This window comes from Hylobates moloch, unplaced genomic scaffold, assembly GCF_009828535.3.
Source record: "Hylobates moloch isolate HMO894 unplaced genomic scaffold, HMol_V3 SCAFFOLD_8, whole genome shotgun sequence".
In the NCBI taxonomy this organism is placed as follows: domain Eukaryota; kingdom Metazoa; phylum Chordata; class Mammalia; order Primates; family Hylobatidae; genus Hylobates; species Hylobates moloch.
The window spans coordinates 3791707-3912413 of NW_026652283.1; the positions used below are offsets into that span (position 1 = coordinate 3791707).

Sequence of the window (120707 nt, forward strand, 5' to 3'; positions counted from 1 at the left end):
GGCTCTTTTTTGGTTCCAAATGAAATTTAAAGTAGTTTTTTCCAATTCTGTGAAGAAAGTCAGTGGTAGCTTGATCAGGATAGCATTGAATCTATAAATCACTTTGGGCAGTATGGTCATTTTGACGATATTGATTCTTCCTATCCATGAGCATGGAATGTTTTTCCATCTGTTTGTGTCCTCTCTTATTTCCTTGAGAAGTGGTTTGTAGGTCTCCTTGAAGAGGCCCTTCACATCCCTTGTAAGTTGTATTCCTAGAAATTTTATTCTCTTAGTAGCAATTGTGAATGGGAGTTCACTCATGATTTGGCTCTCTGTTTGTCTGTTATTGGTGTATAGGAATGCTTGTGATATTTGCACATTGATTTTGTATCCTGAGACTTTGCTGAAGTTGCTAATCAGCTTAAGGAGATTTTGGGCCGAGACCATGGGGTTTTCTAAAATACAATCATGTCATCTGCAAACAGAGACAATTTGACTTCCTCTTTTCCTAACTGAATACGCTTTATTTTTTTCTCTTGCCTGATTACCCTGGCCAGAACTTCCAGCACTATGTTGAATAGGAGTAGTGAGAGAGGGCATCCTTGCCTTGTGCTGGTTTTCAAAGGAAGTGCTTCCAGTTTTTGCCCATTCAGTATGATATTGGCTGTGGGTTTGTCATAAATAGTTCTTATTATTTTGAGATATGTTCCATCAGTGCCTCCAGAATCCAAAAAGAACTTTACAAGAAAACAAATCTTTAAACAAATTTACAAGAAAAAAACAAACAACCCCATCAAAAAGTGGGCAAAGGATATGAACAGACACTTCTCAAAAAAAGACATTTATGCAGCCAGCAAACATATGAAAAAAAAGCTCGTCATCAGTGGCCATTAGAGAAATGTAAATCAAAACCACAATGAGATACCATCTCACTCTAGTTAGAATGGTGATCATTAAAAAGTCAGGAAACAACAGGTGCTGGAGAAATAGGAATGCTTTTACACTGTTGGTGGGAGTGTAAATTAGTTCAACCATTGTGGAAGACAGTGTGGTGATTCCTCAAGGATCTAGAACTAGAAATACCATTTGACCTAGCAATCCCATTACTGGGTATATACCCAAAGGATTATACATCATTCTACTATAAAGACACATGCACATGTATGTTTATTGTGGCACTGTTCACAATAGCAAAGACTTGGAACCAGCTGAAATGCCCATCAATGATAGACTGGATAAAGAAAATGTGGCACGTATACATCATGGAATACTATGCAGCCATAAAAAAGGATGAGTTTATGTCCTTTTGCAGGGACATGGATGACACTGGAAACCATCATTCTTAGCAAACTAACACAAGAACATAAAACCAAACACCACATGTTCTCACTTACAGGTAGGAGTTGAACAATGATAACACATGGACACAGGGAGGGGAACATCACACACCAGGGCTTGTCAGGGGGGTGGGGGTCTAGGGGAGGGATAGCATTAGGAGAAATACCTAATGTAGATGACGGCTGATGGGTGCATAAAACCACCATGGCATGTGTATGCCTATGTAACAAACCTGGACATTCTGCACATGTACCCCAGAACTTAAAGTATATATATATATATATATATAAAAGAAAGAAATCATTGCCAAGATCAATGTCATAAAGCTCTCACCCTATGTTTTCTTCTATAAAGTTTCAGATCTTAGGTTTAAGTCTTTAATCCCTTTTTGAGTTGATTTTTTTGTATGGTGTAAGGTAGCAGCCCAATTTATTTTCTTGCATGTGGATATCCAGTTTTCCCAACACCATTTGTTGAAGTGACTATCCTTTCCCTGTTGTATATTCTTGGCACCCTTGTCAAAGATTAGTTGACTGTATATACTTGGGTTTATGCTGGCCTCTCTATTCTGTTCCATTAGTCTACATGTCTGTCTTTATGCCAATAACATACTGTTCTAATTAATGTAGCTTTGTGATATATTTTGAAACCAGAAGTATGATGCCCCCCAACTTTCTTTCTCAAGATTGTTTTGGCTATTCAGGATACTTTGAAACTCCAAGTGAATTTGGGGGTTATTATATTTTTGTAAAAAAAATGCCACTGGTATTTTGATAAGCATTGCATTTAATCTGTACATTGCTTTGGGTAGTGTGGACATTTTAACAATATTAAATCCTCTGATCCATGAACACATGATGACTTTCTATTTATTTGTATCTCCTTTAATTCCTTTCATCTGTGTTTTAGTTTTCAGTGTATAATGATTTCACTTCCTTAGTTTTTCCTAAGTATTTTATTCTTTTTGATGTTTTTATAAATGTGTTATTTTCTTAGCTTCTTTTTAGGAAAGCTCACTTTTCTAAGATGCAACTGATTTTTGTTTGCTGATTTTGTATCCTGCAACTTTATTAAATTTATTAGTTGTAACAGTGTTTGTGTGTGTGTGCACACGTGTGTGCACATGTGTGTAGAATTCTGGCACAAAGCTTATTGTCAGATTTCAGGCTAGATATATGTTGGTTTTGATGGGTCTCTAAATGACCCACTGGTGTGAGAGAATTCCATTCCTAGCTCCTTCTAAATGCATCTGCAAACTTCTCTTTGTGTTAACATCTTCCTTTCTCTGAAATAAAACCATCCATTATCAAGAGTCCTAGCAAAAATTTTGCTGTCAGCTTTCAGGACTGGATACTTGTAGGTTTTGCTGGGTCCCTAAAAGGGCCACTGTTGAGAGATAATTCCCTCCTCGTTCTTTCTAAATCCCAGCCTGCAAATGTCTCTTGGTTCCCTTTGGATTTCCTTGCCCTGCACTGCAGTCTATAAACTGCCTCCAGTCAGTAAGCTGAGAAAATCATAGGGCTCACCTAATTTGTTTCTCATCTTTCAAGGGATCAAGGTCCTATACTGCCTGTTGTCCGATGTCTTCTAATTCTGTGATACAGGAGGGCAACTGCCAAAGTAGTTGATCCTATTCTAGGTCTCTTATGTGCACACTAATTCTCATTGTAGCCCATCGAAATGGAAGCTTATGGTCATGGCAGAAGGCAAAGGGGAGCCAGTGTGTCATACAGCGAGAGAGGAAGCAAGAGAGATGCCAGGCTCTTTTAAACAACTAGCTCTCACATGAACTGACAGAGTGAAAATTCACTCATTACCATGGGGTGGGCACCAAGCCATTCTTGAGGAATCCATTCCCCTGACCCAAACACCTCCCACCAGGCCCCACCTCCAACACTAGGGATCACATTTCAACATGAGATTTGGAGGGGACAAATATCCAAACCATATCACCTGGGGATTTGAATGCAGGAAGTCTGGCCCATGGTTTTAATCACTCTACTGTATGGACTCTCAAAGAAGTATTAGAAATATAAAAATATCTAAAGCATACTAAGATATTTAAAAATCTCTAAAGATACTAAGATATTTAAGATATTTAGGAGTAAGATGTAGCCCTGATCTCAAATTTAAGTAAGAGGATGAATGCAAAGCTCTGGGCTGTAGATAGGAGTTATTTTCATGCCTACAGAATGGTCTGGGCTTTTACTCAATCAGTGCAGAATAGGTGCAGGGTGGGGGGTAGGTATTCCATAATAACTAAGAGACATCATTGATAGGGGAGGCAAGAGGGTGAAACATGCTTCCAATAAAAAGAAGAGTTGCCCCTTGAACTAACCTTGACAACGTCAATATTCCAAAGAGTGATGTGTTCAATTTGCCCAGCAAGGCTGAGAGTCAGCAGTTTGCAGGACAGACCTGATTGTCTAGAGAGCAAATCAGAGAGGATACTTTGCAATTAGAGAAGCTGCCATGAAGGCAGGAAAGTCAGGGTTCTATAGAAAAATAAGTAACTGCTGACTGTATAGAATGGCTGCTGTCTCACAACAAAAAGTAACAGACCTGATGTCTGACTTACTCTCCACATTGAAAAAAACTGTCTCTATTAATCGTCCTCTTAGAATTATTCCCTCTGGCAGTGAATGGGGTCTTCACAGTTCATTGAATCTAGGCACTTGCCTGAAAAACATCAGTCTTAGATGCTTCAGAAATGTCAAGAGTTCAGGGGGTAAATGCTATTTTACATTGTAAATGTTTATCACTATCCTTTTGAAAGTAATAACTAAGGAGGCTCCCTAAAGGGTGACTTATCCTTTCGTGGCTGGTTATTGTCTTTTTTTTTTTTTTTTTGACTCAACTTCTTACAGGATGAATTTCTCGGCTATATTAACACTGTACCAGCAATTTATTTATTCGGTTGAAAACCTCTCAGTCTTCTGTATATATTTACGCAATAGGCTTTATAACACCTTGTCTTGCTTATCCAATACCTTGGAGGCAGGCTGCCCTACTCCAAGAGATGTGTCCCTGTAAAACTTCAGTATTTTATTTTATTTTTTAATGTAAATGCCTCTCTCAGTCAATCTATCTTCCTTGTGTGATGATGTTAGGGGCTTCTATCCTTGGGTTGAAAAATGTACTTTCCATCTGTAGCAGTTATTAATTTATTGTCTTTCAGCTCCAAGCCCAATTTCTTCATCCTGCTTTGTAAGACTGGGGCTGAACTCTCCAGGCCATATTTTTCCTTTGCCAGCTGGCTCCATGTTAGGCTTTGACAATAGGAGTGTGGAAGGAACAATGCACTGCTGGAAGACAGAGGCCTTTTTCTTCTTCATCTAGTTTTCTGTTTTCCCATGCAGTGGCAGGCAGATCGCCATGCGGTTATCCTGGTCAGGGTTTACAGCAGTGGCAGGCTGCCCTATGCAGTTTAACAGCGGGTGCCCTTCAGCAAGTTTCCTTGGCACCAGGACTACAGGCAGCATGTTCCTGTAACTACCAGGAACTCTCCTCAGAGGTCTGAATCCAGCCTTGCAGGGACCTTTTCTACTAGTTTGTAAGTTCCTTCCTTGTTCATTTTTCCCTTAGTCTTAGGTGTAGTAGCCACTTTCTGCAGTTAACTGCCTTGCTGCTCCTTAGAGTTCTTTTCCCCTTTTAGTAGTTAACAGAACTTTAGTCAACAATTCTTTATATTAAATTTTCCCTGTCCAAATTTCTGCTGTGATTTCTGTCCGTTGCTTGAACTCTGATACAACATCTAAGGATACTTTGGTCTTTGATTCTTATTTTTGAAAGATGGTGACAAGAATAAAGGAGTTCTGTGTGTGTGCGCATGCGCACACACACTTGCCATTAATAGATTTAAAAGCAGCAGAATAGCACAGTGGATAGTACAGGGTACTAAAGCCAAATTGGCTTTGCCACTTCCTAGCTATGTGCCCTGGGGTGAGGTGAGTTGCCTCAGTGTCCTCATCTGTAAAATGGAGATAGAGTGGCTAGAATATACCCAGTTAAATTTGAATTTCAGATAAATCACAAATAATTTCTTAATATAAGTATATCCCAAATATTGTACGGGTATCCTTCCTGTATTCTTATTTGCTAAATCTGACAAGACTAGTATTACATCATAAAAGGTTAAATTAAGGCCGGGTGCAGTGGCTCACCCCTGTCATCCCAACACTTTGGGAGGCCAAGGTGGATGGATCACCTGAGGTAAAGAGTTCGAGACCAGCCTGGCCAGCATGGTGAAACCCTGTCTCTACTAAAAACACAAAAAATTAGCAGGGCATGATGGCAGATGCCTGTAATCCCAGCTACTCGGGAGGCTGAGACAGGAGAATTGCGTGAACCCAGGAGGCAGAGGTTGCAGTGAGCCAAGATCGCGCCATTGCACTCCAGCCTGGGCAACAGAGCAAGACTCCACGCACCTCCTCCCCACCACCAAAAAGAAAAAAAAGGTTAAATTAGTTAATATATATGAAGGGCTTGGTAACAATCACCCACCCAGTAGTTAGTAGCCCTTTTGTTTCTTTGCTACAGTGTACTCGCACCGTTTTTTTCAGGGACACTCTGCCATGAATTATAATGCTCCTGCATCATCTATTGATCCCTCTAACTGCATTTCCCACAGCTCCCCGCCAACCCCCATCCTTCAAAGCAGCAAGGCCAGGCAGTCTTTTTGGGCAGGAGTGGTTACTGATTAGACTGGAATATGCATCTGACCCAAAGTAGCTCAATCATAGACTGGGATTCAACCCATGAGGCAGCCCAACAAGAAGGATGTTGTCCAATAAATGTAGTAGGATTCTACGTTAAGCAGTCAGAATTTAGGTTGGGGAATACAGAGGGAATGGATCAGTGAGTACCAAAGGAAAGAAGGGCAGATATGCAGAGATGAGAAAATTTGTCATGTGAGATGGTTCCAAAGGGAGAGAAAGAGGGCAGGTATCTTAAAAACTGCTGAAATCCTGATATTTTTTTCCAGCTCCAGTTCTTATGTAGTCCTACAATAAACTCCTTTTTCTGCTCTTTGCAAACAAAACACACACACACACGCAAACACACAATCGAGTAAATAAGCATTCCAACTTCATCTAACAAATTGTGTGCTACGCACTATTAGAGAAGGTGGGGATAGACTTGAGAAGCAGCACCTCTCTCCGAAGATCTTGGAGTGTAGACAGTGGGGAATGCAAGGAAGACTTGTGTATAGTAAGGGACAATATAAATGTTCTCATGCTAGGAAACTATGAAATGGGAGCAAATCTCTCCTTTTCTTGCTCTTACTTCTAGGCATTGAACTACACCAACATTTGGTGTCATGTCAATGTTCTGAGATTACAATTATGGAAAAGTAGAAGGAACACAGGAAGCAGAAAGCCTTCAGTACTAGAAAAAGCAAGGTATTTTATAGCTTAGGGCCATGTGAGTACAAACACCCTATTTTTTTAATGTATAGATGTGTAATTTGATGTGTGTATGTGCACATGTATACACGCACACAAACATAGATTATAGACATAGTAAAGCAAAATGGATCTGCCACATCTGTAATGTTTACGAGACAACCAGACAACGCCCCTCTGCTGGATCACACTCATGTTTCTTACGATTTCTAAGTATTGTGAATGGCTGAATTATTCTTAACCAAAGGCTTGGGGGGTCACATAAAAGAGGACAAAGAAGGATGGGGAGAGGTGGCACTGATGGTGTAAGAAGCAGGCACCAGGAGGTAAAAATGCAATAGAAGCCAAGAATCATACTTGGGAAACACAGCTAGAAGATTGCCTAGAAGTGGGTGAAGCTAGCAAACCTACTGGAAAGGTTTTGCATATTCATTAGCTCAGGATATGTCCATCTCAGTGCTAACAAATAAGCAGAAACTTAGCTGTGCCCCTAGTGGAACTCAGTGGCATATTTACAAAATAGATTAGCACACTGCAAATCTATGTGCTGTGATGTATATCTATGTGAGCAGAGGACAACTGTTTTCTCTTGTTTGAAGAATTTGCAGGGCTGCTTTCTCTCTCGAGGCCTCCAACTCCTTGTTAATACGCAGGACTACACACAGGAATCCTGACTGAGGAGAGTCAACATGGTCATAAGAACCTCCCCCAAAATATTTTACTCCCCCCTTGGTCAATCATTCCAACTACCTACAATGTTTTTTCCTCCAGAAATTTATCCCTACCTTTTTGATCTAGTAGCGATGACACCACGAAGAGATTATTACAGGTGAATGATGGAATGCTGCTATTCATTCACAGACATTTATTAAGCCTACTCAGTGCCAGACTATACCGTTAGATACACAGTACTTATTATAGCCCAGGCTGCATCCTGTGCCCTCTACATAGGTTAACTCACTTCACCATCACAACAGCTCTGAGAGATAGGTACTTTTACTGATGAGGAAACTGAAGTACAGAGAGGTCACACAGCCAGCTAGTGCTCGAGGCAGGATTGAAACCCAGGCTGTCTGGCTTCAGAGTCTATATTGCTAATGATTATGCCATGCTACCTTGAATACAAATGTCTAGCATAGGTCTCATCCTCTAAGAATTTAAAAGTCTAGTGGGTGTAGGCTGGGCATGGTGGCTCACGCCTGTAATCCCAGCACTTTGGGAGGCTGAGGTGGACGGATCACGAGGTCAGGAGATCGAGACCATCCTGGCTAACATGGTGAAACCTCGTCTCTACTAAAAATACAAAAAATTAGCCAGGCGTGGTGGCGGGTACCTGTAGTCCCAGCTACTCAGGAGGCTGAGGCAGGAGAATGGTGTGAACCCAGGAGGCAGAGCTTGCAGTGAGCCGAGATCGCGCCAATGCACTCCAGCCTGGGCAACAGAGTGAGACTCTGTTTCAAAAAAAAACACAAAACAAAACAAAACAAATAAAAAAGGTCTAGTGGATGTATCCCTAGTCTGTCATCCTTTCAAAATGAGAGTTCCAAGTTCCAGCTCCTCCTGCCCTCTTTAAGCATGGAGGATGTAGTGGTTGGACACCAAGATAAGGGCCACTGAACATAAACCTGCATTTCCTTTTCAGCTTCCCACTGTAGAACAGGCTGATAACCACTCTAAATGATAATTGGAAGATCTTCTCGGGCTTTGTAATAACAAAACTTCAACTGAAGATTGCTTTAGGGTGATTTATTTGATCCAAGAAAATGATGCACAAATTAAACCACACTTTCCCAGTGAATTACACTATAATTGCAGGGAGGGAATTTATTACTTTCTTTAAAAGGAGTCTGGGCAGATGAACACATTTGGTAGAAAAACAACTCAATGCAGACAGCCCATGGGCAGTGTGCATTACAGGTTTAAGTATTTGCTATTACTGAAACAGCAGCTAAATACACCTCAGCGTTGGTCCTCTAGGATCCAAGTCTGATCAAAATTTCCACACAGTGGGTTAATGATCCAAGCTGAGAACAAAATGCAACTGGAGAAGTGGAAAATAAACAGTCAAAGGCACTGTTGACAGCGAGATCCTATTTCCAGTGGTTCAGAGGCCAGAAAGGGAGGGATGAAAGTTAACTCTGCAGATGGATGAAATGCTAGAGTCCCCAGGTTGCAGGGCAGTAACATAAGCTCAGATATCCGGGCCCTAAGTGCCTCTATAGATCCTGGCACCTGACAACCTCCTCACCCTAACAGACAACCTGGGGAACTGACTGTTTTCTGCAGGCACTAAGCAGTAGTTGGGATCGAGGCAGGTAGGACTAAGCAGCTGGGATGCCAGGGCCGATCTTCCATGTAGCTGAGGTTTTCAGTTCCTCATACAGTCCAATTTATGTCTCACTCATTCCAGTAACAGGGCTTGCTATTCTCTTTTTGGATACTAATGTCTTTGGGCTCTCCTCCTTAGAATCTTTTTTTAAGTTTTGTATTTTCGTGAGTGAGAAAACCCACTGTGTCTCGGTGCTGGGCTTTGGGGTCAGACAGATGTGAGTTTACATCCTTCTTTGCTGTCTAAGCTCGGACAGGTCACAATCTTAGCTTTAGACTGCTTGTTTGCAAACTTCGGATGATAATGCCCAGTCCACTGAATTGTGTTAATTGAAATAATGTATATAATGAGAAATCATTATTGTTATTAAGGAACAGTCATGTGTGACTCGTAAGACCTATGTTTCTAAAGAAAGGTAAAAATGGTATACTAACAACATAAGTAAACCCAGACTACTAAAATTTCTGAGTTGGAAGAGACTTTGGAGATCACCTGGGATAGAAAGGGTGCTGAATAAAAAAGTGGGTGGAAAAGAGGAAGGTGAGGAATTGAGGTATTTCAAAGACAAATATCATCTTAATTCATTCTCACACACGCAAAAAATCTTTCTTGAACGTCAACTGCGTGCAAGGCACCATGCTAGACATTGTCATTGCCTAAAGATTGCTAGAATCTAGTAGGGCAGATAAGGTATGAACCCATCTTGTGCTAAGACTTACGAGAGAGTGGTTCTAAGGACAAGCACATGTACTCCTGGAGGGAGATCAGAAAGGTAGTTTCTGTGTCACACCTACCCTGGCAGGTTGCCTCGTCCATCTGCCAGTCTTTCCTTCATTAAAGGTCCCCAAGAAAAGCAGTTTCATAGCTGTCCCTGGTCACCAATTCCATGCCTCAAACTGTGACAGGCAATTCTTTCTAAAGTCTAACTGACACATCTTGTGCCATGGTTTAAATCCAATTCCTCTTGTCTGTTCTCAAAGAAGATGGAGAGCAACTGGCCCCCACCTTCTGCATAATAACCCTCTCAGGGGTTGGATACTGTCATTAAGTTGCCCTTGAGGTCTGGATTCATTATCCATTGTGGGCTGACTGGAAAAACAGAAGATGAAGACATTGTATTTCATTTTCCCGGCAAATGGGTTCCTGTGGGAATGTGGTGACACAGAGGACAGTGCAAGTTGCCTTTGGCCATGGACAAGATGTTGGGGTAGGCAGCTGCAAGGTGGTCAGTGATTTTCTCCCAAGGACAGTAGATAGACTAAGATGCATCCTGGGAACACTTCATCACTACTGTCACCCACAGAAGTTCAACCCAAAACTTCAGTTGTAGAGGACAAGGGAAATGTCTGCCCTATCTAGACAACCATCTTCTTAGGGAGAATCAGGCAGCAAAATGAGGAGTAAAGAGAGAAATAAAGACTGTATTTTAGTTCAATCCTAACTAATTTTATCTCATTTTGTCAGTTATTTAAAAAGATACACTTATTTATGTATTAATCATACTTTTTATTTTCTAAATTTTATAGTGCCCTGTTGGCCAGGGACAGACTGGCCCTCCCAGGGCTGGCTAATTCCTAGATAGCAAAGGACTCTGCTGAGGGTGTCTTTCATATGCACACCAAACAATCCAAAGGCCATATCTCCAACCACAACTGTAACTCTCATACAGCAAGCCAGTATTTCCCCTGACCTAAACCACCCCAGGACCAGGTGTCAAACAACCAGAGACCACCTTTATAATCCAGGGCCTGCTGACATTACCAAAACTACTATCCAACCCCCAAACTTGCTCATATTTGCCTTCCTTGTCTCATCCATTACTTCCCTGGAAAGCCAAAATAAATGCTCTGGGCCATGTTTTCCCCTCTCACCTCCTTCTACCTCCTGACGGACCCGGATACTTCCCCTACGTGGCCCTGCATGGCATGGCATGGACCCTTCTCTTAAGTATAAGAAAGAAAACTTCATTCAAACTCTGTGTCTGTCACCTTATCGTACCTGATTAAAACAAATCCTGAGTATCTTAGCCTGTTTTGTGCTGCTATTAAAAACAAAACAAAACAAAACAAACAACAACAACAAACCTGACAGTTCTCTCACAGTTCTGGAAGCTGGAAATTCCAAGATCAAGGTGCCAGCATCTGGAAAGGGCCTTCTTGCTGTGTCCTCACATAGCAGAAGGTAGAAGAACAGGAGAGAGCAAACCCACTACCTAGAGTGCTTTTTATAGCAGTATTAATCCTAAACACCTTCCAAAAGGTCCTACCTCCCAACTGTTGTATTGATGGTGAAGTTTCCAACATGTGAATTTTGGAGGGCACAGAAACATTCAAACCACAGTGCTGGGTAAAAATCTGGAAACAATTAATCACATCTTAAATCATTTAGATAATATGCCTCAAATTGTAGTAATATTAAACCACAAAGTACTTAATATTGTTGGGGTAATATTGCCCATTGCTGAGGTACTAACTTCCAATCTAAGGAGTACTTTGTTATTTGCAAATATTGACCATTAAGCTTCCTTGTATTTTGTTATACTTCTCTCCCAGAAGTTCAACATTTGACAGACATCAGCTTTCAGGAGGTATTCAGAGGTAACTCATTCATCATTTACCTGTCTAATGGTGTTCAGACAGATATATATTTTCTGTCCTTTAAGAACTCTATGAAAGGAAACTAGATTTTTGTTAAGTACAAACAATATTTATATAGTATGCAAATATATCATTCTTTCGCTATCATCAAAACAAAAAACATCCATGGACATGCATCTTAATTTCCTTGTCAGAATTTCCATCTTCCTTTTTTTCTTTTCTCTCTTATTTTCCACATCGTGCTGTCAGTACTCCTTGATTTCCATCAGAGGCTCTTTCCATGCACTTAACCTTTAAGATAAAAAGGCCTTTGTTCTAATCTACCTTCACATACAGCAAATCCCATTTTTGTTTGTATTGTAGATTGTCTCCTCAGACCAGATTGACATGGGGACCTTCATGTACAGCAAATCTCATTTTGCTGACAGCAAATCTCATTTTGAAAGCAAGAGTCTTGGCTAAGTGTCTTGGTCAAAATCATACACCAAGGTACACAATGAATTCAGGACTTTTGACTTTTGGCAACCGATGGGAATCTTGGGCAATAACATTTGTTACAGGCTAAATGCCCCCAAATTCCTATGTTGAAATCTTATCCCCCATGTGACAGTATTTGGAAGTGAAACTTTTGGGAAGTAATCACATCTGCAGGCACCTTGATTTTGGACTTCCCAGCCTCCAGGTCTGTGAGAAATAAGTTTCCACTTAAGCTGCCCAGTCTGTGGTATTCTGTTAATAGTAGTCCAAACTAGGACAATGTTCTTCCTAAAAAAATATAATACCAAATCTGAATAGAGGTGTAGAGATGGGATGAAATGATCTTTTAAGAAGCCTTTCAGTCTGAATGTATTTTCTAATAATATCCTGCTAAAGAGTAATCTAGTGATTAAATAATATATCCAGGTATGGTTACTGTAACCCAAAACTCAAGTGCATCCCTGGATATTTACTGCAGACCTCTATACTTGCCCAATAGTATAAATACTTTTATGTCCTATGTGGTAGACCAATTTTTGGATAGCACAAACGAGAGAGGGATGACTAATAGTTAGGTAATAGAATTAAGACAAAACAATTTTTTTGAAGCTGGAATAACAGGTTAATACCAGTAAGATAAAATTTAATAGGGACATTGCTTCTGTTATGTCTGAGTCACAGTCCCTTTCCCGGTGAAAAGACTTTTGCAATTTATTACATATGGTTTAAACCCTGCATCTTCCTTAACATTATTACCCTAAGCACTTTCTCATGTCACTAAATATTCTTCAGAAAGATCATTTTCACAGACTCATGTTAATCCATCTTGTGTTTATATTTAATATTACCCTATTTTTGGCCATGTATGTTGCTTCTAATTATTTATTAGAATTACATATTAGGCTACAGTATTTTGTATAAAAAATAATTTAACAGGGACAAATGTAAAGGTCTTTGTTTAGGCTCAAAACCTCAATCATATAATTATAGATTCTATTTTTCTGGGCTTCTAGAAATTTTTAGAAAAAAAATCTGTGATTTTTTTGTTAGTGACAAGTGCAATATTCCTCAATAGTGCAACCAGTATGAGGTTAATGTCAGGAAGACACATTAGTTCCACTGTACTCTGTGATAGTCACATTACAGCTCAAATACAGTATCTGTTTCAGATGTCACCCTTCATAAGCAACATGGAGAGATATTTAAAAGACATCAATACAGTTTGAGAATTTATCAGATGAGGGATAGCTGAAAGAAGGGAGGGATTTAATACTGAAGAAGAGAAGACATTAGGTCATAAGATCTTAGATTTCAAATACAGGAAGGAATATGCTGGGGAAGCTTATATTTACTCCAGTGACTGAGAGCTATATATAAGGCACATTTCAGATGTGGCCTAGAGCAGTTAAAAAAAAAAAAAGAAAGAAAAACCCTCCAAAAGCTAGGGACACCATAATGAATTTTAATAGACTACCTTCTTCCCACTGAGGACTGTAAGATTGGAAGGGCTGGCTAAAATCAGAAATGGTATGAGTTAGAAACAGCTGGTTGCTCCTCTTCTGCGTATTCTTGGATGTTAGCATTCTTCAAGGTTCCATCCTTGACCTCTCAACACTTTCCACACTTATCTTGGGTGAACTCAGCCACTTCTATAGCTTTAACAACCACTTATCTAAAGGTGGCTTTTACATCTATATTTCTAGCCCTGATTTTTCTCTTTGAGTTCCTCACCATCTAGAGAAGTCTTTACCAAACCATGGCAGGAATTAAGCCAGCTTCAGGACGCTTGCAATCAGAAACCGAAAGGCCACCAGAACTCTCCTATCTCTCATATTTGCTTCTCTCTGTGTTAGTTTCAGTTTTCCCTACTGAATACCAGCTTCTTACACATATAAAAGACAAAACCACTAGCATCTCTAGAGTTGCAACTTCCCAGATCCATCATCAGATTTCCCTTAGTGACAATTCAAAATTCAAAAATACCAGGGAAGAGGTCAGATTGGGTCATGCACCCATACTTAGGCCAAACCCTGTGGACCAGCGTAGAGTACGAGACACTATAACTGAACCAGCTTGCATCTGGTAGCCACCCCTAGAACAATCACTACAGATAAGGAGATAGCGTCCTGTATTCTAAAAGGTGGGAACAGAGGCAGGGGTAGAAAGCAGCTCTTCTTAGGTTCACATATACAAGTTGAAGCAGGGGAGAACAGGTTACCACTGCTGTTCCAGGAAAAAAGAGCAGTGCCCACCGCACTCTCCAACCATGCTCTGTCTTCCACATTGTTAACCTCCACTAATGACGTCTCTACACACCCAGTCTTACAAACTGCGCCCCAACTTCTTAAAAACTCTCGTCAGTTCCTCAAACAAAACCCAAACTCCTTAACTTAAAATACGAATCCCTTTCCAACCATGCTTAACATTTTTTTTTTTTCTCTCCCCAAATTATTCTGTTCCATTCCCACTCCCTGCTTTCCCCACACGACCATGTGTTGCTGCTGCACACGCTTCAGACACACAAGGCCCTCTCCTAGCTCTACACACTGGTCCGTGATTTGTAGGGATTGGATTGTCCTTTTTCACTTCTGTCACATGCTATTTTCCTACAAGATTCAGGTAAAATGTTGCCTTATTACCCCGAGGTTACACCTACCCTACTCTCCAGGAATAGCTGATCCCTTGGCTTTTTGCATTTCCCGTGATAGGGAATTCATGTGTCTGACGAGCACTTAGCACATGGAATTACTTGTTTGATTACACAACTGTCTCCTCAGTGGGCCAAGAGCTTCCGGAAGGTAAGGACCACACCTTGTTCATCTTTGATGTTAATCCAGCACAGGGCCTGGCATATAACTGCTGGCACAGAGTGGATAGTAAATAAATATTTAATAACTAAAGCAATAATTTAAAACTTCTAATTTTAAGATTCATTTGGTGGTTTTAATACCTGCAACCACATAATAACAAAACTAAGACTTCCTTCCTCTCTCTTTCTTCCTTCCTTCCAGAAATGAGAGTGAATTAATGGATAATGAATGTTTCCTTTGTTTTCATTATTTCTATCCAAAATATTTCAAATTTATCCAATTCTATTGCAGCACCCACCACCAGTATTGTCATCAACTTCTGAACCATTTTCCCTGTCATTAGTCCAAAATGGAGATATATTTTATTTTCCTTGGGTTTGAAAATATACACTAAATCTATGACAATCTAGATATTATAAAAGTATCAGGTGACTACTGCTGCTTCTGTTGAAGTTGGCAATGAAAAGTATAAGAGATATACAAAATCATACTATCCTTATCCATAACCCTGTCCGGCCCCCCGGTCCACTAACGGTTTTCTGGAATGGATGAGAAACAGATATGCCTGGAAGCCAAGGGAAATGGACGTTAATAACTCAAAATCACAGACTTGTTCTCATTTATGTTGCCTGGCCTTTCTGTGGCTTGTTTTTTCTCCCCTGCATGCCAAGTTCCTTACTTATGTTTCTTGAGAAGCGAAGGATACCATGCCACTGCAGTATGACTTCTCCCAGCCTAGCAGGGGTTTACTCATGGCCGCACAGAGGCCCTTCTCCCGGAAGAGGACAGCCAGCAGTGATTATTGTATCTAAGTATTGAGCAACTAGCATATGTCAGACATTGTGCTAAGTGCTCCATATACTCACACAGCCTCAGGTAATTCTCACAACAGCATTCAAATGTGAGGAAACAGCAGTTCTGAGAAGCTGGTCAACTTCTCCAAGGCTACATGGCTAGAAAGTAGCAAATCCGGGGCCGGGCGCGGTGGCTCACGCCTGTAATCCCAGCACTTTGGGAGGCGGAGGCGGGCGGATCACGAGGTCAGGAGACCATCCTGGCTAACATGGTGAAACCCCGTCTCTATTTAAAAAATACAAAAAATTAGCCAGGCGAGGTGGCTGGGCGCCTGTAGGCCCAACTACGCGGGAGGCTGAGGCAGGAGAATGGCGTGAACCCCGGGGGGCGGAGCCTGCAGTGAGCCGAGATCGCGCCACTGCACTCCAGCCTGAGTGAAAGAGCGCGAGACTCCTTCTCAAAAAAAAAAAAAAAAAAAAAAAAGAAAGTAGCAAATCTGGGTCTGTTGCTAGCATCACCTGACTCTAAAACCTGTTTTTTATGAGAACACATTGCTTTTCAAACACAAAATCCTGACACATACCTTTCATGATGCTACTCTCTTGCTACAAAAATTCTTTAAATGAACAATATCAGTGCTAAGATCTTGCATATATGGTGGTAGCACAACACGATTACATTGGAAGACAGATCACTAGACTGGGAATCACACTGCCTGGGGTCTCTGCCTGGTTCTGACATGGAAACATGATCGCAGGCATTCAGTTCTTCTTGTCTTCCACAGTCACAAATTATTTGGCCTCACCTCAATTTTGTAGGAAGAGTATAAAAATTATACCTATAAAATATTTGTGGTATACCAGTTCAAGTCCTAAGACTTTAAGAAAAGGATTTCAGAAACATCTGGAGCTGATACGTCCTGTGTTTCAATTTGAAGCTAAGTTTATGCCCCATCTTTTCTGACACACATTTTTTTAAAAAGAGCATAGAATATCATATCTCAGAGGGCATATTGTGTTCTGAGGTGTTAACTTTAGAACGTTGAGAACCCGAGTTTTTATTTGTGCCAAGAAGGCAGGCAAAACTTGGGGGCTCCACAATTTAAGCATGATGGAGAACACAGCCAGGAGGCAGTGCCAGAGGTGAGTAAGAAGCTGGGGAGTACAGCCAGAAAAACGTTAGGGGATTAAGAATCTTTCTGGCAAGGTGAGGGATGGGTGGGCTGAAGAAGTAAGGTTGACAGGGAACTCACTGGTAACAGTCTTTTTGTGTACGGCCTCAGAAAATGGCCAACGATCTTTTTCTAAATTAAATTAATGCAACTTCATCTGAGGAAAGAAGGAAAACAGATTAGATGACAGTATGTGGTCTGGTTATTTAAGAAGAATTTTCACCAGGCAAAATTCTAAAATATTAGACTAGGTTCCTATTGGGAAGATGTGCCCTTTTCCTGGCAGTTATTATAAACGGGATAAATACCTATGTCGGTGGATTTGACCAGGGGTTGTCCCACCTGGTGGCAGGGACTAGATAACTTCTGGAAGGTCCTTTGACCGTGCTCTCTAAAATGTAGCTATGAACTCAGCGACCAGTTTGTTGTGCCAGTTCCGAAGCATGATGCTGCCACCTAGCGTCTGCTGTTGTCACATGCAGTAGCACCTAACTGCCTACATACACTTTCATTAGAAAAGCCCTGATAATGTAGTCTGTCCTTCAGTCGGACAAAATAGGCCTAAACACTAAAGCCATGTGGAAAATGGAATCAACATTGAATTATTTGTTAAACTAGAATATTCTTTTGAGAAGAATGTAAGAGCAGTCAGCATAGCACTGAATCATGAAAATCCAGGGTTCACCTACGTTGCCTGTGGGGCAACTATGTAAACAGCTACAGAACATGCAGAGAACTCGTTCTGAGTGTCTTTAATGTATAGATATAGACCCAAGCAGTGGAATATACGAGGAAAGAAATTACAGATCAAGGCCAGGCGCGGTGGCTCAAGCCTGTAATCCCAGCACTTTGGGAGGCCAAGGTGGGCGGATCATGAGGTCAGGAGATAGAGATCATCCTGGCTAACACGGTGAATCCCCGTCTCTACTAAAATTACAAAACAATTAGCCGGGCGTGGTGGCGGGCGCCTGTAGTCCCAGCTACTCGGGAGGCTGAGGCAGGAGAATGGCGTGAACCCAGGAGGTGAAGGTTGTAGTGAGCTGAGATCGCACCACTGCACTGCAGCCTGGGTGAGAGCGAGACTCCATTTCACAAAAAAAAAGAAAAGAAAAAGAAATTATAGATCAAGGTAAGAACCAGTCTTCTAGCATTCAGAATTGTCTACAGTATGTAGCATTTCCTAATCACTGGAAGTATCCAGTACAAGCTGGAATACTTGTGGGAAGGCTGAAGAAGGCATTTAAACTAGCAAAATGGTTAACTGAAACACAATTTTATCCAAGACTTCTTATCCAAGACTTGGAGAACCTTGAAGGCAGAGATTTCACTATTGTGTCCTGTGTTTAGGATCGTGCCTGGTATGGAGTACAGGTACTCACTTGGTGGTTTGAATGAGTAAATACATTCTCTTACAATTTCCCAGGAGGAAGAAAAGTAGCCCAAATAAAAGCTAGACAAGTTGAGAACAAAAAGAACAGCCTCTGACGTTTAGAAACTGGCCTGGTATTCACAGCTAAGGCATGTTATTCTGATGAACCTAAACTATCTCACCAAAAACCAACCACTGACAAGGTTATTCTCAGACTACAATAAAATGAGACAAAACAGGGTCATTTCATAATTGTGTCTAAGAACAGACAAAAATAAGGTCACTGTGCCACCCACAGAATACCAACCACTTCTCTCAGCCAGATGAGCAACTGCTTCTGCTTTGCTAATTACAGATTATCCTCAGCTAGACTTCCCTCTCTATAGATAAGATTTACGAACACGCCAAATCATAGACTTGTCCCTGCTTTCTGATAGCATCCAATTAGAGTGAAATCCTAACTCCTCAGACCCTCCCCCGAATCCCCAAAGCCCAAATCCTACAAAAACTTCTTTCTTGCACCCTCCTACCGGGACACCCCATAGTTTCTCAGGGTGTGTGTGCTCTCTGGCTGCCGTAAGTAATAAACCTAATTTGTTTAACTTACAGGGTTGCTCCTGGTGGTCTTTGGCCAAAGGGCACTGACCAAGTAAATACTAAGAAAAAAAAGTTATGTCCCTACCTCCAAGTACACTATAAATGCCGTATGAATCCTAGCTTGTGAGCGTTGTATTAGGTACAGAAGACTTCTCGAAAGAGGAGGGGCCTTACATATTAATACCCACCAGCATTTACTGAGGCTTCGTGCTGGGCATCATCCCAAACACTTCACAAGTATTACTTCATCCAGTTCTCATAACAACCCTCTAGGGTAGACACTATTATTATCGCAATTTTACAGATGAGGAAACAGCAGCACAGACAGCTGAAGCAACCTGCTCAAGTGAAACAGGTGGTAAATGGCGGTGCCAGGAATCAACCTGGACGTCTGACTCCAGAGCCCATGCTTCAAACAGAGTTTTCAAGAGGGAGAAATACGAGTGTGTGTTCTAGGGAGACGCAGAAAGGCATAAGCAAAGGCATGGGGGCCAAGAAGGAACTCCTTTACCCAAAAAGCTTCTTGATTCCCTTAAACTGTAGAAAAATCTTCACAATCCCTTCTCCACATACCCCATACTGCTGGGTCTTGGTTCCCTTAAGGCTGACCCCAGGACCAGGTGCAGGGGTTTGGGGCAACACAATTTGAATGGCTTTGATTCTTCATCTTTGTTTTAATGATAAAAACAATGTTCCAACTTTGCTTCTACCCATACCTTGTTTTTCTCATCTCTCCAAAGCCTGATATGGCACAGATGGGTGTGGCTGGGGGACATAAAATCCTCCTTCCCTTAATTAACATCTCCTTATCTTTCTATCTTCACATTCAAATGTCACTCCCCAGGAAAGCCTTCCCTAATTCCCGAGGACAGGCGGAATCCCTCTGTCTCAGAGCCTCACAGTGGCCTGAACTTCCCCTTCAGGAAAGTTCATCACTCTTGTCATTACAGTTCATTATGTCTTCCCTGCTAGACTTTAAGTTCCATGAGAGCAGAGGCCATGTCTGACTTGTTCAGTCCCTCGCACGCCACAAGAATTCAGAGCTGTGAACTGGAAGGGGAGTGGGGAAACTAATTAGTGGCAGAGTTTCAGGGACAACCAGGTCCATTCTTTTTCCTTCCTACTGCAACCCTTGCTTCTTCTCAATGCATCGCGATCCCTGCTATTGTGTTTTCCTGACCCAAACTCAAAAATCATCTTCAGTCAGGTCAGATGTTGCCTAGAAAAACCTAGCTGTGCTCCATCACGTCTTCTTTCAACGAGAGTCTGACTGGTCTTTCATAAACTTCACCTTCTGAAAAGTGAATCTCCCCTCGCTGGTGAGTTATCCAAGGTCACACTGAATCAAACAGCAAAGCCAGGAATAAAATTCAGATCAACTGGCTACCAAGTTGAGGCTTGATCTTCTTCTTAAGGGAATAAAGTGGAGGAAATGAGCTTGCACGCTGATTCTCTGAGACTGTTCATCAAACGTGGGCTTATAATGCCTACAGCTTCCACATGTTCTCTAGGAGACATTAAAGCGTAATGAGCCCTTCAGGAAAAGGTATTTTTAAAAAGGAACAGGAAAACACAAGTGCAGTCTGGATGTATCATCAATATTGCAAAGATGATTTAATTAAATTCTGGATGCTGACTCTCCTTAAGCTGCTTTACAATCATGAAGTCAGCATAAGCCACAGAATCAGAATCAGCTTACCGTATAACCTCTTGGTAGAGGGTCCAGCAATGCTAAGAAGCTGCAAAAAACACAAATGTCTTTGGCATAAAACCTATGCTCCAATCTTACGAAAAGCCACTTAAAAATAAGTAAGACAGCGCTAAATTCTTAGATACACAGCCACACAGTGAGAGAATTCAAATAGCCAGGTTCTTGGCCTGTAGTGCTGAAAAATGGAAGCCAAGCAATTAAAGCAAGAAAATGGATTACAAAATCTTACAGCAGGAGACTCAGATCAGTTACGAGGAATTTACTGTTTGGGTTTAGAAATAACTGAGACATCCTTTTACCTGAGATGGATCACGTAGAGCTCAATATAGGAAGGAGACAGGAGGAAAGAGAGACACATGAGTTCCCAAACCACCTTCCATCCTAGAGTTTCTGAAAACATGAGAAGTAAACTACCACTGCTAAAAAGTGAAGGTTAAAAGATCAACTTTCAACTTCTCTCCTGGATATTTAGGGCTCACCTCTCCCAGCATATATTACTCACACTAAGCAGGCAGCCCACAAATAATTATGTAGTTCATAGTTCTTTGAAATGTTCATTTCTTCCATCTGTGTTGCCCCAAGTAACATCATGAAATGATTCATAAGAAAGTGTGGCAGACTATCTCGTATCACGAAAACTCTTCCTGCATAGAGTGCAAAGGGATAACAATAACTAAAATCACTTCGTTAAAGTTTCTAATCAACACTAATTTTTGACAAGGGTTTTGTTTTTCCTTTCCTTGCTATTTTTCATTACCTTTTATCTCTTTTACAAGTACAGAGTGTATAATTTCATCTAGAAATTGACTGTCTCTTTGTTTTAAGCAAAAGAAAACATTTTAAAATAATCCTTAAGGAGAGTGGAAAATCTGGAGGCGACACAACTAGGATCACCATCAGATTGTTTCTCGTGTTATTCCTAGCAATTTGGGAGGTAATCACAAACACTTGAATGGCTAGGGAACAGAATTTGGAAGGATGTGGCACTTCTAGATCAACAATCAAAGCTCAACTGAATTTTTATCACAATGAGTCAATCATTCTGACCTTCATTTCTCTCAGTTCTAACATGAGGATAGCCTTTGATACCATCCTTTCTTGCCAAAGGTTGAACGGAATGTTTAACTCAGTTCAACAGGAATGATGGTAGACACAGTGCGAGTGGCTGGAGGTTAGATGGGCTGTAGGAAGGATACTCCTTGGGTGAAGGCAGACACACCCTACAGAGCTGCTCCTCTGAGCCAGGGGAGCACACCAAGAATAAAAAATGCCGCAGATGCCAACTCTTGGCCTGTTTGGGGATTTTTTTTTTTATAATAGCACACGGTAAATGATTTTCCCCATAGGTTATTTGACTAGCTATTGCTCATGATGATTCAAACTAAGAAGAAGAGACTTCCCCAACTGCAAGTGGGGTGCATATGAGTTACAGGTAACAAACTCCTTGGGTCCACTAAGATTGAGCTGAAAACTTAGGTTTAAATAATACAAGGTGGAGATAGGATACATAAATCACAGAAACAAATATATGATATACACAGACAACCAAGAACTGCTAATGGAGAGCTTTAATCATCACATGTAAAAGCAATACATTCATATATCAAAATTGGCTCCAAATTCTTTATCATCATCACCATCGACAGTCTAGAAATGAAATGACACACTAATATAAAACTTTCCTGTTTATAACTAAAAGATTTATGAAACTGTTTTGTATAAACACATTTTTTTTTACCCTGAGGCTGATATCACCAAAGTGAAAAAGAAAAGTCATTATCAGCTGGAATGTATTCAATATAGAGTTTTAAAAACCATTTATCATTATTCTAGATTTATTTCTATTCATTCTCCCCACCCACTCTATGGAATGATAACAGGAAAAGATGGCAAATGGTTGTGTCCAGTATTATTATATACTGGTTATATAATTCTCAAATGTACTGATCATATGATTCTCGATTTAATCTACTTACCAAAACAAAGAAATAAAATTTGAACATCCATTAACTCTATACTATCATATTTTAAAATATGTATCAAAATCAGTTCTCTCTTATAAAAGAGGGGTTGGCAGTACATTCTCAGACCAAACAACAACAACAGCAACAACAACAAGCCCCAAAAAACCGGTACAGTACCTTCTTACAATGGCTACTGCAGTGCATTCTACATATTTCATATAAACCAACTAGGTAAGTTCAGCGTTCGCAGAGATTGCCTCACAAATACTTAGCTCTGGGCTCCTAGTCACCTTGAGATAAGACCTGCAAATGTCTAAAAGAAAAATAACTCCCAAATGCTGTAACAGTTTTTCCATTCAAGTGCTGAGAGAGGTATGCATATAAAACTTGAAAAAAGATAGTCATGTTGAAGGGAGGACTATTTTAATGTGGTTTTTTGGTATGTAAATAACAAATAAATAGAAAAAAAGATTTTCAAAACCTGAATTCCTAATGTCTCTAACACTGTTTTTTGTGAACAGGTTTAGAGCCACGGTCTGCTGCCTCTCACAAGGCAGCCTAGTGACTTTGTCTCCAATTATTTTCATGATAATCTCTAGATGCTTTTTAAAGTGCTTTTTCTAAATATTCTCAGCACTTCATCTAAACCAGCAGTTGGGTTGCATACCTGAGTCAGGAAATCTTTGTTGCTACTTTGTTTCAAAGTATTATACATGCAATGTCCTGGGTACTACTTACCTCCTACTGCACAATTACACATATGCTGGTCTACAATGGAAATCTGGGATAGATGGCACTTGAAGTATTACTATCCCTAACCTGTCTACACTCTTTGCTTTTATTATTTGTAGATGCCTTTCTAATTCAAATAATTTAAGTGAGCAATATATGCATAGACACTGGAATTTTTTTAAGAAGTTAAATTGTGTACATTCTCAGCCAAAATTGGGTGAGGATAATAAAGAGAAAATTCAGCATTAGAAAGAGTTAAGAGAAAAGCTTTCTGAAAAAGGCTTGGTACATGTGCTGTCTTTTAAAGGCAGAATCACAGAAAATCAGGCCAGGCACAGTGGCTCACACCTGTAATCCCAACACTTTGGGAGGCTGAGGCAGGCGGATCACCTGAGGTCAGGAGTTTGAGATCAGCCTGGCCAACATGACAAAACCCCATCTCTACTAAAAATAGAAAAATTAGCCAGGCATGGTGGTATGCACCTGTAGTCCCAGTAACTGGAGAAGCTGAGGCAAGAGAATTGCTTGAACCCGGGAGGCGGAGGTTGCAGTGAGCCGAGATCATGCCACTGCACTGCAGCCTGGGCAACAGAGCAAGACTCTGCCAAACAAAAAAAAAAAGAAAGAGAAAGAAAAAGGGAGGGAGGGAGGGAAGGAAGGAAGGGAGGGAGGGAGGAAGAGAGGGAGGGAGGAAGGAAGGAAAGAAGGAAGGAAGGAAGGAGAGAAAAGAGAAGAGATGAGAAGAGAAAGATAAAGAGAAAGAGAAAGAGAGACAGAGAAAGAGGAAGAGGAAGAGAAGAGGAAGAGGAAGACAGAAGAGAGAGAAGAGAGAAGAGAGGAGAAGAGAAAGAGGAGAGAAAGAGGAGAGAAAGAGGAGAGAAAGAGGAGAGAAGAGGAGAGAAGAGGAGAAAAGAAAGAAAACCAATGTGAGAGACTCTTAAGCATCACATGGGCAATTCCCCATCTGGTACTTAACTCCTATACAACATGCCTGCCCAAGTTGCTGTCTCGCCTCTGCTAGAATACCTTTAGGGGAAGGAAGCTGTTCCAACCCTTCTCATCTTCCTTACAATGGAACAGCAAAACAGATGGAACAGGTAAACAAATTTCCACTAAACATGATTAAGAATTATATCTAACTTTTCAAGAGAGTAGGCTGTCAATAGCTACTTCAAAGGAGAGAACAGATTTGTCTCAAGCATCCCATGCTTTCTATAATGTTTCAAAATGGAGAGATACAAATGTGAAATATGAATTTTAGAAATCATTGTTGAATAGCTGTGTGTGCTGCAGAGTGGAAGGTAAAAAAATATCTTAGAAGTGATCATTGTGGGGACGCTTTTTAAAACAAAAGGAAAATAAATGTTTGAATAATAATTTAAAGTTTCACTTTGAAGATGCAATAAACACCTTGCACAGCAAGTCGTGGTGTAAGAATCCAAGAGCCCTGATGGATGAAGTGTAGGCTGATGATATTTTGCAGCAATTATCAATTCAGATGTAGGAGACAGAAGAGAATGACAGGAGCAAGTCTGAGGCTGCAGCCTGCTATCCTAAAGCAACTGGGAAGCAGGACACTCTACCTTGATTTTCTCCTTCTGGCTTGTTTGACAGCACTGCAAACAATTGTCTTGTTTCTGATTTCTCTCAAGGTGCTCAACTGTTTCAGAATTTTAAATCCCCCCTTCAGAAGACCAACAAAGCAACAAATGGATTGGTGGATGATACTACTACCTGAATTCAATTTACAAAGGATCAATTCCTCTAAAGGGATACATTTATGTCTGTATTTTTTTCAACATTTATACGAGTAAGTCTATTTAAACTAAAATCATTTATCCTGATAACACACGTGTAAACTTTAAAGATCTCAATGACCACATTAGTTGAGACTGAGCTGATTCCATTTTGAATGGTATCTTTCACCCCTATGTGTTAAAACGTCAATGATACCAACTTTGAACAAACAAGACTACAAGAAACAGGCAAAAACAAAACAACAAAAACCAACCTTTAAGTCAGTATGTCTTTTTATATGGAGGCCACTTTTTTTCATATCTGTTTCAAAAGTATCAGATAATTAACATTTAGTGGCTAGATCACTGAAGAGCAAATCTGCCTGCAAAAAAGAATAAAGCTTCCTTGGCCACTGCGATTTGGAAGTGAAATCAATAAAAGTCTATCAAGTACTCAGGATAGATTTGGTTGGCATCAAAAACCACAAAGATCTTTGGGTTCCAGGTATCATCCACACAGCTGTCATATAAGTTCACATAGCTCCCGTCTTTGGAAGGAGGTCGCATGTATTTGGAGTCTCCGTTTATGTAATCTCCAATTAGCACTCGAGCGAGAAACATAGATTTATATGTTCTAAACAGATATCGCTGTTGCAAGCTGACACCGTGGATTTGGAACGTGTTCCCATGCTTTATGTCATCTTTGCAGAAACGACTGGAATAAGCAGCATCTCTAGCAAAATAGGTTCCTTAAACAAAGAGGACCAAGAAAAGCCAAGATTACTCTGAAGAATATATTAAAAACAAGCAAAAACATTTTATCAGGAGAATAGAGGCATAGAATTGTATAATAAAAATAGATGTGGAATTTCCTCATCTGCAGATCTTTAAAAGAAGAATAGAAATCCATCTGTTATGGACAGCTGTGGTAGAGACTGCCATAGGAATAGATCTGTTGGTACAGACCAGTCCTCACCACCACCACCATCCCCTGCCCCCACCAAAATACAGCTACCAGACTTCTGCTTTTAAAATAAATCTTACAAAGAAACCAATTAATAAAACAGATAAAACTGGTTCAATGATTAAAAGTGTGGCTGGACCTGAGTTTTGTTTTGTTCTGTTTTTTTGAGATGGAGTCTTGCTCTGTCTCCCAAGCTGGAGTGCAGTGGCACGATCTCAGCTCACTGCAACCTCCTCCTCCCAGGTTCAAGCGATTCTCCTCCCTCAGCCTCCTGAGTAGCTGGGATTACATGCGCGTGCCACCACGCCCAACTAATTTTTATATTTTTTTAGTACCCACAGGGTTTCACCATGTTGGCCAGGCTGATATTGAACTCTTGACCTGAGGTGATCTGCCTGCCTTGGCCTCCCAAAGTGCTGGGATTACAGGCACGAGCCACCATGCCCAGCCCTGAGTTTTACTGCTTGGCCCTCCCTCCTGTTTCTATTTCCTTCCACCACTTCCTCACCCTGCTCCCTTGTCTACAGCCAGCAAAGCTCTAGAGAGCACAGTGGAAACTGATGGCCCACAGGGATTCTTTTAAACCCCAAGAAACCATATTTCTATGATATGGGATAACAATTCAGTAATATTTCTGGAAACAATAGAATCCCATATCCATGAAAAGATTTCTGAGAGAGTATAATGCTATTCATATCTGAGCATTCCAAAACAAAAATGATTTTACTGGCTCACTGCCTACACATGAAAACTCGATAACGCAGCCAACTCTTCTGAAATGGTAGACACAAGAGATAGACATCATTAAGGGCATTCTTACTCTGAAAAAATGTGGAAATGAATTGCAAAGTCTCATATTTACCTAACACTGATGGGATTTATGTAACACCTTCTGACCTCCTTACAGTTAAATAAGTGGAATGGCCTTTTTAGTAGTTATTTTTAAAATTAATTTACATTTTCAAAATGCAGCATATCCTGATCCTAAATAGTAGTCAGTTCTCTTGCTGGAGGTAAGGTACAAAGTAAGGACCAGAAAATTAAATGTACATCCCATACCTTTTCCCCTCACCTCTCTCCTTAATTTGCCTGAGTACCAGACATAAACTGAAAAATCTGGATTTTCACAACATTATAAATAACATGAAGTTTTCTCCCACTATTCCTTATCGTTCACTAATATTCTTACCTATCATATAAAACAAAAACACTAGTACCTATTCTGGTACACAATGCAATTATAATCCATTTGTTTTATCATTCTCTATATATTTGCCATAAAGCAGTTCACATTTATATTTATATTTATATTTATATTTATATTCCTCTAAAAAGAGGAAACTCTCTCCTAGGACTCAAATTGGACCTGGAATTCTGATAATTACCTTTTCCAAAGACAGCACCATGTATACCATTTATTCTCCAATCAAAGTTATGAATGCAGATTGCTTCCACAAATTCACTGCTGGTACCATGAAATAGCATTTGTTCATTAATCTGAGGCACACCTCTTTTTTTCTTGAGCTGAGCCTTTTTCCTAAAAACACAATGTACACGACACAAAAGCACACAGAAATATACCATAAGTAGCATGTATTAATCTTAATGAGCAAGGTTCAATAGAAAGCGTAAAACAGAAAATACTTTAATATAAATAATAAGTGGACAAAGCAAGTCTAGAAAAGAAATAATTTCAAACGTTCTTGGACATATAAATCATCTCATCAAAAATTATTAGTTAACACTGAAACTTAAGGTTGAAAATTATGCCAAAAACTATAGTTATTCCATGCTATGCCCAAAAATCATAAAGGTAATTGATTGTCTAAACCAGCTAAGCTTTATAGATGCCTAAAAATGAGACAACAAACAAGTAATACAAAGTTCGCAGAGACTTTAGACAGTAAATTCCTTGAGCGGGGATCATGTCATATGCTTTTTATCCTCAGAAACTAGAAAATGTTGGTTCAATTGACTAAATTTTGCACCACAGGGTTGGGAGGGACATTAAGCCATCCAGTTTAATCCTCTTCCCAAGGATAAATCTATCCTAACACATAAAAGCATATTTAATGTAGGACTGATTGTAACAGAAAACAAAAACTGAAAACAGCCTAAAATTATTTCACAGAGAAATGAATATATAGTCATGTATTTACATATAAAAGTTAAAAGTAATGAAGTAGATCTATGTGCATTAACATAGTAAATCTCGAAAAATAATATTGAATGTAAAAAGAATTTTGCAAAAAGAGATAGAGAACTCAAAATAATACTGTGTATTATGTAGGTATACATACACAGGTAGTAAAAAATACAAAATACAAACAATAAGGCACCATACCAATCTCAGGAGGAAAGAAGGAGAGGAGGACAGGGATGGAGTAAACACTTCACCTGTATCTGTGTGAAGAGGAAGGAAATGTGACAAGTATCAAAATGTTAAATCTGATTGGTAGATACACGGGAGTCTGTAAACTATTTGCTGCATTTTCATTCTTGAAACATTTCATAAAAATCGTATTTTAAAAATTAAAAAGACTCTCCTCCCCCAACTTCTGATAGCTATTTAATGCCTGCTTCAATTCATCCAGTGTCAAGTACTCACAGCATCACGTGCTCACTTTGCAAATCTATTTGTGATCAGCTGTAATAGTTGGAAAGTACATCCATCCCAATGCCAAACCCAATCTGCCTTCCATTACTTCTACTGATTGGTCTTAGTTATTCTCTTATGAACACTAACAATTCAAATCACTCTTACACAAAACAACATTGCAAATATCCAAAAATAACTATGAACACCTACCTAGGCTTTCTTTTCTTGGTTAAATATACGCCATTCCTTCAACCACTCCTGACACAGCATAGCTTCTAGGTCTTTATCCCAACAGTCTTTAGTTAACAAGAATCTGCTGGATACTTTCTAGTTTATAAATGTTGGCATGAAATAGAAACAGTCCAGATATCATCAGACAGCACTGACTCCACCGACACCACTGAATGCATTTTGGTAGCAGGGCAGCAAACTGCATCCATAATCAAGTGTGTAGTCAGTTGAAACTCCCAGGACTTTTTCAAACCAGACCTCTCTTAGCTTGCTAAATTTGTACAACTGCTTTATAAACTGAATGCAATAGATTTATTTCAGTTAAGCTTTACTTAATATAGTAATTTAAAAAGTAAAAATTAAATAACAGTAAAATATCCGTATCTCAGACTGAGTTCTATAAATGATATGCAGCTTGATGAATATGTTCGGGAATAGATACTTGCATTTAAATGGCGACAGAAATGAAAATGCATATGGTCTTTCTCAAGAGTGACTTGGCAGTATGTATCAAAATTTAAATGTATATGCTTTGATCTATTTGTGATAGTCTTTTCAGACCATTAAGCATGACATTAGAAGGTTGTGCATTTAGCAAATGTTTACTTTACAAAAAGTCAGCATGGTTTCACTAAGAACTTCCTTTTTTAGAACTTTATGTTCTCACTTTTTTTGAACAACGCGCATTTGTTCCCTTTATAAAAACAAAGGAAAAAAGTTTTTTAAATTAAAAAAAGAAGATAATACTTGTTTTGACCCACTGTTTCAATCTTCCAAGGTCTTTCTGACTGCTGATTCACTCGCTCAACAAATAAGCTACCCCTTCTAGTTTTGAATCTCTCACAAGTGTGATAAGCAAGCCCTCTACATTTTCATCCAAGTTTCTGATAAAAATTTTGAAGGACCCAAGAAGAAAGCATGCATGCCTTTCGAGTTACTCTTTGCATAAGACTTTTTGTCTACTAGTTTTTCTCTTTGAAATACCAACCAGCACATATTTCTCCATCTTGTCTTCATGAAAAGAAACTTTCTCAACAACTATAAAGTGAGAAACCAAGCTAGACTGTCTAAGGGGCCTATCCATCTACCACTATGGTAATCCTATTAGTTAGTTTGGCTTTAGTGAATCCATACTGGTTTTCTCAAAGAAACATTAGCATCATACACAATGCCAGGCTTCATGGTCTGTAATGTCAAACTTGTCAATGTTGTGCTTCATGATCTGTAACGACTAGAATCCACTCTAAGGAAATTCTGTCTCTACTAAAAAATACAAAAATTAGCTGGGTATGGTGGCACACACCTGTAATCCCAGCTACAAGGGAGGCTGAGGCAGGAGAATTACTTGAATCCGGGAGGCAGAGGTTGTAATGAGCCGAGATTGTGCCACTGCACTGCAGCCTGGGCAACAGAGCAAGACTCCATCTCAAAAAGAAGGCCGGGCGCGGAAGCTCACACCTGTAGTCCCAACACTTTGGGAGGACGAGGCAGGTGGATCACGAGGTCAGGATATCCCGACCATCCTAGCTAACACGGTGAAACCCCGTCTCTACTAAAAATACAAAAAAGTTAGCCGGGTGTGGTGGCGGGCACCTGCAGTCTCAGCTACTCGGGAAGCTGAGGCAGGAGAATGGCGTGAACCCAGGAGGTGGAGCTTGCAGGGAGCCGAGATCGCGCCACTGCACTCCAGCTTGGGTGTCAGAAAGAGATTGTCTCAAAAAAAAAAAAAAAAATTTCACTTATCACCACTTTTTGGGCACAAATTCGATTGAATTTCGGTTTGAAAATTCAGTGGAGTTTCTCTTAGATATTATAAATAAACTGTGGGCTAAAGGGCATGGAGTATGGGCATAGGCAGGCATGGAAAACCATGCTTACTTGGTGCATATATACCAGTTGAAGGCAGAGAGCAGGGGCATGGTGGTTAAAGCTTTGTATCCCCACAGCACAGTTTGTTCTAGCGCCCACTACCTTCTACTACTAAGGCAGCCATGAAATGTGGACATTCACAGACTATGACCTTGGTGCTCCAGAAAGGCTAAAGTTGATTTCCAGGGCCTCATGAACTTTAGTAACATCTGCAAGGAAAGTCACAGAACTACACTAAGTTCTTCACAACCCTGCCCACCTTTGCCCAGATCCACAATCATTCCTGAACTTACTGAAAGTACTGTCGCACCCACTTCTCAAAGATGTCTCAAAATTATCCATCTCTTAGGGACTAGAGTGCCAAACTGGCTAAAGTGTGTATGCCACAAGCTCTGCACTGGAGCAAGAATACTTCCATGCTCTGGATTAAAATAAATTTGCCTAGATTTAGAACACATGTCACCCTGCTGAACATCAGAACCACTTACGGAATTTCTTAAGGTAAAAATGTCAGAACCCAGAGGTTCTGATTCAGTAGATCTGTAGCGGGTGACAGGTATCTCTATTTGCTAGTAAATTCCACCGGCGATTCTGACCTGCAACTGGGTTTGAGAATCTCTGATCTAAATTCACATTATTAACAAGATGCTCTTATTTCCTTGCTGCCTTATACTTCCCAGCTGTGGATCAATCCAACTATCTCCACTATCTGCCCTTACTTTTGTACTGCTGAAGTACATTACATAACATGGTTTGCCCTATAAATTCACATACTTTAGCTAAGCCCTCAACGCTGACAGAAATCCTATGGTTCCCAAGACAGCTCGTTCTACCCCATTTTCCACAGTGGCCATTTCAAATCTCCTCTTTCCCCTTTTCTTTCCCTCTTATCAACACCTCCTTACACTTCATTCTCTGTAGGTGACCTCCCTTCTTCCTTCACAAAAGAAATGGAAGGTATCAGGAAGGAACTCCTTAACCTAACTCCTCTTTTCTTCCTCTACCGCTACTTACCTGTAAACATAACTGGACCACCCTTCTCTATCTCCTTTCTGACATATGTTCTCAGAATTTCATCTCACCACACTTCTTCAGGAGCTGGAATCCATCAACTGCCCTTCCATCCTTTCTCTAAGAGTCTTTTAAATTCTCCTTCTCCATAGGTCCTTTCCAATTACAATGTTCAGTTCTCTCCCATGATTAAATTTTAAAAACGTAACATAACAATAATCCCACATTAGCTGTCTTCTCACATCTCTCATCCTCCTCACTGCCAAGCTTCTTGAAAAAGTTGTCAACATTTGCTGTATACACAATATGATGTCTACCAACATTGCTTTCATCTAAGTTACCAATGGCCTTCTTATTGAAAAATGCAAAGGAACTTTTCAAATTTATCCTACTTGACATCTTTTCAGTATGTAATTGTACAGATGGCACCTACTTGTGTAAACCACATTCTCCCTCCAGCTTCTGTGACTACATCTTCTATTGGTTTTCTCCCACTTTCTGTGGTTGTCAGTTTCCTCCTTGGGTTTTCTCTTCCTCTGTTCATCCCTTCCAGAATTTGACCCTTGGCCTTCTTCTTTTCTTAATGTACATACACTCTCTGGTCACCTTCTTCATTCCTATAGTTTCTATTACCCCACATTTTCTAACAACTCCAAAATCTTTGTCTCTAGTCCACACCACTCTTCTAAACTCCTGACCCATATGTCAACTGCTGTATATCAACTAATACTCCCTTTCCATCATCCCTAAAGATGTTCCTACTGATACTCCCTTAATTAAGTAAAACAAGCCAAAAACTTGGGAGTTATCTTTCTCATCTCCCTTATCCACTTCATCGCATACAGTAAGTGAGGCACCAAGCCCTACCATTCTATAACCCTAATAATACCTCAAAACTGTCTTCTTTGCTCCAACACAGCAGATACCACTTTGGATCAGGCAACCCAATGTGTCTCAGTTTAATTACTGAAACAATTTCCCAAGTTGGTCTCTCTGCCATGAACTGTGATTTCAATTACTGAGATTTTGTGTTGGACACTTCTTTGTTGTGAAGGCTTCTTCTCTGTTGTGTCATGCACTGTAGGATGTTTAGCATCCTGGCGTCTATCCAGTAGATGCCAGTAGCACCCCCCACCCTGCCACATTAACAATCAAAAATGACTCCAGTCATTACCAAATGTCCCCCAGCAGGTAAAATCACTCCCAGTTGAGAACCACTGCTCTAAATCCCTTCTCCACCGCACAGCCTAATTATTTTTCTAAAATGCTAATCAGATCCATCACTCTCTTGCTTAAAGTTCTACAATGGCATTCTACTGTCCTAGAAAAAAATCCAAACCTCTTAGTTTAGCTTATAAGGCCCCATGTGGTCTAGCCCCCAATAACTCTCTGACTTCCACTCTGGTTCAATCCAACTCAAGGCTACTAAAGACGATCACACAACCACCCCAGTGGTGCTACTACAAACTCCTGCATGCTCTGCCTCTTGATACCATTCTAGCCTCCTCTCTCACCATTCTACCTAATTTCTGTTCAATCTGAAGCTGTTTCAATTTTCTGTGCTCCCTCTTATATCCAGATTTTGGCTCTTACTGTCCCTGATGCCTGAGATGCCCTTCTCCTATCCAACTGGTGTCTGGGGCTCCCTAATTCTACCCACTCCACTCCATATCCCCTACTTTTGTTGGCAAAGGTGGATGGATCCCCTCACTTTGTGCTCCCATGACGCCCTGTGCTGACCCCTACATTTCTGTGTTACAATGGTCTGGCTCTCCAAGCTATGGTTCTCTGTACCATTATATCCCAAGTGCCCAGAACAGTGCTTGTCATAAAGTAGGTACTGAGACATTTTTGTTAGAAGAAGTGGGGGAAGTAAGAGAGGCCTAGGCAATGTGAAAACTATTGCTGGATGGACTCATGTAGGCCTGACTACCTATATGGTGAGTCATAGGTTATGTGACAGTGAGACAGACCAAGTTATTTTAGTTATTCAGGATGATGTCAAAATGACACGCTGCCCTTATAATGAGACTCAGTATTTTGTACTGTCATTTCAGGTGGCAGGTTCACTTACCATCACAGATTTCTATAGGCTGACATTACATAAAACCATGAAGGGCATCACCAAAGTCAAACTGTTTCCAGTGAAATTCTTAGTATAAAATGTTCTAGGGAATCACTGGTACGTTTTCACCACTATGATTTAATTGGGGACTCAAGTTATGAGGGAGACCAATTTGATCTCCACTTCAGAGGGCTGATGAAGAATAATGAATTAAATTTTCATCAGACTATTTTAGAAAAACTTACTTTATTCACTGAGAGAATAAAGTCAAAGGAGGCAGAGGCTTCTGTCTTCCTCTATAAAAGAATCATCTAAACAAGAACTAAATTAAACTGTCTAAACTCAGTTAAACTCAGTTATTATCAGAAATAAAAGTTGGTTTGGCCAGTAGACCCAAGACTATAAAGAACGCAAGCTGAAAGCCCCTTATTACCGTAAACTATTATGAGAATAAAACCTGAAGTGTACGCAGGCCATATTAACTAGTCAGAACCATAAAAGAATTCCATGTATCATTACCAAACAAAAGTCAGCCTAATTCTCAGGTATATAGAAATGAAATGAGTTATGGTCTGGGATTTGCTTAAAAATACTTCAGCAACAACAATAATAACAAAAAAGGAGATAGTTTATTAAAGTGTGGTAAATCTTGATAGATGTTGAATCAGGATGACGGATACATGAGGTTCATTATATTAGACTCTACTTTTGTGTTTATTTGCAATTTCTCTGAATAAAAAGTTAAAAGTCAGCTTATGTATTTAAAAATATCAGACACCAAATCTCATCTACAAATGTTAATTGAAAATATTTCAGAGAACCGCTTATTTTAATTTTTTTACATGTCATAAAAAATACGGCAGAACAGGCTAATTTGGATAATACCTTTAATAGCTTTAAGTTTTCTGTAATGGACTTTATTTTGGTTAAGTGAACACTGAGTCACCCAACTTAATGGGTCATTTCCCACTTAAATCTAGTAAGGAATTGAGATTTTAAATCTACAAAATAAACTTTAGGCTAAGCAGGAAATTTGAAGGTATGTTTTAAAGTGTTCTTTAAAATAAAACAGACAAAAGACTATTGGCAAGATAGTATGATTTAAAAACAAAACAGTGTTTGCAGAGACTTCTAATAAAAGGCTTAGCCAAGGAAGTCATATCAACAAAGCTAAACAGCTCCGACACTCCTCTGTAATGCTGATTTCAGCCAAGATGCGTAGCTCTAAACCTTGAAAGGAAGGAGCTTCTCGCGTTGCAATGCTACAAGCAAAGTTTACAGAGCAAGTCTTTCACTCCCTGAGAATGCCGGAAGAAGAATCCTGAGACCAGGTCAAAATATGGCACGAGAAAAACAGCATGTCTACGCCACTGAAAATTAATACAATTCAATATTTATGTTTTAACCATAAAAGACATAGTGGTAAGGAGAAGTTTCAGATTAGAAATCATCTCACCTGCAAAAGAACTCCCACAAATCTAGGTTTTGAATTCTCTGAATTCTTTTAATTCGGCTGCGATCCATCGTTTTCCCAAAGAGATTAGCAACTTCATTATATTCATGTGTTTGATTGTGCAGAGGAATAAGCTGGAAAAATAAATCTGCATAGATTTACTGCAGTCCTTTCCGGTTTCTTTCATTGGTATATTCAGTCAATTCTACTCTTACCTGATATGGTACTTGAGTATTCACATTTTCCCAGTGTGGTGGCATAGGGATGGCCTCATTTTCACAGATGTAACTTGAAACAGCAAAAGACAAAACAAAATATCAGAAGCCGATTATAATTACTGTCAAGAATTTAGCCTTTCTTCAAAGCTTAATTTTCATTTTCAGGGTATTGTGACAAGTGCAATTAAATATAGCCTTTGGTTTCTTTATTTAAAAATTATTGAATGTCTATGTGTGCTACTTTTTAGGTGATGAACAGTGAACTTTTGATGGAAAATATCCAACCCTACATATCATAAAAATTTCAAAAACAGTTGCTTAGTTCTGTCTTGTTTTTTTGAAATTTCCAAAATTTCTTTAAAATGTAAAGAAGATTTTAGGCAAAGAAATTAAAAATAAAATCAAGCTCCTGATGAAAACAAAATGCCAAAACTCGTATTTATATTGTCTGTTGAATAAAATCAAAACTCCTCAACCATTCATTCAATGTTCTCCAAGATCTAACTCAAACCTAAACTTTTCTTTGTTAATTGCCCACTATTCTCTCCAACAGTCCACTAACTTTAAGGGTTATTAGCACAGTCAGTCAGTAAATCTTAAAAACTATCAAACATGTTCAAGCCACCGGATGTGAATACAGAAAAACACAGTGATGTTGAGGGATTTAATAGCAAAAGGCTGAACATGACACACCAATCGCCTCCAGTGATTGGAGGTTACTAAATAAATTAATAAATTTCAAACCGATCTTTAGTTTACTTTTTTCAAACTTATTTTAAAGAAAAAAATCAAATACGTGATTTAAAAATTAATATGTATAAAAAAATATACAGTGAGACGTTTTCCTCCCACTCCAGTCCCTGGTATGTCCAAGTCTCACTTTTTGCCCCATCTCCTGGTAATTATTATTTTAGTCTCTTGGGTATTCTTCCAGAGCTTCTTTAGGTTAATACAAGCCAAGCTTTTTGGTCACACAGATGATAGCATAAAGCATACATTTATTGCACCTGTTTTTTTGTTTTTTACTTCATAGATTCTTAGAGATCTTTCTGTAACAGTACATAGACAGTATCATTATTCCTAGTGCTTACAACAGAGCCTGGTACATAGTACACACTCAATAAGTACTGGATGAATGAATGAATGCATTCTATTTTACAGATGCACAGAATTCCACTGTATGGATATACCATAATAATATTTAGCTTGTCTCCAACTAAGAATGCTGGCCAGGCGCGGTGGCTCATGCCTGTAATCCCAGCACTTTGGGAGGCCGAGGCAGATGGATTGCCTGAGCTTAGGAGTTTGAGACCAGCCTGGGCAACACAGTGAAACCCCGTCTCTACTAAAATACAAAAAAGTAGCCAGGCATGGCGGCGTGTGGCTGTAATCTCAGCTACTCGGGAGGCTGAGACAGGAGAATCACTTGAACCCGGGAGGCGGAGTCTGCAGTGAGCCGAGACGGCACCACTGCACTCAAGCCTGGGCAATAGAGTGGGACTCCGTCTCAAAAAAAAAAAAAAAAAAAATGCTGCAGGAACACATTTGTTTATCTGTCCAATGTTACATGTCCACTTGTCTATCTGTAAAATAAGATATTTGAAATAGAATTTCTGAGTCAAAGAATATATTTTTTCATGATTTTAACAGACACCAACCAAATGCTGTCTGTGAACGTACCTACTGACATTCTTACCAGAAATACAGAAATTGCCTATTTTCCCACAAGCACTCCAAAAAGGTGTGTGATCAAACTTTTGAATTTTAGTCAATCTGATAGTAAAACTTAGTCTGGTATTAATTTGTTTTTATCTTATTATGAGAGAGGTTGTATGAACTGTTCAAATTGTCTGCCCATGTTGATCTTCTGTTTAGAGAGTCCTAAAAGTACTTCATATAATATGGAGAATATCCCTTCAACTACAACAATGAATAAAAATATTTTCCCAATTTTCTGTGAGAAAAAAAAATGCCTAAAACATACTTGGCCTAAATTATCTTTTTGCTATGACCAAAAAATTTTTTTAGGTTTTATGTAGTCAACAGCCTTAAACAACTCCCTGCCAATAGGAAGCATGTATTACTTAACTTGCATGTGATAAATGCTCAATGTATTCCCACAGTAAATAAATATTTCTATGTCAGCACCTACTGACCTTCAACACCCTATTGTATCTTACCTAAACAATCCTCTCCTTTTATTATTGTCTTGCTTATTGTCCTCCATTCTGCTTAATTCTCTCCTTGTCCTGTCTTTGTTCTATGGATTGTACAGTCTGTGACAGAATAAAGTGTTTGATCCCATCACAGTGCTTCTTGTCTCCACCAAAGCATAGCAGATACAATGTACAATTACAACAACATCTTCCATTATTATGTCTCATTTTTCATTTTTCTCCCAGATTAAATACTTTCTGAAGATAAGTGATTCTTTTATTATATTATTTGTACTGAAGAATGTGGATATGATGTAGCTACTGAGGAAATACTATTCTCTATATTCCACAGAAGTACTAGAGCATTCATTTTATAAGTACTTGGAATAACTTTTAAATTGTGATGCTAAAATAAAACCAAAATAAATGCTAAAATAAAACCAAAAGTCTTGAAAAACAAACTGACAGAAACTTCAAATATTTCTTTCTTTAACCCCTTCCAAAATCTCCTTGGAAGGAGCAAATAGGCATTTCCTGCAATTAACATGCTTCCTTTTTTTTTTCCAGTCTCATTTTAAATTATTTGAACAAAAAGAATTTCAATACTTGCTTGAAGAGTCATTTTAGAAAATAGGAGATATGCTTTAAGATTTTTTCCTTCAAGTCCATTCACATGAATAATAAATATTTATTGTCTTCTGACATTTATACCTCCTTTTTCAGACTTCTTATGGCCAGAGCAAGCAAAAAAGAAAATTTGCAACCAAGTTCCAGGGAACAGAAAGCAATACTGTTGTCCACTGTTCTACCATCTTCCTTAGGACTCCCTTAGTCTCTGCAAATTTGAAATTACTCCCAGAAGTTGACCAATGGAGATCAATGTAGGTGGAAACAAAGTGAACAACTACCTAGTTCTTACGGCCCCAATAATTGTATGGCTCTGAGAGAGTATTTCCAAGTTAACAATTTAAACTTACCTCAGTGAGTTATTTTGTGAGTTTAGAGCACAGACCATAAGGCATTTTGTAACTAACATGCAAACTGTTCTAAAGAATTATAAAATGTAAATATACAAGAAGGAAACGGATAACATGAAAGGAAGCACTTAAATAATAATGTTGCTATTTTGTCAACAAATGAGAGATTTGATATTTATTTATTTATTTTAAATTTATTATTATTTTTTTTTTGTGATGGAGTCTCGCTCTGTCGCCCAGGCTGGAGTGCAGTGGCGCCAGCTCGGCTCACTTCAAGCTCTGCCTCACGGGTTCACGCCATTCTCCTGACTCAGCCTCCCAAGTAGCTGGGACCACAGGCGCCCGCCACCACATCTGGCTAATTTTTTTGTATTTTTAGTAGAGATGCGGTTTCACTGTGTGTTAGCCAAGATGGCTCAATCTCCTGACTCGTGATCTGCCCGCCTCGGCCTCCCAAAGTGCTGGGATTACAGGCGTGAGCCACCGTGCCTGGCCCAAGATTTGATATTTAAAAGATCAATATTATTAAATGACCTACCAAAATATTTCCAGTCTATTTGTTTTTCTGTCCAATAGTAAGGAAAAAAAAACCCTACTCTTTCCACCCCTATTCTCTTTACCATACCTGAAAGCACTGATAGAAAAGGGGGCTCTTTTTATTAAGCGCTGCTTTCCAGTGGTGAGATTCATTTGCTTCATTTCTGTATACAAAGACAAGATATTAGGTAAGTCATAAAAACACACTGTACTATAAATGTCATGAAGATTAATAGCCACGCTATGCGATGATCAGGAATCACGGAGCTTTCGGAGTAGCTGGCAAGCATAGTATATTATGGGCACTTTACCATACAGCTATGTATCATGTTGTGAAGGTGCTATTCAAGGAAGCACAGCTTCATTGCTTGATGTAAGCTCACACATAAAGATGCTAATTTCATCCACTGCTCAGTATGCACGGTCTATTCCCCTTCTGTATCACACTTAGGTTAAACAGACACTAAACTAGGAGAGTTCTAAACTTAGGAAAGCTAAGAGTACTAGAAAGAGAGAAATTACAGTATTAAATGTGGTTGGTTTATTAAGAAGAAAAATGCACTTTCATCTCTCCAAAAATTTTGGAAATGATTATAAAACTTGTACAACTCACAGAATTTCAAAAATTTCTACATTTCCTGATTTCTCTTTAATTATATAACTAAACCTAAAAAATAGGAAACCTGGCTAGACCCAGTACAAACTTACATAAAAAGATTCTAGCGATAAGAGACTAAGTACTTAAAGGTATCATTTTCTGCTTTCATCCATGCCTCAGTCATACCAATATTTACCAGGTCCATTTCTTCATTCCTCAAAGTTTAGTAGTGATTCTTAATGTAAGATTCTAGCCTGTTTATCTCATCTAATTGACATCATTCCATTTCAAAATGATTAGGTTTACCCACCCAGGCCAAGGCTAGTATAAAGTGTGTTCTGTCCTTTCTGTGTTCTCCTAGACTCTACACATACTGGATTTACCACTGTTCAGGGAGAAAGCAAGATCATCTCAGCATGTGGAGCAAGACCTGTGATGCCATCTTCTTGGACTGTCTCATTTTGAGTTTACTTTTCACCATTTTTATAAAGAAAACCTGAGGTGGCTAGTGGCAGAATGGCTGGAGCTGAAAACTGCAAAGAGTACATGTGAAATGCTAATATCCACGCCTCTGAAACAGGATCATTACATAGACGGCTGGGGAACTTGAGTTATTACTATATGTAACTCCTATTCCTTAATAATGATATTTTTAATTAACTTTTTGCTGAGAGCAAGTTTCCAAAAAGTATAATCTACTAAAAAAAATTCCTTCCGAAACATGTGGCTTGCTGAATTATCTACCAAATGCTTTGATACAGTTCATCCTCTACATGAGGTCTGCTGTCTGTGCATATCCTTCGGTTTCGGTTCTTCCTCAGAAATACTTGGACACGTGACCAAAAATGCCTACCAGACACCTTCTGCCTAGACTGCAACAGAGGGACAAATGTCAGGGCCTCTTAAATCCTGCTTATTTGCCTCATGGCATTAAAAAATTATGGCTTGTCACGAGTAAGGATCTAATGGTTTTTAACTCTTGATAATTAAAAAAAAAAAAAGCAAGAAAAACAACTCTGGTGGGATAATAATTATTGCATATTTGGTTCCATCAATCCCTTACTGGACAAATCCCCTTCACTGTTTCTGGGCCCTGGCTCATCCAAGGGGATTTCCTAACGTTTCACCACCCTACCCAGCCACAATACACTACTAACACAGTCATGAAGACACTACTCACAGCGACTGAGAAAGAACAGCTAAAGGACTAAGCTGTGCAGCAAACAAAATGTACTTATATTAAGAAACCCTCCCATCCAGGTCTTGTTTGCCTCTAAGCAATAAATAGCTGTAACTAACACCTTGAAACCTGAGGAGCTCAGTTCATCAGGTTTTTCATGGGATACCCCAAAACATGTCCATATATCACAGATGAGATCCAAAGTGGGGCTGATTTCCAGATTATCTGGCTAATCTGTGGAAGAGCCAAATCAATCAGAAAATGACAGAAGGCAATGTCCATTAAAGAAATCATTTTCTGACAAACACATCAAGAGAAAGGTCATTCAGCTAAAAGTTGTTCTTCAAACTACTGCCAGCTACCTATGACTTTCTCACTTAACATCTGTTTGATCCTTAAAGTAAAAAGGTTCTGGCCAGGCAAGATGGCTCACGCCTGTAATCCCAGCACTTTGGGAGGTGGAGGCGGGTGGATTAGGAGGTCAGGAGTTCAAGACCAGCCTGGCCAACATGATGAAATGCTGTCTCTACTAAAAATACAAAAAAATTAGCCGGGTGTGAGGGCCGGTGCCTGTAATCCCAGCTACTCGGGAGGCTGAGGCAGATAATTGCTTGAACCCGGGAGGCGGAGGTTGCAGTGAGCCGAGATCATGCCACTGCACACCAGCGCGGGTAACACAGCGAGACGTCTCAAAAAAAAAAGTAAAAATGTTCTTATCTATTTCAAAAGACCGATGGGATGAATAAAACAACTGATACAGTGTTTTGTGTTCCTCAGAAGACAAGTATTAAATGCACTTAATATATAAGACAATCTTCCCATACATTAATATATACAAACATATAAACACCTTTTATAAAAGGCAATGTTGCTCAAGATTTTAAAACTTGAATTTTTATAGAGGTATTTTTGTATATAACAAAAAAGATATACTTCACTGTTTGCAAATATATCCACTAATCCTGACCTTCAGAGCTGTAGATTTTATCATATCAATATACTAAAAACACACAACTATTAGGGAAAAAAACATACCTGCAAAGTCTATCTTGTAGCTGAATTTGGAAGTAGTAAAAGAAATGGAGCCACAAGGGTTTGTTTTGAAGCTTTTTTCGATATCTTCACTGCTAACTGAACACTGACTGTTGGTATCCGGCTTTAAGACAAACCAGAAAGTTTCATTTACCAGCTGTTCACATTAATGACTTGGCCACAGAGGTGGTACTGTGGTCATAGAGACAGGGAATGGAGGGACAAGGGAAACTTACTAATCACCTGTTCTAGTTCCCAACACACAGGGAGAATCACAACTAAGCTAGCATATTGAAAATGGTTTAAGGATCTCCAGTGAAGAAACAACTGGTTATAGTCCCCTTCAATAACTAGATATATATAGAAATAGAGTTATTTTTCCAGATAATTACAATTTTTACAGATTATTCCAATAATTATACTTTCTAAGTGCCTCAAATTAAATCTTCTTTATATAGTTTAGTAGAGTTAAAAAAAGACTACAGGTTTTGAGTACAGATTCAAATCTCAGTTTAACTAGCTGTGTGACCCTTGACAAATTATGTCAACTTTTCTGAGTTTCACTTTCCTTGACTGTAAGACAGAATGTTAACGTCTGCTTCCAAGTTACTGTGAGGATAAGGGAGAAAATAAATGTACAACACCTAACATAATACCTGGCATACAGAAGTGTTTAATATGGATTTGTTCTTCCCTTTCTCTTTGTCCACCAAACCAAACTTGGAGTTGCTCAGATGTGCTGACACCATGCAACTCTCAGTCACATTTGCCCTCTGTACACACAGTAAACACATATTGTTTCTTCTAAATACATGCGTGTGAAAACTTGGGGAAAAGAAAAGGAAAAGGACTAGAAGAATTTCTAACTTTTCTTTTAGTTAAACAATTTTATTTCCTTAAGGTTTGACTTCAAGTTCTACATTTATACCCATTTTACATACATCAGCAAGGTGATGCTAAGTGAATCGAAAACACTTCTGCTAAATTAAAGGAAAGGAGGTACCTGAAACATGTGCCACTTCCCACATTCTGCCAAGTAAAACCAGCCCCACTGGGTATCCGACGTGTCCATGTCGTCCACTTCATCATTTGTTGTTTTAGAAAATAATTCTTCTGCTTTGTGAAACATCTCCTGAAAAGTCAGAAAGAGGTGGAGGAAGAAATAATCCTATTAATAACAAGTATACTTTTTACAGATCATTTTACTTCTTTACAAAGAGTGGTATTCAAGTGTCTTTCCTCCCATGACCCTTTAAAAACAGCTTTCTATCTTTCATATTGGCTCTGAAGATAAACATTTAAAATGTTGGACATCACTGCTTAACAATTTAGGCAAGTAATAATCATCTTAGGTAGAATACGCCAGTGTCTCTTCAAGCATTTAAGTAAGCTAGATCAACATCAATAAGCACTTCAGGTTTCAGCATAGCCCCGAGCATTTTCGATTTTATCTTATGCTGATGTATTTGGTCAAAAGGACCCATGCTATCACACTGGTTAAGATCAAATACATCTAATTTTTATTTTAAACAGTCATTTCATTTAATGGCATGGAAAGATATTTATATGGTGTTGAGTGTAAAAGATTACAAAAAAATAGAAATAGTATAATCCAATTTTAGTAAAAATATACTTACTCCTGTGAATGTGTGTGTGTATAAGTGTATGTAAATGTTTACACACATATATAGAAAAAAGTCTGGATGTATATATAACGATCTACCACCACTTTTTCTAAGTGTCAGGATAAAATAACAATAATAGTAACCTTTATATGACTTGCTATGTGCCAGCTACTGTTCTAAGTACTACACAGATGGTAACTCATTTAGGTCTCACAACAACCTAGAGACAGGTACTATCAGTACCCCAAATTTATAAATGAGGAAACTAAGGCATAGAGAGGTCATACGATGAGGAAGTCAAGATTCAAACCCAACATCCTGGTTTCAGGGTCTATGCACTTAGCCACCGTCACATACTGTCTTATACTTCATTATCAGTGATTTCATAACTTTAGCTGCACCAATTCACTCACATACGCATTACCTTTGAAAAGTTTTAAACATTCTTGGTTGGGTATTGCAATGAAGAAGTCTCTAGAAAGGAGACAGAGAGGCTGGTCAAAGAAAATTAAACTCAATCTGGAATTCGGCTTCCTGTCCTCATTCTTTGAGGGTTTTTAAATTATTAAGTTTATACAACCACTACAGAAAAAATATTCTTCTTGCAAAAAATCAGAACATTCAAAATAAAGCTAAAGACTTTTTTAACCGTCACTTCCATTCCTGGTACCTTCTCACCTTTCTTCCCCAGGGTTAGCCAATGCTATAATTTCACTGCATATCTTTCAGATCTCTCTCTCCCTCACTCTATGTTTGTGTGTGGATAATTATACACATATAAAAACATAGAGTTATTGACGACTTGTTAAAAATTTGATTTCCTGTATCATTGTTTTTTTTAACAAAGAATATGTGCTACTGGGTAATTCAGAAAATATTTGCCTTTTAATTTCATCATTTAAAATGTCCATCCTATTTTCAGAAGCTGTAGTAACCTGGAATAAGTTTCTATTACCTTGTCTAGGCCACAGTTGGCTCTTCACAAAATGAAAAATGATAGACTCCTTCCTCATTGGGTTGTTGCTATAAATGAATGAGACAATGCAGTAAAGTACCAAGTACAGTGCCTGACCCCAGTGAAGGGGGTTTGTTATGTTTTATATATGTTTGGAAACTCAAGCAATGCTTTACGATTATTTCCCATTTTTTTCTTCATGTTTTAAATTTGGTTGGCTTCTAAGAAATGAAAAATAGAACACCCTAGGATCAAAGCCTTCTGGTTTAGGACCCACTATTTACCTTACATATTTTAACCACATAATAAAGACAATGATTTAAAGTTTAAGATCAAACTGTCCAGTAAACTATTCACAATTCCTACTGCTTTTTTTTTTTTATTAATGTTCATTTCATTGGGCCATTTAACTGTGAGAAAGAGAGAAGGAAAGAAAGGGTGACGTAAATTTAGTTTTTCTTCTGAAAATAACCAGAAAAATTTGGAAGAATGAGATTGGAGCTAATAGTTCAGAAAAATATTTGCCTTACGAGTTCTATCTTTTCTCTATTAGAAAAGAGAATAGAAAATAGGAAAGTTCCCTTTATACAGCATACATATAACATGTGTGCTCCGCTATAAAACACCTTACCTAAGACTTCGCTTTAGGCTAGATTATAAATGAAAGTGTTTCAGCAACATCCTTTCAGAGCTTTCTGTTATAAATAGCTTTGGATGGGACAGGTACCATTGTATTGAACATTCCTAAAGCACTTCAAATCTTATAAAATTCCTTATCAAATTACACTATTTTTTTCTTCCACAATTCAATGTGCAGGAGAGATAAGTGATTATTTTCCAATTAAAGTCAGGAAAAAAAAAGCAGAGAATAATATAATTTTTTGTCTAGATTCACAGCTAGCAGTACAGAGAATATTAAAGAAACACCTAAGGCCTCCTGAACATCACTTCTTCCCCTAAGTTACCAAGCCCCACTGTCTCCTTTTCACACATGGACAGGTATTTCTCCTCTCCTATGTTGCTAACATTTAATTTAATTGCTTTGCTTCACAGATGCTCTGGGTTTCTTTCAAAAGATGCATTTTATAAGATTAAACATTTCAATTTTCTACAGTAAGTTTTCTCTCCAAAGAAATGATGATTTTGCATAATTATGCTCAAAGAGTTAAGTCAAATTTAAATTAATAACTTTAAAATACCGCAACCATAGTAAGAATGGCTCTAGGCTAGGACACATTTATAGGTAATAAAAAGAATATTCACCAGTTATCGGTTATGAAGTAGGTATTTAATAATGTTAGATGAATGAACTTGTTCAGTCACAATGCCATATCCTGTCTGACTTTCCTGTTCGTAATTAGAAGCAGGCTGGGAAGAAGAAAAAGCTAGTACAAAGCAGCAAAGCATTTTGTAAAGTTTCAAGGGCAATGGGTATGCTGGTAGAACCTGTCTGTAATGTTATCTGTTACAAAGAGAATCTTTATTTACAGAGCCTGGAAACAGTCAGTCTGAATCATCAAATTGAAAAGCTGTGTGGAAAATGAGTTTAAAGTCAAAATCCTGGTCTATATAAGGAAAATAAGGCTGTCTTCCAGACTGGTTTCAAGTTTTCTGATATAAATTTTAGTTTACTAGAACAAAGTATAATTTATTTTGTTAGCATGAGTATAGTATCTTGAGGAAATTATATTTGGTAATAATAACTTCCTTGCCTCTACATATAAAGAAGATCTCAAACCTGATCTTAAGAGCTTAAAAATGAACGAGAACTTTCAAAATGACAGAATAAGGAGCTCAGTGGAACTGGCAAAACTACATTTTAAAAACTAGTAGGCCGGGTGTGGTGGCTCACACCCATAATCCCAGGGCTTTGGTGAGGCTGAGAAGGGAGGTTTGCATGAGGCCAGGAGTTTGAGGCAAGCCTGGCAACATAGTGAGACTCCATCTCTACAAAAAAAATAAAATAAAAATTACTCAGGCATGCTGATGCATGCTTGTAGTCCTAGCCACTTGAGAGGCTGAAATGGAAGGATTACTTGAGCCTAGGAGTTTGAGGCTGCAGTGAGCTAACATCATGCCACTGCACTCCAGCTTGACACAGCAGGACCCCGTCTCACAAAAATTAATTAATTAAAAATTAAAAACTGCTGAAAATTATTTTAAAAAACAAACGTTTAAAGTCTCTGGAAATTGTACTAAGGGCATACAAAAAGTGGAGAAACATTCATTTAAGAAAACTTACTCAATCTCAGAACAAGTCAGAGTCTGTGGCGTTTGAGTTACAAACTGCACCATTCCCCACATCCCACCAGGTCCGTATTATGAAGGCTCTACCTATGGTACATGTAGCCAAAAGACAGGCAGAGGGCTCCCTCTCCCTCTGGCTTCCAGACTGTGGCTAGTTTCACCCTGGGAGGGACAGGCTGCTGGTGTTTCTCCTTTCCTTCAGCCCAGAGGTGTAGAAGCTCTGTTCTGGAGAGGTGACACAGAGGACCGGTCTCTCTTTCCCTACACAGCCCCCATTCAAAAGGTAGAATTTCTATTCCAGGTACAGCAGGCTGAGAATATTGGGCCCTAACTGCCACCACCCCAACTTGCTCCCAGAGTACAGGTTTTGTGCCAGGAGCAGTCAGCTAAGAAGACCAAGGGCTGCTACCACCACTCCAGTGCCCACTCTAAGAATGGAGTGTTAGTTACTCTGGGGAAAAAAGGCTCTCACCTTCAGCCCCAGGTGCAGTGGCATGGAGATTTTGCTCAGGAGGAAAGGCAGGCCATAAGGACAAAGAGCTCTACATTTCCACCTGAGAGGATTGACTTTATTTGGAACAGAGAGAACCCCATGCCTAAGGGCATTATTGAAAACAGGGGGCTGGGGCTTACAAATCCCAGCACTTTGGGAGGCCGAGATGGGCAGATCACCTGAGGCCAGGAGTTTGAGACCAGCCTGGCCAACATGGTGAAATCCCAACTCTACGAAAAATACAAAAAATTAGCCAGGTGTGGTGGCGTGCACCTGTAGTTCCAGCTACTCAGGAGGCCGAGACAAGAGAACCAATTGAACCCAGGAGGCAAAGGTTTCAGTGAGCCGAGATCACGCCATTGCTCTCCAGCCTGGGCAACAAGAGTGACACTCCATCTCAAAAAAAAAAAAAAAAGACAGAAAACAGTGGAAATCTTAATGAAAAACAATTAAGAAAGGCTAAGAGATCCAATACAAGCAGAATGGCAGAGCAGGCAGAAGCTTAATGCAGAGAACCAGAGACAGCCAAGAAGAACCCTCTTAGATCATAGAGGAGTCAGAAAGGCAGTATAAAAACACTAGGCTGTATCCACCCAGGAATGATCAGGGCAGAACATGGGGCAGTCTTGAAAACATTCTCTAAGCTATACACACACCCATCAACACAGGGTAGAAACTTCACTGGCACAAGGGTCTTAATCACAACCTCTGGCCAAACACAACTTAACAGAATCTACTCTGACCCAGGGGTAATTCCTATGAAGCCAGGGTTAAATGAAACAGCACTATCATCCCTGACAGTCTGGAATACTGTGTACATGCTCAAGGTTGGGCCCTCTCAGGAACTAACTTCCAAGCTACTAGCGCCTGGCTAAATGTAGGACAAAAAAAAAAAAAAAAAAAATGTAAACTCCCTGAACTATAATAGCAGCCACCAAGCCACACGCACATTTAACACTTAAGGGTAAAAATCTAAAACTACCTAAGGGAACGCAAGCACAACCTGTGACCAGTACATAGTCTATGCCAATCCAGAAATGCCACGTAAGTAGTCAGGCTAAGAGATTAAGAACAATAGGGAAAAATCTAAGCTGGGATATGAGAAGCTACACACTGTGAGGAAAATGAACTTTACAGAATTTGTTCAGCTATATCACTAAACACACAAACCAATAACCAACCAACCACAATAGGGATCAGTATCCAGAGTTGCTATGTTACTTAAAATATCCAGTTTTCAACAAAAAAATTATGAGATATAAAAAAACTTCATAAAGATGTGATCAATACACACAGAAAACCAAAAGAAGCTGCCTCTGGATGAGGTACAGGTGGTAGACTGAACAAACACTTCAAAGCAATTATTACAAATATGTTCAAAGACCCAAATGAAACTTTGTTTAACAGGTCAAGCGAAATTATGATGACAATGTCTCATCAAATAAATAATATCAATAAAGAGAGAAATAATTTAAAATAATCAAATGGAAATTTTGGAGTTGAAAAGTATAGTAAGTAAAATGAAAAACTCTAGAAAGGCTCAGTGGTGGATTTGTGAACAAGAAAATATCAGCAAACTTGAACATAAATCAGTAGACATTATGTAATAGATGAAATGTAAGAAAGGAAAGAAAAAATTGCAGGCCGGGCGCGGTGGCTCACGCTTGTAATCCCAGCACTTTGGGAGGCCGAGGCGGGCGGATCACGAGGTCAGGAGATCGAGACCACGGTGAAACCCCGTCTCTACTAAAAATACAAAAAAATTAGCCGGGCGTGGCGGCGGGCGCCTGTAGTCCCAGCTACTCGGAGAGGCTGAGGCAGGAGAATGGCGTGAACCCAGGAGGCGGAGCTTGCAGTGAGCCGAGATCGCGCCACCGCACTCCAGCCTGGGCGACAGAGTGAGACTCCGTCTCAAAAAAAAAAGAAAAAATTGCAGAAAAATAAACAGAGCATTAGAGAAATGTGGGATACCATTAAGTGCACCAATATATAAATAACTGCAGTATCAGAAGCAGAGGAGAGAGACAAAGGCACAGGAAAAACTTTAAAGAAAGTAAAACTATCCAAATTTGTAAATTTTATATACACACACACACATATATATACACACACTCACACACATCTATATGTGTGTGTGTGTATAGATATAAATCTACACATCCAAGAAGCTCAATAAATTCCAAAAGGGAAAAACACAGAGATCCAAATGCAGACACATCAAAGTCAAAATTTCAAAAGTCAAAGACAAACAGAAAATCTTGAAATCAGCAAGAGAAAAACAACTGATCACATATAAGAGAATCCTAATGAGATTAACAGCTGACTTCTCATCAGAAACCCTAGAGGCCAAAAGTTAGGAGACAACATTCTCAAAATACACAAAGTAAAAAACAAACAAACAAAAAAAAGCGCCTATCAACCAAGAATCTTATACCAGCAAAACTATCTTTCAAAAATGAAGGTGAAATAAAGATATTGCCACAATTATAAAAACTGAGAGAATTCACTGCTAGCAAACCTGCTTTACAAGAAATAATAAAGGAAGTTTATCAGGCTGAAATGATACTAGGCATTAATAATAATCCATGGGGGATAAAAAAGAACAAAAGAGTGCTGGTAAAAGGTATAATTGCTGATTTCTCCTTTCATCTCTTGACTGATTTAAAAGTAACTACATAAACCAACACATGAACTGCCAAAGAAAGCTGGCTTCGCTCCCTGCCCCCACAGAAAACCAAAAACAAGTACACAGCACCAAGATTATCACCAGCAATATCCCAGAATGCAAATATTATGTAGGGAGAGGCAGTTCCCAGGGACACAGAGGAATGAAAAAACTGAGCAGACAGTAATGGAATTGGATTTCCTTACCCACGATGCCTCACCACAAAATCAGCCCAGCATCAAGCATACAGAAAACCTTCCCCTGATTCATGATTTCTACACTGGAAAAAGTGAGATTAAGGTGGCCAACCAGCTTTCCTACCATCTTGGGTTCCCTGACAGAAGACCTGTCCCTACCTCAATCTACAGGAAGCACTGGGAGTACCTGAAGGGAGAACTACCCCTGAAAACAGCCAGAGACAAAGGAGTCAAGTAGGACTACAGTCCCTAACCCTGGAAACTGCTCTGTAACTCAATCAAAGGAGACACCAAATCAGAGTGGCTATTCAGCAACACCACATTGTAGGAGCACAAACTCCAAGTCAGCCTTCCCACGCTGCCAGGATAACCTCTTTGGTACCTCTCCCACTCAGCATGGGCAGTGTTCTAATTATTTACTGGAGCTGAGAAAAACCTGAGTGTAAGGCACTATCTAGTGCTTAAAAGGAGGCAGGCCTAGCAGGTAAAAAAATATACTCAACAGCTAAATTACAAAGATCTCTAATCTCTCTATAGTACAACTTGTTGAATCTATAAGATGTTTTTGTAAGTCTTGCAGTAACCATAATGTAAAAACCTATAATAGACCCACTAAAAATAAAAAGCAATGAGTTAAAACATACGACCAGAGAAAATCACTTAACCAGAAAGGAAGATGTAAGAAAGGAAGAGAGCAGTTACAAACCAACCAGAAAATAAGCAACAAAATAAACTAGTAAGGATGACTTTATAAATAATAACCCTGAATGCAAATGGACTCAATTCTCGAATTAAAGAGCACAGAGTGGCTGAATGGGGAATAAAAAAAAAAAAAAAACAAGATCCAAATATATGCTACCTACAAGAAACCGACCTCACCTATAAAGACACACATGAGGATGAAAGTGAAGGGATAAAGATATTCCATGCAACTGGGAAACAAAGAAGAGCAAAGAGTAGCTATATTTATAAAGAGATAAAATAGACTATGAACAAGGCCTGTAAAAAGAGATAAAGAAGGTCAATAAATAATGATAATGGTGTCAACTAAGCAAGTGGACATAATAATTATAAATATCTATGCACTCAACACCCAAGATCTTAAGTATATAAAACAAACATTAATAGACTTCAAGTGAGGGGTAGACTGCAATACAGCAAAAGTAAGACATTTTAAAAATAATAATAATAATAAAAAGTAAGGGACAGAAAATCAACAACAACAACAACAACAACAAAAACCACATCAGGTTTAAACTACATAGTAGATCAAACGGGCCTGTCATTTACAGAACATTTCATCCAACTGCTGGAGAATACACATTCTTTTCATCAACACAGGAAATATTCTTCCAAAGAGGCCATATCTTAGGCCACAAAAAGTCTCAACAATTTCAAAAAAGCAGAAATCATATCAATTATCTTTTCTGACCACAATGAAACTAAACTAGAAACCAAAGAAAGGAGGAACTTTGGAAACTACACAAAAACATGGAAATTAAACATGCTCCAAAATGACCAACTAGCCAATGAAGAAATTAAGAAGGAAATTTAAAATTTCTTAAAGCAAATGAAAGTGGAGATACAAAATACCAAAATCTATGGGATACAACAAAAGCAGTACTAAGAGAGAAGTTTATAGCAATAAACAGCTGTATCAAAAAAGTACACTTTTAAAAAAGAAATCAACAACAATCTAACAATGCACACCTTAGGGAACTAGAAAAGCAAAAATAAACCAAATCCAAAATTAACAGAAGGAAAGAAATAACAAATACCAGAGCATAAATAAATAAAATTGAGACTTAAAATCAATATAAAAGATCAATGGTGCAAAAAGCCGCATTTTTCAAAAGATAAACAAAAATTGACAAAGTCTTGCTAAGACTAAGAAAAAAAGATCCAGGGGGCACCCCCACCCGCTCCCCGCCCCTCGGGCGCCCTCCAGCCAGGTGGGGAAACGAAAGGCCGCGTCTTTCTTTTTTGGTTTCCTCGGCTCCCGGCGTGGGGAGTGGGCGGGGAACACAGACCCCGCTTCACCTGAGCCGGCCCAGCGTGCGCGCCAGGGGCGGGGGGTTTCTCGGTTCACACCGGTGCGGACGAGGAAACCTGTGGGGGCGGCGACCCCCAGCCTGGGTCCTGAGTCAGGCAGCGAGGCCGTCGGGAAGTGACTACTCACTCTCGGGGTTTTCCTTAATCCCGCTCCCCCAGTTTGTCGTGGGCGCGTGTTCGCTCCGAGGAGGTGGCCGCGTGCGGACAGCCATGCATTAGGCAGGGCTCCCCTATGCGCCCGGAGAGAGAGGGGACCGCTGCCTCGGGCCGCCGCCGCCTGCCGCCGCTCGCGGAGCCCGAGCCCCAGCCCGAGCAGCCGGCGGCCTGGCCATGTGGGGCTAGCCCTCGCCGGGCCTGGCCTGCAGCAGGACCAGCAACATGGAGGCGGCCGTCGGCGTCCCCGACGGCGGGCACCAGGGCGGCGCGGGGTCCCGTGAGGACGCGACACCCCATGGACGCCTATCTGCGGAAACTGGGCTTGTATCGGAAACTGGTCGCCAAGGACGGGTCGTGCCTGTTCCGGGCCGTGGCGGAGCAGGTATTGCACTCTCAGTCCGGCCATGTTGAAGTCAGAATGGCCTGTATTCACTATCTTCGAGAGAACAGAGAGAAATTTGAAGCGTTTATAGAAGGATCATTTGAAGCATATTTAAAGCGTTTGGAAAATCCACAGGAATGCGTAGGACAAATGGAAATAAGTGCCCTTTCTCTTATGTGCAGGAAAGATTTTATAATTTATCGGGAACCAAATGTTTCTCCTTCACAAGTAACTGAAAATAATTTTCCTGAAAAGGTGTTACTGTGTTTTTCAGATGGAAATCATTATGATATTGTGTATCCCATAAAGTATAAAGAAAGCTCTTCTATGTGTCAGTCTCTCCTTTATGAATTGCTTTATGAGAAGGTATTTAAAACTGATGTTAGTAAAATTGTGATGGAACTAGACACGTTGGAAGTAGCTGCTGAAGACAACAGTGAAATATCGGATTCAGAGGATGACAGCTGCAAGAGTAAAACTGCTGCTGCTGCTGTTGTGAATGGATTTAAACCTTTGTCAGGCAGTGAGCAGCTGAAGAACAATGAGAACTCTACTAGCCTGCCTTTGTCTAGAAAGGTTCTGAAGTCACTCAATCCTGCAGTCTATAGAAATGTGGAATATGAAATTTGGCTGAAGTCTAAACAAGCTCAGCAAAAACGTGATTATTCCATTGCTGCTGGCTTACAATATGAAGTTGGAAACATGTCAAGTTAGGTTGGATCACAATGGAAAATTTTTGAATGCAGATGTTCAAGGAGTTCATTCTGAGAATGGACCAGTTTTGGTTGAAGAACTGGGAAAGAAGCACACATCAAAGAACCTCAAGGCACCTCCCTCAGAAAGCTGGAACACAGTGTCAGGGAAGAAGATGAAAAAACCTTCCACTTCTGAACAAAATTTCCATTCTGATATGGATTACAGAGGGCCAAAGAATCCAAGCAAGCCAATAAAAGCCCCATCAGCACTACCTCCTCGACTGCAGCATCCTTCAGGAGTAAGACAACGTGCGTTCTCTAGTCATTCTTCAGGGTCACAGTCTCAGAAATTCTCCAGTGAGCACAAAAATCTTAGCCGGACACCTTCACAGATCATAAGAAAACCTGATCGTGAAAGAGTTGAGGATTTTGATCACACGAGTCGAGAATCTATTTCGGCCTTTCCCCAGAAGAGCGCAGAGAGAAGCAAGTTATAGAAGAATCCCGTTTACTCTGTGAGATTCAGAACAGAGATGAACAGGCTTTCCCAGCCCTTTCCAGCTCATCAGTCAGTCAGCTTCTCAGAGTAGCAATCCATGTGTCCAGAGAAAGTCATCACATGTAAGTGGCAGAAAAGGAAGCAGGCGGAGAATGGATACAGAAGAACGAAAAGACAAAGACTCTATTCATGGACATAGTTGGATAAAAGACCCGAACCAAGCACATTGGAGAATATTACTGATGATAAATATTCAAGTTTCGTCACCATCAAAGTCAAAGAAGTTAGAGTGCCCTTCTCCTGCAGAATAAAAGCCAGCAGAACATGTGTCTTTGTCAAATCCAGCTCCCCTTCTAGTTTCTCCAGAGGTACATCTAACTCCTGCGGTGCCCTCTTTACCAGCCACTGTGCCAGCCTGGCCAAGTGAACCTAAAACTTTTGGACCAACAGGTGTCCCTGCTCCAATTCCCGTTTTGTCAGTGACACAGACTTTGACCACTGGACCTGATTCTGCTGTACCCCAAGCTCATTTAACATCCTTCCAGTTCCTGTGTCAATACAGGCAGTTAACCAGCCCTTGATGCCTTTGCCTCAGACATTGAGACTTTATCAAGACCCACTCTATCCCAGGTTTCCTTGTAATGAAAAGGGAGATCGAGCCATTGTGTCAGACTGGGGAGGACCTACCTAAAGATAAGAATATTCTTCGATTCTTCTTCAATCTTGGTGTGAAGGCATACAGTTGTCCTATGTGGGCCCCACATTCTTACCTGTACCCTCTGCACCAGGCCTACCTGGCAGCCTGCAGGATGTACCCAAAGGTCCCTGTCCCTGTTTATCCTCATAATCCCTGGTTCCAAGAGGCTCCTGCTGCTCAGAATGAAAGTGATTGTACCTGTACTGATGCCCACTTTCCTATGCAGACTGAGGCCAGTGTTAATGGTCAAATGCCACAGCCAGAGATTGGACCGCCGACATTTTCTTCACCTCTGGTTATCCCTCCATCTCAGGTGTCTGAAAGTCATGGACAATTGTCTTACCAGGCTGATCTTGAATCTGAGACCCCTGGGCAGCTTCTGCATGCTGATTATGAAGAGTCACAAAGTGGTAAGAATATGTTCCCCCAACCATCTTTTGGACCCAATCCATTCTTAGGCCCAGTTCCTATTGCACCTCCTTTCTTTCCTCATGTTTGGTATGGGTACCCTTTTCAGGGATTCATAGAAAATCCAGTAATGAGGCAGAATATTGTCCTGCCCTCTGATGAGAAAGGAGAATTGGATCTGTCTCTGGAAAATCTGGATCTGTCTAAAGATTGTGGTTCAGTTTCAACAGTAGATGAGTTTCCAGAAGCCAGGGGTGAACATGTACATTCTCTCCCTGAAGCAAGTGTGAGCAGTAAGCCGGACGAAGGCCGGACAGAGCAATCTTCCCAGACATGAAAGGCAGATATGGCATTGGCTTCCATCCCTCCTGTGGCAGAGGGAAAGGCTCATCCTCCCACTCAGATTCTAAACAGAGAGAGAAACTGTGCCTGTTGAACTTGAACCTAAAAGGACCATTCAAAGTCTGAAAGAAAAAACAGAAAAAGTAAAAGATCCTAAGACTGCTGCTGATGTGGTCAGCCCTGGGGCCAACTCTGTGGATAGCAGAGTGCAAAGACCAAAAGAAGAGAGTTTAGAAGATGAAAATGAAGTGTCTAATATTTTGAGAAGTGGTAGATCCAAGCAGTTCTATAATCAAACTTATGGAAGCAAGAAGTACAAAAGTGATTGGGGCTATTCTGGTAGGGGCGGATATCAACATGTGAGAAGTGAGGAGTTCTGGAAAGGACAGCCAAGCAGAAGTCGGGATGAAGGTTATCAGTACCATCGAAATGTCAGAGGACGGCCATTTAGGGGAGATAGGAGGAGATCAGGGATGGGAGATGGCCATAGGGGACGGCACACTTGATGGTTGTTGCCGAAGTATTTTCTAACAGAAACTCTTAGGTGGAATGTTTCTGAAGGCTTTAAAAAAATACAATAAAGTAAAAACCCCAGTTGGAACTCTTTCTTCTCCCCAGCCCCCTTACCTTCACTCCCATACTGGACAAGACATTTTGGATATGAGTTCAAGGGGGCAGGTTAATTCCTGGCATTGCCAGTTTTCTTCATTCGGAATCTGTTTATTTATCAAGTGACTGTCCCCGTAAAAAGTAGAAGATGTTTGTTAAAGTATTTTTTATAAACAGCTTAATATAAAACATTATAGATTTAGTGTTTGGCTTTTTTCCTTATAAGTTTATAAGTTTGTTCAAATGTTGGAAATGTGTGCTTTATAGTGTTTACTAAAGTGACAAGAAAATACACCATTTGACACACTATAGATTCCAAACATAACGTTGCACCAAATAGAAATGTGTATTTTATTATGCAATGACTTAGTCATAAACGGCCTCAAACAATTCTCAGCCTAAAACACTGTTGTCTTTTAAAATGCTTCCAACCCAAAGGCCTTTCATCTCAGTATCTGTCAAACTTGAATGTCTTCTCTTTAATATTCACATAAGGCAGCCTATTAACTGTGTCTTAGCAATGTTGTATATAGTTCTTATAATATTCATAAGGTATATTTTTGAATTTTGGTATTTGTTGAGACTGCATAGAAGAATAGTAGGAAATCCAATGAAATGGCTGTTTCCACCAAGGATGCTTAGCACTGGTGTAAATATCGTGGCGCGTAGTTGAAAGAAATGTAGATGCTATGCATTTTGAAAATAACCTGCATCAGTTAGAACTGCAGAAGTTTTTTTAATGCCACTTTAACACTAATGCACTGACAGATTCTGAATATTTTGTGAGAAGAAATGTTAAAAATTTTTAGCTTGACAGGTTTCTAGAGTTATTGTGTGTGTTTTTTCCCCCTTGCACCATTGGTTGTGTATCACTTTCACTTTACACTTGCATGTTCTACTTGTCAGGGCTGGAACTATTGTATAGAAGATAATATGATTGTGACTTCTAGTTCTTTTCTAGAGGATGCTGCTAGAAAATGGTTTTGCTTTGTATTTTACAGCTTGTTACCCTTAGGTAGGTAACATCTTCCATTTTGCTTTCTTCCAGTCTTTGCAGTATTGACTACAGGTTCCCTTTGCATGTTGTACTCTGTTCTCATTTGGAGATTGAACTCTGAATTAACACAGTATTCATTCATCTGTTATTTTGTAAAAATAACTGTAGCTTATATTCCTTATTTGTACATACCAATGTGAAAATCCACTCTGTTATTATGTTGAGATTATCTTCTGATCAGGAAGTTTGAGTGCTATGCAAATAACATAGTAGTAATTTCTCTTTGCATGCCATGTGTAATATACCTAGCCAAAACCAGATGCGGTGACTTTTTTTATAAAGCAAATTACTTAAGAAAATACAATTCACTTGAATTTGACAAACTGAAACATGAGTTTTCTGGGTTCTCTGATAACCTATGGGAATGTTTGGATGCCAGCTGGGCTCAGTGAATCGCCACTGTACTGTAATAATGGTTATTTACCTCTGTGCTGTTTTAATTACCTAACGTCTGTGTAACTGCTGATTTGAGTAGTGATTAGCATTTAGATAATGTAACAGGATTTTAGAGAGCACTTTGAAAGATAACATTTTATTATGATGGTGCTAGGTAAAAAATTGTAAAGACTGGGATGGTTGTGTGGCAAACATTTTTTGAGAGAACCTATTGAAAGAATTTGTTGTCACCTTCTAAACTAGAATAGTTGTTGAAGGTACCGCTTAAGCCATTTTTTTCTTAACATTGGTGGCTCAGTTAAGGAATGAGAAGATAGAGGGTCCTCCACTTTCAGCTTATGCTTTTTTATGTAGGACTAGCTTACCTGATTTTAATGAAAATCACATTTTGATATAAACACCAGATTTGAAAGTTCAATGTGTTTGATCTCAGGAGTCCAAAATAAGTTGTTGCTTCTAGTGTCCTGCATTTTATTGACTGGGGTTTGATCTCAGCTTCTGAAAATGTTTAAAAATTGGAAGGAAATACTATTCATATCTTCATTGTCACTTTGTCTTACCTCAGTTGAGTAACAGAATATATAGCTCCTGAAGGAAACACTGATTTGCTTTCTGTTTCCCATATTTCACCTCTAGGATATGATGGAAGAAGTGCTTGAAAGAGAATTTTAGCAGATGGTACTTTTCTCAGTGACCTCTGGAATAAAAGAACTGACTTTTGATAGTTTTAAAATTAATCTTTGCATGAAGGTTGGTTTCGCTTTTTTCCTTTAAGTTTGTTTTTAAATGTATTAATTAGTTGAGGGGATTTTGCGTTATGCTGAGGTCAAACTAAGGCTAAGCAAGCGTTTGTCCTTCATTTTAACTGTTTATGTCATACTGTATGTTGACATATTTCTTTATAAGAGAATAGAGGCAAAAGTATAGAACTGAGGATCATTTGTATTTTTGAGTTGGAAATTATGAAACTTCACCATATTATGATCACACATATTTTGAAGAACAGACTGACCAAAGCTCACCTGTTTTTTTGTTAGGTGCTTTGGCTGAACTTGATTCCAGCGCTATTTTCCCTTTGGTGTTGTGTATGTCTCTTCATTTTCTCTCAAATAAATCTTCAACTCTTGCCCCATGTCTCCTTGGCAGCAGGATGCTGGCATCTATATAGTCCTCATACTGTTTACTGATAACCCACAAATTCATTTTCATGGCAGACCTGAGCTCAGACCCTGCCTTGTCCTGGCAAGAGTAGGTTTTCCCAGACCACAATGCCGATATATCTTATTTAATGCAGACTGTATTCTTGCAGTGTGTTGTTTCCTTTGTGACTCAAGGTTGAATTAAAATGCCTGTGAACTGCAAACTTGCTTATGATTGACTTGGTGCAATAAAGTTCCTTTCTAACCATTTCTGGTTTAGAAAACATTCAGCCATCCTAGAAACTAGCAATATTTATTTTGGCCTCTTTTGTTTTACCTTTATTTTTAGATGAGGTAAATGTTTTGTCTTTTACTTAAGGGTGCTAAGCAAGGTCCACTCTAGTGTAGCTGAAGAGAATGCGTATTTGGCTACACTATTTCTGTTTCCTGTGTTTTGCTTCCTACTTTATGTCTAAATGCTATTATTTTTAAAATCCTAATAATGTCTAATTTCCAATATGTTATTTTCAAATAACTAAGGTTTTGCTACTATTGTCAGCCATTTACTCTCCCACTAATTGGGATTATTTTTTAAAAGAGGTTTTTCTCCCCAAAATACAAGTTTTAGAAAATCTTAGAAGAGGAGTGGGTGCATGTCTTAATGCTGGGAAGCAGCAACTTTGGGGTTGAACTTACTTGAATGGGTTAAAAATTGCACTGTGTTACAGAGCTAGAAAATTTTATGTATGAAAAACGATAACAGCCTCACACTGAGTACAAATAATACTTTAAGAGCATGTGAAGATGTAATCATTTGCGTGTTACTTGTAAAAAAACTATATATACGTATCTTTTCAAGTGTTAAAAGGAAACTAGTACTTTATATTCTTTATCATATCACTTTTTGTAAGTGTTGAATATATTCCTGTTTATTTTTCTATCTTCTGTTTTGTAGCCTTAAGAAGTGTTTCCAGAAATACAATCTACCATCAGAGAATACTACAAACACCTCTATGCAAATAAACTAGAAAATCTAGAAGAAATGGATAAATTCCTCGACAAATACACCCTCCCAAGACTAAACCAGGAAGAAGTTGAATCTCTGAATAGACCAATAACAGGTTCTGAAATTGTGGCAATAATCAATAGCTTACCAACCAAAAAGAGTCCAGGACCTGATGGATTCACAGCCGAATTCTACCAGAGGTACAAGGAGGAACTGGTACCATTCCTTCTGAAACTATTCCAATCGACAGAAAGAGGGAGTCCTCCCTAACACATTTTATGAAGCCAGCATCGTCCTGATACCAAAGCCTGGCAGAGATATAACCAAAAAAGAGAATTTCAGACCAATATCCTTGATGAACATTGATGCAAAAATCCTCAATAAAATACTGGCAAACCGAATCCAGCAGCACATCAAAAAGCTTATCCACCATAATCAAGTGGGCTTCATCCCTGGGATGCAAAGCTGGTTCAACATACGCAAATCAATAAATGTAATCCAGCATATAAACAGAACCAAAGACAAAAACCACATGATTATCTCAATAGATGCAGAAAAGGCCTTTGACAAAATTCAACAACCCTTCATGCTAAAAACACTCAATAAATTAGGTATTGACGGGACATATCTCAAAATAATAAGAGCTATCTATGACAAACCCACAGCCAATATCATACTGAATGGGCAAAAACTGGAAGCATTCCCTTTGAAAACTGGCACAAGACAGGGATGCCCTCTCTCACCACTCCTATTCAACATAGTGCTGGAAGTTCTGGCCAGAGCAATCAGGCAGGAGAAGGAAATAAAGGGTATTCAATTAGGAAAAGAGGAAGTCAAATTGTCCCTGTTTGCAGATGACATGATTGTATATCTAGAAAACCCCATTGTCTCAGCCCAAAATCTCCTTAAGCTGATTAGCAACTTCAGCAAAGTCTCAGGATACAAAATCAATGTACAAAAATCACAAGCATTCTTGTACACCAATCACAGACAAACAGAGAGCCAAATCATGAGTGAACTCCCATTCACAATTGCTTCAAAGAGAATAAAATACCTAGGAATCCAACTTACAAGGGATGTGAAGGACCTCTTCAAGGAGAACTACAAACCACTGCTCAATGAAATCAAAGAGGATACAAACAAATGGAAGAACATTCCATGCTCATGGGTTGGAAAAATCAGTATCGTGAAAATGGCCATACTGCCCAAGGTAATTTATAGATTCAATGCCATCCCCATCAAGCTACCAATGACTTTCTTCACAGAATTGGAAAAAACTACTTTAAAGTTCATACGGAACCAAAAAAGAGCCCGCATCGCCAAGTCAATCCTAAGCCAAAAGAACAAAGCTGGAGGCATCACGCTACCTGACTTCAAACTATACTACAAGGCTACAGTAACCAAAACAGCATGGTACTGGTACCAAAACAGAGACATAGATCAATGGAACAGAACAGAGCCCTCAGAAATGATGCCACATATCTACAACTATCTGATCTTTGACAAACCTGACAAAAACAAGAAATGGGGAAAGGATTCCCTATTTAATAAATGGTGCTGGGAAAACTGGCTAGCCATATGTAGAAAGCTGAAACTGGATCCCTTCCTTACACCTTATACAAAAATTAATTCAAGATGGATTAAAGACTTAAATGTTAAACCTAAAACCATTAAAATCCTAGAAGAAAACCTAGGCAATACCATTCAGGACATAGGCGTGGGCAAGGACTTCATGTCTAAAACACCAAAAGCAATGGCAACAAAAGCCAAAATTGACAAATGGGATCTAATTAAACTAAAGAGCTTCTGCACAGCAAAAGAAACTACCATCAGAGTGAACAGGCAACCTACAGAATGGGAGAAAATTTTTGCAACCTACTCATCTGACAAAGGGCTAATATCCACAATCTACAATGAACTCAAACAAATTTACAAGAAAAAAACAAACAACCCCATCAAAAAGTGGGCAAAGGACATGAACAGACACTTCTCAAAAGAAGACATTCATGCAACCAAAAAACACATGAAGAAATGCTCATCATCACTGGCCATCAGAGAAATGCAAATCAAAACCACAGTGAGATACCATCTCACACCAGTTAGAATGGCCATCATTAAAAAAGCAGGAAACAACAGGTGCTGGAGAGGATGTGGAGAAATAGGAACACTTTTACACTGTTGGTGGGACTGTAAACTAGTTCAACCATTGTGGAAGTCAGTGTAGCGATTCCTCGGGGATCTAGAACTAGAAATAACATTTGACCCAGCCATCCCATTACTGGGTATATACACAAAGGACTATAAATCATGCTGCTATAAAGACACATGCACACGTATGTTTACTGCGGCACTATTCACAATAGCAAAGAGTTGGAACCAACCCAAATGTCCAACAACGATAGACTGGATTAAGAAAATGTGGCACATATACACCATGGAATACTATGCAGCCATAAAAAATGATGAGTTCATGTCCTTTGTAGGGACATGGATGAAACTGGAAAACATCATTCTCAGTAAACTATCGCAAGGACAAAAAACCAAACACCGCATGTTCTCACTCATAGGTGGGAAATGAACAATGAGAACTCATGGACACAGGAAGGGGAACATCACACTCCGGGGACTGTTGTGGGGTTGAGGGAGGGGGGAGGGACAGCATTAGGAGATATACCTAATGCTAAATGACGAGTTAATGGGTGCAGGAAATCAACATGGCACATATGTAACAAACCTGCACATTGTGCACATGCACCCTAAAACCTAAAGTATAATAATAAAAATAAAAATTAAAAAAAAAAAGAAGTGTTTCAAACATATCTGAATGTATAACAGTAAATGCCCTACATGGTGTGATGCTGCATTATATATAAAACTGTGTGCATATATTAAAAAAAAAAAGAAAAAAAGAGAAGATCCAAATAAATAAAATCAGAAATGAAAAAGTTACAACTGAGACCACAAGAAATACAAAGAATTATTAGAGACTATTATGAACAACATGCCAACAAATTGGAAAACCTAGAAGAAATGGATAAATTCCTGGACATATACAATCTACTATGATTAAATCATAAAGAAATAGAAAACTTGGATTGGGTGCAGTGGCTCATGCCTGTAATCCCAGCACTTTGAGAGGCTGAGGTGGGCAGATTGTGAGGTCAGGAGATTGAGACCATCCCGGCTAACACGGTGAAACCCCATCTCTACTAAAAATACAAAAAAATTAGCCAGGTGTGGTGGCAGGCACCTGTAGTCCCAGCTACTCGGGAGGCTGAATCAGGAAAATGGCATGAACCCAGGAGGTGGAGCTTACAGTGAGCCAAGATTGCGCCACTGCATTCCAGCCTGGGCAACAGAGCGAAACTCCATCTCAAAAAAAAAAAAAGAAAAAGAAAAAGAAAAAAAAAGAAATAGAAAACTTGAACAGGCTGGGTGCAGTGGCTCATGCCTATAATCCCAGCACTTTGGGAGGCTGAGGTAGGAGGATCATTTGTGGCCAGGAGTTCAAGACCAGTCTAGGCAACATAGCAAAACTCTGTCTCTGCACAAAATTTAAAAATTAGCTGGGCATGTGCCTGTGGTCCCAAATACTTGGGAGGCTGAGGTAGGAGTATCACTTGAGCTCTGGCATTTAAAACTACAGTGAGCTATGACTGCACCACTGCACTCCAGCCTGGTCAACAGAGATCCTGTAGGAAGAAAGAAAAAGAAAAGAGAAGAAGAGAAAGAAGAGGAAAAATAAAGAAAATTAAACCTAAACAAACCAATAATAAGTAACAAGACTGAAGAGGAAAAATAAAGAAAATTAAACCTAAACAAACCAATAATAAGTAACAAGACTGAAGCTGTAATTATGTCTCCCATCAAAGAAAAGCCCAGGACCTGATGGCTTCACTGCTGAATTCTACTAAACATTTAAAGAACTAATGCTAATTCTACTCAAACTCTTCAAAAAAGTTGAAAAGGAGGAAATACTTCAAACTCAGTTCTACGAGACAGCATTATCCTGGTATCAAAACCCAATAAGGACACAACAAACAAAAGAAAACCATAGGCCAATATCACCCATGAACACAGATGCAAAAATCCTCAATAAAATACTAGAAAACTGAATTCAACAACACATTAAAAAAATCATTCACCATGATCAAGTGGGATTCACATCCTAAGGATGCAAGGATGGTTCAACATATGCAAATCAATCAACATGACAGATCACAACAACAGAGAACCAAGAAGAAAAACCATATAATCATTTTAATAGATGCTTTAAAAGCATTTGATAAAATTCAACATCTTCTTATAATAAAAACCCTCAACAAACTGGATATAGAAGAAACATATCTCAAAATAATAAAGGCCAGATGACAAACCCACAGCTAATACCACACTAAATGGGAAAAAATTAAAAGCCTTCCTCTAAGATCTGGAACAAGACAAGGATGTCTAGTTTCACTACCGTTACTCAACATGATACTGGAAGTCCTGGCAAGAGTTAGGCAAGAAAGAGAAATAAATGGCAAACAAATTGGAGAGAAAGAAGTTAAATTTCCTTTGTTGACAGAAGACATAATCCTATTTGTAAAGAAACCTAAAAACTCTACCAAAACTTATTAGAACTGACAAATTCAGTAAAACTGCAGGATACAAAATCAACATACAAAAATTAGTAGCATTTATATATGCCAAGAGCAAACAATCTAAAAAAGAAATCAAGAAAGCAATTCAATTTACAATAGCTACAAAGAATATACAATACAGAGAAGTCAATTTAACTAAAATGAAAGATCTATACAGGAAAAACTATAAAATGCTTATAAAAGAAATTAAAGACATAAAAAATGGACAGATATTCCATGCTCATGAATTGAAACAATTAATATTGTTAAAATGACAATACTGCCCAAAGCAATTTACAGGTTCAACATAATCCCTATCAAAATACCAATGACATTCTTCACAGAAATAAACAAACAAACAAAAAATCCTAAAATTTATATAGAACCACAAAAGACCCTGAATAGCCAAAGCAATCTTGAGCAAAAATAAGGCTGGAGGCCTCACATTACCTGACTTCAAAATATACTACAAAGCTATAGTAATCGAATCAGCATGATACTTGCATAAAAACAGACACAGACCAATGGAACAGAATAGAGAACCCAGATATAAATCCACACATTTACAGCTAACTCATTTCAACAAAGTCACCATGAACATAGAATGGGCAGTCTCTTCAATAAATGGTGCTGGGAAAACTGAATAAAGACTATCCAATTCACAGAAGAATAAAACTATACCACTATCTCTAACCACATTAAAAAATCAAATCAAAATGAATTAAAGACTTAAATCTAAGATCTGAAACTATGAAACTACTAGAAGAAAACACTGGGGAAATCAGAACATTAGTCTGGGCAAGATTGTTTGTGTAAGACCTCAAAAGCACTGCAACCAAAGCAAAAATAGACCACTGGAATTACATCAAAAAAGGGTCTACACAACAAAGGAAACAATCAACAAAGTGAAGAAACAAGTCACAGAATGGGTGAAAATATGTGCAAACTATCAATGTGACAACAGATTAATAATAAGAATATATAAGGAGCTCAAACAATTCAACAGCAACAGAAAAAAAAAAAAAACACAATCCAATTTAAAAGTGGGCAAAAGACCTGAATAGGTATTTCTCAAAAGACATACAAATTGCCAATGGGTATATGAGAAAATGCTCAAAACCACTAATTTTCAGAGAAATACAAATCAAAACCACAATGAGACATCATCTCACCTCAGTTAAAATAGCTTTTATAAAAAGACAAAGAATAATGAATGCTATCAAGGATGTGGAGAAAATGGAACCCTCGTTCACTGTTGGTGGGAATGTAAATAAGAACAGTCACCATGGAAAACTATGGAGGTACCTCAAAAAAAAAAAAAATAGAACTACCATATTATCCAGCAACTCCACTACTGAGTATATACCTAAAAGAAAAAAAATTAATATAATGAAGAGATATCTGCACTCCCATGTTTATTGCAGAATGAATCATAATAGCCAAGATAGGGAATCAACCTAAGTATCCATCCATGGATGAATGGATAAAGAAAATGTGGTTTATATACACAATGGATTATCCAGCTTTAACAAAGAATAGAGTCATGGCATTGGCAGCAACATGGATGGAATGAGAATTCATTATGTCAAGTAAAATAAGCCGAGCACAGAAAGACAAATATCACCTGTTCTCATTCATATGTAGGAGCCAAATAAGTGGAACTCATGAAGAGACAAAGTAGATTGGTGATTACCAGAGGCTGGGAAGGGCAGAGGGAGAGAGTGATTAAAAGAGATTGATTAATGGGTATAAATATACAGTTAGATATAAGAAATAAGACCTAGAAGTGATAAGACCTAGTGTTCAATAGATCAGTAGGGTGACTGTAGTTTACAATAATCTATTATACATTTCAAAACAGCTAAAAGGGAATAGTTTGAATGGTTTCTAGCATAAAGAAGACAAGTATTTAAGGTGATAGATATCCCATTACCCTGATTTCATACGTAAATTTTATGTGAATTTATTAAATTATCACATGTCCTGAAAATAACGTATATCGATTATGTATCAATTTTTAAAATATGTATTTAATTAAATACCTAGCATTATGCCTATAATATACAAAATTGTTAAATATACAATAGCAGCACCAAGAAGGCAGGTGGGAACAAAGCTATATTGGAGAAGGAAGTAACACCATATGGTAACTCAAATCCACAAGAAGAATCACAGTAAATAAGATGGTATATGTAATAAATTAAATATATAGATGCTACATACTTGTTCTCCCCTTTTTTCTATCAGCTTCTTTAAAAGACATACAATTATGTAAAGTAATAATAAAAATGTATAGTTGGGTTGGTAACATATATAGACATTATATATATAGCATAATATATAACAGTTGAACACCACAATCCAAAAATCTGAAATCAGAATTCCTCCAAAATCTGAAACTTTTGGGGGCTTTACATAAGGCCACAAGTGGAAAATTCTACTCCTGACCTCATGTGATGGGTCACAGTCAAAATGAAAGAGTATAATATACAGTTTATTCAAGGGAAAAAAGACTTTCCCAGGCCCCTTCAGCTGCAATATATATTTTCCTCACATGTCCAGATTCCCCCACACAAGCATGTCCACAAAGGGTAATAAAATGGCATATGTGCAGGCTGGATGTGCCAATGGCAGGTTCCTCACAATGCCCCACAAGAGGCCAGTATCTATGTGCATTACTGTGTTTTTTTCTTATTCTCTGCTCTGCAGTATAAAGATACTGTTGACAAGGTCAGAAAGGCCTGCAGATATCACTGTGGATAATAGTGATAAGAAAAAAAGGAAAGCATTTATATTTATCTACAGAACAGAAAGTCAAGCTGTTATAGCAACTGGGCAGCAATGTTAAGTCTGAAATATCTTACAGAAGAGTATGGTGTTGAAATGACCACTATATATATGATCTGAAGAAAGAGAAGGACCAACTATAAAAGTTCTATGTTGAAAGTAATGAACAGAAGTTAATAAAAATGGAAAAATCCTGCATAAAGCTAAAAACGAAATCTTGTTCATGTATTGAAAGGATAGTCTATCAGCATCACAGAGAATCCATGCCACTTAATAGTATGCTGATCATGAAATAATCAAAGATCGTGATGAACTGAAAATCGAAAAGAATACTGAATGTTCAACAGGCATGTGGCAGAAATTTAAGAAAAGATACAGCATTGGGGGTCCATTCCAAGATGGCTGAATAGGAAAAACTCTGGTCCACAGCTCCCAGCGTGACTGACACAGAAGACAGGTGATTTCTGCATTTCCAACTGAGGTACCTGGTTCATCTCATTGGGACTGGTTGGACAGTGGGTGCAGCCCATGGAGGGCAAGCCGAAGAACAGCAGGGCATTGCCTCACCCAGGAAGCACAAGGAGTTGGGGGATTTCCCTTTCCTAGCCAAGGGAAGCTGTGACAGACTGTACCAGGAAAACTGGGACACTGCTACCCAAATACTGTGCTTTACCAACAGTCTTAGCAAATGGCACACCAGGAGATTATATCCCGTGCCTGGCTCAGCAGTCCCCACGCCCACGGAGCCTTGCTCACTGCTAGCGCAGCAGTCTGAGACCGAACTGCAAGGCAGCAGCCTGGCTTGGGGAGGGGTTTCCACCATTGCTGAGGCTTGAGTAGGTAAACAAAGTGGCCAGGAAGCTTGAACTGGGTGGAGCCCACCGCAGCTCAACAAGGTCTGCCTACCTCTGTAGACTCCACCTCTGGGGGCAGGGCATAGCTGAACAAAAGGCAGCAGAAACTTCTGCAGACTTAAATCTCCCTGTCTGACAGCTCAGAAGAGAGCAGTGGTTCTCCCAGCACAGTGTTTGAGCTCCAAGAATGGACAGACTGCCTCCTCAAGTGGGTCCCTGACCTCTGTGTAGCCTAACTGGGAGACACCTCCCAGTAGGGGCCGACTGACACATCATACAGCCGGGTGCCCCTCTGAGACGAAGCTTCAGGAAGGATCAGGCAGCAATATTTGCTGTTCTGCAGCCTCCGCTGGGATACCCAGACAAACAGGGTCTGAAGTGGACCTCCAACAAACTCCAACAGACCTGCAGCAGAGGGACCTGACTGTTAGAAGGAAAACTAACAAACAGAAAGGAATAGCATCAACACCAACAAAAAGAATATTTAGACCAAAACCCCATCTGCAGGTCACCGTCATCAAAGACCAAAGGTAGATAAAACCACAAAGATGGGGAGAAACCAGAGCAGAAAAGCTGAAAATTCTAAAAACCAGAGCACCTCTTCTCCTCCAAAGGAACGCAGTTCCTCGCGAGCAACAGAACAAAGCTGGATGGAGAATGACTTTGAGGAAATGACAGAAGTTGGCTTCAGAAGGTTGATAATAACAAACTTCTCTGAGCTAAAGGAAGATGTTGAACCCATCGCAAGGAAGCTAAAAACCTTGAAAAAAATTAGACGAATGGCTAACTAGAATAAACAGTGTAAGAGAAGACCTTAAATGACCTGATGGAGCTGAAAACCATGGCACAAGAACTATGTGACGGATGCACAAGCTTCAGTAGCTGATTCAATCAAGTGGAAGAAAGGGTATCAGTGACTGAAGATCAAATGAATGAAATGAAGCGAGAAGTTTCGAGAAAAAAAGAGTAAAAAGAAATGAACAAAGCCTCCAAGAAATATGGGACTATGTGAAAAGACCAAATCTACATTTGACTGGTGTACCTGAAAGTGATGGGGAGAATGGAACCAAGCTGGAAACACTCTTCAGGATATTATCCAGGAGAACTTCCCCCAACCTAGCAAGGCAGGCCAACATTCAAATTCAGGAAATACAGAGAACACCACAAACATACTCCTTGAGACGAGCAACCCCAAGATACATAATTGCCAGATTCACCAAGGTTGAAATGAGGAAAAAAATGTTAAGGGCAGCCAGAGAGAAAGGTCGGGTTACCCACAAAGGGAAGCCCGTCAGACTAACAGTGGATCTCTCCGCAGAAACTCTACAAGCCAGAAGAGAGTGGGGGCCAATATTCAGCATTCTTAAAGAAAAGAATTTTCAACCCAGAATTTCATATCCAGCCAAACTAAGTTTCTGAAGGAGAAATAAAATCCTTTACAGACAAGCAAATGCTGAGAGATTTTTGTCACCACCAGGCCTGCCTTACAAGAGCTCCTGAAAGAAGCACTAAACATGGAAAGAACGACCCATACCAGCCACTGAAAAACATGCCAAACTGTAAAGACCATCCATGCTAGGAAGAAACTGCATCAACTAATGGGCAAAATAACCAACTAACATCATAATGACAGAATCTGATTCACACATAACAATATTAACCCTAAATATAAACGGGCTAAATACCCCAATTAAAAGACACAGACTGGCAAATTGGATAGAGTCAAGACCCATCAGTGTGCTGCATTCAGGAGACCCATCTCACATGCAGAGACACACACAGGCTCAAAATAAAGGGATGGAGGAAGATCTACCAAGCAAATGGAAAGCAAAAAAAAGCAGGGGTTGCAATCCTAGTCTCTGATAAAACAGACTTTAAACCAACAAAGATCAAAAGAGACAAAGGCGGCCATTACATAATGGTAAAGGGATCAATTCAACAAGGAGAGCTAACTATCCTAAATATATATGCACCCAATACAGGAGTACCCAGACTCATAAAGCAAGTCCTTAGAGACCTACAAAGAGACTTAGACTCCCACACAATAATAATGGGAGACTTTAGCACCCCACTGTCAATATTAGATAGATCAACAAGACAGAAGGTTAACAAGGATATCCAGGACTTGAACTCAGCTCTGCACCAAGCAGACCTAATAGACATCTACGGAACTCTCCACTCCAAATCAACAGAATACACATTCTTCTCAGCACCACATTGTACTTATTCCAAAATTGACCACATAGTTGGAAGTAAAGCACTCCTCAGCAAATGTAAAAGAACAGAAATCATAACAAACTGTCTCTCAGACCACAGTGCAATCAAATTAGAACTCAGGATTAAGAAACTCACTCAAAACCACACAACTGCATGGAAACTGAACAATCTGCTCCTAAATGACTACTAGTTAAATAACTAAATGAAGGTAGAAATAAAGATGTTCTTTGAAAACAATGAGAACAAAGACACAATGCACCAGAATCTCTGGGACACATTTAAAGTAGTGTGTAGAGGGAAATTTATAGCACTAAATGCCCACAAGAGAGAGCAGGAAAGATCTAAAATCGACATGCTAACATCACAATTAAAAGAACTAGAGAAGCAAGAGCAAACAAATTCAAAAGCTAGCAGAAGGCAAGAAATAACTAAGATCAGAGCAGAACTGAAGGAGACAGAGACACAAAAAACTCTTCAAAAAAATAAATGAATCCAGGAGCTGGTTTTTTGAAAAGATCAACAAAATTGATAGACCACTAGCAAGACTAATAAAGAAGAAAAGAGAGAAGAATCAAATAGACACAATAAAAAATGATAAATGGGATATCACCACTGATCCCACAGAAATACAAACTACCATCAGATAATACTATAAACACCTCTACGCAAATAAACTAGAAAATCTAGAAGCAATAGAGGCAATTCCTGGACACATACACCCTCCCAAGACTAAACCAGGAAGAAGTTGAATCCTTGAATAGACCAGTAACAGGCTGTGAAATTCAGGCAATAATTAATAGCCTACCAACCAAAAAAAGTCCAGGACCAGACGGTCCTGAATTCTACTAGAGGTACAAAGAGGAGCTGGTACCATTCCTTCTGAAACTATTCCAATCAATAGAAAAAGAGGGAATCCTCCCTAACTCATTTTATGAGGCCAGCACCATCCTGATACCAAAGCCTGGCAGAGAAACAACAAACAAAAGAGAATTTTAGACCAATATCCCTGATGAACATTGATGCAAAAATCCTCAATAAAATACTGGCAAACCGAATCCAGTAGCACATCAAAAAGCTTATCCACCACAATCAAGTTGGCTTCATCCCTGGGATGCAAGGCTGGTTCAACATACGCAAATCAATAAATGTAATCCATCGCATAAACAGAACCAAACACAAAAGCCACATGATTCTCTCAATAGATGCAGAAAAGGCCTTCAACAAAATTCAACAGCCTTTCATGCTAAAAACTCTCAATAAACTAGGTATTGATGGAACATATCTCAAAATAATAAGAGCTATTTATCACAAACCCACAGCCAATATCAAACTGAATGAGCAAAAACTGGAAGCATTCCCTCTGAAAACTGGCACAACACAGGGATGCCCTCTCTCACCACTCCTATTCAACATAGTGTTGAAAGTTCTGGCCAGGGCAGTCAGGCAAGAGAAAAAAATAAGGGTATCCAATTAGGAAAAGAGGAAGTCAAATTGTCCCTGTTTGCAGACGATATGATTGTATATTTAGAAAACCCCATTGTCTCAGCCCAAAATCTCCTTAAGCTGATAAGCAACTTCAGCAAAGTCTCAGGATACAAAATCAATGTGCAAAAATCACAAGCATTCCTATACACCAATAACAGACAGAGAGCCAAATCATGAGTGAACTCCCATTCACAATTGCTACAAAGAGAAAATACCTAGGAATCCAACTTACAAGGGATGTGAAGGACCTCTTCAAAGAGAACTACAAACCACTACTCAACGAAATAAAAGAGGACACAAACGAATGGAAGAACATTCCATGCTCATGGATAGGATGAATCAATATTGTGAAAATGGCCATACTGCCCAAGGTAATTTATAGATTCAATGCCATCCCCATCAAGCTACACAATGACTTTCTTCACAGAATTGAAAAAGCTACTTTAAAGTTGATATGGAACCAAAAAAGAGCCCGCATTGCCAAGACAATCCTAAGCAAAAAGAACAAAGCTAGAGGCATCATGCTACCTGATTTCAAATTATACTACAAGGCTACAGTAACCACAACAGCATGGTACTGGTACCAAAACAGAGATATAGACCAATGGAACAGAACAGAGGCCTCAGAAATAACACCACACATCTACAACCATCTCATCTTTGACAAACCTGACAAAAACAAGCAATGGGAAAAGGATTTCCTATTTAATAAATGGTGCTGGGAAAACTGGCTAGCCATATGTAGAAAGCTGAAACTGGATCCCTTCCTTACACCTTATACAAAAATTAATTCAAGATGGATTCAAGACTTAAATGTTAGACCTAAAACCATAAAAACTCTAGAAGAAAACCTAGGCAATACCATTCAGGACATAGGCATGGGCAAGGACTTCATGACTAAAACACCAAAAGCAGTGGCAACAAAAGCAAAATAGACAAATGGGATCTAATTAAAGAGTTTCTGCACAGCACAAGAAACTACCATCAGAGTGAACAGGCAACCTACAGAATGGAAGAAAATTTTTGCAACCTACCCATCTGACAAAGGGCGAATATCCAGAATCTACAAAGAACTTAAACAAGTTTACAAGAAAAAAATCAAACAACCCCATCAAAAAGTGGGCAAAGGATATGAATAGACACTTTTCAAAAGAAGACATTTATGCAGCCAACAGACACACGAAAAAATGCTCATCATCACTGGTCATCAGAGAAACGCAAAACAAAACCACAATGAGATACCATCTCACACCAGTTAGAATGGCAATCATTAAAAAGTCAGGAAACAACAGGTGCTGGAGAGGATGTGGAGAAACAGGAACGCTTTTACACTGTTGGTGGGAGTGTAAACTAGTTCAACCATTGTGGAAGATGGAAGACAGTGTGGCGATTCCTCAAGGATCTAGAACTAGAAATACCATTTGACCCAGCGATTGCATTACTGGGTATATACCCAAAGGATTATAAATCATGCTACTATAAAGACACATGCACACATATGTTTACTGTGGCACTATTCACAATAGCAAAGACTTGGAACCAACCCAAATGTCCATCAATGATAGACTGGATTAAGAAAATGTTGCACATATACACCATGGAATACTATGCAGCCATAAAAAAAAGGATGAGTTCAAGTCCTTTGCAGGGATATGGATGAAGCTGGAAACCATTCATTCTGAGCAAACTATTGCAAGGACAGAAAACCAAACACCACATGTTCTCACTCATAGGTGGGAACTCAACAATGAGAACACTTGGACACAGGGCGGGGAACATCACACACCAGGGCCTGTTGGGGGGTGGGGGGCTGGGGAAGGGATAGCATTAGGAGAAATACCTAATGTAAATGACGAGTTAATGGGGGCAGCAAACCAACATGGCACATGTATACATATGAAACAAACCTGCACATTGTGCACATGTACCCTGGAACTTAAAGAATAATAATTAAAAAAAAAGATACAGCATTAAAATTTTAAAGACATGTAGGGATAAAACACGGTGATCATGAAGCAACAGAGAAATTCATTGATGAGTTTGCCAAGGTCATTGCGGATAAACATCTGACACTAAGTCTATAATGCCGATGAAACATCACTGTTTTGACATTATTATCCCAGAAAGACACCAATTACAGCTGCTGAGACACACCCTTTACAGGAATTAAGGATGCCAAGGACAGAATAACTGTGCTGGGATGTGCTAATACACATATAAGTGTAAACTTGCTTTGACAGGCAAAACCTCATGTCCTCACTGTATTCAAGGAGTGAATTTCTTACCAGTCATTATGCTAAAAAAAAAAAAAAAAAAAAAAGGAAAAGAAAAGGCATGTATCACCAGAAACCTCTTTTCTGACTAGTTTCACAAACATTTTGTACTAGTGGCTCATGCTTACTGCAGTGAAGCTAGACTGTAAGATTTTGTTATTCCTTGACAACTGTTCTGCTCATCCTCCAGCTGAAATTCCCATAAAAAATAATGTTTCTACCATGTACTTTCCCCAAAATGTGACTTCATTAATTAAGCCATGTGACCAGGATATCCTTAGATCAATAAAGAGTAAATATAAAAATATATTCTTGAATAGCATGCTAGCAACAGTGAACAGAGATAAGGGTGTAGAAAGTTTTCAAAAGTAGTTTAGCATGGAGGATGCCATAAATGCAGTTGCCAACACTTGTAAAACAATGACTGAAGACACAGTCGTGCCCGACACAACCTCTGGCCTGAGACTATGTTCAGTGTTGATGATGAACAATTGGTGATTTCGAGGGACTCTGTATATCATCCGAGGGAAAAAAAAAGATATATAACCTCCTGACATATGCAAAAAAATGTACCTCCAGAGTCTATCAGTAAGCTGGAAGAAGTGAATATCAAAGATGTTTCTAATATTGATAATGAGGCTCCAGTTGTTCATTCAGTATCAATGGTGAAATAATTAAAATGGTTCTGAATCAAGGTGACTTGATAACAGTGATGAAGATAACATTAACAATGCAGAGAAAGTGGCTGTAGATAACATGATGAAAACATGTGATGTAATAGATTACTAAAGGTCTGGAGCAGTGTGCATTCATACCAAACAAGAATTCATGTCAATTTATAACATCAAAGAAAGATTTCTAAGACAAAAACCATTGTTTCTTTTCTTTTCTTTTTTTTTTTTTTTTGGAGACAGAGTCTCACTCTGTCGCCCAGGCTGGAGTGCAGTGGCGCAATCTCGGCTCACTGCAAGCTCCGCCTCCCGGGGTTCACACCATTCTCCTGCCTCAGCCTCTCCGATTAGCTGGGACTACAGGCACCCGCCACCACGCCCAGCTAATTTTTTTTGTATTTTTAGTAGAGACGGGGTTTCACCGTGGTCTCGATCTCCTGACCTCATGATCCGCCTGCCTCGGCCTCCCAAAGTGCCAGGATTACAAGCGTGAGCCACGGCGCCCGGCCAACAAAAACCATTGTTAATGAGGTAGATGACTCTAAAGGAAACATTTTTAAAAGCCATCCAGCAAAATGCTTCCTCACCCCTATAGGAGCCACTACTTGGTCCCTCAATCGCTTCTGATGTTTTACCTAAAGTCAAAAAATACAGTGTATAGGAACATTTTAATCAAAACACAGCATCATAGGTGGAGACAAAGCTTGCCACTGTTTGCTGTTGCTGTTGTTTAACATCTGATAAAGGTATTCTGGTGATGCTATTGCACTGCTTAGTTATCCTGAACGCATTATCTTTTCACTGTATTAAATGTATGTCATACTTTTTACTGTTGAGAATTTATATATGAATATTCAGGCTGGGTGCGGTGGCTCACACCTGTAATCCCAGCACCCTGGGAGGCCCAGGTGTGTGGATCACTTGAGGTAAGGAGTTCAAGACCAGCCTGGCCAACATGGTGAAACTCCATCTCTATTTAAAAAAAAAATACAAAAATTAGCCAGGTGTGATGGTAGGCGCCTGTAATCCCAGTTACTTGGGAGGCTGAGGCAGGAGGATCATTTGAACCCAGGAGGTGGGGGTTCACAGTGAGCCGAGATCATGTCACTGCACTTGAGCCTGGGCGACAGAGCAAGACTCCATCTCAAAAAAAAAAAAAAAAAGAAAAATATTATATGAAATTACCTTTGAACTATGTGTAGAAGGCATATACGAAACATAAATAAATTCATGTTTAGACTTGGGTACTATCTCCAAGATACATTATTTTATAGATGTGAATATTCCAACATTTGAAAAAAATTAAACAGAAAACAAAAAGTAAAATGGCAGATGTAGGCCGGTGCGGCGGCTCACGCCTGTAATCCCAGCACTTTGGGAGGCCGAGGCGGGTGGATCACAAGGTCAGGAGATTGAGACCATCTTGACCAACATGGTGAAACCCTGTCTCTACTACAATACAAAAAATTAGCCAGGCGTGGTGGCACGCACCTGTAGTCCCAGCTACTTGGGAGGCTGAGGCAGGGAAATCGCTTGAACCAAGAGGCGGAGGTTGCAGTGAGCCGAGATTGCACCACTGCCCTCCAGCCTGGGTGACAGAGTGAGACTCTGCTAAAAAAAAAAAAAAAAAAAGGCAGATGTAAATAATAATATAACATGCAATTAAATAATAGTATTAAATGTGAGTAAACTAATCCAATCAAAAGGTAGATTTTTCAGATTAGATTTTTTTGAAATCCAACTATATGCTGTCCACAGAAATACACTTTAGATTCGAAGATACAAATAGGTGGAAAGTAGAAGGATAAATAGAAAATACCATGCAAACAACAGTCATAAAAAAGCTGGAGTGGCTATACTAATGCCAGGCAAAATAGACTTCAAACCAAAAAGTGTTACTATAAAAAGTAGGGTCATTTTATCATGATAAAACGGTTAATCCAACATAAAGATACAACAGTTACAAAGGTATATGCATTTGCAAGTGATGAAATTGCATATTTGGCTGAGGAAATCTCTAAACAATTTGCTGAAGGAGTGGCCTGGGTCCTCCTGACTGCTTAAATAAAACGCAAGAAGAGAGAATGACTTAAAGACAGAATTGTTAAGCAAAAAAGAACCAGTACTTAAAGATGCAGAAAATTCTCAACCTACCCATATTGAAAAGAACGAGAAAGTCTGTTCACAGGACAACACTAAGGTTGTGGCCAAATGATCATTTGATAAGATTAGTATGGATGTGGACCGCCCTGGCAGGAAAACTGTCAATTTGAAATGAAAAAATAGTAGATGGGAAGAAATGAAGGAGGGTTGGTAGACTTCTTGGACTTTTCAGGATGGGACTATAGAGCAATTCAGCTGCAAATGTGTGCTCTTCTTTAAGACAAGGAAGGATTCTAAAAGCAATTCAGAGATCATTCGGGGGATGCCTCCTTGGTTCAACAAAAGAGAGAACCACTGCCTTGCTTTCAATAGGCCAGATGACTCATGAGGGCTGGACCTCTCAAAGCCCAGGGATTGTGACCAACCCCAACAGAGGGTTCAGAAGGCAGCACTTCCACTTCTCTGGAAGGCAGGGTGTCAAGCCCATCATTCACTTTGTAGCCTTAAGATTTCATGGAACTTGCTCGGGACCTGTCACCCCTTTCTTCCTTCCTTTTTCTCCCATTCGGAATGGAACGTCTACCCTATGACTAGAACACCACTATATTTTTTAACTTTTTAATTTTTTTAGAGACAGGGTCTTGCTCTGTTGTCCAGGCTAAAGTGCAGTGACACATCATAGCTCACTGCAACCTCGAACTCCTAGTATCAAGTGATCCTTGTGCTTCAGCTTCCTGAGGAGCTGGGACTACAAGCACATGCCACCATGCCTGGCTAATTAATTTTTCAATTTTCTCAGAGACAGAGTCTTGTTGACCATGTTGGCCATGTTGCTCAGGCTGGTCTTCAACTCCTGGCCTCAAGTGATCCTCCCACCTCAGCCTGCCAAGTAGCTGGGATTACAGGCACAAGCCACCAAACTCAGACCACCATTGCATTTTGGAAGCACATATTTGGTTTCACAGGGTCACAGCTGGAGGAGAATTTGCCTCAGGATGAATCATACCTTGGGCTCGACTGCATCTGATTTAGATAATATTTAGATGAGATGTTGGACTTTAAAGTTGATGCTGGTATCAGTTAAGCTTTGGGGTGATTGGGATAAAATGAATGTAATTTGCATGCAAGGAAGACACAAATGTTTTGTGAAGGGAAGGGCCAGGGCCAGAATGTTATACACTAAACGTTTGTGTCCTTGCCAAATTGTTATGTTGAAATTCTAACTCCTAATGTGATGATATATGAAAATGGGGCCTTTGGGAGGTGATTAGATCAGGAAGGCAAAGTCCTCATAAATGGCATTAGGGCTTTTTTAAATTTTTGCCAATCTGATAGAGGGGCAGTATTGTGGTTCTATTTTCCATTTCCCTAAAGAATAATGATGTTGAACATCTTTTCATGTTGTTATTTCCCATCTGCTTATCTTCTCTGGTGCAGTGTCTATTCATATCTTTAGCTCACTTTAAAAAATTGAGTTCCTTCTCTTGAGATTTCAGAGTTCTTAATATATTCTAGGTACAAGTCATTTATCAGTTATATGTTTTTTAAATACTTTCTCCAGTCTGTGGCTTATCTTTTCATTCTCCTAGAAGCATGTTTTCAACAGCAGAAGTTTTTAATTTTGATAAAGTCTGTTTTATCACTTTTTTCTTTTATCAATCATAGTGCTGGTATTGTAGCTAAAAAGAATCTTTGTGGCCAGGCGTGATGGCTCACGCCTGTAATCCCAGCACTTTGGGAGGTCGAGGTGGGCAGATCACAAGATCAGGAGATTGAGACCATCCTGGCTAACACGGTGAAATGCCAACTCTACCAAAAATACAAAAAAATTAGCTGGGCGTGGTGGAGGGCGCCTATAGTCCCAGCTACTCGGGAGGCTGAGGCAGGAGAATGGCGTGAACCCAGGAGGCGGAGCTTGCAGTGAGCCGAGATAGCACCACTGCACTCCAGCCTGGGCGATGGAGCGAGACTCCGTGCCTAACCAATGCTAACAGGAACTACACCAAAGAAAACAAGCAGATGGAAAATACATGAAAAGATGTTCAACATCATTAGTCATTAGAGAAATACAAATTTTAAAATTTGAAAAAGATTTTTCTCAGCCAAGCATAGTGGCTCATCCCTGTAATCACAGCACTTTGGGAGGCTGCACCCAGAAGATTGAGACCAGGAGTTTTAGACTAGATCACTTGAAGTCAGTAGTTTGAGACTAGCCTGGGGAACATAGCAAAACCCCATCTCTACAAAAAATTTAAAAATTAGCTGGGCATGGTAGCATGCACCTGTAGCTACTTGGGAGACAGGCAAGAGGACTGCTTGAGCCCAGGAGTTCAATGTTACAATGAACTATGATCACACCACTGCACTACAGCCTAGGCAACCGAGCATGACTCTGTCTCAAAAAAATAAATATATATTTTTTTCTATTTTTTTCACCTGGAAATTTGTAGTTTTAGATTCTGCATTTAGGTCTATGATCCATTTGTAGTAAATTTTATAGCTTATAAATTTTTCTATACTATATATTTTATATTAGTATATTTTATATACTAATATAAATACTATATAAATATATAATTTTTATAGTACAGCAAAGTATGGAGTGACGTTCATTTTTCTGCATATGGGTATCCAATTGTTTCAGCATCATTAGTTAAAACAACTGTCCTTTTCCCACTGATTCGTACCTTTATTAAAAAATCACTTGTTTGTGGCCCTATTTTTTATTCTATTCCATTCCATTAATTAACTTCCCTAACTTGATGCCAATACCACACTGTTTTGATTATTGTTGCTTCACATGGAATCATTAAATCAGGTAGCATTAGCTCTCCAAATTTGTTCTTCTTTTTCAGAATTGCTTTGGCTATTCTAGGTCCTTGATTTTTTTACTGGGATTGCATTGAATTATCAATCTGTCTGGAGAAAATTGGCATCTTAACAATATTGAGTATTCCAACCCATGAATAAATTATATCTCTTGACTTATTTAGGTCTTAATTTTTTCAAGAATGTTTTGTAGGTTTCAATGTACAGATCTTGCGAATCTTTTCTGCTACTTTCAGGCTTATTTCATATTTTTGATAGTACTGTAAGTGGAATTGCATTTTAAAAGTCAATTTCTGATTATATGTTGCTACTGTATAGAGATACATTGATTTTTATATATGAATTCCATACCTAGCAACCTTATGAAACTCGTTTATTAGTTCTAAGAGCTTTTCAAAGATTCCATTAGATTTTACATAGGCATCATATCATCTGAATAAAGACAGCTTTACTTCTTCTAAGATTTAGATGCCTTTTTCCTTTCTTGCCTTTTTCCTTAGAACCTCTAGTAGAATACTGAATAAAGAATGGACATCATTGCCTTGGGAGAAAGTAGTCTTTCACCATTAAGTTGTTAGATAAAGGCATTCTGAAGATGCCCTTTGTGTCAGGGGTCCCTAAGACAACCCTCAGGGTTGATGATTTGCTAGGACTCACAAGACTCAAAAGTTGCTCTACTCATGGTTACACTTTATTACAGTGAAAGAACATAGAGTAAAATCAGCAAAGGGGAAAAGCATATGGGGTGAAGTCTAGAAGAAACCACATACAAGGTTCCAAGTGTCCCTTCCCAGTGTAGTCACATGGAACACACTTCATTCTCCCAACTATGTGTGACAGTATGTGCAAAGTGTTACCAACCAAGGAAGTTCACTTGAGCCAAACTGTACAGGGCTTTTACTGGGTATCAGTCATATAAACATAACAGCACCTGTGTGACTGACCTGTTACTGAAGCTCCAGATTCCCAGAGGGAAAGCAGGTCTTCACCATAAACTGCATTGCTAGTATAAACAATCTGGACAAGCTGGTATAGCACGGCTCAAAGACTCAGGCATGCAAATACACTATTAAGACAAAAAATTTCAAGAGCTTAGTTCCCTGGAGGTGAGCAAAGGACAGTCATGGAAACAAGCTTAAGAATGGGCAAGGTTTGAACAACCCCAGCCTGCTGAGTTAACTCCCTTCCACATACCTTCCATCAGGTTGAGCAAGTTCCTTTCTATTCCTAGGTTGCTAAGAATTTTAATCAGGAATCGATATTCGATTTTGTCAAAGGCTTTTTCTGCATGTACTGGAATCACCATATAGTTTTTCATTTTAGTTTGTTTACCTGATGAATTATATTGATTGCTGTTCAAATATTAAACCTTGCATTCTTGGAATAAACACCAGTTGGTCATGATGTATTAATCCTTTTATATATGTTAGATTTGAGTTGCTAAAATTCTGTTTAAAATTGTGCACGTATGTACATGCAGGATATTGGTCTGTAGTTTTCTATGATAGGTTTTGAAATAAGGGTCTGACAGCCTTATGAAATGAGTTGTGAAGTATTACCTCCTCTTCCATTTTCTAAAACTGTGTTAATTAGTATTATTTCTTCCTTAAATATTTGGTAGAATTCACCACTGAAACCATCTGGACCTAGAATTTTCTTTTAGAATGATTTTTTTCTGCAAATTCAAATTATTTAACAGATGTTAGACTATTTGTATTATCTGTTTCTTCAGTGAGCTTTACCAGTTTGTATCTCTCTAGGAATACGTCCATTTGATCTAAGTTGTCATACTGCTTGATATAAAGTTGTTCATAACATTCCTTTATTATCCTTTTAATGTCTTTAGAATACGTGGTGATGTTACCGCTCTCATTCTTAATATTGGTAATTTGTGTCTTCTTTTTCTCCTGATCTGCTGGGCTAGAAATTTATTAATAGTATTGATGTTCTCAAAGAAGTAGCTTTCAGTTTCACTGATCTTCACTGTTGTTTTCTGTTGTAGTGATTTCCACTCTAACCTTTATTTCCTTGCTCCTGTTTAACTTCTTCTTTTTCTAGTTTCTTGGAAAGCTGTGATTATTGATTTGTAACATTTCTTCTTTTCCAATACAGCCATTAATTTAGCTACAAATTTCCCTCTAAGTACTGCTTTGGCACCATCCTACAAATTTGATATGTTGTTTTCATACTTTCTATTTTCTCTTTTCATTTCTTTAACCCATGGGTTACCTTAAAGTGTTATTTATTTACCAAATGTTTGGGAATTTTACAATCTTTCTGTTACTGGTTTCTAACTTAATTCCATTTAGGTCAGAAAGCACATCTTGCTTGACTTCAATTCTTTCAAATGTACTGAGATATGTTTTATGGGCCAGAATATGGTATATATTTTTATACGTTCTCTATGTAGTTGGAAAAAAGAAAACCCATGTACTCAGCTGTTGATGGGTGAATTGTTCCATAAATGCCAAGCAGATCAAGTTAGTTGATACTGGTGTTAAAGTTCTTTATACTGTTGCTCATTTTCTATCTGCTCATTCCATCATTTGGAGAAAACTACCGAAATCTCCAGTTAACTGGGTATCTATTTCTTATTGCTATTCTATTAATTTTGTTTCATGTATTTTAAAGCTCTAATATTGGATGTCTAAAATATCTAGGATTGTTTCTGGTTAACTGATCTCTTTATCATTAAGAAATGACATTCTTTATCCTTGATAATATCATTATCTCTGAAATCTACCTTAACAATAATAAACCACTCACATTTTCTCTGCATTAGTGTTAGCACTGTGTATCTTTCTCTATTTAGTTTTATTCTATTCATGTCTTTATATTCAAAGTGTATGTCTTACAGACAACTTATACTTGGGTCTTGTTTTTTTAATCCAATCTGAAAATCTCTATATTTTAATTGGGGTGTTTGATCCATTTATATGTAGTATGATTATTGATATGGTTAGCTTTGAGTTTACCATCTTGTAATTTGCTTTTTTTTTTTTTTTGGTCCCACCTGTTCTTTGTTCTGTTTTTCTTCTTTTTCCATCTTCTTTCAGATTGAGTGCTTTTAGGATTTCATCTTGTCTCCTTTGGTGGCTTATTAACTGTAACTCTTTGTCTACACACTATGTTTATTTCTTCAGTTTCTATGCTAACACCCACTCCAATTTAACTTTTCTAGCTTCTGATCCAATCTTTCCCACCCATCATCACTTATAAACAAACAAACAAAAGACACTTCCTAGGATGTCTAATGAGCTTCACATTACTAAATCCTACGCTCTTTTCAGTCCTCATCTTACTTATCTCACGGTAACATTTCACAGTTTATCCTCTGTCCTGAATAACTCTTCTCTTGGTTTCTATGACATGACACTCTCCAGATCATCTTACTTTTTGTCCATAAACTCTGAATCTCCTTTGCACTTTGACTTCTCCTCAGCTTGTAACTTTTAGAGTTCCTCATGACTCAGTCCTAGCCCTTCTTGTTTTCTCTCAGAATCTTCAAAAGACGGTCCTCAGGGACTATGAGATCTTTCACAGGCATTTTCAGGGGCAAAGTAATGAAATAAATTTGTCTACATACATTTTGAAAAGTTGAAATGTAAGATTAATGATAATCTGCATGAAAATCACTTTATTTTCTTTAAAGTTACCATTCACTATAATATCCCATTATATTCGCTCTCTGTTGATACATTCATATCAACCATAGTTAGCATTTACTTAAATATAGTAGTATAAAACTCAAGTAAACTTTCAGATTATTTTCACGCAAAGCACAAAGTCCATTTGCTTTGTTGATAAGGACAAAGAAGAAACCAAGAGAAAAGACGCATTCCTCAGCTAAAACAGGTAAAAATTCTTGATACTGCTGAGAAGCTAGTCAAGTCAAATTTAATGCCTGAGAATAAACAAGCTATTGACCAAAATTCTTTATTAAATGATTCTACTGGATGTCATATATTATCATGCAACACAATACAGAAGAGCAATTACTATCATGTGAGTGTTTTAGCATATATTTTGTTTTACAATTGGACAAACTACCTGTGGAGAAAATATAAATCAGTCCTTGACACATATATAGTATATAAGGTAAAAGTACTCAACAACTTTTTGTTCTACATATCAGTGAAAACTTATAGTACAGGGAAGACAGTTTTTATTTAGACAATGATACTTTTGTGAGCTATGACATAAGTTGAAAAAGGTGCAACACATTCAAAATTGACAGAGCATGAAGTATACAAATAGCAAAAACATACACTGTTATATTACTAAAAGATTCTTTATATGAAACAGGAGTCAACAATATGCCTCCTGATTATAACTGAGTGTTGAAGGAAATAATGGAAATTAAACATCATCAAATATTGACTATTCAGAGTACGTGCTCTCAGATGTTGCAGAAGGAAATGGCAGCGTTTGCAAGATTATTCTTCCCACGCAAGTTTGCTGGCTGTCAAGGAAAAAGGTGCTGACAACTTTCTGAAACGAGGGATGAGATTTTAAAAAACAAAAAAATTCTTCATAACGCTGACAACACCAAAAAGTAATTCTATGTTTTCTAGAGTCCTGCTTAAATGGAGTATAGCAGAGATACATCTAGAATTTTAAATAGCATGAACCTACTACTTCAATACCTGATTTTTAATGCTGAGAATAAGATACCATATTTTTCAAAGTCACCAAGCTATGCTGCAAATGGCTCAATTGCTAGGATGTGACTCCTTCCCAAAACCTGATGGTTTTCTTCACTTCTCAGAGGAGACTGATTACACTATTTTGTGTATAAAGAACATGACTAAATGTTAAAACAAAACATGGGAAAATACTTTCCAGATACTGAAGAAGTAAAAAAATGACTTAAGAATCCATTTGTTACTACCTTCCAAACATTCAGGCTGGTTGAAACATTCACCCTAATATTATAGGCTTGTCAATAATGCAACTGAAAGAGCACAAGATATAATCTTCAGGGAGAAATCTTCCGATAATTTCTCAGTCTGTATTTGACCTTGATATTCCAAAACATCTGACAGCGCCAGCAAACACAAGTTGCAATTCCTGACAATATATAATCGTGGCACAACATTTCCTAATTTAGTAGACATACAGAGTAATCAAAATGTGGTCTAACTTACATCTCAAACTATCTATCATCAAATGAGATATAAGTACTTTGCAAGAAGTTGCAAAAAAAAAAAAATCATCCTTCTCAATGATAATAAAAACATTAATTTCTAAAATACTGTTTTATTGGGGGCCGGGCATGGTGGTTCACACCTGTAATCCCACAACTTTGGGAGGCCTAGAAGGGTGATCTCTTGAGGTCAGGAGCTTAAGACCAGCCTGGCCAACACAGTGAAACCCTGTCTCTACTAAAATACAAAAACTAGCCAGGTGTGGTGGTGCACACCTGTAGTTCTAGCTACTCAGGAGGCTGAGGCACGAGAATCACTTGAACCCAGGAGGTAGAGGTTGCAGTTAGCAGAGATCATGCCACTGCACTCCAGCTTGGGTGACAGACTATCTATAGACACTGAGGCTCAAATTTCAATTTCCAGCCCAGCCTTCTTCTCTGAGCTCCAGACTTACCTACCTAACCAACTGCCTTCCAAACGTTACTACTTGATGCCTCATAAGCACATTAAACATAGTGAGTTCAAAACCAAACTCCTGTTATCTTCCATATGGCTTTCCCTTTTCCAAGCTCAGTGAAAACATCTTGTTCCTGGCTGCCCGTGACAGAAAGCTAAGTCATCATCTAAGATGCAGCTTGAATTGATCTTCTCTCTCCCCACTTAGTAGTCACCTTCATAAGTGACTTCATAGTCTCCCCACATAGTCCGAAGTCACCTTCGTCTCTACCCTGGACTACACTATAACCTCCTAATTAGTCTTCCTACAGCCCCTTATCCCCCTCAGTATTAGTTTTCTTTTGCTGCTAGAACAAATTACCACAAACGCAGTGGCTTAAAAACAACACTAATTTATTTTCTTACATTTCTGTAGAAATCTTACATGCGTCTCAATGGGCTAAAATCAAGGTGAGTTTGATTCCCTTCTAAAGGTTGTAGGAGAGAATCTATTTCCGTGGTTTTTCAAGCTTCTAGAAGCTACCCACATACCTTGGCTTGTAACCTCCTCCCTTCATCTCCAAAGCCAGCCATGTTGTATCTCTTTGACCATTCTTCCATAGTCACTCCATGTCTTTTGTCCCCATGTTCTACTTTTAAGGACCCTTGCGATTACTCTGGGACCCCCCTGGATAATCCAAGATAATCTCTTTATCTTAAGGTCAGCCGATTAGCTAATAACCTCCCCTTTGCCATGTAACAACATATTCACAGATTCTGGGTATTAGTATGTGGATATCTTTGGGAGGCCATTATTATGTCTACCATATTTTCTAATACATAAACTCATTTTCCACACAGCAGCCAGAGTAATCTTTTTAAAAACATAAGTATGTTCATGACACTTCCTTCAATGTGTTACCACTCCTCTAAGGATAAAGTTCAAAATCCTAAATACGTGCCACAAATCCACACATGGCCTGGTTCCTACCTCCTGGGCTTGTCTTCCGGCGCACTACGTCCCAGCCACATAGGCTTCTCTCTTTTTCTCAAGCACCAAGCTCCTTTCTGCCTCAGGATCTTTGCTCACACTATCTCTGCTGTCTGAATAGCTCTCCCCACCTTCCAGCCAACCTTTACCTGGCTAATGCTTGCTCAATCCTTCAGATCTCTATAAAAGTTACTTTCACAGGGTGGCCTTTCCTGATTGCCCAGTCTAGTACTAGCTCCCCCTACAATGTCATAGTACTCTTTTTCTTTCATATCTTTTTATCACAATTTGAATTAAATGTTATTTGCATAATTATTTGTTTAATATCTGCCTGCCTGCACCAGACTGCAAACCCACAAAGGCTGGGGCCTAGTCTGTTCTGTTCACCACTGTAAACCCCAGGACTTCGCACTAACTGGCTTATAATAGGTGCTCAATAAATAAGTGAGTAGGGCTGGGCGTGGTGGCTCACGCCTGTAATCCCAGCACTTTGGGAGGCCGAGGCAGGCGGATCACGAGGTCAGGAGATCGAGACCATCCTGGCTAACATGGTGAAACCCCGTCTCTACTAAAAATACAAAAAATTAGCCGGGCGAGGTGGCGGGCGCCTGTAGTCCCAGCTACGCGGGAGGCTGAGGCAGGAGAATGGCGTGAACCCCATGGGGCGGAGCCTGCAGTGAGCCCAGATCGCGCCACTGCACTCCAGCCTGGGTGAAAGAGCGAGACTCCTTCTCAAAAAAATAAATAAATAAATAAATAAGTGAGTGACATCACATGTTATTATATGACCAGCAGGCAGGTAGAGTATATGCAGTGTGGATATGCTGGACAAAGGGATGATTCGTGGCCCCAGGCAGGATGGAGCACAATGGCATGAGATTTCATCACACTACACAGTACAGTATGCAACTTAAAAGTTATTAATTGTTCATTTCTGGAATTTTCCATTTCATATTTTCAGACCGCAGCTGACTTCTGGTAAGTGAAATTGTGGTAAGTGAAACCAGGAAAGCGAAACTAAAATAAACTAACAAATTACTAGAGAAACCCACATGTAGAATGTTGATTTTTAAAACCAAATTGTGCTTATTGATATCATTCATATGCTCATAGGAAGAAAAACTATTAGTAGTAATAAAATACAGTAGCAATAAGACAAATATGTCTTATTTGGGTGGCAAAAGAAGAATGTGGGATGATATGTGGAGGGTTCCCCACTTTTAACAAAAGTCAGCCTGCTCTGCTGAAATTAGCAAAATCACACAGGTGATTTCAAAGAAAACCCATTTCTTACAAATAAATGAGATAATGATATAACAAACCAAGTATATAAGACATTCATTAATGCCTTTATAATTCTCACAAACACACAAATAATCCAACAGCAAATTCTGATGTATGTGTGACGCAGAAGGGAAAATTCATAGTAGGAGCAAAGAATTATCTTTAGTCCATGCTGGTGCAACCACCATCATGAATTCAACAAATATTTATTGAGTGCCTACTATGTGTCAGGCTCTGTTCTCTAGTTGAAGATACTATAGGAAAAATAACAGAGAAAAACCCCTGTCCTTGTGAAGCTTACAATATAGTGAAAGATTTAAAACCTTGAGTAAGACATATACTTGGGTGGCTAAAGGGTTTGTTATGGAAAAATTAAGAAAGACTGATAACAAAAATGGAATAATAGCTACATAAAGATATAAATACAAAATGAAGGCTGTTGATGACAGATAGTGAAACTGAATATATAAGCAGACAGCACATTCTCATTATTCTAAATTATTTTTGCTAAAATCAAATACAAGTAATTACTTTCCTCTAATGCAGCTGGAAGAGAGTATTATACGTATGAATCGAAAATACTAAGATGATGACTATTGTTATATGATGCACAAAAAGGAACCATAATGTGCAACTACCAAATCCAGACGAACCGACTAGTTTCTACCGGATAAAAACTTAACTTAAAAACATAGGGAAATGTACTGATAAACTTTCTAACTTACCTGGAAATATATTCCAGATGAGAGGGGAAGAATACTGATTATAGGAAATTATTGCAAATATGGAAATTAGGGGTTATTAAAGTAAATTTACGCAGTTATCTCAGCATAGGAGTAGTTTCATATGTTTCATATACAATTATGCATTGTATAAAAGCTTTCAGTCAACCATGGATCGCATATACAACAGTGGTCCCAAAGATTATAATACTTTATTTTACTGTATCTTTTCTATGTTTAGATACACAAATACTTTCCATTGTGTTACAAATGCCTACGGTATTCAGTACAATAATATGCTGTACAGATTTCTAGGTTAAGAGCAATAGGCTATTCCATATAGCCTTAGGTGTGTAGCAGGCTTATGAAAGTACACTCTATGATGTTGGCGCAATGAAAAAATCACCCAACAACGAATTTCTCAGAACATACCCCCATTCTTAAGAGGCGCACGACTGTATTTAATCCAACAACTTGCTGAAATGTGATTCTGCCATTTTTCCAGTCAACTCCTAAGTTGTAAATACCGTACATCTGCCACCTTACCAGGCAGTTTCAACCATAACAGAAGAATACTCTTGGCAAATAGATCCCACTCTCTGAGGGTTGTGTTGGGGCTCAGAAAAATACTGTGCCAAAGTATGACACTTTGGCATGCTGAGTACTTCGAACTAAAAGAGATTGGAAGGCCTCAGAAGCAGCCTCAGAAGCAGTCTCTCCCTCTGATCTTCTTTTGCCCTTCTGTCTCCTGCCCATCTTTCGTCACAGAAGTGAGTCACAGAAACCAGAATTCTTCTTCCCCAAGGTGAGTGACAGAAACTAGGATCCCTCTCCTACAAAGCAAGCCATAAAAACTGGAACTATTACTGTAACTTTTCCCTGCCATTCTCTGTAGGAACTGGCCATAAATTATCTAACCTACCTTGCCTGATAGTAGGTCGCTAAGACCCTCATTCCAGAAGGGTCCTTCCTCCTCCGTAGGAGGAAGAAATGATACACTGAGAGGCCAAGAAGAATCTGAACAAACAGACCTTGTTGGGTTTCCTCCCTCAGTTTATGAACATTAGAGTATATCCTTTGTCCAATCACATTTTTACACACTTGTCTATTCTTCATGGGTCCTACGCATAAAAATAGAGATCTCCCTGGTCTCCGAAGTGCCTGGTGGTGTAAAACTTTGATTAGATTTGCTATGCTTTTACCTTGTTAACCTATCTTCTGTTTTAAGGACTGGTGGCTGTGATCCTTACAATGGGTGGTGAGGAAGGGTACTAAACTTTTCCGCCCCTACCTTGCACTTTAAATAAATAAATCTATAAAAGCAAAGTAGACAAAAATACATGAAGTCATAATGAAAATACCAGGGTCAACCAAGGAAGAAGGCAGACTTGCAGTTGAAATGCTCCAGATCATCACTTTGTCCACTGAACGAAAACATCTAAGAACATACAGTCCATACTCCAAGTTTTAAACGACTGCCCACCAATAAGGGAAAAGGAGAACTGATGGCTCCTCTTAGGCCCATTCAAGACAAGGGGGTCCAATTCCCTTGCTTTAGACCGGTGGGACTGGCAGGTAAACCTGAGGCAAATGACTGACCACAGGTTCCAAGGCCAGTTACTCCAATTAGAAAGCAAAACACAAAGTTTCAAAAAACAGTGAAGGGAGTCGGGAGGCTGAGGCACGAGAATCGCTTGAACCCAGGAGACGGAGGCTGCAGTCAGTGAGCCGAGATCACGCCACTGCACTCCAGCCTGGGCGACAGTGCGAGACTCCGTCTCAAAAACAACAACAAATGGTGAAGGGATGAGGCTGAAACGTCACAGGAAGTAAAATAAATAATTGTAACGAGAAAACAGTAAAGCATTGGAGAATCCACCGAGGTACTTCCACTGCTTAAAAAGGTACAGACTGCAGAAGCCAAAAGGCCCGGTAACTCCGGTCCCGGAACTCAACACCCAGACTGAAGAGAGCGCAGGGAAGCAGTTCCGGTGACCCCCTCCCGCCCCTCTCTCATCAACCCCGCCCCCTGGGCCCGCCCCGTCCCGCCCGGCTACTCACTGGATTCGCTTCCCACATAACGGTGACAAAATCGAGCGGAGAGAGCCTGTGGGAAGGGGCTAGCCGCGGGGCCTGGGTGTTGGATTTTTTTTTTCCCGCGGGTCACCGGGAGCGAAGGGACGGAGAGGCAACCTTTACGAAGGCCTTCCTTCTCCCCCTCCCTGTCACAAGCCAGCGTTTACAGACCACCCAACCTCCCGACTTCCGCCCGACGCTGGCCAGTCAGATCTGTCTCCGCCCCACTCCCACAAGCTCGCCCCGCCCCCGCACGCTTAACCGTACGCGCGCGGGCGGTCGTCGTGGGCGGGGCTTGCGAGTATCTGTGACGAAGGAGTTTAAAGGGTTTCTAGTCCAACTGTATCACCCAGTGATCTTAAAGCCACGGCTGGCTGTATTTCTTTCCTATGAAACAAATTTTTATTGATCACCGTGTAACGGCCAAGAGTCACACAGGCCTGGCAATGGCATTTGGGAGAAACTTCATAATCTTTCAATATCTTCATCCTCAAAATGGAGATGGTAGTTAATATCTCCCTAAGAGTGAGATTATTGAAAGCATTTAGCACAGTATTTGGCACACAGAGTTCGATAAGTGGTGGTTATTTGCTCACAAGGGAACCTTTACATACTGTCCCTGCCCTCACGAATTTTATAATCTAGAAAAGAAAGCAAAAAGTAATTTAGAAAAGTTAAAAAGTGCAATATGATTTATAGGTAATATGGTGAATAGAGAGTGCAATGCTAGCATGTTCACCTAGGGTAGAGTGTCAGGAAAGCTCCCTCAAGAAGTTTAAAACCATGAGGATGTATTCCTACTGATGTAAAGAGAGCTAACAGAGTGAAATAATCTTCCATGCAACAAAGGATCTACCCCATAGGAAATGAAAATTAAACAGCTCATTATAGATCCTTCTGGACTTTTCTATGCCTCCACACATTGAAAAAAGAAATGTAATCAAAGAATACCTATAGATTTGGAACCGGATTTTTCTTTTCACTTTAAAGATTATGTGGATATCCTTCCATTCCATTAAGTTTAAATCTGTTTCATCATTTTATTTATTTATTTAGGCAGAACCTCCCTCTGTCGCCCAGGCTGGAGTGCAGTGGCGCCATTTTGGCTCACTGCAACCTCCGCCTCCGGAGCTCAAGCGATTCCCGTGCCTCAGGCTCCTGAGTGGCTGGGATTACAGATGTGCGCCACCACATCCAGCTAATTTTTGTATTTTTAGTAGAAACGGGTTTTCGCCATGTTGGCCAGGCCAGTCTCAAACTCCTGACCCCAGGTGATCCACCTGCCTCGGCCTCCCAAAGTGCTGGGATTACAGGTGTGAGCCATCTTGCACCCGGCCATATTTTAAAGTAGACTCATGGCGTTCCATAACTTATGTGTATACTACGTACACATAAATAGACACACACATTTGAAATAATCTACTGAACAGACATTTGAGTGGTTTTCTATTTTTCACTATTCCAAAAAAATGCTTCAACAGGCATTTCTTCACATTTGTCCATTTACTTCTTGGAATTAATTCTTGGAAAAAAATTATTTAATAAGAGATTATTTTTGCCAAATGGTTAACCAGTTGCCCCCATGTCGTTTATTGAATATTCTTTCCTCACTACTTTGAAGTGCCACTGTTAATTACAACCTAAATTTACATATACATATAGATAGGTATACATACACGTATATATCTGTTTCTGAACATTCTCCTCTATTAATTATCTGCTTATTCCTAAAATATGCCACAGTTATAATCATTACCTCTTTAATGTATTTGCCTTTTCATAAAGGAACCTCTCTCCTAATTCTCTTCTTTTTCAAAATTTTCAATATCATGGGTCTTTCCATTCATAAATACGTGTTTTCTCTACCTTTAGATGGCATTAACAAATTTTTTTCAGATCTGCATCAGAATCTGTAAAAAAAAAATAAATCACATAGGTTTGCATAATTCTTGGGAAGTTTGTTCCTAGATATTTTATAGTTTTTTTGTGAGATATTTCTCATTGTTGTAATTTAGGAAAGCTATTGATTTTTGTTTATTTACCTTGTATCCTACCACACATGAAAAAATGGCTTATTAGTTCTAATAGCTTGACAGCTCGTCTCTCTGAATTTGTACACAGACAATCATTATCACCTGCAAATAATGTGTTTCTTTCTTCCTATTACATTGGTCAAAACCTCAGAAAAATGTTTAAGACTACAGGACAAGATAATGGATATCCAGCTTTAATGCAGTAAGGCAAGCATGTGCCCATTAGGTGCTAGTGCTAGTTGGTATTTTTTTTTTTGAGATGGAGTCTCACTGTGTCGCCCAGGCTGGAATACAGTGGCTCAATCTGGGCTCACTGCCACCTCTGCCTCCTGGGTTCCAGCGATTCTCCTGCCTCAGCCTCCCAGGTAGCTGGGACTACAGGCACATGAGATCATGCCCAGCTAATTTTGTATTTTTAGTGGAGATGGAGTTTCACCATATTGGCCAGGTTGGTCTCGAACTCCTGACCTCAGGTGATCCATCCACCTCGGCCTCCCAAAGTGCTGGGATTACAGATGTGAGCCACCGCGCCTGCTAGTTGGTGTTCTGAAAATACACTAGCATCTTTAAAGAAATTTTCTTCTATCCTGTTTTACTGCATGCTGTTAAATCAGGAAAGAGTGCAAAATTTTACCAACTGTCTCTTAGCCTCTATCACTATATTTGTTTCTTACTCTGACTCCTTTATATAATGAATTATGCTCATTGATTTCCCAGTGTTCAACACATTCTTACATTTCTGAAATAAACTCTGCTTTGTCATGTTCTATTATTTTTTGATCGAATGAAAGCCATGCTGGGTTTGATTTGTTAATCTTTTATTTAGGATTAAAATGTATTTATAATTAACAAAATTGGTCCATTGTTACTGATTTTTGTGCTTGTCTTTAACAAGTTTTGGTATCAGAGTAATGCTAGCCTTGAAGAATGAACAGTAGCAGTTTAAGTGATTTAGGAACTAGCTCTTCCTTGAAGTTGGAAGTGAATTTTTACAAAGCAGGTTTAACTAGAAAGGTTAGAGCCAGGTCCTCAATCTTTTGTGAGGTTGGAGCTATACTTTGTTTTCTTGAAGATGTGGAGTTGCCTGAGCTGGTGGTAGGAGAGTGGGATGGAGAGAACACAACTGGTTTGAGTACATATTGGGTGAACAATTCCTTAAAATATACTGCTCTACACCTAAGTGACGTGAAGGGAAGTGAAAACGGCTATACGAATTTTAGTGATTTTTTTGCTTATTTTTACTGCTTTAGGACCACTGAGTTAAATAGCAAGTTATTGGAAGAGTCCTTAATGATTATTTAGCACACACAAAGTATTTAAACTTTTTAAAATAAATGGCCACTATTTTAAAACTGGGAAATTTCAAATTTAATAATCTGGGCCTCCAGTTTTGCTTTCACACTGTATTCCCGCATGTCAACAACTGACTGAAGCCATGTTGACTCCTTTAGACTGGGAATGGGCTGTCAGTCTCATTTAAATTACCTCCCTAGGCCCTTTTAGGTATTTGGGCTTATACCTAATGAGACACCTCTTATCTTACTGAGGCAACATAATAGATCTAGGACTTTCTGAAATACCCACAGAAAACAACTTTACCGAACTCTGCCATAACTTACTCAAGAGTGAGCTCCATCATTGTAACCCAAACTCTTGTGGTCTTTAGCAGATGATGGCAGTTCCCCCTTATCTGCAAGGGATACATTCCAAGACCCACAGTGGCCGCATGAAACCACAGAAAGTACCAAACTTAGTATACACTTTTTTTTCCAACCTGATAACCAAGACAGCTACCAAGAAACTAATGGGCAGGTAACATACAGGCATAGCTCATAGATATTTCCAGTCCACTTCCAGACTATCACAATAAACCAAATATTACTATAAACCAGGTCATATAAGTTTTTTGCTTTCCCAATGCATATAAATCTTCTGTTTATACTATACTATAGTCCAGTAAGTGTGCAATACCATTATGTCTATAAAAATGCTCATACCTTAATTTTAAAATACTTTATTGCTAAAAATGCTAACAATCGGCTGGGCGTGGTGGCTCATGCCTCTAATCCCAACACTTTGGGAGGCCAAGGTGGGCAGTTCACCTGAGGTCAGGAGTTCGAGACCAGCCTGGCCAACATGGTGAAACTCTATCTCTACTAAAAATATAAAAACTAGCTAGGTGTGGTGGCAGGCACCTGTGGAGGCGAAGGTTGCAGTGAGCCGAGATCATGCCGCTGCACTCCAGCCTGAAAAATGCTAACAATCATCTGAGCCTTCAGCAAGTGATAATCTTTTTGCTGGTGGAGTTTCTTGCCTTGATCTTGATGGCTGCTGACTGATCAGGATGGTAGTTGCTGAAGGCTGGGGTGACTATAGTAATTTCTTAAAATAAAACAACAGCAAAGTTTGCCACCATCAACTGACTCTTTCTTTCATGAAAGATTTCTCTGGAGCATGTGATTTGGTTTGATAGCATTTTACCCACAGTAGAACATCTTTCAAAATTGGACTCAGTCCTCTCCTCTCAAACTCTGTTGCTGCCTTATCAACTAAGTTTGTGAAATATTTTCAATCCTGTGCTGACATTTCAGCAATCTTCACAGCATTATCGGCAGAAGTAGATTCTATCTCGGAAACTTTCTTTGCTCATCAGTAAGAAGTAACTCCTCATTGGTTCAAGTTTCATCATGAGATTGCAGCAATTCAGTCACATCTTCAGGCTCCACTTCTTTTTTTTTTTTTTTTTTTTTTTTTTCTCTGTTGCCCAGGCTGGAGTGCAGTGGCGCGATCTCGGCTCACTGCAAGCTCCACCTCCCGGGTTCACGCCATTCTCCTGCCTCAGCCTCCCAAGTAGCTGGGACTACAGGTGCCTGCCACCACGCCTGGCTAACTTTTTTTTTTGTATTTTTTTAGTATAGATGGGGTTTCACCTTGTTAGCCAGGATGGTCTCGATCTCCTGACCTCGTGATCCACCTGCCTCGGCCTCCCAAAGTGCTGGGATTACAGGCATGAGCCACCGCGCCCGGCCCAGGCTCCACTTCTAAGTGTAGTTCTCTTGCTATTTCCATCACATCTGTAGTGACTGCCCTCCATTGAAGTCTTAAATCCCTCAAGGTCATCCATAAGGACTGCAATCAACTTCTTTCAAACTCCTGCTAATGTTGGTATTTTAATCTTCTCCCATGAATCATGAATATTCTTAATGTTATTTACAATGGTAAATTATATACAAAAGGTTTTCAAATTATTTGTTCAAATCCATCAAAGGAATCACTATATATGGCAGCTACACCTTTACAAAATGTATTCCTTAAAGAATAAGACTTGAGAGTCAAAATAACTCTTTGATCTACGGGCTACAGAATGGATGGTGTGTTAGGAAGCATGAAAACAATATTAATTTCCTTGTACATCCTTATCTGAGCTCTTGGGTAACCAGGCACATTGTTAATGAGCAATAATATTTTGAAATACATCTTTTTTTCTGATGAGTAGATCTCAACAATGGGCTAAAAATATTCAGTAAACCATGCTGTCAAGAGAGGTGCTGTCATCTAGGCTTTGTTGTTCCATTTTGAGATCACAGACAGAGTAGATGTAACATCATTCTTAAGGGCTCTAAGGTTTTCAGAAATGGTAAATGAATATTGCCTTCAACTTAGTCATCAGCTGCATTTGCTCCTAAAAAGAGTGAGCTTTTTCTTTGAAGCTTTGAGGCCAGGCATTGACTTTTACTCTCTAGCTATAAAAGTGCTAGATGGCATGTTCCTCCAGTAGAAGGCTGTTTTGCTTACATTGAAAATCTGTTGTTCAGTGGAGCCACCTTCATCAATAATTTCAACTAGATCTTTTGGATCACATGCTGCAGCTTCTCCACCAGCCCTGTTGCTTCACCTTGCACTTTTATATGATGGAGATGGCTTCTTTCTTTTTTTCTGTTTTGAGATGGAGTCTCACTCTGTCGCCCAGGTTGGAGTGCAGTGGCGCCATCTCGGCTCACTGCAAGCTCTGCCTCCTGGGTTCACACCATTCTCCTGCCTCAGCCTCCCGAGTAGCTGGGACTACAGGTGCCCGCCACCACACCCAGCTAATTTTTTTGTATTTTTTTAGTAGAGACGGGGTTTTGCTGTGTGAGCCAGGATGGTCTCGATTTCCTGACCTCATGATCTGCCCGCCTCGGACCCCCAAAGTGCTGGGATTACAGGCATGAGCCACTGTGCCCGTCCCATGGAGATCTCTTCTTTCTTAAACCTCATTAACCAACCTGATAGCTTCAAGCGTCTTCTTCAGCTTCTTCACTTCTCTCAGCCTTCATAGAATTGAAGAGAGTTAGGGCCTTGCTCTGGATTAGGCTGTGTTGTGGCTGGTTTGATCTTCTATCCAGACCACTGAAACTTTCTCCATAGCAGCAATACAGTTTTTTTCGCTTTCTTATCATTGTGTGTTTACTGGAGTAGCACTTCTAAGAATTTTCCCTTTGCATTCACAACTTGGCTGTTTGGTACAACAGACCTAGATGTTGGCCTATCTTGGCTTTTGACACACTTTCCTCACTAAGCTTAATCATTTCTAGCTTTTGATTTAAAGTGAGAGATGTGTGTTCTTCCCTTTGCTTAAACACTTCGAGGCCATCGTAGGGTTATTAATTGGCCTACTTTCAATGTTGTTGTGTCTCAGGGAATAAGGAGGCCTGAGGAGAGAGAGAGAGACCGGGAAAGGGCTGGTTGACGGAGCAGTTAGAACACACACATTTATCAATTAAGTTTGCTATCTTACATGAGTGCGTTTCAAAACGACTTGAAACAATTCTAATAGTAACATCAAAAATCCCTGATCCCAGATTACCATGACAGATAGAATGATAATGAAAAATTTGGATTATTGTGAGAATTACCAAAATGTGACACAGAAACATAAAGACAGCACATGCTGTTAGAAAATTGGAACTGATAGACTTGCTTGAGCAGGGTGTCACAGACTTTCAATTTGTAAAAAAAAAAGGAAGAAAGAAAAAGAAAAAGAAAAAAAAAGCAACATCTGTGAAGCATGATAAAGCCAAGCACAATAAAAGAAGGTGTGCCTGCAGACACTATGGAAATAGTGACTAAAGGGACGATTCATATCTCGGGGAAAACGGGAAGGGAACGGCATGAGATTTCATTATGCTACTCAGAATGGCATGCAATTTTAAACATGAATTATTTATATCTTGAATCTTATACTTAATATTTTCAGGTGATGGTTGACAGCGGAAAACTGAAATCGCAGGAAGTGACACTGGGGCTGGGGGAATACCATTGTACAGTTGCCTCTCCATCTCCACGGGTTCCACAATCGTGCATTCAACCAACCACGGATCAGAAATACTGAGAAAAAATATAGATGGTTGTGTCTGTACTGACCATGGACAGACATTTTTTTTCTTGTCATTATTCCCTGAACAGTACAGTATAACAACTATTTACATAGCATCTGCACTGTTGTTAGGTAATTTAAAGTATACAGGAAGATATGTGTAGGTTATATGCAAATATGTGTAAGTTATATGCATCATTGTATATCAGGGACTTAAGCATCCCAGGATTTTGGTATCCGAGGAGGGTTCTGGAAGCAACTCCCCACAGATAGCAAGAGATGGCTGTACTCTCTGCGTGCAAGGCCTGCAATTTCCCCTGATACGTAGCCTAACGCAGGGTATGTATCATCATAGTTCCTTCTGCTTCATAGTTCCAGGCAAAGAGCCACTGCAGTAGAAACTATGCATACTGACCACAGTCACCAGTTTTCTCAAAAAAGTAAACATTTTACTTTATCTTTCATATTTTCTACATGTGTTCTGGGTGGAAATATCTTAAGCCACGCTAAACCCGGCCCAGGAATCATGAGTGATGGCAGCCCTCCCTGGAACCCCATGAAGTTTGTTAGATTTTCAAATGCTGAGAGAGTTAGGAGGAAATTCCCAAGGGGAAATGAAAATCATCAGACGGAGAAAACGGGTAGATGGATGAAGAGAGCAGTAAGGTGAATTCGCAAGAAAAAAAAAATCAATCTCCTCTAAGACAATAGAAGGAGGAAAGAGAACGGAGTAAGTGGTGAGATGCAGGATACAGTATTATCGGTCATTTTAGTGTTATCATCATAACTGTTTTTAATCCATAAAGGCCACATTTACAACCAGAATTTGGGGAGCTTTAGGAAAGGATATGGGAGACAGGCCGGATTCGACAGAAAGGAAGAAGGCGCAAAAGGAAAGCCAAGGGGGCCAGGAGAGGGTGAGGGAGGAAGGGGAGAAAAAGCTGCATTTGTGCCCATCCGCCTTGAATATAAAGACCCAGCCTCCGTCTGAAACAGAGCCAACAATGAGGCAGCCCCAGAACCAGCCCTGCTGTTGAAGTCTGACACGTTAACAACCCCCGCAGGAATTAAGAGGTGAAATAAGCAGATGAAACATTCACCGAAGCCGAGATAAGCATTCCTGGAAAGGAATTTTTCAAAAAATCAAAACGAATCTCACAAATCTTCCTAATTAGGAAATATGACAAGGAATTAAATTCAACCTAAAAAAAAAAATGAAGTGCTAAATAACTCACCCACACTAAATGGAAAGGCTCTATTGAGAATACCACTGATTATTAGTTTTCGCTGCTCCAGGAAATTATCTACGCACAATGATAGACATCAGCATTCAGCTCACAGCGGCAGTCAAAAGCAGCAGCTGAGATGTGTGGCCATGCTAATTAGAGGATGGAGAATTCTGAAAAGACTCTGGAGCTGTGACATTCCTGGCTGGGGCTTTCCTTCCAGGAATGCCACATTAGGGTTTTGGTCATCACATTGTTAAAAAAAAAAAGGACTTAATAGGAATGATCCGGAAAGGGACAACAGAAATGACTTAGAAAAGAGCGTGAGAAGCTTTGAGGTTCAGAATAGAAAACAGGAAAAGACTTCCATAAGAAATAATTTTTAAAATTAGGAGAGAGGGAGGTAAGTAAAAGCCTCGGGTGGTGGAAAGGGCAGCCAAAAGGTATACTGCCTGGACTTAGGTCACTCCAGACATGTGAGGGTTTAGCCTGTTTCTAATGAGCACACCCAGGGGTGTCAAGAAATTACAACAGATTATCTAATATGAATTAGCCTTCAATTCTTCATTCAATAAATATTTAGCAAGCACCCTCCATGTTCCAGGCACTGTCTGTAGCCTCTTGAATAGATCAGGGAACAAAATAGATTTTAAAAGCCTCTGCCTTTATGGGATTTACATGCTAGTGGGTGGGCAGGCCTTGGGGTAGGGACATGTGGAGATAGACAATAATAGATAATAAATAAGTACATTGTATAGTGTGTTCTAAGGTGATAAGAACTATAGAAAAAAACATAGATCAGGATAAGGAATGTTGGGAGTACTCGGGATGCCCCTCACTGAGAAGAGAACATTTAAGGAAAAACTTGGAGGAGGTAAGGAAGTAAAAGTAATAGATATCTAGACAAAAGGTATTCCATGCAGAGGGAGCAGCTGGTACAAGCTTCCCAAGCAGCAGTATGCCTGATGTGATAAGGAAGAGTGAGGGGAGAGAGAGAGAGAGAGTGTGTGTGTATGTATGTGTGTGTGTGTGTGTGTGTGTGTGTGTGTGTCTATGTGTGTTTGGGAAATTAGGAGTGAGGGGATGATATGCAGATTGAACAGGGCGTGGTATAATAATTAACAAATACATTTAGTAAGCAGTGTTATAAGTGACACTTATAACAATGCCAGGCAGTTAGTATGTGCCTGACACTGTTATAAGCTCTGTTAACAAATATAATTCGCACAAGCACCCCACGGAAGTAGCTACTCTTATTACCCTCGTTTTACCTGTAAGGGATCTGAGACACAAAGAGATCAATTAGCTTGTCCAAGGTCAAGCATTGGAGCCTTGGATTTAGAGCCCACGCTCCTAGTTGCTGCCTCATGCCATCTCTCAATGTGGTTTTAAGCCATCTACTTCTGACTCCAGTTCTGATTACTTAACCTCGATTGGATTCAAGTGTACTCCCTAGGATACATTTATGTTTCTCTTAAAAAAAAAAAAAAAAGCAGTGTGGCTCACTGCTTTATCACTCATGACCTTTCCTGGCCCTTTGTTCTTTCCCCTACCAATTCAGGAGCCACTATTTTCTGCTAGTTTACCCCTGAAGTCCATTATTTCTGCCCAGCAAATAAAGCAAATGTCTATGGATAGAACTTCAGTTCAGTTTGTGAGGGAGTAGGGGTGGTGCTTCTCTGGTTTAATAACGCCCTACAGATAACTAAAAGGCAGGACAGGGCATACACTGAGTTAAAAGCTAGATGTCACTATTTCTTATACTCCAAAAGGCACTGTGTGGAGGGGTGTGTTTTAACACAACCATCACCAGCTCCAGCTTCTCAAGATCTTTGTCCTGTTTTCTCAAGACACAGCACTTTTATGCTGAAAACCATTGAAATGTAAAGCCGTTGAACTTTAAATGGATGAGTTATACGTGAATTACACCTCAACAAATCTATTAAAACAATTAAATAATTTTTGTAAATGACAAGATGTTGGCTTTTACCTCCCCTGTTGACCTCCCTGCCTGATTTCCATCCTCCCTCACATACCTTGAGGGGGCACAGAACCATCTCAGAAAGAGGACCACCATTCCGGAACCCCAAGCACTCCACCCAACATTACAACTTTGTTTTAATTCCAGGGATTACAGCAGTATGCCAAGGAAAATAAATGACTCTTTACCATTAGATCTTCAGTACCAATTTTCCTTATTAGAAAAAAAAAAAATCTGACTTTTTTTTTCTTTTTTGAGACCGAGTCTTGCTCTGTTGCCCAGTCTGGAGTGCAGTGGCCCAATCTCGGCTCTGCTCACTGTAACCTCCACCTCCCGGGTTCACGCCATTCTCCTGCCTCAGCCTCCCAAGTAGCTGGGACTACAGGCACCCGCCACCACGCCTGGCTAACTTTTTTGTATTTTTAGTAGAGACGGGGTTTTACTGTGTTAGCCAGGATGGCTTCGATCTCCTGACCTCGTGATCCGCCCGCCTCAGCCTCCCGAAGTGCTGGGATTACAGGCGTGAGCCACCGCGCCCAGCTTCTAACATTATTTTTAATGTTAAAGCAAATGTGTATATTATGAAGTAGAAGTCAATATTCACTTACATAGGGCTTTTAAAAAATTTTTGAGACAGAGCCTCCCTCTGTCACCCAGGCTGGAGTGCAATGGCGTGATCTCGGCTCACTGCAACCTCCACCTCCCGGGTTTGAAGCAGGTTCTTGTGTGTGGTTAGCTGCTTTAAGCTAGAGTGGGAACAGCGTATGTCCTCTGCCGTTGTGGAGAGAGAGAGATTGAGATACATCGTTAGTGGCTAAAACAGGAGACTCAGGGACTGATCCAAGCTCAGTACCACTAAATTATATGATATTGTGCATAACATCCCATTTTGGGACCTCAGTTTCCCAACTAAAAAATGAGATGATTGAACCAGGTGATCTCCAAGGTTGCTGCCATCTCTCAAAGTCCATATTTGGTGTCATACTGACACAAATCAGATTCTGGGCTCAGATTCATCAGCACCAAGATGCCCAGAGATGTAGGAAGCCAAAGATGCAGTCCCTGTCTTTGTGGAATTTTTCATCTACTGAGGGAGACTATGAAGTGAATTTACAAACCCTCCAAAGGACACAAGAGGCAAGAAGCAGCTGAGAATCATGAATGATCAGAAATCTGGTGCAGATCACTTGCTTTGAATCAACTGTGCAGCTAAATGACAAGGAGACTCTTGCCCTGCCTACCCCTGGGCCCTTTGGGCCAGGACACCTTGACACAAAGGCACTTGCTGTTGATCTTGTGGGTGGCCCCAAATCACAAAGTAAGAAACTCTCAGAGCAGGAAAAGGATGTTAGCTATGATCCAATCCAAAACCCTCCATCTACATTCAGGATTTGGGATAATGTTTGCATCGCACTTATAGTATTTTTATTTGATAGAAGGTTCTTAACATTAACTCAAATAATAACTTATTATTTAATTAACTTAAATAATCATTAAACAAAACACAAGAGAGAAGAGAAATATAATATCCTTCTCTTCAAAGCCCAATGAATTAAATATGGAATGATTTTAAGACAAGTCTTATTATGACATAGGGTTGGACAAGATCTGCCTGGCAGCCACTTATTGAAAAGCATTGCTCTGAAGAAAATTAACTTCTACCCTTCATTGTAGGGTATTTATGCATTTTCTTATGTCGTCATTTCAGATCCTTTCCTGCTCCCGAAGCTACTGCAGAGCATTTCCGTGGGTCTCCAGTCACATGTCTTTGCTTTTCTTAACATACCAGGAGATCTATAAAAGTGAAACTAAAAGGAAATAGAAAGGAAAACCTGCTTGTGATCTCTCTTATTCAACTATTTCATTTTCATTTGTTCTAGGAGAATTTCTTTCAGCCCTAGTCCCCTGGATTTATGCTTATTCTGGGGACTAGACTAAAAACCTCTACCTCTGGCAGTCATCTTGGGGAAGTCTTGCCTAGATGATATTTGACCTTTGGGGTTTCTTCCAATCTGGATATTCTAGGGTGCAGAAAGGAGTAGTGGTCCCTCATGGATCGTCCAAAATGGGTTTTTTCTGCCCTGACTGGAAAATATGCTCATTTCTAACACAAGATGGCGCTAGGACACAGGGAAGAACATTTCTGATTAAAACAAAACAAAATGAAACAAAACAAAACACAAAGCAAAACAATCCATGAGCACAAAAGTTCTAATAAGCCAGAGAATTATTTTGTTTCTGGACAAGACCAGCTTTTGTCGAGCACATTTTAGAACAGCTTTCTAGAGTAGCAATAATCTAATTGAGCTGCTTTACCCTAAATCAACCAAATGGTCAGGACTGAATTAAAGTAGTACAGTGTATCCTTAGGAATAAAGTATTTAAAAAGAACTCTAAATCCCTTAATTATGCAGGGTCAAAACCAGAGATAAGTGGTCAGGGGACTTAGTTGAACACTATCATCAAAAGTGATGTCTTAAATTCTTATTCTGATATAGGATGGGTCTTTAACAGTTGAATAATTCTGATATGAATTCAGGTGCCTTAATAAAATTATCTTTTTTTTTTTTTTTTCTTAGAGACAGGGTCCCACTATGTTACCCAGGCTGGTCTCAAACTCCTGGCCTCCCAAAGTGCTGGGATTACAGGTGTAAGCCACCACGCCCAGCCTAATTTAAAATTAAATGAGCTCTTCTACTTCATAATACAGCAGATTGTTTTAACTTGTTTGCACTTATTTGAGGATTATTTGATGAAGCAATTGAGGAATAATTCACAATTTGAACTATTCTGTGAATAATTCACAGAACCACCGAACAAGTTCTGTTAAGCTAACACCTAAGTTGAGTTTTAGTGTTGTTTTTCGTTGTTGTTTTGTTTTGGTTTGTTTTTGAGACAGAGTTTGGTTGTATCACCAAGGCTGGAGTGCAGTGGCGTGGCTCACTGCAGCCTCAATGTCTGTGTTCAAGTGATCTTTCTGCCTTAGCCTCCCGAGTAGCTGGGACTGTAGGTGTGCATCACCATGCCCAGCTAATTTTTTATTTTTTGTAGAGATTGGGTATCATTGTGTTGCCCAGGCTAGTCTCAATCTCCTGGGCTCAAGCGATCCACCTGCCTCATCCCCCCAAAGTGAGAATTTATTGGGAAAGGAACTTATTATCTGTCTTCCTCCTAACCCCCACAATAATCTCCTCCACATGAACAAGTGGTCGGCCAGTCTGCTTAGAATCTCGTAGTAACAGCAAACTGAGCACTCAGGAGAAGCAGCCCATTCTATTTCTAGACAGTTGTAAGGTTAGAATGGTCTTCCTTAGATTAAGCCAAAGCATGGCTCTTTATAATTTGTGCTCGTATATCTCCATTCTTCCTTTTAGGGGAATGCAGTATAAACTTCCTTTGTAATATGACTGCTCCTCAAATATGTGATGACTTGGGCCTTCTCAGTCAAAAACGGCATCCGTTTCTGCAGTAATTTCTCACATGACATTGTTTCTAGATCTATCTTGGATACCTTTCTTTGATTTATCTTAAAATGTGTTCTGATCTCACAGCCAGTGGGCCTATGTTAGTTGCCTGGATGTAAGTACTATGCTTCTATGAACGCAGCTGAAATTTGGTTAATTTTCTGCACAGTTATGTCACACTGTTTTCCCTTCAAAGCCTCTGGTCAACTAAAACTCCCAAGCCACGAATGTGGGTGTAGCAAAATCTACCCGCCCTTACATATGCCGTTGACGTTTAGACTTAAAATGCAGATGTTACGCCCTGTGATACCGTGAGGATTTCAGTTCATAGTTGTGGGCTGTGAAAATTACTTAGAGTAATTTCGTTCAGACTCTGGTGCCAGACATACCTGGATCCAAAAGTTCGTTCCTCCCTCATAAGCTATGTCATCTTGGACAATTGACTTGATCTCTTAAAACATCAGCTTTCTCATCTCTAAAATGCAGATAATATTGCTACTTTTCTCATAGGGTGGTACAACTTATATGTGATGATTTTGTGCAAAAAGTATATTTAGCACAATTCATGGCACGAAGTAAGTTCTCAATAAGTGTTTATCGTTACTGTTATTAGTTATTAGCCCATCATCCTTCAAATCAACTATCCCTCCTTGTCCATGTCATAGGAATATCTGACAGGCATGTCCTCTAAGGCAGAGAAAAAAATTACTGCCAGGGAAATTTAAAAGACAGAATCTCCATGACCCGCCACCATAGTTTCCCTTCAGGCTGGTCTACGAACTAATCAGCACCATGTAGGTATAGTTCCTACCCCAGCCATGGTTGTACCCACTGGCTATCAGCCAGTTCATGTCTTATGGCAAGGTAATTATAAAAGTTCTCGTCAAAGGCCATGCTGAAAGAAAGTATGGTTTTGATGCCTCTTCTTTCTACCAATCTAATATCCTTATCAAAAAAGGAATAAATGAAGACATGTTTTGTTTCTGAGGTTTTGGGTTGGCTCTGAGTGATCTCTGCTTTTCTAAAGACTTACAAAGAGTCTATTTAATAATCTGTTCAGTTGATGGGTTAAAGTGGTGAAATTGTGGGTTATTTCCCCCTTCTTTCTATTATTATAATAATGTTTGTGGAGTAAATAGCCTTTTAAAATTCTGTTCTAGAATTCTGCCAGGGATAATTGTCAAGCTGACTGGCTTATAGTTTTTATAATATGCCCCTTTCCCGCTTTTTGAAAATGGGGACAACTCTGCCCTTCTCTTGTCTGTTAACAGTTCTCCTATTCTCCATGCTTTTTCAAGGATTCTTGACAATGGTTCTGGGAGTTCTTTGAGTAACCTGGGACGTGATTTGTCTAAGTCTGGAGATTTGAATTTATTAAGGGGGGTGAAAAGAACACCACACTCGTTTCTAGCTCTGGCTTTGCCATTTACTAGCTGAGTGAGCGTGGGCAGGTTTTGATTTTGTTGTAGCCTAAATATCCCCATCTGTGAAAGAAAGCATTTGTATCAGATGAAGTTGAAGGTCCCCTCAAGGTCTAACGGCCTATGTTCTATGTCTCAAGTAATCTGACATTTTCCTACTAAGTTTTCTCATTTATCCTGGCTTTTAGTTTCCCCCTAAATAAAATGTGTTCTACCCTTTTTTTATTTTGAAATGCATTTTGGCTTAGAATTCCGATACCTCAGTGTGACGCTCAGGGTGCAACACTCTCGGTCCCCAATATTTAGTCCAATTTTATCTCCTACCCCTCCCAGGTTCAAACCTGCTCTCCTTGCGGATGGACTCAGCCACTCTTTCTGAATACGCACGTGCGTGTCCCTCCCAGTCCTTCTGCTAAGGTTACTTCCCTAAAGTGGAATATCTCCCAGCCACGTCTCTCAGTCAGATTCTGCCCTTCCTTTAAAGCCCCATTGACTTATCAATTCTCTTTTGGGAAGTGTTTCCTAACTATTCCATGTCATGATACACCCCTTTCTCTAAATTTCTTTCTTTCTTTTTCTTTTCTTAAATTTTGTTGGTGACAGAGTCTCGCTCTGTCCCCCAGGCTGGAGTGTGAGATTAAATTTATGTTAGGCTAACATGAGCTTTTATTTATTTATTTATTGTAAGACAGAGTCTCACACTTTCACCCAGGCTGCAGCGCAGTGGCACGGTCTCGGCTCACTGCAACCTCTGCCTCCCAGGTTCCTGCCATTCTCCTGCCTCAGCCTCCAGAGTAGCTGGGACTACAGGCGCCCTCCACCATGCCCGGCTAATTTTTTTGTATTTTAGTAGAGACGGGGTTTCACTGTGTTAGCCAGGATGGTCTCGATCTCCTGATTTCATGATCTGCCCGCCTCTTCCTCCCAAAGTGCTGGGATTACAGGCGTGAGCCACTGCGCCCGGCCCTCCTTTCTCTAAATTTCTAATGCATTCAGTGCAGATCATCTGATAGTAAATAATAATATTATCTGTGGCATCTGGGTGTGGAAATGTTGAATTGTATTGCTATTGATCTGCATGTCTTGGGGGGTCCTCTCTCCCAGCCCTCGTTGCCTTTCTCACATTGAGTAGTGTTCTGGGGGTGCTTAATAAACATGGAGAAATACTGAATGAATTTGAAGCCATTATATATAATTTTTCTGATCAGAGCATTTAGGTAACTATGTAATACATGGTAGTTTCTCTTTCAATTTAGGAGTAACAGAAAGGTGCGCCATTGCTCAGGTAGCTTAATACTAGAAAGCATGTTATTTTAAAACATATAATAATCCTTTATTTGAATAAAAGCATCTATTATACGATTGATAATGAAGTTTAAACTAGCTCACTTTCCTCCCCTGTCACCATAGATAAGGGATTTGAGGAAAGTTGCAGAATACACACAATTACTAACTGAACTCATCGATGCCAACCCTATCCTAATCTAACTTTCCCTATATTGGCCAAGACAGCCTAAATCTTTGGGTTGGAGGCCAGGTTTATCTTTTATCTAAAAAGTGGCATAGTTACAGTTTTTAAGAATAGAGAAATTATTTTGGTGTGTTCGATATCATACCGGATATACATCCCAGCAGACATGGATTGTTTAAATACGTGAGTGCGTGGAAAGGGAGGATTGACCTCCCTGACCCCCAGCATTGTGAAATGCTTGTTCCTAGTAAATCATAAGTTGCAATAAGTCATGTTAACAGAACACCTTAGAATCACACCATTGTCCTAATAGTAAAATAGCTGTGAGAAAAGACTTGTGATAAGATTGTAACACAGGAAACATAATATCTTTCCAAAAATCAACAGTGCACAAGCTCACAAAGCGTGCCAGAAACAAAGCAGAGACAAGAAGTCATTCAATTGTTCAACATGTGCTGCTGAGCATCTACTGTGTACCAAACCCTGTTGAGAACATGGGCATTAGGGATGTGGAGTTATATAAAAGATATATAGGCCAGGCACGGTGGCTTACGCCTGTAATCCCAGCACTTTGGGAGGCCAAGGCGGGCGGATCACGAGGTCAGGAGATCCAGACCATCCTGGCGAACACGGTGAAACTCCACCTCTACTAGAAATACAAAAAAAAAAATTAGCTGGGTGTGGTGGTGGGTGCCTGTAGTCCCAGCTACTTGGGAGGCTGAGGCAGAATGGCGTGAACCCGGGAGGCGGAGCTTGCAGTGAGCTGAGACTGTGCCATTGCACTCCAGCCTGGGGGACACAGCAAGACTCTGCCTCAAAAAATATATATATATATATAGATATAGATATAGATATAGATATAGATATAGATATAGACCTTGCTCACATAAAGGTCACATGACATCTTAAGGGAGAGACAATCAAATAAACAGATCACACTCCGTGGGATGACAGGTGCTACAATAGTGATTTGCGTCTCCACTGTGGCCAGGGGCTGATACCAAAGGAGAAATGCAGGACAAAGTGAGGATCTTATTTCCTGGGTGGCATGCCCAGTCCAGCACTCACAAACCCCCTTCTTCCTATTCCAGAGTCCTCCTCACACACGTGAGAAGAGGCTCTAGCTTCCTTTGTGGTCACTACCTCTAGTCTTCAGTCATCAAGAAAAAGTCAGGAGTTGAAAGGCCAAACCGTGTACCACCATAAGGAAAGCTACAAACTAACAAGTCAGTCGAAGGCTTACAAAGCAGTGTTTGTACGGTGCTTTCATAGGCTTGGTTGGGGGTGATAAGTACAAATTTCCCAGGCAAATATACGTAAAGCTGGTGTTTAGTAAGCTTGTAATAAATGGGAGTGTTTATAACTGCTAAACATAATGATAACACTGGAACTCTACGAGAAAGCAAAACTAAAAGTGTGTGAAGAAACTGCCCGGCCACGTGCAGGGCTGTCCCCATCATCAGGCCTGGGAATGTAAACTCCTGCACCTTAGCTCCCTCGTGATCGACAGTCATCCAGAAAGCATATCACCTAAGCCACATCTCCCCCTTTTCCCAAAGCCCTGTCTAAGCTCATCACTTTGAGTCAAGGAAAGCACTTGCCCTGGGAAGTCCTCCCTGTGAAGCCACCCTTAGCCCTGCCATGCCTGAGCCCCAGACCCTCATCCCACCTCAGCCTCCGTCCAGTTACAAATCCCAGGCCAGTCCATTGCCTGGACTCTGGCTTCCCCATCCGGTTTCTCCTCTTCTGCTCTGCCTTGTCATCTCCTTTCCTCCTCGCTGTCCTGCTGCATCCCTCGGGAAGAAAGCCTGCTCCCCGAGAAGCTGGGCAGCAGAGGCGAGACCATGCTCTCCTTCCACCTGAGAAAACCTGGGCCCAGGGAAGCCTCACCCTTTGTCCAGGGTCACGTTTCTCGTAAATATTACATACTAAATACTGTAATACATGGGACATGCAGGGACTTGAAGCCATTTCATTCTACTGTGAATAGTAGAATATTATGTTTCAGGGTCTAGATCTGAAGTCACCAGCCCCAAGGGGAGACTCTAAGATTTCTCATGGTGACTAGAAGCCTGTTAGAACACCTCTCAGAGACACACACTTGCATCCAGACTTAGAGGCATGTGGGAAAAGTAAATAAGAAAGGGAATGAGGAAAGCAACACGAGACGTCATTTATATGTTCTGCTTCAGATTGTCTCTCCTGAGGGGTCTTTAGGACACAATACATCACACTTCCCTGTCCCTTGTTGTATACAATCTTTCCAAAAGGCTACGGAAGAAATGAAGGGTCTGGAAATGTTCTTCCACCTGCCATGCGAAGCTTCCAGCTGAGCTATAAGGAAAACCTAGACAGACACTCCTGAGAACCACGTGGGTGCACCATCACCTCCAGAGTCTCAGCCCTTTCTCTCCGTGATCTCGTCCACTCCATGAGTCCTTCTGATGTCATGCTAGAACTCCCGTAAGATTGTGTGCTTGCTCCTTAGAGCCTCCGTATGTTTTTCTTTCATGCCATAGGAGCACTATTTCAATGGGTATGGCCTCACACCCTCCTCCTGTCTCCATTTCCTTTAATCACAGCTTAAGCCCCTTGCAGTTGGCATCTGCCCAAAATCCTCTTCTGTACCTGCTCCCTCAAAAACCAGTGGCCTTCTTCTTCCCAAATCTGGTGATGTTTCCAAGCCTCCCCTCTTCCCAGGCCTCCCTGAAGCAGGTGGCCCAGCTGATGGCTCCTTCCTTCAGGAAATTGTCTACATCTGGTCCTCTCTTTCATGCTCAGTTGTATTCCCTTCTTTAGGGAAGAAAGTAGGCTATGAACTAGCAAAGCAACGCCCTATTTCTGCCTTTGCTGCCTCCTGCTCCACCCTGACACACACACTCTCTCTCTCTCACTCTTTCTCTCTCTCCCCCTAAGTCCTTGAGTGTCGGTGTCCTGCAAGGCTCACTCCTTGGCCTGTGCTCTCCTCATTCTCAATTGGCTCATCCAGTCTCATGATTTTAGCCTTCAGCTCTGATGGCAACTCCCAGTCTTTGCTCCTAACTGTGACTCTCAGGTGTACTCTGTGTCATGGTTTGTTTATTTGTTTATTTATTTTTGAGACAAGGTCTTACTCTGTCCCCCAGGCTGGAGTGCAGTGGCTCAATCACAGCTCACTACAGTTTGGATCTACCAGGGTCAGGTGATCCTCCCATCTCAGCCTCCCGAGTAGCTGGTACCACAGGCATGTGCCACCATACCTGGCTAATTGTTTTAATATTTTGTAGAGATGGAGTCTCAATATGTTGCCCAGGATGGTCTCGAATTCCTAAGCTCAAGCGATCCTCCCACCTCCGCCTCCCAGAATGCTGGGATTATAGGTGTGAGCCACTGCACCTGGCCCTGTCTCGTGGTTTAAAGCATTCCTCCACTTGACGTCTTTCAGATTCAGTCACTAGGAGGGATAAATACACTCCCTACCAACCAAAAGCTCCATGAGCCTTTGGACCTGGCCCTTTGAGTTCTATCCTACCACACCCCATTTTTGGCTTGTTGAGGAGACCAGCTATTGCTATCGGCTTCTGTCGCTCCACTTACCAGTCACTCTGTATCTCGCTTTTATACCATTACCATGGATGAGGTAGCTCTCTTCCTGACAAAGACCACCCTGTCCATGTGCGCGCCAGATCCCACCACTATCCTAGCATTCTCCCCTCTCTTCTGAATCATCAGCTCTCCTCTCTATGCAGGATGAACCCTATGAGCCTTCAGACCTGCTCCCATCTTACACATGCACGCACGCATGCACACACACAGGACACCGCTCTTAACCCCACTTCCTCCCGTTTCTCTCCTTCTCTACACAGCAAAACTCCTCTAAATAGTTGTTCATGCTCACCATGTCAGACCTCTCTTCTCCCACATCCTCTGTTGGAGTCATTCTAATTAGGACTTCACAGCACCCAGCCCCTCCTACTCTCTCTCCGACGTACAAACCACCACCACCAAAACTGTTCTTATCAAGGTCACCAATCGTCTCTTCACAACGACATCCTATGGTCATTTTTAAGTCCTCATCATCCTGGACACCTCAGATAACACTTGGCACAGTTGATCTCTCCATTCTTCTGGAATACATTTTCTTCACTTGGCTTTTGAGAAGCCTCCCTCCTCGGATTTTCCTCCAGCTTTCCTGGATACTCCTTTCCAGTTTCCTTTGCTGATTCCATCTCAGGTCCCCACCTTGTAATGTTAGAATGCCCACAGCCCAGTACTCCGATCTCTTCTTTTTTCTAATTATACTCTCTTCTTTGGTGATCTCATTCAGTCCATGAGTTTTGAACATAATCAATATGGTTTTGATGCCCATGTTTATAATTACACATGCACACGCCCAATTGCCTCTTCACAATCTCTATTTGAATGTTTAATTGGTATCCGAATGTATCAAAAAACTGAACTCCTGGTCTGGATGCCAAACCTGCTCCTTCCACAGCCTTTCCCAGCTCGGTTAATGGCCATGAGTCGGGTTGCTCAAGCTTAAACCCTTAGATCTTCCTCTCGCACGTGTTTTCTCTCTTTTGATGCCTCTGCAAATCCTGTTCACTTTACCTTCAATTATGTGCAGAATAGAACCATGTTCTGCTGTTTCCAAGGCTACTCCCTAGCCCAGCCACCATGTGACAGCCTCCTAACTGCTCTCCCGCTTCTGCCCTAGCTGCCTACATACTATTCTCAACAGAATTCTCAGAGTTATCCTGTTCAGCTATAAGCTTGATCATGTCACTTCCCTGCCTCCCAGGATAATCAGAGCAAAAATCAGTGTTCAACACAATGTCCTGCAAGTCCCTCCACAGTATAGGTGCTTGTCACCTGTCAGACCCCATGTCTAATGGCTGTCTCTTTTGCATACTCTGCTCCAGCCATGCTGGCCTCTGCTCCCCCTAAAACATGCTGGGCACAGTCCATCTCGGGGTCTATGCACTTGTTCTTTCCTTTGCCTGGAATGCTTTTCTTCAAAAAATCCACGTGGCTTGCTTTCTTACTTCTTTCAGGCCTGAATTGAAATTTCACTTTTGCTGTGAAGAGGCCTTGATAACCTTCTTTAAATAACCCCCTCTCCCAGCCTCAAACTTCCTAACCATCAGTTACCCTGCTTGATTTTTCCCACAGTCTTACTACCAGTTGACCAAAGATATTTGCTTATTTGTTTTTTTTCACTTGTCTATCTCTCCTTACTGAAATGTAACTTCCATGATGGCAGGGATTTTTGTTTGCCTGGTTCATTTCTGAATTCTCATTGCCTAAATTGTGTCTGACCTGTAGTGTGTGCATAATAAATACATATTCACAGAGTGATTGAATGAATGGATGGATCTCTCCCTTCAAAATGATATTCAGATTCCCTCTATATTCTTCACTCTAACTGCCAGCCCCCATTCTGGACTTACCCCTTGAGGTCTGTGTTTCTGTGATGTTCTATGCACTGGGTATCCCTCTAACACCAGAACCAAGATGAAAAAACAGGTTTCCTGATCCTCAGCCTAGGTTCTGTCCACTCTATGATCTACGACGTGCATATTTTCAATGGTCTGTTAGTAGTGCCCAACCATGAAGGCAGGCTTAGCCAGACATTCTGATCGTGCCCAAGAGTCCTATTTAGAAGGTCATATGAACAGGCTTTCTTGCCCATACATACAGGCTTTAAAAACTTGAATGATGTTCTTGTTACACTCTGTGGTTTAAGAAACACGGTGCAAAAGGGAATCCATTATTGGGAATGGAGGATCCTGGGACAAGCTGAGTGGAACAAGCACACTCTTTTTCGGAACCTCTTAAGATTCTGGGAGGCCCTTTCCAGGGGAATAATGAGGCTGAATTGAGTGCAAGAGACATATCTTTGATTTTCATAACCTTTGCTCCCTTCTTTTCCATATGGCAGAAGGCTTTCTCTCAGAAACCAGGAAAAACAATGGAGTAACAGCATAGCCTAGGGCAGTGCAAACTCAAACATCTAACAGGACCAAGTGGGGAATATAAATGAGGGGGAAGGTGGGGATTAGGGCAACCTGGAGAGGGCAGATCGCCACTACTCCACTTGGCCAATGGTTTCCATGGGGGAAATGCAGGGCCAGAGATTCTCAAAAGTAGCTAGGATTCTAGAAGTGAACGTAAAATCTCCTAAGTTATAAATGTCGGCAATAAATCTAAACATTTTTTAAAATGCCATAGGGTCCAAAAAACACATCTTTGGGTGGAATGGTTTTGTGAGCTGTTTATCTATACCTGTAATGTAGGAAAAAGCGCATGAGCAGTCCAATCACACTGCCTGAGTTTGACCCTTGGTTCTACCCACTGGTTTACAAAGTTATTCCAAGTCACTTAACTTAAGCTTCATTTTTCTCCATCTCTAAATCAGGACAGTGCTTCCAGGATTGACATGAAGATCAAATGAAAGAACGTAGTTGCTACTCAATACTAATTGTCCTTGTTTTTTGGATCTCTGCTCCCTCCCTTTTTTCTCATTGCACAACGAACTAGAAAGAACAGTTCCTCCACATTCTTATTTAAAGCAAATTAAGCAATGCTTTTTATCATTTGTCAGATTTTTTTTTACCATGATGAGCCTAAATACACTGTACTGATTGCTAATCAGACCTCATTTGCAGCTGTGATTTTTGTTGTTGTTGTACTATTTTGTTTTGTTTTGTTGTTTTGTTTTCAAAGAATGAGAGGACAGAAGCAGCATTAAAGCAACATTCTTTCCAAAATTAAATTCTGGCAATACGGTCTCCAGTGATCCTGACTAGGAAGCAAAGGGAAGACCCCGAGCCAGCAGGGGAAGCCCTCCAGCACTCTCAGGTTTTCAAAGAGCCTTTACAAAAGCACTAAGCAGGGCACATCACCGGAGAAGAAAAGCAAAGAGTGTCACAGGCTTGTAGCCATAGTGTTAGCAAGGCTGGGGCTCAGAATGAGCTGAGACTTGCAAAAAATGCTCAGGAACAGCAAAAAGAGCTTTGTGCAAGTATATTCTGAGCAGGAAGAATAGGGAAGGGCCAGAATCCTGTGCTTGGGGCAGATGGTGTAATGCTAACAGATGACAGATACAAAGCAGAATTATGCAACTCCTACTTAGCTTCCATCATCTCTATCTCTCAGAATGATCTTCAAACTGGAAAGAACAGTATAAACACTGCAAAGAAGCAATTGCAGCCCTAGTTATGAAGCTCTTTAGAAAATGAATACCTGTGCTCTCTAAATAAGCTTAGGTCTCCAGGCCCTGACAAATTGCATCCCTGAGGACTGAAAGAATTTGTAGATTTAATCATAGAATGATTGTCAGTAATCTTTCAGGAATCTCAGGAGTGATGCCAGAAGATTAGTGACGGGCAACTGTCCGAGTTGTCAAAAGGGGAAATATGTAGGTTTGGGGAACTTTGCACTGTTGAATTTAACTTTGATCCCCAGCAAACTGCACGCTGCATTATTAAGGAGTTAGATTATAATCGCTTTGAAAAGGAAGTGGTAATCTCAAGAAGCCAGCACAGGTTATATAGAACAAACCATGTCATACTAACATCACTTCACATTTTTTTTCTTTTTTGAAAGATTACCAAAACTCTCAAGATTGTCCCAGGAGTAGTGAATCTTTCAACAGGGCTTCCGACAACACATTTTATGGTACAATGAATAGATAGGGCCTGGGTGATCTATGGCTTGGTGAAGGCACAGCTGGGCAAACCATTGTATCCAAAAAGCACTGGACAGGCGGGGCCAAGTCAACTCAGAGAGAGGTGTAGCACCAGATGCCGCTAGTCCTTGTTTGGTGCCCGGTTCTGTGAAGATCCTTTAATGACATGAAAGAGATGCCAACATATAAATGTGAGCTGACACAAAATGAAGAAGTCTAAGTAATATGCCACATGACAGAAACAGGATATGGTGGTTTGCCTGAACAAGGAGCCAAAATAAGCATGATGGAATTTAATGGAGAAAATGCAAGTTCTTCATATTGATTTAAAAAAAAAAAACAAAAACTCAGTTATTCAAATTATTGACAATAGTTAATGGGAAAAAGTCTTGAAGATTTTAGTTAACAAAAATCCCAACATGAGCCAAAAAATTCTGACATGGCTACAAAACAACTAGTGTTTGCCAGGTAGCATAAGGGGAAGTGTAACAGGCAGAGCAAGGGTGATGAGTGTGCCATTGGCCCATCTGCCTCAGAGCATCAGGGCTTATTCCTGGTACCATGTTTCTTCTTCACATTCAACTTTGCGGTCTTTGTATTTTGTAAATCATGAAAGCAAAATAAATTCATAGTAGAAAACTTAGAAGTACAGAAATGTATGAAGAAGAAAACGAAAATTAGCTCTCATCATTTGGAGATCACTACTGTTATCATTTTGGTATATATCCTTCAAGTCTCTTCTGGAGACTTGTGTTCCATGAGGCACATGGAAGTACTAAAAATGTGGGTTATGTAGTGTTTATATTCTACATTTAAAAACTAACATTATGTCCTGAATTATTTCCTCAACTTACATATTCTTTGAAACCCAGTTTTAATAGTTATACAACACACTATTGTGTAGATATGCCATAATTTGTTTGAATTGACGTGCTCTTGGACATTTAGGCTGTTTCCACTTAGACGTGGTGGCAGGAAGGTGGCACTAGATTTTAAAAGGGGATACTGACAAAGCAGTGATCAATCCAGGGAGGATAACTGGACTAGTGAAGCATCTTAGAAACCACGACCTGAGAGGGGCAGTTCAGAAAACCGGGAACGTTTATTCCAGAGAAGGGCACACATAGACAGCTCTGATAGCTGTCTTCAAACCCTTGAAAAGCTGTCAAATGAGAAAGGGAGTGAATTCGTTTTGTGTTGTTCCAGAGGGCTGAACTAAGACAAGTGGAGAGAGGCTGGAGGGAGTCTGATTTCAGCTCTATTTCTAACAATGCCCACTGTCCACAGACAGGCCAAGCTGCTTTGGGAGGGAGCAACATCTCCATCACAGCAACGTGCAAGCAGACATAAGACAACCACCTGGGTCAGGAATTTGTAGAGAGGATTCCTCCATGGAGTGGGAGACTGAAATAATAACCTCCAAGATGCCTTCCAATCAGAAGATTTGGTGATTCTGAGTTATCAAACTGCCTTCCTTTGGCCTTGCTCACACGTAGAAATCCAAGTCAGGGAAGGAGCAAAGAAGTCAATGACATTAATTTCACTGCTAGAGTAAGCACTGTAGCTCAGAACTAGAACATACGTCTGTGTACTTGGCATTGGCTCACATCTAGGTAGTTTTTTACAGTCAGCAAAGCACTTTGCAGGTAGACCTTATAGTTTAATTCTTGTAACAGCTTTGGGAAGTAGATATTGACATCATCCCACTACTAAAGATGGGAAAATTGAGGCCCAAAGTGCTGGAGTGACAAAACCCAGCCATCCACCTCTAGTTCCTTGCCACTTCCCAGGATGCAATGCTGCTGTTCTCTGTGTGAGTTCCTAGTGCACTCTTTGATGGGCTGTCATGTGAAGGTTCTTTGTCCTTTAAGCTCTGTGTATTTGGTGTCTCTTCGGCTACACTTTTAAACACTTTAGGGCAAGGGTTTAAGGGCATGTTATTTTTCTTTTGCATCCCATCCTCCCACCGCCCAGTGATCTTTCTAAAATGCACATCCGATCATGCCAGACCCCCGTTTTGAATTCCTCTTAGGCTTCTTGTTGCTTGGCACAGAGATGCCAACTCATTTGGGAGGGACTGCGGATCCAAGAGTGGTGCACATTTCAGAATCTTGGGAGGAAGTGAAGTACTATTTATAGCAGCTAGAAGCAATACAATAATTATTTGAAAAGAAAAATCAAAGCAATTTGTTCATGAATACGTTTGTTTTGCTTACCAGAGCTATATATAGGCAATATTATAATTCTCGACACTTTTAGGAGAGCACATTATTTTGAGGGTGCATGAGACTTTCATTTTTATCAAAGAAGCCATGAATTTTGTTGTTGTTTGTGGAACCACAATCTCAAAAGTGAAAACATGCCATCTCTCATATCTCACATTTCCATATATGTATGGGCTTGCGTCTGGACTCTCTTTCGTCTTCTGTTAGTTTGTGGTTTCTGTGCCACAGTCATGCCGTCTAATTATTATGGCTTTATAAAATGTTTTGCTCTCTAGTCGGAGAGCTGCCTCCACTTCTTTTCCTCCAAAATTGTTTTTGAACCTTTGTTCTGTTATATTAATTTTAATATGAGCATTTCCAGTTCCATAAAAAAAGTATTTTGATTTTGATTGTAATTGCACTTGATTAATACATTAAAATTGAAGGACAGCTGACAACCTAATGATGTTGAGTCATCCCATCCATATATTTGGACGTGACAGGACCTCTAGGTTGCCTACTCAACAGTACAAACCCACTCCGCTTCCTTTCTTATCTACAGGGAATGCTTCCCATATTAGAGACTGAAAATATGAGAGATTTTCCCATCCTTCCACTGGCATGGCCTCATGACTCAATCCTGGCAGTGGGACATGAGATAAAGGTTTATGGGAAAAGTCTGATAAAAAAATAGATGTGTAAAGAGATACTTCTTTTACTTCCTCTGGAATAGAGTCATGTGAAGAGGTCTTCACACATAGACTCTAACTATGACATCAATCCTGAAACTGGGAGAGGACAAACCTGAGATAAAAGCCTTGTTGGAGATGCTTCAGCAGAAAGATGGAAAGATCCTGAGTGTTCGATGACATCCTTGAGTTGCAGGATTAAGCAACCCTGAACCTGCCCATGCTGGGCTTCATGTAATGTGAAGTAATAAATATTACTTCAAGACACTTCCTGTTGGATATATGTTACTTGCATGTAAAAACACCTTAATTAATATACCATGTCTTCTTCTATTTCCTTCAATAAAATTTCATCATTTTCCTCACAGGCATCTTACACATTTTTGTGAATATGACATTTTTAAAGATTACATTTCTAATTGTGTATTACTGGTGATTAAGTAGGCTATTGATTTGTTTGTTGATCTTATATCTAGCTTAGTGATCACTCATTAATTCTAATAGTTTATAAAGTGTCCTACAGACTATTATATCATCTGAAAATAAGAACAGCTTTCTTTCTGCTTTTAAATTCTTATATTTATTATGTATTTTTCTTGCCTTATTACATTAACTTATACTTCAGATACAATATTGAAAAGGAGTAGATATAGTAAGCAGCACTGTTTCCTCCTGACTCTGATAGGAATAATTATCAAGTTTCAGCCTTCAGGACCTTTCCATAGCACAACTCTAGGGGGCACCATTCATAGTACTTTGACATTATGAGTGGTTTTGTAATATATTTTTATAAATAGTCTCTATTAAAGTGTTTATGTATCAGTTAGGATTAGGCTTAGTTGAAGGCAACATAAAAAGACTGAATAGCAGTAGATTATACAAGATGGAAACTTATTTTTCATGCCCAAGATATCCAGAGGTAGTCAGTTCAGGACACAATTAGTGTGCTGCAGTCTCAGAGATCCAGAATCCTATTATCATGTTGTTCCACCATCCTAATCGTCTCCCACATTCAGGTGGGAAAACATACACTTTCCTCAAAAGATAAAGAAAGCACATTCAATTTATAATTTATCAAATTATGATTTTAAAAAAACTCAATAAAGTAGGACTAGAAGGTGTGGCCAAGATTGCTAATTTCATCCCAGTATCTATTCCTCCTGTATTCCTGCAAACGAAACCTTAATCTTTTATTCTGAATTTTCAAATTTATTTGCATAAATTTTTCCATTTTCTCTTATGGATTGTTTAATCGCTATTCTAATGTGTTTTGTTTCTGTTCCCTTTTTTGTTCTTAATATTTTATTTATTTGTGCCCTTTTTCTTGATTTCTCTCACTGGAAATTTTTCTTTCATTCAAAAACTCAAATTTTGACTATATTAACTTTTTGTAATTTTTTTCCTAATTTATTGATTTTTACTTTACCTTTATTATTTCCTTTTTTCTACCCTTTGTGGCACCTTCTGGTTTGTTTGTTTATTTTCTCCCTTCTTGAATTGACTGCAAACTCATTTACTTTTTATCTTTCTTTTATTTTACAGATAAATTTTAGGTTCTAATCACATCTTCTAATACCACCTTACTGCATCACACATTTTTATGTGATTATTTTATTTTCACTTTGTTTAAAATATTTTCAACTTTTCATTATTATTTCCTGTTGAATCTAAAAGTTAACTAGAAAGATATTTTTAAATTTCCAAACATGCACTTTTTCTATTTTTTTTTTTAACTTCTTTAAAAAAAACTCTCAGCCAGGCACTGTGGCACATGCCTGTAATCCCAGCTACTTGGGAGGCTGGGGCACAAGAATCACTTGAACCCAGGAGGCAGAGGTTGCAGTGAGCTGTAATCCTGCCTGGGTGACGGAGTGAGACTGTCTCAAAACAAAAACAGAAACAAAAAACACCTCTCCTCTTTGCTTGTAGATGTCTAATTTAATTGCATATTGATACAAATATGCATAATATAAATTCTTTGAAAATTGCTAAATTCTTCACAATATGGCAAATTTTGTAAATTTTATGAGAAGAAAAATTTATAATTTTTATTGGGTACAGGGTTCTATATAAAACAGATAAATTTATAGATATTTTCTTTGAATATTCTTACAGAGTTTTTTTGTTAGATTTCTCATTTGCTGCTAGAATAATATTAAAAATCTACTATGTGTATAAAATGATCTGTTTTGGCCTTTTATATAACTTGAAACTATGTTGTTAGGTGCATGCAAGGTCATGATTGCTATATCATCTTGGAGAATGATTCATTTTATTATTGTATAGTATCTATCTTTTTCTCTATTTGTTCTTTTTGCCACAAATTTTATTTTGTCATATATTAATCTTGCTGCTCAACATTCATTTGGAATTTGCATGATCTTTTTTTTCTCACCCTTCAGTTTCAAACCTTCAGACTGATATTGTTTTGTGTGTCTTTCTTCTCAATTGCATACTGTTGGGTCTTTCTCTTTCATTCATTTTCATAATCTCTGCTTTTAGTGGTTGGCTTTAATCCACTTGCAAGTATTGTGAGTCATTACAGTCATTCCTTGGTATCCACAAGGGATTAGTTCCAGGACTCCCCGTGGGTGCCAAAATCCACAGATGCTCAAGTTCCTTATATAAAATGGCATAGTGTGTGCATGTAATCCATGCACATCCTCCTGTATACTTTAAACCATCTCTAGATTACTTATAATGCCTAATACAATGTAAATGCTATGTAAAGATTTACTATACTGTATGTTCTAAATTTGTGTCATTTTTATTGCTGTATTCTTATTTTTAACTAAAAAAATTTTTTTTAATCTCATGTTGGTTGAATCCAACGATGTGGAAGCTGTGGATATGGAGGGCTGACTATATTATCTTCTTTTATATTTTCTGTTTATTATGTTTTTCTTTGCCACTTTTTTCTCCCTGTTTTCCTCTGTGCTTTTGGAGTGATAAAGTTTTTATAATTACTTTTTTCTCTGCCTGGATTGAAATCTATATTGTGCACTTCTCATTAAATGATTATCCCTATCTTAGGGCCGGGCGCAGTAGCTCACACCTGTAATCTCAGCACTTTGGGAGGCCAAGGCAGGCAGATCACAAGATAAAGAGATCGAGACCACGGTGAAATCCTGTCTCTACTAAAAATACAAAAAATTAGCCAGGCGTGTGGCGGGC

At 39.6% G+C, this 120707-nt stretch overlaps 1 protein-coding gene and 1 pseudogene across 5 annotated transcripts; one reads left to right on the forward strand and one right to left on the reverse strand.

The window, feature by feature from the left end:
• Nucleotides 1–25289: 25289 nt before the first annotated feature.
• Nucleotides 25290–90237, reverse strand: PARP11 (poly(ADP-ribose) polymerase family member 11). 5 transcript variants are annotated; one of them, XM_058442772.1, is made up of 10 exons: nucleotides 90005–90237; nucleotides 80309–80430; nucleotides 43953–44002; nucleotides 42907–43035; nucleotides 41907–42027; nucleotides 39182–39257; nucleotides 35421–35493; nucleotides 35209–35339; nucleotides 27363–27514; nucleotides 25290–25762 (listed from the first exon to the last, which is right to left on the reverse strand). In XM_058442772.1, exons 4-10 carry the CDS (start codon nucleotides 43030–43032, stop codon nucleotides 25446–25448), a joined length of 996 nt encoding a protein of 331 aa, XP_058298755.1. In that variant the 5' UTR covers nucleotides 43033–43035; nucleotides 43953–44002; nucleotides 80309–80430; nucleotides 90005–90237; the 3' UTR covers nucleotides 25290–25445. The 5 variants fall into 5 exon arrangements, with proteins under 5 accessions (XP_058298755.1, XP_058298754.1, XP_032015228.1 ...); XM_058442771.1 differs by lacking the exon at nucleotides 43953–44002; XM_032159337.2 differs by lacking the exons at nucleotides 43953–44002; nucleotides 80309–80430.
• On the forward strand, nucleotides 52516–55822 carry LOC116472544 (OTU domain-containing protein 4-like; annotated as a pseudogene).
• Nucleotides 90238–120707: the final 30470 nt, after the last annotated feature.

Excerpts from the sequence above, each read along its gene's own strand:
- PARP11 (XM_032159337.2), bottom strand. Across the intron at positions 39,258-41,906 it reads CTACAAGATAGACTTTGCAG|AAATGAAGCAAATGAATCTC; the intron begins GTATGTTTTTTT and ends CTTTGTATACAG. Across the intron at positions 27,515-35,208 it reads TTGTGGGAGTTCTTTTGCAG|GAAAAAGGCTCAGCTCAAGA; the intron begins GTGAGATGATTT and ends TTGTGTTTTTAG.